Raw genomic sequence first — 116,579 nt, 5'->3', positions numbered from 1 at the left:
GATGTTTTTGCCAATCTAACGGGGGTAAGGTGATATCTTAGTGTAGTTTTGATTTGCATTTCCCTGATGATTAGCGATGATGAACATCTTTTCATGTGTCTATTGGCCATATTCATATCTTCTTTTGAGAAATGTCTGTTCATGTCCTCTGCCCATTTTTTGATCGGGTTGTTTGTTTTTTTGTTGTTAAGTAGTGTGAGTTCTTTGTATATTATGGAGATTAACCCTTTGTCGGATAAGTGGCTTGTAAATATTTTTTCCCAATTAGTGAGCTGTTTTTTTGTTTCAATCCTGTTTTCCCTTGCCTTGAAGAAGCTCTTTAGTCTGATGAAGTCCCATTTGTTTATTCTTTCTATTGTTTCCCTCAACTGAGGAGTTACAGTGTCCGAAAAGATTCTTTTGAAACTGATGTCAAAGAGTGTACTGCCTATATTCTCTTCCAAAAGACTTATTGTCTCAGGCCTAATCTTTAGGTCTTTGATCCATTTTGAGTTTATTTTGGTGTGTGGTGAAAAAGAATGGTCAATTTTCAATCTTTTGCATGTGGCTGTCCAGTTTTCCCAGCACCATTTGTTGAAGAGACTTTCTTTTCTCCATTGTAGGCCCTCTGCTCCTTTGTCGAAGATTAGCTGTCCATAGATGTGTGGTTTTATCTCTGGGCTTTCAATTCTGTTCCATTGATCTGTGGACCTGTTTTTGTACCAGTACCATGCTGTTTTGATCACTGTAGCTTTGTAGTATGTTTTGAAATCGGGGATTGTGATTCCGCCGGCTTTGTTTTTCTTGCTCAGGATTGCTTTAGCAATTCGCGGTCTTTTGTTGCCCCATATGAATTTTAGGATTGTTTGTTCAATTTCTGTGAAGAATGTTCTTGGGATTCTGATTGGGATAGCATTGAATCTGTATATTGCTTTAGGTAGTATGGACATTTTAACTATGTTTATTCTTCCAATCCATGTGCAAGGGATGTCTTTCCATCTCTTTATGTCATCGCCTATTTCTTTCAAGAGAGTCTTGTAGTTTTCATTGTATAGATCCTTCACTTCCTTGGTTAAGTTTATCCCAAGGTATTTTATTCTTTTCGTTGCGATTGTGAATGGGATAGAGTGCTTGAGTTCTTTTTCTGTTAGTTTATTGTTAGTGTATAGAAATGCTACTGATTTATGCACGTTAATTTTATACCCTGCTACTTTGCTGTAGTTGTTGATTATTTCTAATAGTTTTTCTGTGGATTCTTTGGGGTTTTCTATGTATAAGATCATGTCGTCTGCAAACAACGAGAGTTTTACTTCTTCGTTACCTATTTGGATTCCTTTTATTTCTTTTTCCTGCCGAATTGCTCTGGCCAGCACCTCCAGAACTATGTTGAATAGGAGTGGTGAAAGTGGGCACCCTTGTCTTGTTCCTGTCCTCAGAGGGATGGCTTTCAGCTTTTGTCCATTGAGTATGATGTTGGCTGTGGGTCTATCATATATGGCCTTTATTATGTTGAGGTACTTTCCATCTATACCCATTTTACTGAGGGTTTTTATCATAAATGGGTGTTGGATCTTGTCGAATGCTTTCTCTGCATCTATTGAGATGATCATGTGGTTTTTGGTTTTCATTTTGTTAATGTAGTGTATCACGTTGATTGACTTGCGGATGTTGAACCATCCCTGTGTCCCTGGTATAAATCCCACTTGATCATGGTGTATAATCTTTTTGATGTATTGCTGTAATCGGTTTGCCAAAATTTTGTTGAGGATTTTTGCATCTATGTTCATCAGTGATATCGGCCTGTAGTTCTCCTTCTTTGTGTTGTCCTTGTCAGGTTTGGGGATCAGAGTGATGTTGGCTTCATAGAATGTGTTAGGGAGTTCTCCATCTTTCTCAATTTTCTGGAACAGTTTGAGGAGAATAGGTATTAAGTCTTCTTTGAATGTTTGGTAGAATTCTCCAGAGAAGCCGTCTGGTCCTGGACTCTTGTTTTTGGGGAGGTTTTTGATTACCGTTTCTATTTCCTTACTTGTGATTGGTCTATTCAGATTCTCCATTTCTTCCTGATTCAGTTTGGGGAGATTGTAGGAGTCTAGGAATTTGTCCATTTCTTCCAGGTTGTTCAATTTGTTGGCATATAGTTTTTCATAGTATTCTCTTATGATCTCTTGTATTTCATTGGTATCTGTTGTGATTTCTCCTCTGTCATTCCTGATTTTATTAATTTGCGATTTCTCTCTTCTTTTCTTGGTGAGTCTGGCTAGGGGTTTGTCAATTTTGTTAATTCTTTCGAAGAACCAACTCTTTGTTTCATTGATCCTTTCTATTGTCTTTTTTGTTTCAATATCGTTTATTTCTGCTCTTATTTTTATTATTTCCCTCCTTCTACTGACTCTGGGCCTTGTTTGTTCTTCTTTTTCTAGTTCTGTTAGGTGTCGTTTGAGGTTGCTTACGTGAGCTTTTTCTTGTTTAGTGAGGTGAGCCTGTATTGCGATGAATTTCCCTCTTAGGACTGCTTTTGCTGCATCCCAAATGATTTGGTATGTCGTGTTCTCATTTTCATTTGTCTCCAGATAATATTTGATTTCTTCTTTAATTTCTTCAATGATCCATTGTTTGTTGAGAAGCGTGTTGTTTAGTCTCCACATTTTTGCACCTTTCTCTGCTTTTTTCTTGTAGTTGATTTCTAGTTTAATAGCGTTATGATCAGAAAAGATGCTTGATATTATTTCAACTCTCTTGTATTTATTGATGTTTGCTTTGGTTCCCAAAATATGGTCAATCCTTGAGAATGTTCCATGTGCACTTGAGAAGAATGTGTAACCTGCTGTTTTTGGATGAAGTGTTCTATATATATCTATTAAGTCCATCTGGTCTAATTTTTCATTTAATTCTATTATTTCCTTGTTGATTTTCTGTCTGGATGTTCTGTCCATTGGTGTTAATGGTGTGTTGAGGTCCCCTACTATTATTGTATTGTTGTTGATGTCTTCTTTTAGTTCTATTAAGAGTTGCTTTACAAATTTTGGTGCTCCTGTGTTGGGTGCGTATATATTTATAAGTGTTATGTCTTCTTGGTGGAGAGTCCCTTTTATCATTATATACTGTCCCTCTTTGTCTTTCTTTATCTGTTTTGCTTTGAAATCTACCTTGTCTGATATTAGTATAGCGACACCTGCTTTCTTTTGTTCATTATTAGCTTGGAGTATTGTTCTCCATCCCTTCACTCTGAGTCTGTGTTTGTCTTTGGGGCTGAGGTGTGTTTCCTGGAGGCAGCATATTGTTGGATCTTGTTCTTTGATCCATCCTGCCACTCTGTGTCTTTTGATTGGGGAGTTCAATCCGTTTACATTTAGAGTGATTATTGAGACGTGGGGGCCTACCACTACCATTTTGTGTCTTGTTTTCCGGTTTTCTTCAGTTTCCTTTGTTTCTCGTCCCATGGTTTAATCTGTTCTGATGTAGAGCTGCTACTCTCTGTTGTTGTCCTTCTACTTATCTCCTCTGCTCTTGGTTTTGTAGCCCCTTTCCTTTTTTGGATTTTTCAGGAATGAGGGTTTTCCTGAGGATTTCCTGAAGAGGAGGTTTTGTGGCAATGAACTCCCTTAATTTTTGTTTATCTGGGAAAGTTTTTATTTCTCCATCGTATTTGAAGGATATTTTCGCTGGGTAGAGAATTCTCGGCTGTAGGTTTTTGTCCTTCAGATTTTTGAATATATCATTCCACTCTCTTCTAGCCTGTAAAGTTTCTGCTGAGAAATCTGCTGATAGCCTGATGGGGGTTCCTTTGTAGGTTAGTTTCTTTTGCCTGGCTGTCCTTAATATTTTCTCCTTGTCGTTGACTTTTGCTAGCTTCACTACTATATGCCGTGGAGTTGGTCTTCTTGCATTGATAAAGTTTGGAGATCTATTGGCTTCTGTCACCTGAAGATCCATCTCCCTCACCAGATTTGGGAAGTTCTCAGCCATTATTTCTTTGAATAGGTTTTCTGCCCCTTTCTCCTTCTCTTCTCCCTCTGGTATACCTATAATCCTTACGTTGCATCTCCTAATTGTGTCTGATAATTCTCGGAGAGTTTCTTCATTTCTTTTAAGTCTTGCTTCTCTCTCCTCCTCTGCCTGCAACAATTCTATATTGCCATCTTCCAAATTGCTAATTCTTTCCTCCATATTATCGGCCCTACTGTTCAGAGCATCTAGATTTTTCTTAATCTCCTCTATTGTGTTCTTCATTTCCAGTATTTCTGTTTGGTTCTTCTTTATCGTATCAAACTCTTTTGTGACATAGCTCCTGAACTCGTTGAGTTGTCGGTCAGAATTCTCTCTTAACTCAGTGAGTATTTTAATGATGGCTGTTTTGAAGTCATCATCATTTAGGTTATATATCTCATTTTCTTTGGGATTGTTTTCTGTGTATTTGTTACTTTCTTTCTGTTCTGGAGATTTAATGTATTTTTTCATATTGCTTGATGATGTTGATTTGTGCCTCCGCATGGAGATAGAGTTTAGTTGCTCCTTTCACTTGTTTCAGCTGCTGCAGTGGGGGGAGCAGCTGTTTATACTTCACCAACCAGGAACCCTGTCCGTAGTTGCTAACTGGGCCTGGGCCCCTCTTCGTAGCCACAGTGGCCCTTTGGATTCCCTCCTCTGCCGTGGGGGCCGTCACGGGGGGCTTCAGGCTGCAGGTGCCTACTGTTGTTGCCCACCTAGATGCGCTCTCTCCTTGGGGTCTGCAACGGTGTTATGGGCTTTTCCAGCGGCCAGGGGTGGGATCACTTTTATTTGTCGCTCGGTTGCTGTCGGCACCCACCAAATCTCACTTGTCCTCTATGGGTCGCAGGAGAGCTATTGGCATCTTCTACAGTCTGTGGTTAGTACACCTAGCTATGCTGCTTTTGCCCTGGGGTCTTCCAGCCTTGTGGCTGGCGGCTGGGTGCCTTCTACTGGTGCTGTGCAGAGGCTTTCCCTAAGGCTTCTGTGAGCCTGTAGGGTTTCCCCCTAGGCTACTAAGCTGGGTCTCTGGAACTCTCTCCAGCCCCAGTCCTCTCCGAGATCTCCGGCAATCCCTAGCCTCACCGGGTGGGCAACGGCAGCTGGGGGTCGCCCCGCCCTCTGGGCTTCTCTCCGGGCCTCTGCCGGGAGCTCTGAATGCTCAGCGTGGCCCCTCTGCTACCGGCAGACAGAGAGTTTTGTCTGCTGCCTGGCGGAGCTCCGGCGCTTCCCCTCCGGGTCGCCGGACCCGCCTTTGAAAGTTCCCCCGCCCCGGTCCTCTCCGAGATCTCCGGCAATCCCTAGTCCCACGGGGCGGGCAACGGCAGCTGGGGGACGCCCCGCCCTCTGGGCTTCTGTCCGAGCCTCTGCCGGGAGCCCTGAATGCTGGGCGTGGCCCCTCTGCTACCGGCAGACAGAGAGTTTTGTCTGCTGCCTGGCGGAGCTCCGGCGCTTCCCCTCCGGGTCGCCGGACCCGCCTTTGAAAGTTCCCCCGCCCCGGTCCTCTCCGAGATCTCCGGCAATCCCTAGTCCCACGGGGCGGGCAACGGCAGCTGGGGGACGCCCCGCCCTCTGGGCTTCTGTCCGAGCCTCTGTCGGGAGCCCTGAATGCTGGGCGTGGCCCCTCTGCTAATGGCAGACAGAGAGTTTTGTCTGCTGCCTGGGGGAGCTCCGGCACTTCCCCTCCGGGTCGCCGATCCGGCCTTTGAAAGTTCCCCCGCCCCGGTCCTCTCCGAGATCTCCGGCAATCCCTAGTCCCACGGGGCGGGCAACGGCAGCTGGGGGTCGCCCCGCCCTCTGGGCTTCTGTCCGGGCCTCTGCCGGGAGCCCTGAGTGCTCAGCGTGGCCCCTCTGCTACCGGCAGACAGAGAGTTTTGTCTGCTGCCTGGCGGAGCTCCGGCGCTTCCCCACCGGGTCGCCGGACCCGCCTTTGAAAGTTCCCCCGCCCCGGTCCTCTCCGAGATCTCCGGCAATCCCTAGTCCCACGGGGCGGGCAACGGCAGCTGGGAGACCTCCGTGCCCTCCGTGTCTCTCTCTGGGACCCTCCGGGCGCCCCGAGCACCAGGCCGGGTCTCCCCGCCAATGGCGGGGAGAGACTCTCCCCGCGGGCTCAGGTGTGCAACTCCAAAGTTTCCCTCTGCGTTTAGGAGTAATTGCGGGGGGTTTAAGTAGGGTTCTGGTCACCTGTTTCCACCGTCGCTCCTCTGTTGTGTTCTCGCTCCTGCCCTAGATGTGTGTGGATCCTCTGGGGGCGTCCGTTGGAAGAAAGCCGCTTGCGGGTACTAGGCTGCCCGTCGGGGTCGGAGAGTTTTCACCTATTTCCACATCCTCCCGGAGGAAAGTCCGTCCGCCTTCCGATGTATAGTCGCGTGGGTGTCTCAGACGTCCTGAGATGCTGTCTGGATATCCTTTGTCAAGCGATAAGTGTCCAAATAATTGTAGACTCGAAGGGCGAGAGACAAAGAGGACTACTCACGGCGCCATCTTGGAATTCCTCCCCTAAGAGTTCATTTTTAAGCTAATCATTTCAAGTATCGGATTACCTGTTCTATGATTGTTATAAACAATGTAACTATAGGAAGTCACATAAAAGCACGAGTGCAATGTTTGTATGATAATCTAAAAATAGTTGACAAGTTACATAGCCTATGAAACACTTCCCCTGTTAATATATACCTCTAAGGGGCTGGCCTGGTGGCTCAAGGGTTAAGTGTGCATGTTCCGCTTCAGAGGCCTGGGGTTTGCTGGTTTGGACCCCGGGTGCGGACATGGCACCACTTGGCAAGCCATGCTGTGGTAGGTGTCCCACATATAAAGTAGAGGAAGATGGGCATGGATGTTAGCACAGGGCCAGTCTTCCTCAGTAAAAAGAAGAGGATCGGCAGCAGATGTTAACTCAGGGCTAATTTTCCTCAAAAAACAAACAAACAAACAAACCAAAAAATATCTACCTCTATGCTTGTCCACTAAATCTGTTTCCCCCCAACGTGGATAACTGGGCAAATCAATGAAATAAAAGCCTATCACTGAGAGACATGATGGGCCCAGGGCAGGCAGCAACCACCCTGGCACCGAGGGACAATATTTTGATCAGCTATGCTTTCTGTCGAAATATTATTGATCAAAAGGAGAAAATGACAAGAGATTTTCACATATTGAGGTATATGGGGTAACTATTCGAGTTCAAAACTGATTCGGCTTGAACTAGAAAGGCTGACTTATGGCCTGCCAAACATACACTGTAGATCTGCTTGTCCATTAAAGTAAGGAAAGCACTCAGGATAAAGAATGCATGCTTCCCCTCCTATGCCCTCTTGGTAACACCCTATTGGCGACACCTGGATTAGTCCCTTTCCTGGCATCACAGTCATATTGACCTGCTAATTTTCAACTGACTACCTCTTTGAAAATGTGTCCTGGGTGTGTTTAATGTATCTTCTTTGTTCTGAAAAGATATAAGACAGTAGTGAAACCCATGCTTCTCTGGAACGCCTTCTAAGGCCTTCCCGGTTATAATCCTCACTCTGGCTCATAATAAACTCACCCCAGTTTTGATTTAGAAGTTAGTTATGGATTGTTTGTGTTGGCAGTGGCCAGGTATTTCTTCTTAGTCTGTCTAGTCTGGAAGACTCTGATGAAACCTGTGCACCATAGGCGAGCCTGCTAGTATTTGAAAACCAGGGGCAGAGCTTTCAGCATCACAGCGACAAGCAGCCACCACAGTGTGACAACCAACAGAGGGGCAGTGTGGTTCCCTGACTGGGAGTGAGAGGGCTCAATCTTAACCACTAGACCACCTGTTGAGCTGGAAGTGTTGTAATTCTTTATATATTCTGGATACAAGTCCCTTATCAGATACATGATTTGCAAATATTTTCTCCCAGTTTGTGAGTTGTCTTTTCACTTCCTTGATGGTGTCCTTTTTTAGCACAAAAGTTTAAAATTTTGATGGAGTCCAATTTATCAATCTCATTTCTCACTTCTGCTTTATGTGTCTTATCTAAGAAATCATTGCCTACCCCAAGGTCATTCTCTATTGTTTTTCTATTCTGTATATCATTTATTTCCACTCTAATTTTTATTGTTTCCTTCTTGCTACTTGCTTTGGGTTTAGATTGTTCGCTTCTTTTCTAGTTTCCTAATGTGGAAGGTTAGGTTATTTTTTTGGAGACATTTCTTCTTTTTTAAATATAAGCACTCCTTTTGCTACATCCCATAATTGTTGCTTTTCATTTTTACTTATCTGAAAATATTTTCTAATTTTCGCTTGTGACTTCTTTGACCCATTGGTTATTTAACAGTGTTAATTTCCACATATTTGAGAATTTCCTGTAGGGGAGGAAGCACATTTCCTCTATCCACTCTAGGTCTTTCTGACCCAGCTACAACTGAAATTCACATGAGACAGCATAACAGGAGAAAATCAAACAAGCTTTATAACACGTATACATGGGAGAGACTCAGGAAAACTGAATAACTCACCAAAACGGCAGAAGTTCTCATCTTAAATGCCATCTTCAGGTAAAGACAGAGGAGGATGTTGGCAGTGGTGGTTTGGGGCTTCAAAGGGGAGGAAGGCAATTCACATGGAGATGGAAAAGCAAATGTTTGGTAAATAGAACTTTGATAAGAGTGGGCTTAGCAAGGATCCTCCCAGTCTACCCATACCCAGAATTATCTATGGTGATGGCCTGTCCTGGAGATAGGCTTTAGTTTAAATTTCTTTTAGGAAATTAGGGCGAAGGTCAAAGTTTCTTTCAGAGTCTTTTGTTTGTAAAAATAATCAAGGCAAGGCAAAGAGACAGATTTTGGGGTGGCCAATTCTGATCCCCCACATGTCCAAATGTCTTTCTATAGTTAATTTTTTTTTTTATTAATGTTATGATAGATTACAACCTTGTGAGATTTCAGTTGTACATTTTTGTTAGTCATGTTGTGGGTACACCACTTCCCCCTTTGTGCCCCCCCCACCCCCCCTTTTCCCTGGTAACCACCGATCTGATCTCCTTATCAATATACTAACTTCCACCTATGAGTGGAGTCATATAGAGTTCGTCTTTCTCTGACTGGCTTATTTCGCTTAACATAATGCCCTCGAGGTCCATCCACGTTGTTGTGAATGGGCCAATTTTGTCTTTTTTTATGGCTGAGTAGTATTCCATTGTGTATATATACCACATCTTCTTTATCCAATCATCAGTTTCTGGGCATGTAGGCTGGTTCCACGTCTTGGCTATTGTAAATAATGCTGCGATGAACATAGGGGTGCAACGGACTCTTGAGATTTCTGATATCAGGTTCTTAGGATAGATACCCAGTAATGGGATGGCTGGGTCATAGGGTATTTCTATTTTTAACTTTTTGAGAAATCTCCATACTGTTTTCCATAGTGGCTGTACCAGTTTGCATTCCCACCAACAGTGTATGAGGGTTCCTTTTTCTCCACAACCTCTCCAACATTTGTCGCTCTTGGTTTGGGATGTTTTTGCCAATCTAACGTGTGTAAGGTGATATCTTAGTGTAGTTTTGATTTGCATTTCCCTGATGATTAGCGATGATGAACATCTTTTCGTGTGTCTATTGGCCATATTCATATCTTCTTTTGAGAAATGTCTGTTCATGTCCTCTGCCCATTTTTTGATCGGGTTGTTTGTTTTTTTGTTGTTAAGCAGTGTGAGTTCTTTGTATATTATGGAGATTAACCCTTTGTCGGATAAGTGGCTTGTAAATATTTTTTCCCAATTAGCGAGCTGTTTTTTTGTTTCAATCCTGTTTTCCCTTGCCTTGAAGAAGCTCTTTAGTCTGATGAAGTCCCATTTGTTTATTCTTTCTATTGTTTCCCTCAACTGAGGAGTTATAATGTCGGAAAAGATTCTTTTGAAACTGATGTCAAAGAGTGTACTGCCTATATTCTCTTCCAAAAGACTTATTGTCTCAGGCCTAATCTTTAGGTCTTTGATCCATTTTGAGTTTATTTTGGTGTGTGGTGAAAAAGAATGGTCAATTTTCAATCTTTTGCACGTGGCTGTCCAGTTTTCCCAGCACCATTTGTTGAAGAGACTTTCTTTTCTCAGTTAATTTTTTTTTTTTTAAAGATTTTATTTTTTTCCTTTTTCTCTCCAAAGCCCCCTGGCACATAGTTGTATATTCTTCGTTGTGGGTCCTTCTAGTTGTGGCATGTGGGATGCTGCCTCAGCGTGGTTTGATGAGCAGTGCCATGTCCATGCCCAGGATTCGAACCAACAAAACACTGGGCCGCCTGCAGCGGAGCACACGAACTCAACCACTCGGCCACGGGGCCAGCCCCTCTATAATTAATTTTTGACTTAATTCCTTGTGGTTGAAGAATACATTTTGTATGATTTCAATGCTAAATCTATTGGTGTTTATGGCTTAGCATATGATCTGTTCTAAAAAATGTTCCACGTGCACATAAGAAGAATATGTATTCTGCCCTGTTGGGTGGAAGGTTCTATAGATGTCTGTTGGGTTGAGTAGGTTTATAATCTTCTCCATCCTTGTTGATTTTCTGCTGAATAGTTCTATCCATTGTTGAAGGTGGGATCTTGAAGTTCCCGATTGTTATTGTTGAATTGTCCACTTCTCCCTTCAATTGTGTCAGGTTTTGTTTCATATTTTTTGGAGGTCTATTGTTAGGTGTGTATGTGTTTATAATTGTTATATCTTCTTGGTATAATGACCTTTTCCTCATTAGAAAATGTCCCTCTTTATCTCTAGGAACAGTTTTTATCTTAAAGCCTATCTGTCTGACATTAGCATAGTGACTCCAGCTCTCTCACGGTGGCTATGTGCATTGCATAATTTTTTCACCCTTTTATTTTCAACCTATTTGTGTCTTCGAATCTGAGTGTCTCTTACAGACAGTGTATAGTTGAATCTTATTTGTTTAATCCAGTCTGATAATCTCTGATTAGATTATTTAAACCACTCACATTTAATGATATTATTGATATGGTGGATTTATATCTGCCGTGTGCTTTTTGGCTTTTTCCTGTGTCTCATGATTACTTTGTTCCTCTATTCCTCCTTTACCACTTCCTTTCAACTTACGTAGATATTTTCTAACATACCATTTTAATTCCTTTAATGCTCTTAAACTATTTTTTGTTTGTTTTATTTTTCTAGTGGTTGATATAGGACTTAAAATTGCTCTGCAGCCTACAATGCACATCTTAACATATCAGAATCTACTGCTTGAGATGTATGCTAACTTCATTCCAGTGAGTGACAGAAACTTTATTCCTCTATAGACCCCTTTCCTTTCTCTTTTTGTGATTTTCTTGTTATACATTTCATGTCTACGTACGTTACAAACTCAACAATACATTATTATAATCATTGTTTTATATAGTCATGTATTTTAAGGAAGCAAAGCGGAAAAAGAAAGCACAAATGTATTTACGGAGTTAAAAAAGTTTAATCTTCTTAATCATTTCTAGTTCTCTTTGTTTCTCCTTGTCGATCTGCATTGCCAGGTGGTGTCATTTCCTTTTTATCAATATAGCTTCATTCACACCACCTTCCTTTGTGAGGTTATTGTCAAGTATATTAACACCTCTATGTGTTATTGGACCAACAATACAGTTTATAGATATCATTTTGTGCAATTGCTTTTTAAATCAGTTAAGAGAAGGAATAAAAATAAATATGTAAGTAAGCTGTCTTCAATTATTGTGTACATAATTACCTTTATTGGTGCTCTTGGTTTTTCATGTGGATTTGAATTACTGTCTGGGGTCCATTTCCTCTGCTTGAACAACTTGTTCTTTTTTTAAATGAAATTGTTGCTGAATTCATAGTAGCTTTTTACTTATTTATTTATTTCTTGGTGAGGAAGATTGGCCCTGAGCTAACATCTGTGGCCAATCTTTCTCTTTTTTTTTCCTTCCCAAAGCCCCAGTACATAGTTGTATATCTTATTTGTAGGTCTTTCTAGTTCTTCTATGTGGGATGCCGCCACAGCATGGCTTGATGAGTGGTGTGTAGGTCTGCGCCCAAGATCCAAACTGGCAAACCCTGGGCTGCCAAAGCAGAGTGCGTGAACTTAACCACTATGCCACCAGGTCGGCCCCTGAAGAACTTCTTTTAGTATTTCTTGTAAATAAAGTCTGCTGGCAAATAATTCTATCAGTTTTTGTTTAATGTGTAATGACTTTATTTTACCTTTATTTTTGAAAGATTAGCTTGGCCCAATGTAGGATTTTTGGTTGCTATTTTTTTCTTCCTGCACTTTGTGTATGTTGTCCCGCTGCCTTCTGGCCTCCATTGTTTTTGAAGAGAAGTCAGATGTCAGTCTCATTGTTAACGCTTCTACTGACTGGACTAGCTGTTTTTTGTCTGATGCTTTCAAGATTTTCTTTATCTTTGGCTTTCAACATTTTGACTATGACACGTCTGGATGTGGATCTCTCTGTATTTATCCTACTTGAACTTTGTTGAGCTTTTTGGATGTGTGGATTGGTGTTTTTCATCAAATTTGGGAAGTTTTCAGGCATTATTTCTTGAAATGCTTTTTCTCTCTGCTCCTTCTGCATCCTTTCCCATTACTCATATTTTGGTGTGCTTAATGGTGTTCCGCATTTCCCTGAGGCTCCGTTCATTCGTCCTCATTAGTTTGTCTTCGTATTCTTCAGGTTGCATGATCTCTATTGATCCATCTTCATGTCAGCTGATTCTTTCTTCTGCTAACTCAACTCTATTATTGAACCCCTCTAGTGAATTTTTGGTTTTGATTATTATACTTTTCAACTCCAGAATTTCCATTTGGCCTTTAAAAAAAAATTCCATCTCTTGAGTTTGGTGTGCTCTACTTTGGTGGCCTGGGTTCAGTTCCTAGGCACAGACCTACGCCACTTGTTGGAGGCCATGCTGTGGTGGCAGCCCACATACAAAATAAAGGAAGATTGGCCCTGATGTTAGCTCAGGGCCAATCTTCCTCAGCAAAAAAAAAAAAAAGAAAAAAATTTCCATCTCTTTATTAACACTCTACTTCATGAGTCATCATTATCACACCTTCCTTTAATTCTTTAAATACAGTTTCCATGGGTTTTTAAAACACACATAATAGCTGCTTTGAAGTCTTTGTCAAATATATTCAACATTTGGCCCCCTTCCAAAGCAGTTTCTATTGCTAGATATTTTTTCCTGTGTGTGAATCACACTTTCCTGTTTCTTTGCACATCTTATAATTTTTGTTGAAAACCAGACATTTTAAATGATATACCTCAGCAACAGGACGTACTGAATCCCCTCCTGTCGTCCCACTGCCTTCTGGCCTCCAAGACCCAGGGGGACTTGTTCTTGTAACTGCTGTCTGTTTGGGCATTTGTTTGTTTAATTTTTAACTAGTTCTGTGAAGTCTATTTCCTGGTTTGCAGGCAGCTTCTGGTGTCTCTGCTGAAATTTTTCTTTTTTTAAGTCACTTACTGATTAAAGGTTGTGCTTAAGCCCCTGTAACCATTTGGATTTTGATTTCTTTACTATTGGATGGGTGTGTGGCTTGGAGGCTGTTCAGAAGTTTACAATTTTGCTCCATATGCGTCCGAGGACCAGTAGCCCAAAAGTTCCCCCTTCTGAGGGGGCGCAGCCTTGGGCATTTGCACGGTCTTCCAGACCACCAAGGATGCGTGTGGTTTTATTTTTAACTCTGACTTCTTAGGAGTCACCCCGGGTCAGAGCAGCTGCCTGTTCAGCCAGTGTTTGGTCAGAAGTGTGCTCCCGCCCTCCCCTGACGGATCTGTGTGGTGTGGGGAGTGCTCCCAAGTCTGCTCCATGTCCCGCTCTGACTGCTCCTGCGTGGGTGCAGCCTGGCACATACACATATGCCTTTAGGAACCCTGGGAATGAGTGGGATCCTGGCAGGATTCTTCTTGTCTGCCTCTTTCCCTGGTTCTTTCTGTTAAACATCCGGCTGGTCTGCCCTTTTGCTTGTTTCTACTATTATCATGGAGCTACCACCCCTTTTAATTGTTTTCCAGATTGTGCCATCTCTGAAGAACATATACATCTTCATAGCCTTTGGTTTTGTTGCCTTTGATTTTGAAGACATAGAGAAAAGGATGTGGGGAAGCTTTTCTCTAGGGCCTGAACTGTGTTAATCATAAAAGAGTATGTTGGGGCCAGCCCCACGGCCAAGTGGTTAAGTGTTCGCTCTCCACTTCGGCAGCCCAGGATTTCACTTGTTCGTATCCTGGGCGCGAACATGGCACCAATCGCCCGGCCATGCTGAGGCGGTGACCCACATGCCACAACTAAAGTACTCACAACTAGAATATGCAAATGTGTACTGGGGGGATTTGGGGAGAAAAAGCAGGAAAAAAAAAAAGATTGGCAACAGTTGTTAGCTCAGGTACCAATCTTTAAAAAAAAAGTGTATGCTGACGATTATGGGTCGTGCTGCGCCAGCATTGAGGACCAGATCCAAGTGACATAGGTCTTTAGTAAGTTTGGGCGTATATGTCTGCGATGTGGAGCCTTCTAAAGTGTGGGGTCCAGGGAAAGGGCTCTTCTTGTCCATGTCTCAAGCTGATACCATCCTATACTTCTCTTTGGCCAAACTTTTTTTTTTCAAGCTGGAAAGTCTCTGGTTCCTAAAGACACAGTATTTGTCTTTGTAACAGGCTCAAAGGACATATTCATTTCATAGAAGTCTCTCACAAAAACACAAAGGCAAAAATAATGCCATTTGGCGAAAAGAAAAAAATAGAACTTTAATGAATGACTCTGTAGTTTAGTGAAGGAGTCGATGGGTAAGGATGCCCTAGGCAACGGCTCAACATTAAGTTGCCTTTCTAGCCCTTCTTTCGTACAGAACATTCTACTTCCTGGAGGTCATGGTCAGCAGGTGTGCTAGTCTTGGAACACAATCTGGACCGGACAACCTGTTGAGAGCCCTCTGGGCAGCTGTGGTGTTCTTCTTGGAGAGGCTGGAAAGGCCAGGTGGTCCCTGATAGACTTATTTGATGACATTTCTTCAGTATCTCGATACAGTATTTCCTGCTCTCTTAAGACCCCAATATCAACAAAAGAACCCTGGTTCATTCTCTAAGATCATAGCTTACCCTTCCCCAGGACACGGGAAGTCATCTACTCTGTTTTTGGAGGAATTAGTCTGAAGCTAAGGTAGATGTGCACCATAGCCCAGTGTCATGGCAACAAGTGCCATTGAAAAGAAATGTGACATGAAAGCAAAGTTTTTGCTGGTGAATTTGTTTATTTTACATTTATGGAGAGATTACTACATGCTGGCCTCCTGGAGTAGGAACTGTAAACGGGTGTGTGCTTGTCTCAAAGAAGACATTTGGGGCCACTGGAGATACACAGGAAGAGGATGTGAGCAGCTGAGTACAAGAAGGTGTCCCATGCCGTGTTCTCGACGTGGCCAGTGAGGCCCACAGGATAACGCGGGACGTCGACACATACAAGGCAGCCCTAGGAAGGCTGAGGATGAGATTCAGGCAGGAAAACTCCACCCTGGCCACATCTGGCTCAGATTTCCACCAGTACCCAGAGAGGAAGGCTCAAGAATTAATGGCCAAATCGTACTATAGTCCACCTGCAATGTTAATAATTGGTATATGGAAGGCACCTTTGTGGAAAGGCGTTCTGGGTTGGCAGGAGACATTTTTAATTTTGTTTCTCCAACACCAGGCACAGTTGGGGCTGCAGACACAGTGATGAGCACACAGGCCACGTGCTGCCCACACGAGGCGAGCTGCTAGAGGAGAGACGGACTAGAATCAAGTAAACAGTGACTGTGCCAGGAGGAAACATGAAGAGGACGGAGAGCTGTGGTCAGGGACGGCCTCTCTGAGGAGGGACCGGGTGGAAGAAGCAAGCGAGCCACAAGGAATACGCGGGCAGAGACAAGGCTAAGCCTAAGGAACAAGAAACGCAAGGCCCCGAGTGAGGTGCATGCTTAACGCTTTTTAAGACGAATACAGAAGCCCGTGTGGCTGGAGCTGAGCGAACAAGGAGGGTGGAGGGGTAGCTAGCTTTGGAGAAATAGCATTAAAAGAAAATCTTCTTCCGACCCAAAAAACCTCTCTACATAGGTAGAAGAGAAAGAAAACAATTTTGCTAATGAATAAGCACTAAGCCAGAATTCAGGGTGCACCACAGGCAAGCCACCAAGAGCCTGCAGACAGGAAGAACTCTCGCCCTTTTACGCAGCCCAGCGGATACAACTCATTTCAAACACGTTCGCAAGATAAATAACGAGTAGTCCTCAAGTAAGGGGACTCGACAGCACCATTTGCCACACAGAGTCCATTCTAACTTCACCCCCAGAGAGGCTGGGAGACAGGGGCACTTATCATCCTTGATGGTGACATTTCAAAGAGGTGCTTCCTGAGTCCTTGAGAAAGACATTCTGGCAAGACGATTCTTTAGCGTTAACAAGATTCACATACATCTCAAAGAGACTGAGAAAATGTAGACATTTTCTAAAGCAAATGCTCTTAGAAAAGGGAAGGGGAGGGAAGTCTCGTCCTTTATTTTCAACGGGGGAATTAAGCCTCTTATTTCTCACTTGTATTTGCCCTCACTGTGGAAAACCAGAGCCCGTGGCCTTGTAAGTCTGGGTGAGGACCTTCGGTCTATTCTGAGTGTGCTGAGAAGCCACAGGAAGGCTTCAGCTGGAGAGGGTTTTAAGGGCTCAGTCTGGGTGTTGAATAGGGGCCTGGCCCCCACAGCCAGGAGGGGACCGTGGAGGCTCCAGAAGGTTGAGGATGGTGCTAATTTCCTTTCACGGGGTTTGCCGAATAGCCAGGTGGGTGTGCTAAACACAGCACAGGTGGTGAAAAGCACATGTGTTTCTCTGCGTCGTTCCTGGAGCCCTGAATTGCTGTACGACGAGTGTCTTGTGGTCATTATAGAAACACATCCATCGCTCTCCCGCTTTTCTGGTCTTTTCTCCAGGACAACGTCTCTCAAACATTTCAAACTTCTCCGTGAAACTTGGAAGTAAAGTAAAGGTTTGGGAAACAAATTCTGACGAACTATTTTTTTTCGATGTCAAAAAAAAAATCACAAACACAATGCAGGAAGAGTAAAGAGATGCTAATGCAAACGGAGGCACAGCAAAGTCAAGTTAATATAGACAGAAACGGGTGCCGTGGGCAACCGCAGGGCGAGGCTTGGCATGCACCAGCTCCCGACGCAGCAAACAAAGACGGGGGCGCTACCCAAATCAGACCCAAAGAAGGGTTAGTTCAGGTTCTCCACCTGGGTCCTTTGTGCCCACGTTGTCCTTTATGTAACCGCTTGCCAGTAGAACACTCCATTTCAACAAACAGGTCTCTGAAAAGAAGCAAACTAATTACATCCAGCGTCTTTCGTGCGTGCGGCATAGAGTCACGAGCAGGAGACACTGACGGTGCTCTGACTTCTCCCCGCTTTCCAGGCCAAGAGCTAATTCCTCCCTGTTGAGATCAACTTGCTCCCCTGAATTCAAGCACCCCTTGGGTTTGTTTTCGTTGTTCTCGTTCGTTTTCTGGCTCTTTGTTGCTTGTTTTGGAGCACTGGCCAAGAAGTTCATCGAATCTTCTCCCTCCCTCTCAAGAAAGATTTGTTCTGTTTTAAGCTGCCCTTGGCTCTCAGAAATGCACATTTAACTCTCTACAAAGGAGACATTTATCACCTAATTAGTGGCACAACTGCCACTCATAAAGGCAACCGTTTGCCAAGCCATATAATAAATGTGACCTTCCAGTGTCTTTGGGAACAAAAGTCTTTTGATCCTTGGGCCATCCTCTCCCTTCTTAAGGTGGGAAAGCTGTTTTCTGCAGCCCGTGGCTCTAACCGGGCATCAGTGGGTTCTACAGCGAGCAGGCTCCTTCTGCCAGCAATGCAGAGTGCATTTCTTCTGCCTCCCGTCTCCCTCATTACACCCTGCCGCGGTTTAGCTGCATACCTTTAGCAAATCATTCAATAATGGTTATAATAATAATAGTTCACGAGGGCGCAGACTCTGTGCTAAGCACTTACATATTTCGTCTTATTCCTCATAACAACTCAATGAAGTTGGTCGTTAAAATCCCTACTTTACAGATAAAGAAAGCGAGACTCATAGTAACTTGCCCAAGACCACTCAGCTAGGAAGTAGCACAGACAGGATTTGAACCCAGGGAGTCTAGGCACCCACACCACTACACTATATGGCCACAGGGAATAGTTAAACCTTAGTGTCATCATCTGTAACACGAGCTGGTTGACCATACCTCTTAGGCCCCACCTAGCCCTGCACGTGTCTGTGGTGCTCAGAGGCTCACTGCTTTAAGTGTGTGAATGTCCCATATCAGCTCTGTTCATCCACCAGAACTTATGCCAGCATACAATTTCAGAAACCACTAAAGGCAGGAGAAACCAAGTGGGATTCATCTTCCTGGAGCTCTCCTATGTCTGACAGTCAACGTCTTGTCATATGTCATCATTTGTATACTAGATAAAGCTCTCATGTCAGATAAGCCCCCTAAACCTTCTGGAATTGACTGGTTCTTGGGTTGTTAAATGAAACCGAAGTAAGTTAAGCTCTTCTACACCCCAAGTAGAGTTGACCTCTCTGTCCTTTGCACTCACATGTACCCTACCAAGATTTGATCAATAACATTTTATTACAAGTCTTATTTGTTTCTGCTTCTATTGTACAGTGAGTTCTTTGAGCCCAGGGGCCATAACTCATTTGTACATCCCCTAGCACACTTGCTCTTACATAGTAGGTGTTTAGTAAATGTGTGGTACATCAGTTGAATGAAAACAAAACAAATACATGGTAATATCAGATACCGCTTTTTCAACCCAGATGCCAAAATCAGACGTGAGCAAAGAGATGCTCAGCCTAGTCCAGGAAAAGGGCTTCGTGAGAGAATGAGCTAAAGCTCTCTGGGTATGTTATTTACCTTGGACACCCAAAACTTCCTACAGGATGGAAATTCTATGTGAATTACCTGCAGCAATGTGGCCATTCCATGCATCTGGTATTCCCTAGGGTTTTTTTCATGTTACACTAAACTTTCTTATCCCCAGACCCTTAACAAGGACTCATGAGGAGATAAAGGATAAGTAAGGGTCTTTTATTTGACATACTTGTACATATGATAAGGCCTTTACACTAGGAAGACGTCTATGAAAGAGGAGAAAGATCCCCTCAGGCTTCCCATTTGAGCCATGCCTAATAAGAAGAAAGTGCTATTTCTCTAGATTCTTAAAATATCAACACATTTGGGAAACTTAGAGGCCAAATGTGCACCACGAGGTAGGCACTGCTCTTCTTGTCCCTCTACTTCAGACTTCCATTTCCTGGAAGTTGTGGCCCCAGGGACAGAGGAATGGTAGGAAGCCAGGACCCAAGATTGCACATGACTTAAGAAGTTTGCTCTTTTAGAGAATTCATAAGAACAAGAGGGAGGATTGCTGAGAGTTAAGAGTAGCTCTCTCCACGAGTCAGGGACCCTTCTGAGCACAGCGGGAAGGACTCTGCCAGAACAGTTGCCTCTGGGGTGAGCGGGTGTGCTGGATAGCCGGGGACGGAGCGCGTCCTCTGTGGCGTTGTGTATTTACTGCTTAATTGTAATCGGAGTTCCGTTTTACTCAGTCACCTTATGTTTATACAGGGATCCTGACATTTCCCTGACTGCCTCCTGCCGTTCCACTTCTGTGTTTGTATTTCCAAGACTATAGTAAATCAGTAATGTTTGATAAGAGAAAACAAATAAACCTCCCAAGCCATAAAATAAAATAAAGTCTGTCATAAAAAAATGAGTCGGAAAAGAACTCAGGGATTATGCTGGGTGAGTCATACCCAAAGCCGTTCCAGTGGGCAAGGTCCACATGGCCCCCTGATTTTCCTGCTCAGAAAAACTGGTCCACAAAGGCCAGCCTGAAACTGCCATTCCTCCAGAGCAGGGGTCTCGAGTACAGCCAGAGAGCCAGCCCTGCTCCAGCCCGGTGCTGTGCATCTCCAGTCCCACTCACCTCTCGTCCCAGTCAACAGCAGCATCATTGGAATTCAGCTCTTCTCTCTAAATATCATTTCCCACTGAAGGAAACCAGGGATCTTCGAGAAATGGCCGATTAAGACTGGGAACAGGAAATGTACAAATGAATTTGGCACCTTGTTGTGCCAGAAAGCAAGGAAGCTGTCAAAGACGGTTCACGTCAGAGGGTCACAGAATTGACTCAATAACTGGCCTGTCCTCCTCCAAATGCCAAGGTTACAAAAGACAGACCGAGGAGCCATCCCAGATGAGGGAAACTAAAGAGAACGACAGATGGGAAAAGCAGTGCTCAGTCCTGGATGGGATCCTGAAATGGAATTTGTTCAAATCAAAGATATTATTGGGACAACTGGCAAAGTGTGAATAAGGTCATAGATTAAACAATAGAATTGTGTCCGTGTTAGTTTTCTGATATCGATCATTGCTCGTGATTATTTAAGAGCATGTCCTTGTTCTTAGGAACATACACTATAGTGTTCTCAGGGGAATGATCATCACATGTGCGGTTCACTCTAAGTGGTTGATAAGTTATATCATCGAGAAAGAAAATGATTCAGCCACGGTAATGAAATGCTGACAGTTGGGCAATCTGGATGAAAGGTATACAGGAGTTCTTTGTACCATTCTTGCAACTATTCTGTAAGTCTAACATTATTTCAAAATTAAAAAATTACCAAAGGAGATAAAAGCTCATAGGAGCCAATATAAAAGACTCCCTTTCTTATAAAACTATTTTAGAGGAAGCACAGAGCTGTTAGGGAAGTTCTTTACAGAATTGAGACAATAAGTGCAGGAGAAATAGTAGAATCAGAAAACCACCATTTTAGCAACCCCAAAGGCAATGGTCATCCATGAACGCTAGAACCATGAGGTGGAGGTGAAGGTCATGGAGGGGTCAGGCTGCCATCACCTGATTCCACTAATGTGGAGCTATGAATGTGCTTCTCAATGAGAGGCACCCCCTACGGAGAATTCCGGCCCCAAAACGATGCACTTGAATATGGTTGAGGCTCTATAGCAAACTACCTGTATTAGGAAATGTGGGGTACAGGGGAACAGGAAAACCATATCTTGAGGACACCATCAGCCACATCCAGAAGGTGGAATATCCTGTAAGACATATGAATGACCTTGTTTCTCTATCAAATCGATGTCACTAAAAAAAAAAAAAGGAGTGAAGACTGTTACATGGTAAGAGATTCAGAGGCACAATGACTAACTGCAACGCGTGGCTCTTGTTTAGATTCTGATTTGAACAAACCAGCTATTTAGACAATCAGAGATTAGATGATATTAAGGAATTATTAATTTTATTGAGTGACAATGTTACATGATTATGTTTTTTTTCAAATGCTCTTATTAGTTAAAGATGCACATTGATGTGTTTATTGGTGAAATGACATAATGTCTGGCTTGGGCTTAAAGGCTGGCTAGGGGTGAGGAGAGGAAATGAAATAAAGTTGGCAAACCGTGGGTCATCACTGAGGCTGAGTGACGAGTGTGTAAGGTTTTATTACATGATTTCCTCCACATTTGTAATTCTCTATATAAAAGCCTTTAAATCAATTCCTACAAATCTATTACCAAACCCTATAACTTATTCACATAAAACAGCAAATAAAGAAAACAGAAAACTCATAATGAAAAATTTGGAAAAACCAGATGAACCCTGGACAGAAGCTTTAAGCATTATACTCACGTCTCAAGTAATAGTTTGGACATAAGCAGGAAAATTTAAATTCTACTAACGTTTACACAACAAAAATTTGTTCTTCAGTTTTGATCATCTATTTGCCATAGAATGATTTTTAATGTTCACCTGTAGCAGGAGGTTTCTTCTCACCATTTTCTTTTCTCTCCACTCCCCTTCCCGGCTGGGAGGCTTTGGGAAGGGGAGAAGAAAGACAGAGACTGTCTTGGAGACAGTCACACCCAAAGAGACAGACAAAAAGCAGGAGGAAGGTGTTTGTCCTGGACGTGTTTCCTACTGAGCATTTGGGCGGTTGTAAAGCTCACCTAGTGGTCTCCCCACAAAGCACACCCACGAAACGTGGTGAGAGTGCAGTGCGTCACCGTGGGGCTGCCCAGACCCCCGTTCAGGACTGAGGCATCCCTCTCCCCCGCTGCTGTGGGGTTAGCTGCTAAAAGCATTCTCTGGAAGTTCCCCTCTGCCCAAGGGCATCGCCTTGCCCAAGGTTATGGCTCCCTCCTTAGGAGCAGCCTGTGTTCAATGACTGGTCCGAGAGGAGTCTCAAAGACCTGATCCTCTCTCCTCCGCGTGGACAACTGAGGCCATCCCAGCTTTGAAGGGGGTGGGCTGGGCTGAGGCCTCTGTTATAGCTACACGGAGGCCCAGCTTCTCCCTCTGCCCCGTTCTGCTTCCCTTACTCCTTACCAGTGTTGTTCTCAAGTGCACTCCCCAATAAACCCTGTCTCACAAATCACCTTCCCAGGGTCCATTTCTAGGAACTCAAGCAAAAGCAATTGGGTACCAGGAGTGGACCTGAGAAGCAGGCTCTATAAAGTGGGATCAGGAGCTGGATCACCCTCTGACATCGAGGACCCCAGCCCTAATTCTAGGTAGGAAACCGATAGCCCAAAGTCGTTAAAGCTTTCACTGGTGGTGAACTGGGATGGGCTACTGGTGGTAGAGAACCCACAGTGTCCAGGGGTCTCCAACGGAAGGGTCATTTTATACCTTACTCATTGGCCACTGCACAGTGCAGGAATCCACGCATATTCCAAAGAGACAGAGAGAGCACAGAATACACTTGAAATTTCTTCATTTTAATGATGAAATAAGACAGAATTACATTCTCATAGTAAAACATTTAAACACTAACGATAAAGCTGAAGCCCTTCTTAGCGACCATATCAATCCCACCTGCTCATAGTATGGTATGCATCCCTCTCTCCACTGAACTCTGTGGGCAATATATCTGAGTGTAACGCACTATACTACTGTGCTGCGATGGCTTGCTTCTCTTAACCATGTGTCTTAGGGATCTTTCCTTGCAGGTACGTAGAATGGCTTCATTCCTTTTAACTTCTACATAACACTGCCTAGTCCCTGGCTGTTTCTAATGTCCCGTGACCACACAGATGCTGCTGAGCACACATCCATGTGTCCCTCAACATCTCTCTAGGGTACATATCAGGAAGTAGGGTTATTGTATTATAGAGTATCTTGTCTAAATTTTAAGAAAGTTTACCAAATTTCTCGACCAATTTATATCTCCACCAGCAGAACGTAAAAATACTGTTTTCCCCATACCTTTGCAAAATGTGCAACCTTTAAATATTTTGCTACTCTGAGTACGTAAAAGAAGCAAAAGGATTCTTGCTTTCATTTACATTTCTCTGATTGCTTGTGCGTTTGAGCATCTTTTCATGTGTTTATTGGCCATTTGCCTTTGCTTCCATAAATTTTCATAGACTTTTCATGATCTTTTCTTTTATTAAGAGATATTACTTTGCAATTCAAAATAGAGAATAAAACATCTCGATACATAATACCCAGAATGTGTAACTTTTTTATTGTGGTAAAATATTCATAACATAAAATTGACCATTTTAACCATTTTAAGTATATTATTATGTATATGTATTTAAGTATATTAATATGTATTGTGAATGAGTGTATTAAGCAAGTGGCATTAAGCATCTTCACACTGTTGTGCAACCATCCCCCCATCCATCTCTAGACATTTTTCATCTCCCCAACTGAAACTCTGCCCATTAAACAATAACTCCCCATGCCCCCACCCCCAGTGCCTGGCACCCACCGTTCGACATTCTGTCTCTATGAAGCTGACTTCTAGGAACCTCATAAAAGTGGAATCAGACAACATTTGTCCTTTTGTGTCTGGCTTATTTCACTTAGCAGAATGTCCTCAAGGTTCATCCATGTTGTAGCATATGTCAGAATTTCCTTCCTTTTTAAGGCTGAATAATATCCCATTGTGTGGATACACAACATTTTGTTTATCCATTCATCTGCAGATGGATGTTAGGGCTGTTCCCACCTCTTGGCTACTGTGAGTAATGCTGCTATGAACACGAGTGTACAAATATCTGTTTGAGTCCCTGCTTTCAATTCTTTTGAGTATATGCCCAGAGGTAGAATTGTTGGATCATATGGTAATTCTACATTTAATTTTTTTGGAACAGCCATACTGTTCTCCATAGCGGCTGCACCATTTTCCGTCCCAGCAGGAAAGAACAATTTCCAAATTCTCCACAATCTCACCAACACTTGCTTTCTGTTTTTTTGGATAATAGCCATCCTCGTGGGTGTGAGGTGGTAATACTCAACATTTAAAATGTCCCTATTTTGTCATTTTTGCTTCAGCTACACACGCATTTTATAGAAATAAACACACCTTAGAGTTTAACTTGAAATCCTCTGTTCCCCTCCTATTTCCATTCCTCTCCTTTCGTCCCGGAAGCACCCTCTATCATAAATGTGCTTGCATCCAGTCCATATCTTTGTACTTTTGGTACCTGTGTGTGTCTCTCAGTTAGTGTTCCCCAGAAAGCAGAGCTTGAGACGGGACTCGGGGCTGCAGGATGTTTATTTGGGAAGTGTCCCCAGAAAGCAGGAGTGAAGAAGTAGAGGGTGAGACACTGAGACAGGGAAGGAGGAAAAGCCAGAGAAGGGGCATTGTTGAGCTGGCTGCTCTGTGGGCAACAGGGCTCATGTCTGCTGGGGACCACGCAGGACGGGCCGCAAGGATGGCAGCTGGGGAATTACCCAAGACTCCTGTATCCCAGTGGCTCAGCGTTGCCCCTGCACTTCCAGATTGCCCTAAGGGCTGAGTCCAAAGAGAAGAGAGAATGTGGAACCTACCTGAAGAGGTGTCTGAACACAATGAGGTTACTGGGGCAGCCGGAAGGCAGGGTGTCAACAGGGGGTCCTGGACCGAAGGCGTCCATGGGGCCAACTGTGAGGTTTGGGTGCAGGAAGCATTGCCATCCTCCCAGGACCAGTTCTGCTTCTCCAGCTCTCCTGGTAACTTTAGCTCCCAATTTCCTTTTAGTATGTTCCTCTTTCCCATAAACCCTCCAGAACTGGTTTCTATGACTACTATGAGCTCTAATACAGTGTGTAAGTGAGAAACGATAATTTCAACATTTGTAGAAACGATTTCCTTTGTTTGACCCCATCTTTGGTGTCTGAGATCTATATTATTTGTGGAAAACGAGGCAAGAAGCATCTCATTCTAGCCTCCTGTTACACTTGGTTACCTGCCCATCTCCCCTCTATCAGAGTCCCTGTTCATTTATTAATGGGGTCTCCATTTGCCGTATGGGCTGGGGAGGAGGAGTCGGAAGCAGCAGGTGGCTATAGCATGTCTTCTTGAGAAAGGGCACTTAGTGCTTTTGGGCTGGTCCAAAGGGGTGCGGGGGGTGCAGGAGCCACTGGCTTGACCAGTCCTGCAGTCTCTAACAAGTCACCCTGCTGGGCGGCCCAGAGGGGTCCACGCCCCAGGGCCCCACCACCCCTGGAGGGAGAAGTCCTCTGCAGTACCCTGGGCTGTGGGTCTCTTCTGCGCAGCCCCTCAAGGCTCCTCAGGGCAGAGGCAGTCTAGCTGAGAGCCCCCAGCTCTGCAGCCAGCCTGAGCGGATTCGAATTTCTCCTGCGACTTATTCAGCTGCACCTTGGGCTGGTTAGCCTCTCTATGCCTCAATTTTCTTATCTGTAAAATGCAAATAGTAATTATGGAGGATGCTTTGATGTGTCACCCAGATTCCCCATCAGGAATGAAGGCTTTCCCTCCCCCCACCCCCCGCCCCCACTGTCAGGCCCTGGGTAAGGGGGAGCAGCGTCACTGGAGAGAGCGGGCACCTCCTGTGGCAGCCAGCATCCAACAGCTGATGGACAAGGTGGTATTAAGGCGTGGTCCTCACATCCCATGGGCTCTGAAGGGCTATCCCGCCTTCAAAACTCCCCACGGGGTCTGCTGTGGCCTCTACTGACACTGTGTCACAGACTTCTCTGTTTGTCCAGTCCTGCCCCCGTCCCTCCCTCCCATAGGTGTTGGCCCAGAGCACTCCCTAATAAACTTCTTGCATGCCAATCTCTACTTCAGAGTCGGCTTCCTGGGGACCCAACCTCCCACAGACTGTTTTTCTCATAAGAACTAAATAGCATAGAACATAAAGTTCTTATCACGGAGTCAGGCACCAGCACATAATAAACATTAGTTATGCTACTACACACCCAACGCATGTCTTTTTCTCTCATGGTTACAGATTAAAATAAAAAGCCCGGGGCGGCCTGGTGGTACAGCAGTTAAGTGCACACATTCCGCTTCGGGGGCCTGGGGTTCGCCGGTTCAGATCCTGGGTGCAGACATGGCACCGCTTGGCAAGCCGTGCTGTGGCAGGCGTCCCACATATAAAGTAGAGGAATATGGGCAGGGATGTTAGCTCAGGGCCAGTCTTCCTCAGCAAAAAGAGGAGGATTGGCAGCAGTTAGCTCAGGGCTAATCTTCCTCAAAAAAAAAAAAAAAATCCTCTCAAAAGACCGAAAGAGGCAAGTGCACTATGTGCTCGTGTTGCCATTTTGACTGGAATGCCACAAAACAAAAACAAAAGCAAAGACTACATATAACTAGATACTGCTTTATTGGGGTATAATTCACGTACCACACAATTCATCCATTTGAAGCATACGGTTCAGTGGCCTTTGGTATATTCAGAGTTGTTCAAACATCACCACAATTTTAGAATGCTTTCATCACTTCCCCAAAATACCCTGTACCCATTAGCAGTCACTCCACATTCCCCCCCACCCAACCCCTAGCCCCAGGCAACCACGAATCTACTTTCTGTCAATAAACTTGGCCACTCAGGACATTTCATATGAATGAAATGGTACAATATGTGGTCTTTTGTGACTGGCTGTTTTCACTTAGCTAATACTTTCAAGGTTCATCCATGCTGTAACATGGAACTGCTTCCTTCCTTCTTCTTGCTGAATAATATCCCTTATATGGATATACCACATCTTATTTATTCATTCTTCAGTGGATGGACATTTACTTTGTTTCCACCTTTTAACTAATGCTGCTATGAGCACTCAGATATAAGTTTTCTGTGACATGTTTTTTTTTCCAGCTTTATTGAGATTTAATTGACATATAACATTGTGTAAACTGAAGGTGTACAGAGTGTTGATTTGATACACTTATATATTTCAAAATGATGCCCACCACGGCCTTAGCTAACACCTCTATCATGTCACATAATGACCATTTCTTTTTTGTGGCGACTGTGGACATGTTTTCATTTCACTTGGGTAGACATGATATCGAACCTGAGCTGAGTTGGCTCACCCGTTGCGCAGCAAGCCAATCTCTGACACCGGGTGTGGTGGAAGAAAGTAGGAATTTTATTATTGCTCAGCGCTGAGCAAGGAGAGAGGGCAGATAACGCTGAAATCCCAAACTCCCCGAAAAACTAAAAGGAAGGGTTTTTATTTGGGGTTTTAGGTAGGGGAGGGGGAGCATATGGCCTTGCTGGTCCGAGCTTTCCCACCAGCCTGTCTTTGGCCTTGAGATTACTTGCAGAGAGGAGGAGCCCGTGACCTTGCTGGTCAGCAACTTTCCCACCAGCCTGTGACTCTTTGCGGGGAGGAGATAGTGAATCCAGGCGCTTGTCCTTGGTGGTGTCTGTCTCCGTGGAGGATGGTGGATTCTGGAGCCAGGAAGCCAGGGAGTAAGCAGGGAAAGAGTGCTTTGGTTTTAACCCCATATACACTGGGTTTAATGTGGGGAAACTGCTATCAGTGTCGGTATCAGATACGCAGGAGCAGAACTGCTGAGTCACACAGCAATTCATTGTTCAGTCTTTGGAGGAGCTGCCACTGTTTTCCAAAACAACTGCTCCATTGTCTATTCCCACCAAGAGTGTGAGGGTTCCAACTTCCCCACATCCTCACCAACACTTGTTATTTCTGTCCCTTTTATTTCTGTGGACTGGTTTCTCATTGCGGTTTTGATTTACATTTCATTTGCACATTGAGCATCTTTTCACATGCTTATTGGCCATTTGTATATCTTCACAGAAATGTCTATTCATACCTTCTGCTCCTTTTTAAATTGGGCTATCTTCAATATTTTTTGAGTCTTGTCTTCTTCTTGCATAAAAGGAGAATACATGCCCTTCACAGAGTTGTGATGATTCACGAGAGAATGTTGGCCAGGTACCCAGGGCTCTGCACTTACCGTGCGCTTCCAACAGGCACTGAAACTTCATCTCCCCTTGCCTTGAAAGCAGAAACGAGTGAGTTCGTTCCACATTACATCATCCAGCTTTAGTGCTGTGCATGAAGACGGGCTCAATAGACGTCTGAAAGGATAAATGTGCCAATTCACACCACTCAATATTCAAATTTGAATCCTACTTGCTTTGCTCCCTCGCTTCCATTTCTTTTGTTGAACCTTTCTTCCTGGAACAAGTTTCTTAATTTTATTCCCTTTGCCAGCTGCCTCTCGATTGAAATTTAACTTGCAGGATCATTGAAGCTGATTACAAGAGAACCAAAGACACCACCTAACACAGTTCTGAGGCGAACGTGGTAAACTTCTGAAGGAGGTAAATGACTGACAGTCTGCCAGTATAACCTGTCCCCATTTGGAGAGCTCAACAAAATGTAATTAAAGTACTTAAAGAAGAGAGTAAATGAGATTTTCAAAAAACCCTGATTGCAGACTGACATGTTTAACACGGTTCAGTAAGCCCCATGACCCAGCCTGGTCTGAGGCCTGGCCCCCTTTTCATTTGTCGAGGACCCAGGCCACGGTCAGGCCCAAAGATTCGAGGTTGGTGGGACGCTTCAAGGGGCGTGGAGCCTCCAGCGGGCCGGCTTTGGGCGGTCAATCACTCAGGCCAAGTGGAGAGTCCAGCTGAATTTCACACTTGCTCGGCGCGGTGCTTGGTAGATAAACCCGGGCTGGAGCCCCTGGGGCATAACGTGAAAGGGCACGCACGGCAGCGCGAAGGAGAGGCTCGTTTCGCCTAGCATCTCTTGAAAGTCAGCCCAATCCCAAAGACACCACGGTGAGAAAACGGTGCACGCCGTTGCGCGGGGACACCGGGGACTGTGATAAACAAGGGTGTGTGTGTGTGTGGTGCATTCAGCTGCAGGACAGTGGGCTGAGACCAGGGCCACTCTCGCGAGCAGCTCGAGGCAGGCCTGGGGAGTGTTGGGGGAAAGTGGACATGATGAACTCCTGGGGTGTAGGACCGGCCGGAAGGCGTCCTCTTGTCATGGGGTCTAGCGCGGTGCACTGCTCGGGGGCTGTCCCAGCTTCCAGGGACTGTCGCGATGGGGAACCAGGAGGGACAGCTCGCGGCGGGCACCTGGTGCGGGGACGGATCTCCGGACTTGAGCCAAGACGGGGCTCGGCTCGGGTTCTGAAGCAGGGCCGCCCGCGTCGGGAGAGAGCGGGACCCCAGGCCCCGACCCCCGCGTGAGCGGGACAGGCCAGCCCGCGCTCCTCATTGGACAAAGGCTCTTGTCAGTCACTGAGGAACCGAGCCTGGACGCCACCGGATATCCGAGACTTCCCATCTCGGAGCTAGGCTGGCTCGCCGGCGAGGGGCGGGTGCGGTACCTCCCATCAATCATTCCACATTGTCGCCTTCGCGGAAGATTGGCAGATGCACGAACCACTGAGACGCCGCGAAGGGATAGTGGCCGTGGAAAGTGATTGGTCCAATCTGAGGGCGGGTGGTTTTTTTTTTTCCCTGTGCGCGGTTCCTCATAGTATGTAAGGTGGAAGATTAACTAACTCTTAAATGGAATTGAGCCGCATGCGACGATCTTTTTTGTTCAGTTAGTATTTTGGCTTTTACTAAGGCTCCTGAATTTGGAAGGCTTTTCTTGGAATTACCTAGATTCTCTACTTAATAAAGCGCTCCCCTTCTCCATGCAGGATCAGGGCTGGACAACGACCAGCGCTGACCCCGAAATCATCGCCAAGATAATCGGAAATGTGTCCTGTTCGGTGAATTTAAGCTAGGACTAAATAAATGGTAGTCAAAAGAAAACAGAAAGAGACAAGAACGGAAAAAAAATGCAAGGAACCCTTAAACATTTGAATGGATGCTTAACCTTTTTCATTATAAGAAAAATGCAAATTGAAACTTGATTGAACATTTCTGATCTGTCGGATTGTCAAAGATCCAAAAATTTGAAAAGGTACTTCGTTATGGACGTTCCAGAAACTGGCTTTCTCCATACGCAGCTGGTGGAGTGCAAATTGGTCTACTCCCCGTGGGGGTAGGATGGGTGAGCAATAAATGACAAAATAACACGTGCGTTTACCTTTGACCCAGCAATTCATTTCTAGGAATCTACTCTGAAAATACACTTCCACAAACAGGAAACAACATGTCCACGAAGTTTTATTTATGGTGGTGTTATCTGAATTAGCAAAAGATAGGAAACAATGCAAATGTCATCAGTAGGGGAATGGCTGAATGCACGAGAGCCCAGCAGGCTTGTGGCATTAGGAGAGGAGGCCAGCAGTATTTTCTATGGAGAGCTCCAGAGGCATTGTAGATGGCCTGCTTGTTGTAGTTACTGCCACTGAGTGGATTCTGACTGCTAGTGACCCTGTGTACAGCAGAGCAGAACACTGCCCAATCCTTTTGGGCCATTCTCTCACTTTCCGGTGCTAGGTCAGGCCATGCTCATAGGGTTTTCAAGGCCAGTTTTTTCGGAAGTGGGTGGCCAGGTCCTTGTTCCTAGTCTGTCTTAGTCTGGAAGCTCCGCTGAAACCTGTCCACCATGGGGGAGCCTGCTGGTATTAGAAATACCAGTGGCATAACTTTTAGCAACATGCAGCTGCCACAGTGTGACAACCGAAACAGGCGGTGTGGTTCCCTAATGGGAAACGAACCCGGGCGAGGTGGTGAGAGCGCTGAATCTTAACCACTAGACCACCCGGGCTGAGTATATAGGCTGCTACCTTTAGCAAAAAAGAAATGCTGAAAGGACAAAACCAAAACTAATAAAAATGGTAGCTCATAAGGGGTAGATGAGGTGGTGGAGAAGAATCTGGTGAAAGCTTTAAGGGGGTAGAAATAGAATAAAAATAAAGCGATAGTAATAATAACAGTAAAAGAAAACAAAAGACAACAAAACAAAACATAAGTCTGTGACAATGGGAATTTGCCAAGCTTGGCCATTGCTCTCCTGGGAACCTGTACTAGACCCGGAAAGGACAGGCGAGCTTGACTGGGTGGGCCTCACATTATTTATACTGGGGCCCACGCTGTAGATGGCGCTAAGGATTTCTGGCACCCTGCCCCTCTCCGGGTATCCTTGAGGCTGTGAGGTGGGGAGAAAGGAAACGATTTTAGCTGCTTCAAGGTAACACAAACTTCCCCTCCTACACTGAAAAGTAGAGAAAGGACGTGGATCCCAGATAGGGAGGATGACGAGGCCGAATGATGACTGTGGGTCTTTCCATGCCCTGGCAACCCTGCAGATGTGGCTCAGATAGAGGCGGGACCTGATTCCACATAAATGATGCTGTGGCCTTCCAAAGGCATGAGGCCTGGTCTGCCTAGAGCGAGCCATGCTTACGCTTGAAATCGTCTAGACCCAGAGAGCTGCCCAGAAGATAAACTTGGGTTTTGTCAAATGATGAGTACGGGGAGGTCCTTTGGACAAATGTATTTTCTTATAATCAAATTGGGAAGAACAAAGCAACCTCAAAGTGATTGTTCTTAGGAAAACTATTACATTTGCAGATTTGAAAAAAAATTGAAAACGAGTACAAATCATCCAAAGGGGTGGAGGGAAGCTGTGTGCTCAGGGAGTTCTCAGCAAGTTTGCCCCCAGTTGTAGGCACTCTTAAAGCTGCTTAGATCGCACGTTTTCTTCAACATGGCTGCTGGAAAAGGCAATTACCTTCAGGACAGGAAGTGAAGAGACACCTAATTTTGTCCCAGTGAGGGAGGTTACGATAGACACCTTGAGGGAAGGAGGCCCTGAAACTTCTAGCAAGCAGAATTCGGTAAGTAAAAATGAACTGTTTGTGGTCGTGATCTTTAACCCATTGCAGGTGTGTGATGGGTGACAAGCCACTGCTATTTGTGTCACACGGGCAGGCCAGCCTGTGAGCAGGGCTCCAGAGCAAGGTGGTGGGAGGGGTGCAGGGGAGGCCCTGAGAGGCTTGGAGACCCATTCTCATTGCTGGGCGGAGACTCTGAGCTCCTGAAAATCTCTCACCTCCCAACCGCCAGCCCCAAAGAGAGTTCCGTTGAGACTGGCTTCCGTGGGGCCCTGGGGCTCTGGGCCCTGCGAGGCAGGCACACACTGGTGGTGTCCTGCCAGGGCCTGTCTTGGAGAGGCCTTCCCTCTGTGTTTGCTCGCTCCCTGCTGCCCTGGTGTTTCTTTCTCCACCACCCTACTCGTTTCAGGGGCCTGAATGGCATTGGTCTTTCTTCCTCCCAACACTTGTGAACTTGTGAACCAACAGAGTATTTCCTCTTGGTTTCAGCTTGGGTGGATGTTATCTTTCGGTTGTGTGCTAAGTTCTTGCGTTGACTCTGGGAGACTTCTAAGAACGGGTTCTGAATCTGCAGGTACATTTTTTCAAAGGCACATTGATTTTCTTGACCACTAGCAATACTGATATCTGGTGGGACATACGGGTGTCAGTTTGAAATGGGTTTTGTTTTAAGAGGACTCTTCTGGCCACAAATAGATTCAAAGGTGTCCCAGTGAGGCAGATGAGGTGACAGAAGAGTTATAAACAGAAGCCGGTGCTTATCTGGAAATGGCGTCAGAGCCACCCAAGTCGCGGTGAGCCAGCACTGCTTCTGTGAAGCATCAGAGGCCCGGGCAACAGACCCACCTCCCAGGAGGAATGTCGAGTATGCCAGGCACTTCAGGCAAGCACTTCAAATCCCCACCAGGTGACAGAGTGGTCCTGGTGTCTACCCAATACCCATCCCTCCTGCCCCTTCCTCACAGAACCCTGATGAGGCCCGTTACCCCCTCCTCTGGTTGGCCACGTGTTCAGGGGATGCTGGCCCCAGCTCCAAGCATCTCAGCCAACCATAGTGGTCCCATCTCCTTGCTAGTGGTTGGTGAGGCATGGACACAGGACAAAGTCTGGCCAATTGGGACCTGATAGGAGGTAGGAAGAGTGTATCTGAAGAGGTTCCCTCACTCCTGGAGACACAGCAAGAGATGGCCCTTTTCCTGCGTCTGGATGTGACACCTGAACTCCTGCAGCCATCTTGCGACCATGAGCTAGTCTGCGACAAAAGCCTGCAATGTGAGGGAGACAGAGCTAAAATTGCAGCTTGGGCCCTGACTCTTCTGGGCCTGCAGCCATTCTGCATTTGGACTCCTCGTGTCACCTCGCCCTCCTCTTGTTTAAGACAGTTGAGTTGGAGTTTTCTGTTCTTTGCAGTCGGAACATCTTAGCTGACCCAAGTATATGAAAGTTCCTTCAGCTGACCTTTCCCATAGCTGTGAGGATTCTGACTCGAGCATCCACCCACGAGTCATCCTGTTTGGTATAATCAGAGAAGGACTCGAGGAAGGAGAGGAGGAAAGGGAAATAAAGGGCAGGCAGTGCAAGCTCTGCAGTGCAGCCCGGGAGAGACGCCCTGCCTGCAGACGTGCACTTAGGGGACAGGGAGAGAAAACGACACAAGGGGGTCCCTGGGACCTGAGAAAGGGGACAATTTTTTCTTTTGAAAGATTGGCCCTGAGCTAACATCTGTTGCCAGTTCTCCTCTTTCTTTTTTCTTCTCCGCAAAGCCCTGGGGTACACAGCTGTATATTCTAGTTGTAGGTCCTTCTGGCTGTGCTATGTGGGACGCCGCCTCAGCGTGGCCTGATGAGCAGTGCTAGGTCTGTGCCCAGGATCCAAACCAGCGACACCCTGGGCCACGGAAGCAGAGAGCACGTGAACTTAACCACTTGGCCACGGGGTGGGCCCCAGACAATTCTTAAATCATAAAAATTTTTCAAAACTGTGACAAAAAAGATAAAAATAACTTGGAAAAAAAGCACTGACATTTGGATATAGCAACAGACACAGGGAGCAGACCCTCCTGCTGTGCGGTTCAGCAAAGAAGCAAAAGGAATCACAATGACAACAGGGAGGGGGCCAGAAAATTCTAGCAAGCAGGAGATGATGAAAGAAGGTTCACTCTTTCCCCAGGATAATTTCCGCCTTGAGGTGCACAAAATGCCACTGCTTCTCTTAATTAAGTGTGTTGATTTAGTTTTATTTCAGCAAATAAAATGTATTTAGAAGAACTTCATGGGTTCTCTCTTTTGCATACCCTCCCTAACTCGGCTTGCTATGAACTTTTCTGCCAATGGGCTGATTAGAAGCAGGACCTGTGTGCACGGAGGAACCACTGTTATTTCCGTCATCATGCATTCACTGACGCACAGGAATTTATGGGTCTCTGAAGGAGCCCAGACACTATCCTGTGAGCTCATCGTGCTGTTTTACTGAATGCTGTCTGGTGAGGTTCTCTTTCTTGCACATGTCCCTGTCTTCTCTAAAGGATGCTAATCTCTCTAAAGGTAGGGATCGTGTCGCATAGCGTATCTTGTCTATCGACAGTGTCTAGCATAGTTCTAGATGCGTTGTAAGCTCTCATGTAAGTCTTTAATTATATGTAGTGTAAGTCTCATGCTTAAATGAGAGAAACTCTTAGAAGGTCTTAACTCTGATCCTATTGTTTTGTTCCAGAACGGAAAGTGAGTGTTGAGTTAGACTTTTTGCTAAGAGATGTTCCCCTACTGCTTGCTTCCATACAGCTACAGAAGCTTCCAGAAGTCCTTCTAAGGCAGAGTGAGAGTGTAGCGTTATTAGCCTGGACACTCAGGCAGCAGGCCCTGATGCTCATCGTCCCCGTAGCACCCCTGAATCCTTTCCCTACCCGGTGCTGGGGGGCTGAGCATTCCAGTGGCCCTCGGGGCTGCTGCCTGCCCTGGCTCTGCACAGAAGATTTAACCTGGATCAGAAGACAGCCTCGGAGGGTCACCTGTGTGACAGTGCACCCTCACCAGCAGCAGAAGCCAAAGGAGTCCAGGATTTTCTCCTCTGAAGACGACAATTCTGAATCCTGTAAAATGATATATAAATTGAAAGGCCAGAGCAAATCCGTATATAATATACATCTGCATCTACGTATCTAAGATAGAATGAAGCCTACAAAAGTCTGAAAGTCACAGGGGCTCGGGCCGCGGGTCGCGCGTCAGGGCGGAGTCCCGGGTCAGCAGTCGGCGCGTCTTGCCGGGCCGGGCAGCCTACATGTCATACAGTCTGAGCTGCTCCTGCATGTCGCCGTCGGACATCTCGCCGAACGTCTCCTTGTTGTCCTTCATGAGCTGGAAGATGGCTGCCAGCTGTTCCTTCTGAACTCTGTTGAGAAGAAAGGATAAAGAGGAAGAAGATGCTCCCCACCCAAAGTAGGGAGAGAGACCACGCATCCATAGGGCTGGGACACCCCTCCCGCCTGTGTGACTGCGTTCGCTCTCCAGACTAAGAAGGAAGTCAAACTAAAAGGAAACCCACGCAAAACACGGGAGCTGGTTTGGTCTAACAAACACAATGTGAGGGTTCTGAAAACCTGGGTTTGCTCTGGAGATGAGGGACCCCCAGTCATCACTCAGGTTCTCAGTGCTTCAATTTCCCCTCGGGCCTCCTTTTAATGTTTTTTTAATTTTTATTTTTTAAAGATTGGCACCTGAGCTAATATCTGTTGCCAATCTTTTCCTTCTTCTTCTCCCCAAAGCCCCCCAGTACATAGTTGCATATTCTAGTTGCAGGTCCCTCTAGTTGTGGCATGTGGGACACCGCCTCAGCATGGCCTGATGAGCGGTGCCATATCCACGCCCAGGATCTGAACTGGCGAAGCCTTGGGCCGCTGAAGCGGAGCACGCGAATTTAACCACTCTGCCACGGGGCCGGCCCAACCTCCTTGTAATGTTGACCGCACGTCTCACAGTGAGGTAACGAAGAAGATGTGTTCTGCTCAGTGGCTGGAGAGCCTCTGAAGGAATGTTGGAAACAGCCTTGGTTCAGAGGATGAGCAAAAAGTGAAGGAAGGAAAACCATTGTAGGCTGGGAAATGGGAGCATACAGATGTGTAAGCAGCATGCTTGGCCAAGGGGCAAGGGTGGGCATGGGGTTTCGCTGCCCAGAGGGAGGGGCGCCTTTTTCTAACTTGCACAAGGACGCCTTATGGCCAGCGAGGGCCCTGCCCCTCCCACCAGGGAACAGGCCTGGCTGGAGATCGGCTTTATGTTTATTACACACAAGCTGGGCAGCTGGCAGTGATGTTCTGTTATCTTTATGAGGCTCCGCCACACCATCCGACTGGCACAGGACCACTCCCATGAGCGCAAACATGAAAGCGAGGGGTGAAGCTCTGCAGTGGAAACCAGGGCACAGTTAGGCCCTGTTTGTTCTGCTCTGGTGCTGTGCTGTGACATGGCTGGGCACGGCGCGCTGGCACCGTCTCACGATTCTGGTGAGGCTTCTGCGGCCCCTCGCTCCACACCACACCACCCGCTTGGCCCGGGCCCCCCTTCAGAGGATGTAAACCAAAGGGCAGCGTCGGCCCTCTCAGCCCCTGCCTGCAACTGGCTCTGCTAAAGTCAGTGCAGGTCCAGCATAGCGGGCGGGCCTTGAGCACAGCGCCCAGCCACCGTGGCCCTGCTGGGCCAGCACCCCAACACTGCCGGGGGGGGGGTCCCAATGTCTGGTCTTACACTTGTCCTAACGTATTTCTTCTGCACTAACCCCGCATCTCCCACCCAGCAGTTGGTTTTCTGACTAGAGCAGGATCTAGGAGCTGAAATACCAAAGTCCCAGATCCCAGCCTCTCTCCATCACCCTGGGAGAGTGATTTCTGCAGTCTGTTTTCCTGTCTGGAGGAGAAGGAAGCTACGATAAGTACTCTGAACTCTACTGCCCGAAGAAACTACGGGGAATTCAAAGGGTGTGCGTTTAGCTCCTTGGGTGGAACCACCATCCAGATGTACCTGTGGGCACCCAGAGGGAACACAAATTCTCTCCTGTGTTTTTTTGGTTTTTTTTGCTGAGGAAGATTTGTCCTGAGCTAACATCTGTGCCTATCCTCCTCAATTTTGTATGCGGGATGTCGCCAAACCATGGCTGACGAGTGGTGTAGGTCCGCACCTGGGATCCAAACCTGCAAACCTGGGCCACCAAAGTGGAGTGTGCCAAACTTAACCACTACGCCACTGGGCTGGCCCCTCTCCTGTGTTTTTGATGGCTGTGGTGCTTGCATATTTTTAACAGGATAGACGTATGACTTCATACTCTGCTGGAGAGTAACAGGCATCAAAATGAGAGCGAGCTCACAAAAATGGGTCCAAGGGAGGTTATTCTTTTAAAACAAAGCAAAACTGAAAAAACACACAGTAATCAAGATCAGCTACTCAAAGTTTATTGGACTGAACAAAAAGGCTGACACACAGATCCCAGCCCAGGAGCACGGGAGGCTCGGAGCCTACGAGCCACGTTCAGAGAGTTTCCAGATGAACTTAGATAACTAGCCTGGAGGGAGTCACCTCCTATTGTATCAATGAGATCCCAGCGTGGAGGACATTACTATTGCTGTGTGGGGACACCTGGCTCACAGAATGCATCTATTTGTCACGGAGCTCCGTGTGCCTGTTCCTTCACTGCCTGCTCTGCCCTAAGTCCCTGAACCTAGGGTATTAGGCCCAGAGGAGAAGGTCACTGGAAACGAACTGCCCTAGGGGTTGACCTTGGACATTTCTCAGCCTTCCATTAAATGGAAAAAAATTTCTATAAACTTATTGCTTAAAAAAAAATGTTTTCATCAACACATCTAAAAACTGCAGATTAGTTTGGTATAGTATAAATATTGTCAAATATAAAATTCCAAGAAACAAATCTGGGACTGATTTGATTATCTGGTGAGGTTCTAACTCATCTATGAATCCTTCTAGGAGAAGGCGTCGTCAAGAAATCTATTTTAAGCGAACACTATTATTATTGCTTCTGCCAAAGCGAAGGTGGAGATTCGGCTGAGCTGGTAAGAACATGGGTGAAAAGGCCTCTTAGCAACAAGAGGGCCGGATTCGAGTCTCCCCTAAGTGAGAGACAAGGACAATGGGAATCGATAGCTGGCACTGGTCCTTTGCGCCCGTCATCAATATGGCGTCTCTCCCCCGACACCCGAGCCAGCCAGAGAGAGGGGGGAGTGAGCCCCAAGGGAAAGGAGGGCCGTCGACCCGGCCTGACCCAGCTAGTGAGCACACGCAGCTCCATCTCATTTGCCCATCGCACCTCACAGTCTTTCACGGTTTGGCTTCAGTGAACGAAAAAGCAGGAGGGCTGGAATGAAACTATACTGATTTTAAATGAGGAAGTTGCTGACAATGGCCATACCTCAGGTGTGAAGGGTGTGTGGGGAGCAAGGTTGAGTGATAAGAAAAATCGAAGTCCAGGATGTGAGATCAAACTCTTACAACCCTTCAGCTTAACAAAGCAATCCACACAACGGGGAACACCTTACACTGGGGGCGCCAAGGCCATTCCTGGGTCGTCCCAGCCAAGGGCAAAGCCCTACTGAGGGTCTATGTCCCAGTGGACTTATGGAGGCAAGACGCGCCCCGGAGCCCGCATGGCTCCTCTCTGGGGGTTTCCGTTTTATCTCTCAAGCTTTTAAGATGCCCAAAGGAAAAGCCTTGGGAGGAGGCTAAGGACAACTTCATTAGTCTTCAGTTCTGTAAAGAGAAATGGGGAGAAAAGAGAATTTATTTCACTCGTTCCGTCTTACTAGGACCACGGGAGAGGAAAGGGGGATACGGGGCTGAGGAAGGAGAATGTTCGGGATTGCAGAAGCCGGCTGGATGCCGCTTTCTGAGACACACAAGGGGCAGCGTGTGTCTCATCACCTGCAGCAGGATAGTCCATTCCACCAGCCTGCCAGGACCCAGACGGGCCCTCTATGGCCGCCCCTTCCCTGCCCGCGAGGCATATAGATGGCAGGTCAGGTCCCACGTTAGGTAGTTGGGCAGGTTAGATGCTACACTTAGGTAGTTAGGCTGGTCAGATACTGGACGCTTCTGGTCTTTGACAGTGTGGCTGCTCTGTGGCCCCGTCACCCTAGATTATTTCCTATTTCCGCTGGCTGGGTTTTGTCCCTTCCGGCACCCAAGGATGCGTGCTCCCTCAGATGAGGCCAACGCCACGCCCACCTTTCCTAAAGGACACACAGAAGCACACAGCCGCGCGGAGGGAGCCACGGGATTTGATTTTGTCCCTCTGGCGCCCTCTTCTGGAAGTCAGAGTCAGCGCGGATTTCTGGAAATTCTAGTGGCTCGTTCACGGACACATCAGGCGGCAGAAATCAGGAGAATACCCCACAGCCAGGGCTCGTCCACCTCCTCACACTCGCCCATTATGCCATATAAAACCCCTTCCACTAGACTCATGTCCACTTCCAGAAAGGTCAGCACAGCCCCAGAGACCGTCAGAATGGAGTGGGTGCTGGGGTCCCGGGGCCTCATCTATCAGAGCCAGCCTGATCTACAACCTGGGTTCCACTCTTCCCCTAGAGCAGAAGGTGGGAATAACGGATGGTGGACAAGGAGAGGAGTGGACAGTGGCGCTTCTCCTTTTCTCTGCTGACGTAGAAGGCAGCCGAGCTCTCTAGCTTCACCTGCTCTGGGGTGAGGGGGACAGCATCTCGCTGGGGTGAGCAGTCACGAGCCTGCAAGCACACCGTCTCAGCGACACTCTGATGATGTGGCATCTCCCAGGGGAGCTGCAGTGGGAACCCGAGGACTGCCCCCGCCAGGTAGAGGCAATGCCAAGGATGCCCGTGAGCCAGGCCCCAGGGGAGGCCCAGGGGGAAGTGGGCAGACAAGGACAAAGCCGGGTCTTTCTGAAGCAGCAGCTGCCTCTGGATTTACAAACCTCAGCATTTTCTGCCCCCAGTGTGGAAGGAGTCCGATCTGTGAGCAGTTCCAAGGATGGGAGTGCCTGATTAAACACATGGAGGAACAAATTTGGGGTCTCTTGCTTTCAGTCCTGCTTCCTACATGCCATGCCCTGGTAACTTGTAAACTGAGGCTTCTGGGGACTGCTGGATCATGCGAATGCTAAATATTTAGGCTCTCGATCCTGCTGCATCGGCTGAGTTAATATATTTAAAGTCAGGGACTTGTAGCTTTTATTTGTTAACTAGCTGGAAACTTGGCTAGTACCCTGAGTGCCAGGAAAGGAATTAGAAACAGCCAGAGTTGGTTGGGAAGAATCGGACAGGCAAAGAAGAGAGCATACTTTTCACCGGCCTGTGCTTTTAGTGGTTTGACAGTAATATACATGTTATTTTTCATTCTGATGATTCCAGGGCAGTTTCCTGGACTCAGCTGGGACCAGAACTGTCTTACACCTGTCAGCTCTGCTGGTCCCCATGGGAACTATCGTGCTGTAGATGAAAAGACAAAGCCAAACTTCCCAGCCTCTGCAACCCCAAGCATCGCCATGTGAGGAACAGAGGCAGCCACAGGAGGGGTGGGCATCAAGAGGCCCCATGCAGCGCCACGTGGGCTCACCACATGCAGGGGCAGGAGGGAGCAAGCAGATGGCACAGGCAGACACGTCAGATGCCATGGGGAGCATGCTGGGCAGGGGCAGTAATGAAAATGAACGTGAACTCCAGCCCCACCCTGTGAGGACCGCGTTCAAAGGCCTTGAAGCCCACCAGTCCTTCCTCAACTCGGGGCACCCCAGTGATAACCACAGCCTGCAGACGAGGCGGTGAGAACCCCTCCTTCACCCCAGGAGCAGCACTCTGGCCCAGTCTTGACCCCATGGAATAGCAAAGTGTGGATCAGTGGTCTAGACACCCCCAAAGATCTCGTATGGAAAGACCCTCTTGGGCAATGCAGAGTCTGCTGTCTGAACACAACGGAAAAGGGACTTTCCGCCCACATTCTCGAGGTCCCAGCTCTGAACCCAGCGGCAGTAGCAGCCTGACCCCCGGCCCAAGGCCTGGCATCTAGCCCACTGACTGGTCTTTCTTCTGATGGTCGCTCAAACCTGCAGTGCACACCTACCTGAGCACGCAGACTAAGCCAGGGTCCTGGCCACAGCCTCTGTCCACAGGGAACTTTGCGGGACCACAGGTGTGTCAAGCCCTCTCTAACCTTAAATTAGGGGCTGTAAACTTTTTCTGTAAAGGGCCAGATGATGACTCTTTTAAGCTTTGCGGTCCATGAGTCTTGGTTGCAACTACTCACGTGACCACTGCAGTGTGAAAGCAGCCACAGACCACAGGGAAAGGAAGGAGCGCAGCCATGTTCCTATCACACTGGACTAAAAACCCGCCTATCCCACAAACTGGGGGCACAGGGTTTCTGCCGTGCACTGTTCTACAAGCTGCGTCACCTTTGTAGGACAGGACTAAAGCTGCAGGGGTGACACAGTGTGCGTTTCCTCAGCCCCCGCGGTCCCGGGGAAGACAGTTCTCCGCCAGCCTCACAAGGGGGCGCTAGCGCCCCACCAGCTGGCCCTTCAGGCCCAGCAGGGACTTGGGTTAACTCGGCCTCCAGGACCTCGCAGCCCTGGGAAGGAGGCCTGTTGGCCCAGTGATCTGTGCTGGAGGAGGAGTCGGCTCGGGTGCCCAGAAACGTGTTAATTGGTTATGAAGGTGGTGGAGGAGCAGAGGTTTAGACCACGTCAGTCGCGTTGGGGGCACATTAACAGACAGGATGAGGGAAGCATCACTGGTCTAAGAAGTCAGTCTCCTTACCAAAAGGATTTGCAAGAATATTTGAGGCTCAGGACCTAAGGAACTTGCTACAGGGAAGTGAGGTCAGAGGTCAGCTCAATCCTGAAATATAAAGGCAGCAAACCGGGTCATGCCCAGAGGCAGCGACGTTAGCACCGAGGCGTGGGGACCTGCCACCCCTCTGCCCCCAGGTGAAGGGCCTTCTGGGCCAGGCTTGGGAGAACTTGTGACAGCTCCAGGAGGGCACACAGGGATTCTCCTGGGCCGAGCGGCTTCTGACTTTTGAGGGATACTGGTGGGTGGTAAGCGGTAACAAAAGGGTGGCTGAGTTCCCTTTCTGACCCTAGAACGCCAGCTTAGCTTATGCTAGCAAGTGAGGGTGATCGCCACAGCCCCTGGGGGATGCCAGGGCTCAGAAACCGGAAACCGCATGGCTCCCATTCAGACTCCTTTTTAGGCTTTCACTTGAACCAAAGGACTCCAGGCGACAGGAGGCTTGAGTGCAGGAGCTGGCTGGGCTCAGGGTCAGACCACCACTCCTCTCCATGGCCTGTCCCTAGCTGTCTGGCTGCCTGCAGAGTGTTCCCTAGCCACCCTGGCGGGATGGAGTGGACAGGAAGGCAGGGAAGCCCATGGGCGTGCAGCAGGTGTCCGGCTGGGTGGGGAGAACAGCCCAGTTCTAAATAATGAGCAGCTGCAATGGCCTCAGCTCCACGGAGCAGCGCAGATACAAGTGGCAGCGGGCGCTGGGCGGGGGCTGCCAGTGGGTGAGCATGAAGAATCCTGCTCTGTCCTCAAGTGACAGATTGGTTTTGTCGTGAACTCTACGCGCAAGTGAACAGCCACATCTGCTCCAGCTCTTCCCTGGCATCTCGCTTTGTCCTTTTTGGCAGGGGGAGGGTGGGAAATGCAAGGGATGGGCCCCGGCTGGCTGCCCTCGCCCATCCCCAGCTCCTCCCAGTGCCCAAGGGGACTGTCTCCAGGGGGAAATAGAGCCTGGCTGAATACTGCCAAGAACCCCTAAAAGGAAAATGGAAGAGTGGGTCAGGGGGCGGAGCTTGTGGGAGGCCTGGCCCCTCTCCTGGCTCCTGAATGAGGGGGTAGGAAGGTCAGGGCTCCCTGGAGCCTCACAGCCAAAAGCTGAGCAGTCCCAAGAGGAAGGGGAGGCGCCTACCTCTGTTCCTCCTCCAGCTCCTCCTTGGTCATCATCTTCTTGTACTGGTTTCCCCGCAGCTTCCCAGGGCTGTACTTAAAGGAGAAGGCCTCTCCTCCTGCAGAGAGGAGACCCAGTGAGAGGTGTGGGTGTTGGGCCTCTCCCCAAAACTCAGAGCCCCCTTCCCTTTGTTAGTTTCAAAGAACCATCCCAGCCAGAGAGGACCCCCCTTTCAAAGGGGGCAGAGGGCCCCACACACACCCAGCGCCAGCCCAGGTACTGCCCCAGCCTCGGAGGCGACTGCACTCTCATGACACTGCCTTCTCATCCCCACCTGCACCTGACAGGTCCTTCTCCCACCCCTTTCCAGGAAACCCCACAGCAACTTAGGAACTCGAAACGGGGACACACAGACAGAAATGAGACAGCTGGAGAGAAACCAATGCCCTCCACCTTTACAATATGGCTCCATCCACCAAACAAGGGTTCCCTCCCAAGACCAGGCTGAGCGGTCCACAGAGCTTTCTGTCCACCCCACTCCAGCAGAGGCTCTCGCCAAACCACTGTCTGCGAGGCTTTTCTCCCCTCTTCCTGAAGCCCCGTCATTACTGCTGGGCTAATTACACAGGCAGGCGTGGGGAGCTTCTCTCCCAGAAGTGGGCTGTGCCCAGGCCCTGGGTCCCCTGCCTCTCCGCGGGTCCCAGGTCTAGAGGGCGGCACAGGGACCCTCCTGCCGAGGTCGTCCGGTCTCCCGGGCTTGGGGATGCATGTCCTGCAGTCCAGGGGTGTCACGTAGGCCAGGCATGGGGGGGCATAGCTGCCTTTGAATAAACAAAGGGCAGTTCTTGAGGCCTGACGAGGGCACAGCAGGGGGTTTGGACAGAGGAAAGTAGGGACATGTGACACGGAGTGAAGGCAGGCGTTGGGCACACAGGCCAGAGGGAGGCAGTACACACAAGACGCAGGCTGCAAGGGCAGAAGAGGGAAGTGCTCCAGAACATGCCCCTGGCCCGAGTGTCCAGATGGAGAGAGTCCCACCGGGGAGCGATGCCCTTAAGTGGTCCTTCAGCCCAGCAGGTGAGGGTGGACGGCCTCAGCCAGCCCCAGGGACAGAGGCTGAATGGCTTGTCTTCTCTAATTTCCATTAATGTATAAAGAATTGAGTGGGGGAAATGCAGAGACCAGCAAATCACCCTCCCACACGGATGTTCTTTTTCAGTTCTGTCCTAGAAGGTTTACCTCTCTGTCACTCCAATGTCAGGAATCTCACACTTGCACATCCTGCTGCCAGGCCACCTGACTTCCTCTAGCTGGCAGCCACCCGAGTGATCAGACAGGCAGATGTGGGCTCAAGGGGAGGAAAAGGCCATGGCCTCTCGGATTAGGATTCAGGTCTCTGGGCCAACAGGAGAAGGTTCTGGATGCAAATTCAGAACCCAAACATTATGTTGTGGGCATTGTGTGTGTCTCTCACCAGAACCTTGCTCAGGAGCAGGAAGCTGGCCGGCTCCAGTGCGGACATCTTCCTGCGCTCCCTCACTCCAGCCAAGTGCCCTGGGACTGAAGCCCCGCCTTAGGAAGCAGTTACCACATTTGTACAAGAATTAATTCGCTCTTCGTTCATTCAACAAATATTTAGTGAGCACTATGCTAGGTGCTGGGGACTCGGCAATGAATAAAACATACACCAAGTAATTAAAGTACAGAGTGTGCAGTTGGTCATGAGCTGTGCAGGAAAGGACAGCACGGGGGAGAGGGAGCTGGGGAGGAGGCTGCTTGGAAGTTTAACGACTGGGGGCGCTTTACAGAAGATGATGCTGAGTCACCGTTAGATGGTGGGGCAAGTCCTGCAGTGTCTGGGGAGACATCCGACAAAGCAAGGAGGCCAGTGACACTGGGTGGCAGACAGCAAGGGGACAGGAGGGCATGGGGGATGAGGGGCCATGGGAGGCCTTGTTCTTCCTCCCAGTGAGATGGGGCTTGGCGCAGAGACAGGGTGCCTCCATGCCTCCCTCCTGACTGGAGACCCTCGCTCCCGTTGGCCAACTCCTCCCTCCAGGCTGAGCTCGGCTCCTGCTGATGAGCAAAGGGCCAGACATCACCATTCCCTCCGGGCCGCAGAATCAGGAGCTTCCAGCAGCACAGGGCTTGCACTGCTGGGATCTGGGAACTGTGCTGAGTATCCGCGGCTGCTGTTTGAGGGACCTGGGTCTTTGGTCACCAGGAAAACCCTGAAAAGGCTGCCGTAGGGGCAGAATCACACAGAGCAGTCTCAGAACAAGCTGGAAACCAGTGCTCAAGTCGGGACCTCAAAAAGGGGCAAGAGACAAAGAAAACCCATTATTACCCTCAACATCAAGGTCATTGTGCTGCTATGTTTTGGGAAAATAAAACATAAAAAATGCTGCCAGCTGGGTACTACTCAAGGTTTCGATTTATGGGGCAGGTCTGATTAGTTTTATGTTTTCTGAACCAGGGAGAACAAACGACTTGAAAAGCCTCTCACTTAATCACATTTGTGTACCAAGTGACACACAGCCGCTCCCAATTTTGCTAGACCAGAGGGTTTGATGTGACAGCCCCCAGGGAGGGGGACTTCCTCTTGCAGTCTAATGTGAATCCAGAATCCTTAGGGAAGGCGTCTGAGCCACACGAATCAATTAGCCTCGGGGACTGAGCTGCTCTCTGTAGAGGGGCTGGGGGCCGCTCCTGTTTCCTTCTGACAGCTGGGGCCATAAACCTCTCCTCCTGCCGCCTTGTCAGGGCTGGCAGGAGGCTGCTGCGGGATGGCGGTGGGGGGGTGTCCAGAGGCAGCAGTTAGATAAGGAGGGAGGACCCAGTGACAAGGCACATGGTGGGGCGGGGGGCTCAGAAGAGTGGTCCGCTGAGCCTCCCCTTGTCCTGGCTCAGGGGCCTCCAGCAGCCTCAGCTTTTGCCTTCTGTGTCCCCAAGTCACTAACAGGATCCATTAACGTGGCAGAGACAAACGCCAGGGCCACGGCTCCTGCAGATGATCTGGGAAAACCAACAGCTGGGAGAGAGAGCGCCTGGCAAGGGGCTGGTGTCCACTCCCCCACCCGCCACCCCCCTGCAGCTGCCTGCCCTTCCCCCTTCCTCTGAGGCTGTATTGATGGAAACCTGCCGGCCTCAGGGAGAGGCTGTGGGCCCCAGCCGCCCCCACTGCCCTGCCGGCAGCCTCCGCCTGTGGGTACTGCATTCCTGCGGCCCTCTTTCCACTGCTCCTGCCAACAGTTGACTTAAAGTGACAGCAACAGTCTCGCTTTTTAAAAAATTATGAAATATTTCAAACATACACAAAAGCGCAGCAAGTAATAATGCCATACAGATATAACAAATGTTGACATTTTGCTATTTTTGCTTCAGGGTTTTTTTAAACAAATAAAACAGGATAGATCTAACAGAAGCCCCCCATGCTGTGTTTGGTTGTGTCCCTGTCTGTCCAGGGGCGCTGCCCCCGGGTGCCCAGGGCAAACACACCGTGGCCTTCCACTCGGTCAAGTTCGACTCTGTTCCTTTTCTCAGTGCTCCTGGGCACTCCCTTCTTCTTCCCCTGGCCGCCTGGAATCTGACGGTCAGGGAGGTCTGGCTAGCTAGCTGGAGCTGCTCAGCAATCAGGCATTTCCTCTCCTGGGGCCTTTATTCTGCGGAAAGCACGGGCAGCGGCCTTGTGAGCGGCTTTACTCTCCATAAAATAGGTCAGAGATATTTGGAGAGAAATGTGAAACGCATGAAGCGGTGATGAGAGGGGAGCTAAGAGGCAGGAAACAGAAGGTCAGGGCACTCGCTCATTCACGAGATGGGTCACCTGTATTTGGAGACACTCGCATTTGTATTTGGAGAGACTCGAAAGTGAAGACTGAAGGAGCAAAGGAGGTGGATAGGGAGATGGATGCAGAAGGGTGAGAGGTCGGAGGGGTGCCAGGCTCTGGCCTGGGTGTCCTCGGGGCCTCTCCCCTCTCCTCTCACCCTGCACCCACTCCTCTCGTCTGGTATCCCAGGGAACCAGGGTGTAGCCCTGCCTCCACGGCCAGAGTGAGGGGCAGTGAGGTGCGGGTAGAGGCTGGGTCCCACTCACCGTCTTCTTCTTCAGGTCCTGCTTGGGGTGGGCCCTCCTCGCCGTCCTGCTCCTGCTCCTCCTCCTGCAAGACGAGGAGAGGGGTCAGTGCCCAGGCACCCGGAGCTTGCCATGGTTTACTCCTTGATACTGTCATTCCGGGGTTTGACCCCACAGTAACAGCAACCTGACCCGTGGGCCCACTCATAGGACAGCTGTGCTGCAGCACCATGGGGACTGGAAGTGAGTGACCGTCTCAGGGGCATGGGCAGTATTGGGCAGAATGTCAGGGAGGTGGGGGGCAGGCAATGGCCAGCCTGACCATGCACAGCACTGGTCTGTCCTTTGAGCGTGGCTGGGAGGACCCACGTGGGGGCCACAGTCAGCTGGCAGGTCACTAGAAACCTGTGATGTCAGCGCAAATGCCAGTTGGCCAAGATGATTGGGGGAGTCTGGGCCGAGGAGCTGAGGTTTTGACCTGTGCCCCTCAGTCAGTTTACCCTTTTCAGGTGGGTGCTGGTCAAAGCCTTTGGATGCCATTTTGATAAGTGGACAGGGGACTCCACCTCTCACTATAGTGTAGTGAGTGGAACAAGAGGCACAAGAGAGAAGCTGGCAGGCTCTCTGGGGCCCAGGCTGGGCTGGGCATCACCGAGAAGCTGCATTCGTGGTTGCAGGCTCCGTGTCTGCTTCCTCTAACGTCGTTTCTAGCCCTAACCATTTCACTGTCCATTTTCCCAAATTGGAGCTCTACCTCCTTCAGCCCGGCTCTCTCCCACGCACAGACACAATAAACAGATGGCTGGAGGAATGTCCCGGGATGGCCTTGGTAGAAGGAAGGAGTGACTTCAACCTGGAGGAATGTTGGGGGATGAGAAGGATGTGCCCGTTGCTCAGGCTACAAGGGACTGAAGGGCGCGTGAGGGGACGTGCAGCCCAAGGAGCTGGACTTAGAAGCGCAGTGGGCAAATATGGGAATCACCGCAGGCTCAAGACAGGGGAACACAAACGTGAATGAGCTGCCCCACAGTGGAGAAGGCAGCACGGCAAACGAATCCAAACTCAGGCCTTTAGGACTCTGGTTCCCGTCTAGCAGAGTTTGCAGCCTCAGCAGGAGTCACGAGCATCAGGCAGGCTCCATAACAACAGAGCCAGTGAAGCTGGGAGGCAAAGCTTGCACAATCCCACCAGCTGGTCAAAGGTGGCAAACCCCGCATGGCCTTGTGTTTGTTGCTGTGACTTTCTCTCTCTCTGGACCACACAAAATGCAGCAGGAGGAGCAGGGCGGGAGACAGGAGCTGGCTCTTCTCCCCCTAAGCTTCAGCATCATGTCAATGTGAGCGACGCTGCCTTGAGCGCTGGTCAGAACCTGCAGCCTGGGGGTCCAGATGCCCCATGAATGTCACACAGCAAAGCGTCTTTGTGGCTGCGGGAGGAGGCAGGCCTCTTCAGGGGCAGGGAAAGGAGACACCTGTTTGACCCAGCAAACCCATTTCTAGGGCTGGAAACCATCTATCTGGGTTTTTATACAATGACTCTGTGTGCAGCAGAAAAGACAAAGCTGGAAACAACTAACTGTTTGCGTGTAGAGTTAAATATATTATAGTTAAATATATTAGGCTAATATGTTCACCAAAATATTAGCGGGTTAAACATATTACAGGCCATGTCTACCATGCAGCTCTGTGCATTAAAAAGGAGGCAGTTGTACGCACTGATGTGAAAAGTGCATCCAGATAAATTGCCAAGGGGAAAAAGCAGGAGGCAGCACAGCGTGAGGAGTGCGATCTTTTGGGCGTAGATGTCAAAACGGAAGTGCACATATATGCTCATAAAGGCAGGGAAATGGTTTTCTGGAAGGACACCGAAGGCGCTGTTACAGTGTCCGCCTTCGGGGGGAGAAGCAGGCGGGCAGCCCGTCCTTTCCATCTTACACATTTCACTATAATTTGGATTTTCTAATAATATGCATGAATCACTCAATATATTTTAAAAATGCTACCCAGCGGGGTCTCTGAACTGTGAGATTGGGCTATTTTTTTTTTCTTTATTTAAAAAGGAAAGAGAAAAAAGAAAAAGAGATAAATAGCCATTACCCTACTCAGGGCTGGACCCCAGAAATAAGCCCAAGGCTGAGACTAGAGAGGAGGTGGATTCTCCTGTTATGTGCGAGGGACACAAAGATAAAAGAAAAACAAGAGAAACAAGCACAGTCCCTGTCCTTAAGGAACTCCTGGTCCAGCAGGAAAGAAATATACACACATAATTGCCACCCAGGGTGAGACTGGCAAGAGGCGAGGCAGACGCTGTCATCCCAAAGGGACCTGGCATTGGTCGACCTGCCAACGCCCTCCTGGGGAGAGGCTGGTCTACGTGTGGATTTTGCACTTGACTTTGGAAGTGCGGTGCTTTGTAAACTCGTAGTGACCCACTTGGTAGGTGGTGAAAGCAATCTAGAGGTTGCTGCTAGTATTTAAAGAAATGTGCAACCAAAGTCTTAGTGAAGTTTGAATAACTTTAAGCTTTAATAACTTCAAAAGCATAAATGCTACCCAAAAACAACATTTGAAAGCTTTGTTATTTACATTTTAAATATATTGATGTTTCTTGCTCAAATTCATGTAACACCACTTTTAGTGCTAAACATGGCTTTACTTGATTTTCGGACTCGGAAAAAGCACCCGTGGGCTGATGGTCAGTGACTGAAGGGCTTGCCTTGGTCGTTCCAGCCTTACGATCTCACGAGGACTCTATGCTCATGTGACCTCAAGGGTCTTGACCAGGTCTCCAAGGTGCCCGAGGAGAGGATTCCTCCATCTACCCATCCGTCTAGATTCTGGTACGTTGCAAAGAATTAAAATGAAAAACAGCTTTCAAATGTCAGGAAACTGAGTGCAAAAGACATTTAAATAAGTAAATATTCAACTGATGTGTTTTGGAGGTTTGTAGCATTTACCCTTCCTAAGTTATTAAAATTTAAAACTGCACGAAGACTTTGTGGGCACCCCTGCATCCCAGAATTAAATTAAAGATAGTGTTGTGTGTGTGGCAGAGGTAGATGTTGTTTCATAAAACTTCTGGTGCGGTTCTGCGACTCTACATACAGGGATGCAATTTAAAATTAATTTTTCATGGCGAGACTTAATGAAGTCTAAAAAACACTGCTGCATTGGCCGCTCACTGTTTCCTCTCTGCGCAGAAAGCCCCTCTTTTTAGAAGACGTCCCTTGAGGCCTGTGGTCCTAGTGGGAACTGCAGGTCGGGGAGTCAGACCTCACCCCCTCCATACTCAGAGCTGTGAGCCTGGGAGCTCCCAGCTGCCTAGGGTCGCCTGGGGTAGAGGCCCCTGGCCCTGGCTGCCCCCAAGTCCATTTCACCCCTATACATGAGCGACTAGACTCCTGGTTCTGTGCAAGCTCACCTGAGCCGAGCTTCTGTCACCAACAGCCAGAGGGTCCTAACCTGTCACTGTCCACTCACACCCAAGCCAAGAATGTCTCAAGTTCTCTGGGGAGGGCGTTGCCTGCATCAAATTCCAGCCGCACAGAAGTTGCAGGGTAGGGGTGGGGGAGCGATGGCATGGTTTTCAAACTGCACCCCAGCAAGGCGCCCCAGGGCCTCGTGTTTATCTGGGTTATTTAGTGGGCTTTTAGATAACATCATAGTAAGGGAAAGAATTCTCTTATTAAAAAAGAAAAAAGTAAAACATCACTGTTTATTGCATTTTGCCCTTATTTTATAAAAAATGTGTACACAACAGAAAAACGAAAAGTGCTGGTACAGGTAATAAGAGGGGCAGGTTTCAGAAACAGTGTGATTGAGACAAAGAGGGAAATGCTTCTGGAAGTGGTGGCTCTTTAGCCTCAGTCTAACGCTCTTTGCTTCAAGAGGGTGAACTGTGTGTGCGACAGTGAAGGGAAGGAATAGCGTGAAACCACAGATAAAATGCCAGAACTGTTCCGTCAAAGGCTTTGTCCGGAAGAGCCGTCACTGAGGGTTGCACCTTTGTACCTTCCTGCGGCACACTCCGTCTGCAGCCCTGCCTTGGCACAGGCAGTCCTGCAAGTCTGTTTTCAGCAACACATTGCGCATCTAAGCAACACGGTGGGGGGGCCCTGTGGAGGGGAGCTCAGCTGAGCCTGAGGGGTTCAGGGAAGGCCTTAGAAGGGACAAGAATCCTGAGCTGGGTCTGAGATGAATTTGCCAGGCACGGAACACCACGGCTTCTGCCGTGACTCATTGCAGCTTGGTGTGATTGCACGGAGCGGAGTCGCCAGGAACGCGGGGCCTGCACCACAGAGATCTAATATGGGACGAGGCGATGAGGAGCCACTGGAAGCCTTTAAATGGGGAGAAACAGGATGACGAGAGCTGCATGTCGGAGCAGTCCATGGGAATGCACTGCACTGGCAAGGGGCAAGAGGGGAGGCAGGAAGAGCTCTGAGGAGAAGGTTCAAAGCTGAGGTGAGAGCCTGAATCAGGCTCTCAGCTCAGTGTTTGTTGAGTGAATCAGCGAAGGGTGGCTGCAGTTGGCCAAAGGCAATCCCTTGGGGGTCTCGAGGACCGAATTGCCCCTTTGGGCTTGTTCTCCCATGGCTGGCTGGGGCAGCTGTGCCACACGGCTCGGCTGGGACCATGCCTGGAGGCAGCATGAACCCAGCAGCTGCTCAGAGCGCTGACTGCAAACATCACAAAAGACCATCTCTGTTGATTTCTTGTCGATGCCCTTGGTCGTAAGAGTGTCGCATGGTACCGCTATGTTATGGGTTGGATTGTGACACTCCCCAGATTCATTTGTTGAGGTCCTAAGCCCCAGTGCTTCAGACCGTGACTGTATTTGGAGAGAGGGTCCTTAAAGAAGAAAGTAAGTTAAAATGAGGTCACTCGTTGGCCTCTAAACCAATCTGACTGGTGTCCTTAGAAATTTGGACACACAGAGACGCAGGAATGCAGGCACGCAGAGGAAAAACCATGTGAGGACACAGCAAGAAGACAGCCATCTGCAAGCCAAGAAGCGAGGTCTCAGGAGAGAACACACCTGCCCGCCCCCGCCCCCATGGTTCTGGAGAAAAGCAACGTCTGTTGTCTAGGCGGCCAGTCTGTGGTACTTTGTCACAGCAGCCCTAGCACACGAATACGCCACGCTCTAATGAAAGCAAATCAATTTAATGAAAATTGTGAGTTGGTGACAGCCTCTGAGACAGACAGCTTGCATCATCCTGGCTGGTCCCCAAAGCACGCCTGGGCTGAGACCCAGTGCCAGTCTCCTCACTGACTGGAGTCTCGGCATTCTATTACTGGGTAGAGACCAGCTTTAACTTCACGTGTTTTGGGATACTTTTCTAATTCAGCTTTTTTCTCCAATGGAGGGGGGTGGGGGAGGGCAAAGCACAGGGGACACGCCTCCTACAGCATCGCCAGTGCCAGGAGCCCAAGACCTGGGTCCCCCAGAGGCCAAGGGGTGGTGGCAGGGGACAGGCAGGTGGCTGTAGGGTGCAGAGGGACTCAGAGGGAGGCCTCTTGGAACCCCCAAGAGCTGGACACACACCCTCAGGCAGCACACTCCATTTATGGCTGCCCTGGCTGATCCAGGCCTGATACATAGTGCTGAAGCAGAGCAGAGAGATGGCGGGGGGACGAGGCATGACACGGACAGAGAGACAGGACGAGGGAGCCAGAGAGAGGGAGAGAAAGAGACAGAGACACGGAGAGAGAGGGAGAGAGACAGGTATCTGTCCATCAACCTGTCGGTCTGTCTGTCTGCCCGAGGAGATGGTTCTGCCCTTGAGTCCTGCAAACGGGATCTGTTGGGACCCTGTGACCAGCCACCTGAACTGGCTCCTGCTGTGACCATACCAACCCCATGGTTAATCAGACTGCTTTCAGAGGACCGGAACTCCACAAGGCAGGCAGAGAGGGAGGCCTAACTCCCTTGGAAATGCCTGTCCCTCCCTCTCCCTGCGAGCAAGACAGAGATAACAGGAAGCTCTCGAGGGGCCTGCACGATTCCCCATGCACTTCCCGAAGGCTGGGTCAGGCCCAATCAACCACACCATCTCTGGAGAAGGTTTCCGAGAGGGGCACCAGGAACGGGCAAGGCACCGGGGCTACCGTGGGCCTGATGATGCTCGACGCTCTCCCTCCTGCCAGAAGGATTCCATTAGGCGATCAGACAGTTCATCTCTAGCATTCAGAGGGGAATGTCAGCTCCGGGGCAAGCAGAGAAAGCAGGGCTGGCGCCAGCTCCGGGAGCTGGGTGGGGAGTGCCGGCCAGCAGAGGTCATGGCCAGGTCTTTCTATATGCACCATCAAAACAACTCAGCCACCGCGCGCCTCAGATGACAGCTCCAGGCAGAGGACACTCTGGCCAACTCTCTAAATCAATATTAGCAGCTGGATGAGGCATGTCCCCCGTGACAAGGAACTTACATCTTCTTGTCCCAAACTGGCCCCCTCTCAACTCACCAGCTTTTCTCTGCCGCACAGCATCTTTGACACTTCCTTACGGCCGGGAATGCTGATTCAAGCCGGACGCTTCCTTTCCATCCTGACTTCTCAACTCTCCCCTGCCTCTGAGAGGTCTCTGGGATTCACCCTCTAGGCTCCCGCCATAGTCACTCAGTGCCCTCATTCGGCACCGTGTCCTTGACCCCACTCCCCTCCAATTCACTAGCTCTGAGAACACCTGAAAGTGTGGACTTTATGATGCTTTTCCTCCTCAAAGCTGCATAAAGACAGTTGCCATGTTCAATTCAAACAATACCCAGCTTTCGAAGTTCTCCTGCCTCCTGCTTGAGAGAGGTCAGTCTCCAACGACTTATTGGGACGGGCTCTCCTCTCTCACCCACTGCCTGTGTCCTGGCCGAGGCAGGTGAGCTGGAACTCAGGGTCATCCTTGGGACCACGGCCTCGGGCACACGATCTGCCATCCCTGTTCACCTCTGGGCCCTGTTGCCTCCCCTGTCTGGGTGGGGTCCTCCAGGGTCACAAGACCTGGCTAGAAGAGTCTTGAGCTCAGATTTTATCCTAACCTCGGTCGGCAGGGCCCTGGAGCTCCGTGGGGACCTAGGGACTGCTGCAAGGAGGAGGGAGAGGAATAGAGGGGCCAAGTCCCCTACCCAGGGCAGTTCTGCTTTCAGTTTATGCACTGGGCTTCCACTTAAGATCAAAGAGAAAAAAGGTATCCGCTGCTTTAAAAAATGTTAGAGGGGCCGGCCCCATGGCCGAGTGGTTAAGTTCGCGCACTCCACTTCAGTGGCCCAGGGTTTCACTGGTTCAGATCCTGGACCCGGACATGGCACTGCTCATCAGGTCGTGTTGAGGCGGCATCCCATATAGCACAACCAGAGGCACTCACAACTAGAATATACAACTATGTACCAGGGGGCTTTGGGGAGAAGAAGAAGAAGAAAAAAAAGAAGATTCGCAACAGATGTTAGCGCAGGTACCAATCTTTAAAAAAAAAAAAAATGTTCAAAAACCACTGATCTACTGTGGCTTTGACCCAGTACAAAAGTCTAGTTGATAAAACCTCTGGTGACTTGCTGGTCATCCAGTCTCTCTTTTTTTTTTTTTTTTTTTTGAGGAAGATTAGCCCTGAGCTAACATCTGCTGCCAATCCTCCTCTTTTTGCTGAGGAAGACTGGCCCTGAGCTAACATCTGTGCCCATCTTCCTCTACTTTATATGTGGGATGCCTGCCACAGCATGGCTTGCCAAGCGGTGCCATGTCCGCACCCGGGATCCAAACTGACGAACCCCAGGCTGCCGAAGCGGAACGTGTGAACTTAACCACTGCACCACCAGGCCGGTCCCTATCCAGTCTCTTTTTGAACACTTCACCCTTGGGGAGCTCACTACCTTACAGAGCAGGCTGCCCCTCTGGGGTATAATACACAGCTCTAGAGCACACAGGCAACATGCAAGGCACCGGGCTAGAGGCCGGGGCAGAAGAGAAGTAAGACTCCTGCCTGCTGCCCAGGGCAGTTGGGAGCCGACAGTCTTTCCTTCCCTTTCTTTTTGTTGTTATGGCAGCTTATTCATTCAGCAAGTACTTACTGGTGCCACTGTGTTCCAGGTCTGTTGTAGGAGCTGGCAACGGGGCCGTGAACGTGGCAGGCAAGGACCCCGTTCCCAAGAGTCCACATTCCACTGCGGCAGACAATGCACACTAAAATAAGAGATGACCTCAGACCATATTGAGCACCATGAAGAAAGCCGGAAAGGATGATGTGTGGCGTGTGGGGATTTACATCTGCTAATGTGGTCACAGACACAGCGACTTGAAAGGTGGGGAGGAGCGAGCGTGCGAAGATCTCGGAAGGGAAGGGTGTGCCAGGCAGAGGGTCAGCAAACACCAGGGTCCAGACGTGGTGCAGACCTGGCTGCAGCACCGGAACGGCTTCCACGGCTGCAGCGGAGTGGGGCAGGGGCAGCTAGGAGAGGAGGCAGAGCTGGCAGGGTCCTGCCGGGCCTTAGGCGCCGTGGTAAGAGTTTGGAATTTATTCTGCGTGTGATGGAAGCCACTGGAGGGCAGGAGAGCATGAGATGTGGTTTCTCAGCTATAAAGATCACGCTGGTTGCTGGGTGTGGCATGGGTGGGGCCCTGGAAGCAGGGAAAGCAGCTAAGAGGTTATGAACAGCCCGGATGTGCCATGGACGGGAGTAGTAGCCAGAATGACAGAGAGAAGTGCTGAATTTCAGAGGTGTTCTGGAGACAGAGGGGACAGGACTCGCTGATGGGGCGACTGCAGGCAAGAGAGGGAAAATCAGAAAACAAGTTTGACGTGGGCTTTTGGCCTGAGCAGCTGAGGGGGTAGTGGTGGAGCTCTGAAGAGAAGATGGAGAACGCTGGGGTGGGAGGGGGACAGAGGGCACGCCATGGTAGGCAGAAATCAAGAACTCTAATCAGACGTGTTGGTCTGAGGTGTCCATTGGACAACCAAGGGGAAATGTGGAGGAAGCAGCTGGCCGTAGGGGATGGAGCTCAGGGAGAGGGCTGGGTGTGTGAAGTTGGGCATCATCAACTACTGATCAGGAGGATGACGGTGGCCAGTGCATTCTGGGAGGTAGCAGTGGCGGTCCAGGTCCAGAAATAAGGCCTCTGCTGGTTGGTATGGGCATGAGCCTTTCGAGAGGGGGCAAAGAGCAAACAAAGAACACTGGGTGAGCCGCTGACCCAAGAAGCAGGGGGTGAGGAGGAGGAGAGCCTAAGATCTGGTATGCACCTTACAAGCTACACAGCACCCCAGGGCAGGGCAGAGCCAGCCTGCAGGGCCGCGTGTTCAAAGGTCCAGACTAAAAGGACCATGGTGGACTCTGGCCTCTTACCCCAGTGGAGGGCACATTCACAAGCTCTCTCTCACATGATCAAGCATGCCAGATTCAATCCTATCAGGTTCTTGGCACTGTTCCCACAAAGAGGATTCAGAGGACATCAAAGCTTCATGAAAAAACACCCTGGGGCAGCAGTCTGCACTCCACCCGACCCTATCAGTGAGAACCAGGTGAATCCTAGTCTCTACATTTTGGGATAAATAGAGAAGGTCAGGACAGGGAAGAATACTAAGGGACTGAGAAAATCAGATCTAAGAGGAACACAGGAAACGAAATCATCGTGTTGGGGAAAGCCAGGCCACAGAATTGTGACGGTGACCAACTGTAAGGATCATCATAGAACATTCAGTGGCCACTTTTTAAATCTCTTGAGGAAGCCTCAACCATAGGAAGAGAAACCAGTTTTAGACTCCATGAGGAACAGAGACAAGAATGGCCGACCATCAGTAGCATTTACTGATCTTCACAGGACACTACCGGGCTGGAGGAATTTTCTTTTTTTTTTAAAGATTTAATTTTTCCTTTTTCTCCCCAAAGCCCCCCTGTACATAGTTGTATATTTTTTAGTTGTGGGTCCTTCTAGTTGTGGCATGTGGGACGCCACCTCAGAGTGGCCTGATGAGCGGTGCCATGTCCGCGCCCAGGATCTGAACCGGCCAAACCCTGGGCCGCCGAAGCGGAGCCCGAACTTAACCACTCGGCCACAGGGCCGGCCCCTGGAAGAATTTTCTTGTCTTGAGATTGGTCTCAGACTCTGAGTCCTCAGCAGGTAAGAAAAGTGGAATGGGTGGGGGAAAACTGATGAATACCAAGGTCACAGAACTAGGCCCTGGCTGAGAACACGCCGAGGGTTGTCTCAACCAAGGGTCAGGCTGTCCAGAGGGTTCGCAATGTGTGCAAGGAGTTTCTACTTGAAAATATTAAACACCCAAACACACACACACATGCACACACCCTTACACGGGCCACGACACAGGAGCTGATGGCTGGAGAGTACATAGTCCCGGATTGTGAGAGCTCTAAGAGACATCAGCTGTCGTTTTACCTCAATCCCTTCATTTTGCAGATGGGGAAACTGAGGCCCAAAGGTTAATTGATTTCCCCAAGTCCTATGGCTATTCAGAGGCAAAACATTAGATAAAGAAGTTCCATGAATTCCTCCACTGGGATTCCTTTGGGCCATTTAATCTCATTTGCTATTCTCTGGCTGGAAGAAAGTGACTGATGCTCCGGCCTCCCTACAGGAGGGAAGGAATGACCGCTGGGCATCTCAGGCCTGCTGGGCATCTCAGGCTTCCTTTCAGTTCTGACCAAGCAGCGAGCACCCGGAATGCCAGCCCCCAGCTCTATCCGTGCATCAGCACCCCTTATAGGAGGAGGTGTCTGAACCCCATTAGGAGGCCTGTTCCATTCATTTTTCCTTACCAGTGGCAAACCGAGTGTGCTCAGATTCAGGTTGTTCCAGAAATGCCCTGGCTGCCAGGGATTTGGCATTTCTCTGGAAGAACATCCAGCGATGGTCTAAGTTGGTCTCCCCCCCACCCCACCGTGGTTTGGGCCAACTGTCTGGGAAAGAGCAGGGCTACAAAAAGAAACTGTCTAAAAGTGAACATGCTCAGTGTTTGCTTTCTAATTCTCCAAAGCCAGCCAGCTTTTTTCTTAAGACATGCTCTTTAAAACCAAAAAAAAAAAAAGAAAAAAGATATGCTCGTTAAAAAAATTTACTACTTCTCACTAAAAATTCTGGCAGCTAAATTTTCTGTGTGCAAACAAGACTATCTCTGAAAGAAAGAACAAGGTTTAACCATTAGGAAAGCTCCTAGACTTCTTTCTCATATGAAAAAAATTAAATGATGGGCTTAAATGACTTTACCAAAATACCCTCTTCCACTATGAACAGCGAACTCGGTTCCAGGCCTCTGCACAGGCTCCCATTCAGCTGGTGCTCATCGCTGTAATGACTGTGAACAGTGTGAACACACTATTACTGTTTTGTGTTCTGCTTTTTTCCTTTCTTCTTCCTACCAAATTTGCTAATTAATCCCATGTCCTAATTAATGGACATTTGGATTATCTCCAGTTTTTCCCCAGTGAATCCCTAGACCTGTTATGTTTATGTCCCCCAGAATTCATATGCTGAATCTGCTTGAACTTGCCAGCTTCCAGAACTGTGAGAAATAAATGTCTACTGTGTAAGTCCCCCAGTCTGTGGTATTTTGTTATAGCAGCCCGAGCTGACTCAGACAAGATTCCGAGGGATGTGAGCGACTGCCAGATATGGATTTGGCCCTCCACTAGCTGGCTTCCCTGCTTTTGGTAAGAGAACAGAAAGTGGGGCCACGCTGACATCATGAAGGCCAGGACCGATGATGACGGAGGGGATTCACCTGCTCTTTGAAAGGTCTTTGGCCTCTCGGGGGCACACCTGTGGTGACAAGGCTGGTGAGGGCAGGGGACACAAGATGGACCAAACAGCAGGATAACTTCAGAAAGGTGAAGCAGGGCCCAGCTGCATGTCCAGGACAGACAGATGGACGCTGTGCGGCCCCACAGGACCAGCACCACCAGCGTGCCCAAAAAACCAAGCCCTTCCTGAGGAATGCCCCACTGGGTTTCTTTTTCCCAACACTTTTGAAAAATTCCAAGCCTACAGAAAAGTTGGAAGAATAATGCCATGAACACTCATATACCCTTCACCTAGATTCACCAATTGTTAGCATTTTGCCATCTTTGCATTCTTTCTCTCTACATCCACACCCACGCTTGTGTGTGTGCATGTAACTATTTGAATCATGACGTGTCATCCCTAAATGTTTCGGCACACATCTTCCTAAGAACAAGGACATTTTTCTACATAACCGCAAGGCCAGCATCACACTCAAGAAATTGAGCACTGATGGAATAAACTTATCCAATAAACTACTCACTTGAAGATCGTCCCAGTTATCTCCAAATGTTCCTTATAGCTGCCCGCCCCGACCCTGAGCCGGCATCCAATCAAGCACCAAGCACTGCCTTTGTCTGTCATGTCTCTTCAGTCTCCTTCCATCTAGAAGAGTCTCCCTGACTGTTGTGCTGGGTGACTTTGGCCAGCTGCCCTTTAGGACAGTCCCGACTCAGTTTTCGAGTGGCGCTAGGACCCAAGTGCCAAGACGTCAGACTTCTGGCACAGACACGGCATTTAACTAGTACTATTCCAATGACCCCAGACCCGGGTCCTTCACCCAAGACCACTGGTGGGGAATCCCACGTTGCTGCCTTGCTGGAGTCCACGCCTTCAGCAGGGAAGAGGCCTGCAAATCCTAAATCCCACCCTACACATCAGTTCCCAAAAGCACTGTTTCCTGGCCTTAAAAGGGACCAGCTCTTGTCCATGACATTGTTTGCTCATAATTCTTTGTGAGGGCGAGGCATACCTACCCCCTTCCTCCCTGCCCAGCCCCGCACTAATCCCTAACGGGAAAGAAAAGAAAGAGGTTCTAATGTAACTCTGCCCTCAGCCCTGGCCTGGCTGGTCTCCCCCTCATTTCTTCAGTTGCTGCTCAGTGTGTCAGTCAGTTCATCAGGGGCCTGCTGGCTACTTTGTTCCCCAGCATGGAGGGGTCGCTGCCCAGTGACCCACAGCTGCAGGGGAAGGCGGCTTCCCTGGGCTCCGGAGCCTTCTCAATAATCAGCTTTGTGAGTGGAGGCAGCAGCTGCCCTGGGCCTCCCAGGCCTCGCAGGGAAGGAAGACGATTGGATTAGAAGAAACGTGGTTAATGGAAAACGAGGGGGGCGGGGAGAGGCGAGTTCAGCGTGGTTGGCTGCTCTGGGGGGGTGCAGCGACTTCCCGCTCACAACAGCGGGGCGGCCTCCCTCCTCCCCACTGCTGGTGCTCACTTAGCGAGAGGCAAGGAGGCTGGCTGAGAGCCTCTCCCGCTGCTTCCCCAAATGCGGACCTGAGTTATTTCCCCGGGGGGTCCTTCCTGCCTGCTCTCCAGGCTCAGGCACTATGACAATCAGAAGAAGGCACTGGGACCTGCTCTTGAAAATGCTCAAGTCCATTTCCAAAGGGTACCACCACGGGCAAGGCGGAGCAGTCAGGGTGGGCGGAGGGGGCAGTAGATGTCTGTGTCCCTCGCGGCCCCTGGCCCCAGGGCATTATGCACAGCAAGGACTTAACGTCTGTGTGTCGAAGTCGAGGGGAGCATGCCAGCTCAGCAAGGGCCGGGGAGTGAACCCAGAAGGGAGGGCAAGACCCCCGAGTGAGGAAACTGATTTAACTGTGAGTTTAAATCCTCCAGTTGAGTGGATTCCCTCAGGGCAGGGTCCCATGGAGGGAGGACAACACAAGCCTCTACTCTCACAGAGTCATCCTCTCTGGCAGCGGCACCAGCGGCGGGAGCTTCCGAGTCTGTGCTGGTATGTGAACCCCTGTAATGTACCTTTTCCTTCAAAGCACCCACTCACCCCCACAGGACGTGAATTCTCCCAGATGGAGGAAACCGTTTGAGGGCTGCTATTTAAACAACGGCACGAAACCCACTACGTTAAGATACTATATTGCCGAGAGCCCAAAGGCCTTGTAGAAAGTTCTTTCAGAAATGCTGTAACCCAGAGGATCAAGATATGATTGACAGCCACTAAAGGGCATTTTAAACTTCAGTCTAGAACCTGCCGCTGGGTGAAAGGGGCGGCTGTGTGAACTGCAGGAGCAGGGCTGACTGAGAGCAAGTGGCAGCCTGAGAACAGTCCACACACTTCCGTTCCCAAGACGCCATGAGCACGGGCAGGAATCCCAAATATGGGAGCAAACCTAAGACAGCAGCATCCGTCCAAGCCCCACCTGCCACTGCCGCGGGTGAGGTTAGCAAGAACAACGGGGCCTCCGCTCCCCCGCCGAGAGTGCTAGTTCCCATTAAACCAGAGCCCCTGTCCTCCCTGGGACGAACAGACAGCCCTTCCCAGGCTGGTTGGAATCCACTCTAATAAGGCAATTAGTTACCCACTTGTCAAGCAAAGCACCTGCTCAGAGGGGGTCTGGCACACTGAGCGAAGAGAAAGGCCTCCGCCCAGCCTTGCTGCCCCCCACGCTCCCAAGGGTTCTCTCCAGCGCAAAACCACTATGTCCAGCAAAAGATAGAGCGGGCACTGCAGACACGCTGACAACGCACCAAAGCAGCTTGCTCATGGTTCCTACCATCCCAGCCAGCCTCCCTTCCAAGAAAAGGAGCTCAGGAATAAGAACAAGGCATTACAATCAGACTGGGACCCTCAGCGGTGGCCTGGAGCCACCAAGGGTGCTGAAATCCGCGGAACGTGGGCTTTCACGCCTGGCAAGCAGGTTTGCAATCTAAAAAGAGATGATGGGAAAAAGTCTATGGGGCTATCAGATGAGCACACGTGAGCTATCAGACAGCTCTGGGTGTCCTGAAGCTAGACAGAGAGGTCAGGACAGAGCTGATGGAGCAGGCCAGAGTGGGCTGGGGGCAGAAGAAGGAGAGCTGGTTTGGGGGCGCTCCCCCACCCTGCAGGAGGCTTTATTCTGCATCTTCACTCCATCCTGGCTGGCCAGGCTTATCTGCAACCCCAGGGGAGATGTGCCAACGCACATGTGCAGTGTGAAAACGACAATAAAAATGATGGCAATGTCCGGTGCCTTTTCTTTCAGTCCCACCCTATGGGCTTCACACAACGCGACATCACTGACTCTGAAGTCTGGATTTCAAATCGGTCTAAAAAGAAAAGGGCAGCTTTTTTTTTTTCTTTAAGTATTTTTTTTTTCACTATCAAGACAACTCTCATTGCAGGCCTTGAAATAAGCCACATGCACGTGGATTTGGGAACCCGTGGGCGGGAGGGGTGAGGGGTGGGTGTGCACCCTGGGGGTGAAGCTGCTGCGGGGCGTCGCCCTGGGCCGGGGAGGAGGGAGCCGAGACGCGGAAAGCAAGCAAAACAAGGAAACAACTCGGACACGCTCGCTCTCGGCGACACTCTCCAGGGAGGATGGTGAGTTTGCTCGCGGGGGCCTCCTTTTCTGCCGGCCGCGGGCTCTGCCCTCCCTCGGGGCGGCCCTGCCCGAGGCTGGGGACCCGGTTCCCGTCCCCGCGCGGGGAGGAAGGGCGGCGGCCGGAGCCGCGATGAAACCAAGCCCGGGGTGGGGAGGGGCGCCCGGGAGGGCCGGGTCCGTACCTGCCTCGCCTCCGCCGCCTGCTCCTCCGCCTCCGCCGGCCCCGCGGGCTCCCCCTGTCCGTTGGGCTCCCCCGGCCGCTCGGGCGCGGCCGCCAGCTCGGGGGCGCAGGGCCCGGGCGGCGCGGGGGTCCCGCCGGTCTCGGCCGGGGGCGCGGGCTCCGGGGGCGCGGGCTCCGGGGGCGCGGGCTCTGGGGGCGCGCCGGTGGGCTCCGGGCTCGCGGCCGCCCCGCGCCGCACCAGGAGCCAGGCGAGCAGCAGCGCCAGCGCGGTGGCCAGCGCGGGCAGCGCGGCCAGCAGCTCGGCCGGCGCCTCCATCGCGCCGCGGCCGCCCGAGTGCCAGCCCGCGGGGACCCCGAGGAGGCCGCCGCGCCCCGCCCGCGCCCGCCCCAGGGCGGAGCCCCCGCCGTCGCCACGCCCCGGCCCCGCCCCCGCCATCCTTTGGCCGCTGCGGGTGACTCAGACGTGTGGGGACAGGAGCCACGACCTCTGGGGCCCGAGGAGGGCCAATCTTCCCTGCCCCGGCCAGGCCTGAAGCTTTGGGCGTAGGCTCCTTTTGAAAACCGGTTTGAAATACCCCTTACTCAGGTGCTCTTAGATCTTTCAGCATCATTTTAGCCCTGCACAGAAGGTCATCTTAGAGCATCTCAGAAACAGAAGTGCTAGTCTGGGAATGCTGAGGGCCAAGTCAACGCAGGAAGGCTCACATGAAGTGTGGCTGGCTGCTGTGAGATGATGAAAACCCACAGCAACCTGCTCCACAGACATGTCAAAGGCTGCTTCTGTTCCTCAGGGCCCCCTCCATGCAATCTCGCAGAGGCCGTTTCCAGTTCCTGGCCAGTGAATGCCCCTCTGGGCTGAGAGCCAGCAGCCTTCAACACATGCCTCTTGGTAAGGAGACTGCCCGCCGAAGACCAGTTTCTGGAACTCAGCTCCAGGTACCCTGAGTCAACTCTTTCCCCTCCTGACTTTCTTCTCTGCATAATTCTGGAATGTATGGGAGGGTGGGATGAGGGAAGGGAAGTCTACTGTTTTTGTTTCTCCAGATCCTTTCAGGGCTCAGTTGCTGAATAGTGTATGTTTGAGATAAATATGCTGTAACCAAAAACATTATTTCTCAACCACTCTCAACCCAACCTTAATTATTTTAAAGATTTTATTTTTCTCCCCAAAGCCCCCCGGTACATAGTTGTGTATTTTAGTTGTGGGTCCTTCTGGTTGTGGCATATAGCACACTGCCTCAGCATGGCTTGATGAGCGGTGCCAAGTCCACGCCCAGGATCCGAATCGGCGAAACCCTGGGCCGCTGAAGCAGAGCACGCGAACTCAACAGCTGGGCCACAGGGCAGCCCCATCCCCACCGTTTTAAAGTAGAGATTTAAGATGTCCTATTGTGCAGGCAAACTCAGTTACAGTGAAAAGAAACGAGGACAAAACAATGCAAAAAACCCAACTCCAAATCAAGTTGCTTTATTTAAAATGATGAACAAGTTTCATCCAAGTGAAAGTTAAAAATACCAATCAAATGGCAGACCCACAGGCATTTTGTGGCGGACCCCACGGAGACGGGAGCAGAAGGAGGAGGCTGCTCAGAGTTCCATTTGACAACTGCAGGAGGCACGAGGCACTCAGCAGACAGTCCCAGTTCTTCTGTGGTGTCCGGTCACCTCGGAGACAGCAGGCCGGGGCCAATCCTCCTGGGAGATGCAGTGGGGGCTAGATGTTTCCAGTTTTTTAACCAACAATGAGATAAAGTTGAGAGCCACTACCCTAGGGCACACAGTTCATCTGGTTTTACTGCACACAATGTCACATCTTGACAGAAGCCAGGGAACGGGGTTGTAGGGAGAAACCAGACTCCACATGGCACCATCAGCAGTGTTCAGAACACACATGACAAACAACTTATTTGTGGAAATGCTACACTATCCCGCGAACCTAAGCTGCGTGCTTAGACATCTACCTCCTAGAGAACACTTTCTACGTTTACTGCACAATTCCTGTTCCATCCCACACTCTCGTCTAAAGTCCTAAGTCACATCAAGGCTGAACCTTGAATAAATTTGTAAAGCACTTGCACCAGCAACTTTCTTGCTATCCTTAGTTTAAATACCTTTAGCTAACTTGCAAAGAAGCCACATCCTAAGTTAAGAATACAGCTATAATGATAATTATGTTCTCTTATGAAGATCTCATAACTTGCGTTTAGTAAGGGCTAAACTTGCTTTTCTGGTTGTAGAAACAGATGTGCACAGCTCTACTTACGCTGACCAGCGGCCCTTGTGAACAACAGCACATTCACTGTCCATTAAGCTCACGAGGTCAAGGACCTGGGCTTGTCATTGCTGGCTCACCAGCACCTAGAACAGTGCCTGGCACTCAAACATTTGCAGAATGCTTGAATGATTAATAAATGGGCATCTGCAAGCACAAGCGAAATGTGAATAATGTCCTTGTTTTTGGTGGCTCTCCCTTCAAAGGTGTCACGGTAAACATCACAGTGCTACTACTGAGCCCAGAGGCCCCTGTGTGCAGCCCTGGATTCCCAGAGACCCAGAACTCTCCTCCTGTCCTGGCTGTCCTGGTCCTCCACTCTTGTCTCGCCCACCCTGCTCCTCCCCATCAGTAGTGACTAGTGTAACATCCCTTCTTTCAAGACAGCCCATTGATCTGAAGACTAGTGTCATCTTGGAAAATAGTCCCTAAAAACAGTTTAATGTTGTATCCTTCCCCTTACTATTGCTGATGCCACTCAAAGGAGTAGCTCATGCTCGGAGGGTAGAAGGGTTAACTTTAGAACAGATGGAGCCCTTGCTGCCCACTTCCTACCTTATCCTGATCACCCAGCCACCACCACTCCCTTCCCGTGGCTTCCCCACCTCATCCCTGCTCTGCTAACACAGTGGTGCGCCTGGCTGGCCGACAGCAACAGTGAAAGGGGGGCTGTTGAATCTCTGGCCTGGCTAAAGCAAATAAAGAGTGTTCCACAGTCATCATGGGTTGGCAAGAGCCAACAGCAGCATGTGATCTGTGCTACCCAGACCCTTTGAGGAGAGGTGACCGCAGGCCTGTTGGACAGGCTGGATCCCTTCTTTCTGGATACTGTTTATCACACAAGATCACCTTGGGTACCTGGGGAAGAAAACTGGGTGGCTAATCTCTCAAATTCAAATTTCCGCTCCACCATCCCAGCCCCTGGAAACGCGTCCCACCACGCCCCCTGGCGGCAAACAGCCTTTTGCCTTTGGTTTTAGAAAGGAGCAGTTGGTATGGATTTGAGAGGAAGGTGAGTGTGGCAGCCAGGAAGCAATACTGGGGAAAAGAAAAAAGCATTTTGAAGATGGCAAGAAAAATTTTTAAAAAAGAGAAGGAGGAACACCATTCAGACATTAATACAAAGAGACTACACCTTCAAGGTTTGACTTTACTCCCACTCAAACACACAGTGGGCCCACCCTGAAACCCGAGCCCTGTGGCCTGGGAAGGAGTGGGAGAGCCGCGCCATGCGGCAGGCAGAGTGATGCACGCGGACGCCCAGGAAGATGGCCAGTTCTCCATCCAACCCAGCCACATATTTGGGTTGGTATTTTAGGCTGAAGAAAACTGGACTAAGACAAAATAGGGGACCATCCTCCTACAGTAAAGCCACATGACGGATCCAGCGTCAGGAAATGATAACCAGTCTGTTAAAAATGTAACATTTGGCAAGGAGAGACCTGGATTCCCAATTATACTCATTTCTAGGGGGATTTTGAGAGGCAACACCATGCAATTCCAGTATTCCACACTCTCTCCTCTGGGCAACTACAGGGAGAGCTCCTTCTCCCCTCTGGCTGCCTATGCCCTTACCTACATTCCAGCCCAGGACAGTGCTTTTCACTGGGCATGTCCTTGACAGTCCCCTTCTTATTTTTACTTAAATTTAGTTGAATTTAGGGACAGATTAAGGCAAGCAGGTGAATCAAGAGGGCATGAGATGGAACCTGCTGGTCAATCCCCAAGTATTCATACCAGAGTTACTGAGAAGCCTAAACAGATCCTGAAGACTAGAAGCACCGTCTCTGAACTTATTCCTGGTGTGTAGCACAAGCCACCCACCTAACACCTGCAGGTCAAACAAATGGGGACGCTCATCATGAAGTCACCTCCAGAATGGGAGCTTCTGACTTAGAGACCACATGCTGGGAGAGAATGGGACAAATCTGTTGGAACTGGCCCTATTTATAGTTTAAGTTCTGTGATAAGAACACAGTGAACACCGTTCCCACTCTGTTCATAAGCAAAAAAACCCGATGTGTCATCGCTCCCCCAAATACACCACACACAAACACCCTGCAATTTAACAGCCTCTCTGAGCACGGAGAAAAGGTACTAGGCAGTGGGGAGCGGTGCTGGGCACGCTGGCTGCGTTGCTGTACTCAACACATTTTTAGACAAACAGTGACATCCAGGAAGGGAGCGTACTCACAGTACTTCTTACACGTCATTGGTTCACACCCAAATCAAAGTCCACTCACCACTTGCAGCATCTCTGCTTGTGTGCAGCCGGCTCTGCGGACAGCAGAAGCTCCTCAGCAACATCAGGGAGGGAACAGACGCAACCAGACATTCAAAGGGTCATAACCCTCGGCCTCGGGGTTGACCAGCTTGGTTTTAAAGGAGACAGCACAGAACCTTCTTAGCCAACATCACATCAGCCTTCAGTGTTTCACTGAGCTTGCCGAGTTTTTGAACTTCTTGAGAATCTATTCTTAGTGAGCAGTAAAAACAGCATTTGACCGAAGACAGAAGCTTAGACCAAAGAAGGATTATCCAAATTCAAAGAAGACAAAGGAGAAGGTAGGAGCAGAAGACGTGAAAACTGAGTTGGATGGCCAGGGACAGCTTACACGGGAGCCACCTCGGGAGAGTCTCTTTATCTGCTCAGGGGTGAGCACGGCCTCCACAGGTGTCCCTAATCCTGCCAAGGAAAGCACAACTGCCTGTAATCAGCATGTAGACAGCACAGCTGGGTACAGAGCTGGAAGGAAACGGTAAAAGCAGAACCCCCAGGATCCCCATGTTGAAATAATGGCAGAGCTTCCTCTAAAAATTTTTCTTACAAATTACGAAGTCACAACGGAAGTGCAGACGTAAGTCTACAACAGTAGAAACAACTTAAAAAGGCAAGAAAAGAAATCTGAGTACGGCTGTGAAAAGGACAACTCGGGTTGAGAAATGCACATTCTAGTCTGAGAAATTCACTTGAATAAGACATCTGAATTTCCCCATGGACTTCCAGCGAGACCAAAGAGAATGAGGAAAAGACGACAGAAAGGAAGGTGGGTCCTAAACTTTCACAGCACATCTAAGACAACACTCAGCTGCTCAGAGAGACAAAGAACATAACAGGAATGTCACCGGCAGTGGTCAAGGACTTCAGACACTGAGAATCCTACAAGCTTCAGTATTTTACTATCTTCCCGAAATCTCACCTTTTGATGCTATGGACAAAGACACTTCAACTAGCACCTGGAAAACAAGGCTCTGGGATTTAAAGAGCCTGGACGCCTGCAGAGTGACCAGACTTCAGTGGGAGTCTGTTATGTGCCCAGCACTCGGGCAGCTGCTTGCAAAGAGGTTACCTTTTTGATTTTTATGTTTTAATTTATTTAGATCCAATCTGGTTTCATAAAACAAACAAACAAAACACTGGAGACATGATTAAGGTTTTATAAAAAAAAATCTGAGTTCCCTGCAGCTGTCTGGCCTGGTGCCAGCACTCAAAGCTGGCAATGCAGACTGGGAGAAAAAGCAGGAGGCCACGTCTCAGGCTCTGCAGAAGATACCGGGGAACTTCTCTAGTCTTTTTCTCCTTTCCCGCTGTAACTAACACTTCCCCAAGGAGGAGACAGACAGAGCAGTGGAGTCCCTACTTTCCCCTAAGACCACGACAAGAAGAGTAACAAGGGAAGTTCTGGTATTGTCAAAGGAAAAAAATCTCAAGATATAAAATAGGTTTAATTTTTATTAAATAATGTAAAGGGTTTCCTTGGCACCATCCACATAGATTCTTGCCTTTATGCATAAAACAAGCCATGTTAATTTGCACTGGTAGCAAAGAAAAAAGCTACTGTAGCAAATGCTGAGTGAATGGACTCATATTCCAAGAGTGTCCTCATTCTCTGGCTTTCGCCGGCCCTCCCCTGTCTGCAGATCCGACGGGCTGCCCTCCCCGGGCCCTGCCGCTTGCTGCGGGCATGTCCTTCTACCCAGACAACAGCACGCTCGGTCACCTGGAGGAGCTGCGCTCTTTGCTCACACAGTCGTCCTGGGAGGTGGTGTCCCCATTGCCCACCATGCTGCACGTCCTCCTCTTCTTTCTGCGGTGCATCATCCCGTCACCTTCAGACCCGGACTCACCCTGGATACGGGAGGAGAAAACAGGAATTCAACTGGATGCAGCCCACTTCTTCATTACACAAACCTCAGGAGACAGCGCAAATAGCGTCCACGTTCTCCCAGAAGCAAACCAGCTGGACAGCAGCTCCGTAAGACAGTCTGCATACCCATCTCCTCAGCTGTTTCTGGCCCCCAAAGAACCGGAATCTCCCCTCAGATGCCCAGTGGCCCTCCCGTGTTCTCTAATGGAAGGCTTATCTGTTTGAGATCAAGAGACCCCCCTCTAAGAATATTTTACAGTCTGAGACCGCATTATGGAATCCCACTGTACCAACAGCGAGCCCGAGGAGTGGAAAGCAAGCAAGTACAGCACTGACCGTTCACACAACGCACACACCCCCCAGCCCCAACAAGAAAAGACTACATCAGTAGATGATGCAAAATGACGAGACAGAAATCCCATCTGCTAAGGGCACAGGACCCTCTTACCCAATACTGTGTTAGCTTTTGGCAAGTCACTGAATTTGCTGAGTTTCTAGGCTTACAAGTCCACAGAGAAAATTCTTAACATGGACTTTGAGGTCAGAATGCTCTGAGTCTGAATTCCAACCCTGCTGTTTGCCAGCTGTGTGATGCTGGACCATGGACTTGACGAAATCCCCAAGTACTCCTTTTACCTTCTGGGGTTATTCTAACGACTCACATACACGTGTAAAGCTCTAAAACGGGCAAAATTCCCTACACAGCAGGAATGGTGGCAGTTGTAGTTCTTGGAACAAAGTGAAAAACCTTCACATCTTTCTCCCTCCTGGAGAGGAGGCGGGAGAGTCACACCTGGTTTTTCTGGGGTGACCTGCCCTTGAGGCCTGGAGAACGAGCAAGGCCTCACCTCTGAGTCAGAGTCAGACGAGCTGGAGCTGGAGGAGCTGGAGGAGTCACTGGAGCTGTCCGAGGCGATCCCTGTGGATTCCTGCAGGTCAACGGAGTCGGCCAGCACCGCCAACTCAGGGTGCTCTTGCTTCAAGATCCTGAGAGACAAGAGACACTGTTCTCAGTGCTGGGAGGGGCAACGACAGCCACACACAATAACCCAGACTCAAAGCTGAGCCCTGTCTCTCTCAGAAGTGCCTGGTTCAGAATGGGCGCTGTGTGGTGGTGAGGACACACGAATCCACAGGCTGGGAACAAAAGCCCTAACGGGCTGCTCAGGCTTTTCTGAAAAGAAAACGAGCTACGCGGTCTACTGCCACCTGTGCAACGAGCCAGCCGGGCTGTCGACAGCAAGGCACATTTCCTTGAGTTGGTCTTAAGTTTTTCCCCCTTGGGAGAAAGTCTCTCTCCTCCTTGTTTTTCTGAGCCCTTCCTAGCCGATTTTTGGGGAAGCTTTCCCTTCCACAGTACAGCACTTCACAATCGGAGTTGGGCTTGGTTAAATTCTATTTGTAAGAATAGAAACAAATAGGTTTGTAAGAAACACGAAGTGTCAAGTAACAGAGAGGGTCCCCCCTCACTCGAAGACAAACTGAACTGGACTTTCAGAGGCAGCAGCCCTCCCCGTAGGAACCTAACCTGGCATCCAGTGTAACCAGGGACAGAGACCTGCTGTATGGCAAGGCCTTCAGAATGCCAAATCGCAGCACGCAGCGGCCTACGGGATGGAGTAAGTGGGCCTCAGAGGCCCAAGAGTCCGGGGAGAACAAAGCCACCACCCTTGCTGGCCCTCTCAGCAGGGAGGCTGAGCACTGAACAAGCCAGAATCCCTCTCTTACCCCGAGAGCTGGTCCCTCCAGGTCAGGGTTGGGACACAGTGGCACGGGGTGGCTGGGGGTGGCTTGCACTGCCGCTGCCCGTGCTGTGTCTGTTCTGTGGATAAACAGAGGAGCTAAGTCTCCAGGGCAGTCACCTCACTCACAAGAACTGAAGGTAATAAGTTCAAATGGGAGGAATGCTTCTGGGTAAGGAAAGGAAGGAACCAAAATAAAACCCAAGCAAAATGGCTTCCTGTGCTAGTGCTAGCTTTGGGGGGGAAAAAAGAAAAAAAACAAAATACAAAAAAAACAGAAAATGAGAAACAATCCCAATTATGATCATGTTGTGACTGACTGACTTGGATCAACATGCAGAGTCTTAGCCTGTCACCTCGAGGCCAGCAAGCATGCTGAGAACTAGCCCTGACCTTGGACCCACTCTCCTCCTACTGATGGGGTTTTGCAGCCCCAGCTTTTCCCAGCCTGTCTAAAATCAGCACACGTTATTGCACCAGTGGACTCTTTCCACTGGGGTACAAATCTCTGGGGTAGAAACTGGAACAAAGCAAAAACAAGAAAAAAAAATCTCTCACCTATACCATTTCCTTGATAACTTTGGTCTCCCTCTTACCGTCTTGTGCCATACAACAGGAAAGTTGGTGCTGCTGGCAAAATTCTGGGTGATGGCAATGGTGGTATCAAGATTGAGCACAACGTGCCACCAGCCTCCTGAAATCCAACAATACACAGTTAAACGGGGTTGGGTTCTATACACAATCACTGTATAACATAAACTTCAAAAACAGGGGACTCCTACCCACGAGGGAGACCCTCAGAGACACAGGGCCCAGAGTGGTGAATGCACCTCCTGATCCAGGAATCACAAACGACCAGTCTGTGTAAAGCTTTATCGGAGCACAGCTGTGCCTGTTCGTTTGCAGACTGTCTGTGGCTGCTTTCCTGCTACACAGGCAGAGCCAAGCAGTTGCAACAGACGGTCTGGCACGCAGTGCCTAAAACATTTACTCTCTGGCCCTTTACAGCAAAATTTGTCAACCCCTGTTAACCTAAAGCTGTGACCCAAACTGTAAAGGTAGCAAGTTCTTCAGCTTCTAGGAAGAGAACTCCCATCTTCAATATCCTCACTCCCAACACTTAATGTATTGAAACAAAGTGTACTTTTCAGGTGTGGGATTTCCTGCTTCTTGGCTCAAAGTCCCTATTTCCTTTCTTTTTCTTTCCCCTCCCGTGAGGAAGATTAGCCCTGAGCTAACATCTGTTGGCAATCTACCTCTTCTTGCTTGAGGAAGATTGTCGCTGAGCTAACATCTGTGCCAATCTTCCTCCATTTTATGTGGGATGCTGCCACAGCGAGGCTTGATGAGCAGTGCGAGGTCCACGCCCGGGATCCAAACCTGCAAACCCCAGGCCACGGAAGTGGAGCACATGAACTTAACCACTATACCAACAGGCCAGCTCTTAAAGTCACTATGTCCTCACTCAACTCACCCAGTGCTACACTGTATCAAACACATTTACAGAAGCTTCTACAAGTTACTGCACAGACACAAAGACACTAGGTAACTCAAGGGATAAAGAGAGTAGGATCTCTACAGACAGAAAATTTATCAACAGTCACTACACATTTGGGCTACAAGAAACATGGACAGCAGGCCCCGAAGCGCTTGCCAATGCAGCACCGATCACTGTCAGAGGGGGGCACCGGTCAGTTCATTCAGAGTCAGCAGGCAGACATCTTTGCTTCCCTCTCTATACAGTTCTGCTCCAAAACGACAAATTACTGAGATCAAACAATGTACCTTCAGTTCATCTATACCTGGTACAAAGACAGTCTCTCCTGGCTTTTGTAAGATTTCCAGGGGTTTGAATTCGGGGGGCCAGGTTGGAAGCTGTGTCCGGGGATGAATGATATTAAACCAGGTAATAGCTTCATCCTGCTGGTTCCCTCCTTCTTCACGGGTCACCTTGATGAGTTCCCTGGGGGTGCTCGTAGGGAACAGGCACCAGCGCTTGTGGCCCTGAACTAAGGCATTCCAGGCACTGGTTCCCAGAGGGTCGATGTGAATTCCAGTTCCAGAGCGTGGTGGCCCCATCACAAACCACCTAAAAGATAGAAACATCCAAGATGTGAAGGATAATTTCACTTTATGCACAACAACACAAAATAAGTTTCCAGTTTTATACAATATATTATGTTATCTTTATTTCAGAAACTACACAAATTCTGTTACATAGAAACGCTGGGTGAATTGTGCGTGGAGTAAGCTCTGAGAGAAAAAAAAGAAAAATCACTGACACGGCTTACTGCTGAACTCTGAAAACTTCCCTTATGGACCAGTGGCTCAACTTTGGTTGCACATGTGAAGCAGCGGGGGGAGCTTTCAGAAATCCTGAGGCCCAGACTAATTACATCCGTCTCTGGCAGTAGGACCCAGGCAGGCATCAGCAGCCTTCTAAGTTCCACGTGCAGCCAAGGGAGAACCACTCACTGCGCTGGAAACAGGTGAGCTGACTGAGCTCGGCTGCCCCATGCTGTTGGAGAGGAAACTGCAACCGCTTCACCGTCAGGTCCTTTACCTGTAAGGGGGCCTGCGCTTCTCCCCCGCGTACTGGAAGAGGTCATCAGTGAAAAACTTGGGCACCTTGTAATCTTCCAAAAGTTTCCTTCTCTTGGGGTGTTCACCGTAGCTGCTGTCAAAAATGTAGAGGGGACTGTCATCTCGAGTGCTCTCCATGTACTCGATATAGTACTTCATCTTCATCTTCACGGAGTAGCCGTCATTATCCTCACCGCACTTGAACTTCTGGTTCCGGTATTTCCTTTTGAGGCGCTCGAGAGTCCATTTCTCCTGCGCAGACCAACCCTCTTGGGCGTTCAGCAGAACCACGGGCTTGTAAGGTCTTTCGTATCGCTCCACAAATTCTTCCACCGACAGCTGTAACGCGTCTGCCCTCTCCACGTTATCCTGAGAAAATCAGAAAAAAAGACCTATCCAGTTAAAAAAAAAAAAGTCTAGCGGCAGATAAGGGTGTCCCCCAGGGCCAATTAGCAATGACATACCTAAGGAGCCAGATTCTTCGGGAGGGAGGGGGACCTGCGTGCGTGCTGGCACGTCGCACCCAACGCCACCCCACCAGGGAGGGTGGCTTCGCATCTCCCACTTGTGGGTCCCCGAGGGTCCCGCCGCCCAAAGGGGTCAAGTGACGACAGGCCTTCTTATTGAGGGCGCCGAAGGCGTGAGCCTCCAGCTGCCCGGGAGGAAGGAGTCCCGCCCTGGAATCCGGGCCCCCTTGACCCCGACCTCCGCGGGGTGCAGGTGAGCCCATCGGAATTCTGGGGGCCGCGCTCAGCGCCGGCGGGGCGGGCGGCCATGGCCCCGGAGAGGTCCACAGCGCCCGGGGACCGCCGTGCCTGGCCCCGGCCCCGACCCCCGCCCGCCGTTCCCATGCCCGGCCCCGGCGCCGGCCCCGATGCCCGCCCGCGGTGCCCGGCCCCGGCCCCGAAGCCCGCCCGCCGTGCCCGGCCCCGGCCCCGATGCCCGCCCGCCGTGCCCGGCCCGGCCCGGCCCGCTCACCGCCACGGCCGCCGGGTTCAGCGAGAAGCTCTCGTAGTAGTTGTGCCGGGTCCAGTCCAGCGAGTCCTTCAGCTCCGGCCGCGCACTCCGCTTGGCCTCGCGGATTCGCTTCTTGCTCTTGTGGTTCATCCTGCGGGGTCACCAGCTGGCTCCGCGACCACCCCGGCGCAGCTCGCTTCCGGCCACCAACGCGTCCCCCTCCCCGGCCCTGGCGGCGACAGCGGCACCCAAACGCCCTTCGCTCCGGCCCGGCAGCTTTAAAGTCGCCTTCCAGAAAATTCACTCCCCAGCCACCTCCCGGGCCTCGGGTTGGGCATGCGGCTGCCGTCTTCCCCGCCCCCCGGCCTCTCGCGGTCAGCCATTGGCCTCGGCGCCTCCGGGGTCCGCCCTCACACACCCCGGGCCTCCGCCATGTTTGGAAGGTCGGGCCGGCTCAGGCCCCGCCCAGTGCGGCCCCGCCTCTCCCGCGCCCGCTTCCGGCCGCGCGTCACTTCCGGCAGCGCGCCTCTTCTCGTGGCCCGCTTCCGGCCGGTCTTGTCTCTGTGTCTCACCTGTTTGCCTTCGGGTGGGTTTTCGCTGCGCGGCTGCCTCGTCGGCCTAGGAGTGCTTCCCCCTTCTTGCCGTCGGGTTGTGGCGACCCGACGGGGCACGCGGATGGCCACGTGGCGCCGGGGAGGCGGCCCCCGCGCGCGCAGCCTGGGATCCCGGCGCCCTCCGCTGCTCCCGCCGGCACCCGACTCCCCTCTGGGCGAGCGTGGCTTTCGAGGACATGTGGTCCGGGCCCAGCGCTTTCGGTTTTCGGAGGAGCCGGGCCCGGGAGCCGAGGGGGCCGTGCTGGAGGTCCACGTCCCGCAGGTGCGTGCAGCGGCACCCGCCGGGCGCACCTCTGGTCTTTGCGGTGGCGCCCCAGGCAGGAGCTGTTCTGACAACCAGGGGGGTAGGAATGGGGGTGCAGGGGTCCGCGGCTTCCTGCCTTGGGATGCACCACGGAGCGAAAAGGTTCGGTTTGAAGCCCTTTGGCAGATTAAATGTCGTTCAGTAAGAAATTTGGGGACCCTGCCAGGAGAGAGGCCTCTCCACATCGAATATTTCTTGCCAGAAAAGGGCATTCTTTGACACCTAATGTTTTCTTTGATCTTGTTGAAGGGCTTCTTAATTCAGCTTTATCTGGGATCAGGGGTTCCAACTCTCACTGCCCAAATAAAGTTTCTTGGGTTGGCACTCACCTTTTCTTTCAGCTGGTGGCTGCCCCCAAACTCTTAATAATAATTATATTTTATATACGTCCGGTTTTTCAGAACACTTTCACGTTGCTGTGTTTCATTCGACTTTAACAGCAGTCTTTGAGGTAGGCATTAGTAATAACAGTTTAAAGATGAGAAACAGAAGTTAACGGCTGGAGTGGAACCCATTTCTGATAGTTTCTAAACGCCTTCACATTGAAATACCCATTTGGAGTTCTCCCCAAATTTAGGGGGCGAAGATATACCCTGTGAGAGTAGAGGTCCCTTTTCTTTACACCCAAATCTGCTGACCCACTCCTTGTCAGAAATCCTTAATTGTACTCCTGGGTAAAATCCACCAGAGCAGACTTTTTTGTCTCGTTAATCATGCTTGTACCCCCTACACTAAGAGAACAGTGCCAAGCATATTCTAGACACTAATATTTTTGTTGAGTGGATTGATTAAGTTCAGACCTTCAGTTCATTCACCTTGGATGTTTTTACCTCTTCAGCCCCCTTTCCTACCACCCCACTAGGGTCACCCTTTGCTCTAGAAAACAAAGACTTGCTATTTTGCGGTTTAATAATAGCTAACTATGCTTATTTTTGGCCTGGCACTGTACTAAGTAGTTTGCATTGAATCTTCCTCATCACCCTGAGATGGTATTTTGCAGTTGAGGAACCGAAGCACAGACCTTGAGTGAGGTCACACAGCTGGTCAGTTACAGATCTGGAGTTTGAACTCAGGTAGGCTCATTCCAGAGGTGTGAGCTATGTTATCTTGCCTCCCTAAATACGGTGCTGTGTCACAATTCTGCTTTTCCAAAGGCTTTGTAAGCTGCCTGCCTCCCTAACTCCGAGTTGAGTTCAGCTCCACTCAAACCTCTTCTAGGATGTCTTCCTAAGACCACATGGTTTCTTAGCATACCAAGTTATGCCTGTGCTTAAAACCCTCCGGTTATCTTATTGCACATAGAAAAAAAGCAAAACTTCCTGTGGTCTACAAGACCCCGCAGGTCTGAGCCCTGCCTCCAGCCCCCATACCCGTGTGGCCAGTGCTTTCTATGCTCCAGCCAGAGGCCTTTCAGTTCCTGCTTCAGGACCTTTGCCTGAATCACCCCCTCTCCCTATCTAGGGCAGCCACCTCACCTTGTGATCACTGAACCCTCGCACCCCACACCCCCATTACTCTGTTTTGTTACATTTTCACCAACCAAAACTATATTTACTTACATGTTGCCTGTCTCTTCCCAGTAGGATGTATCTATATATATACACCCTCAGCCTAGAATAGACACTAAGCCAGTCAGTTGCTGGATAAATGCTTGAATCAGTGAGGGTATGGAGTGCTTACCACATGGTACTGCAGTTTTATATCCCCACATATTTGTGAACTGGAGAGCAGAGAACTGTCCTTGTAATGGATGCCAGTGCTGGGCACTCAGTAATTGTTGTATAAATAAATATTCTAACTTCCAGCAGATGAGTTATTTATGGCATGCAAAAAAATTCTTTTCAGGTCCTGCATCTCCAATATGGAATGTATGTTTGGCCCTGTGCTGTGGTCCTAGCCCAGTACCTGTGGTTTCACAGAAGATCTCTGCCAGGCAAGGCTGTCTTAGAGGTACAAGTGCCTTTGAGGTTTCCAGAAATCCTATGTTCAGATTTAAGTCTACATGCTTGTTATTAGCTTGTTAAATATTTTAAAGTCAGGGTTGTTTTGGCTAGCTCGGAAAGCATGTAAGCTAGAACACTTTCTACATTTTTAAAGTGTTAAAAAAAGAATAGGCAGAGACCATACGTGGCCCACCAAGACTAAAATGTTCACTATCTGGCCCTTGAGTTTGCTGACCCCTATTCTAAGTGAAGCCTGTTGACTAATGGAATCTCGGCCCAGAAGCACTTAAGATCGTCCTTCCAGATTGTCCCAACAGGGTCATCCGGGCTCTGCTGTAACACCTGCAGTCCTCACAGATTAGCCCTTCCCATTCTTGGAAATCTAGAGATTAGTTTAAAAATGTATCTCATGCTCTTCTTATCAAACTCCACCTGACTTGAGACTGCTGAAGGCCTGGAGAAATACACTTTCGTCATTTGCAGAAATGGTACTATACTAATAGACCCAAAGGCTGGAGACAAATCAGCAGGTTAACACCTCAACTTTCACACCACCATGTAAATGAAACGAAGGGTGGAGAAGGGGTTTGGCATACTTCTGGTCCAGAATAGTGGTAAAACTGTTAGGCATTCACAAAAGATCAAGGATCCTGCCCACTCTCAAACTGAAAAATGGGAAGCCTGTATTTCAATCGATATAAATGTTAACACTTACCAAGAATTCTTTGGTGTTACACGTACAAGTGTTTGTCACTTTCTTCAAGACCCAACTGGAAAATCCCCTTCGGTAGAAAGCCATGTTGCAGACCTGTCAGGCTTTATCCACATAAAAGCAATTAAGTTGGTATAAACAACTGAATGGCTGGCTGTGCCCGCTCAAGTTGACCAGAGATTCTAGAGACCTGGTGTCCTATTAGGAGCTCCTTAACTTAGAGACCAAAGAGAACTGGAAATGACAGAACAGGTGTCCCCAAACTACTTCCCTGGGCATATTAAGTAATGAAACTGCCTGAGACAGTGAGTTTGGAAGCAACATTATGTCAGTTGCACAATACAGGGCCCTGTATGCCCTTTGATCCAACTAGAAGAATCAAGGAAATAACTTTTGTCCTAACAAATTTAAAGCCTAAGCTTCACATGTTGTAAAGCAGCATTTAATCAGGGCAGGTTTTATAGATACCAGCTCTAGAATATACCTTACATGTTGGTCCTGTATTTAAAGATCAATGCAAGAATGAAATGGGGAACTGTCTGCCAAAATCCCCAATTCTTCACAGTTCTAGACACTTTCAAATGCCATCTTTTAACTTCTTAGATTGGAGGGGGAGTGAGCCTTCCAGGAATTATGGCTGCAAAATGTGGTGCTGAAGTAATACTGTCAGACAGTTCAGAGCTGCCTCACTGTCTAGAAGTCTGTCGGCAAAGCTGCCAAATGAATAACCTGCCACGGGTGCGCATCATAGGACTAACGTGGGGTCACATGTCTCAAGAGCTCCTGGCTCTGCCACCACAAGATATCCTTCTTGCATCTGATGTCTTCTTTGAACCAGAAGGTAACACTTCTTTGCTCTTCAGTAGTAAATTTGGCCAGAGATGCTATGTAAGTAGGGGTCTTAAGAATTCCTCTCTTTCCAGACTTTGAAGACATTTTAACTACGGTATACTTTTTGATGCAGAAGAACCCCAAGGTCCAGTTATGGTCTACTTACCAGGTCAGAAGGTAGGCCTGAATAATCCTGGTTTACTCTCAATTTTATTAAAAGTTAACTTAAGCCCTATTTTACACAATGCCTAGTTTAACGATAAAATGAAAATATATCTGAAGCAAAACAGGAAAAGCATGACTTTTAAAAAACAATTTATTTTTTTCAGTGCTGACTGGTCACTTGAAGCTTTGCTCTACAAGTGGGATATGAAATGTGTCCACATCCCTCTGGAGTCTTTTGATGCAGACAAAGAAAACATAGCAGAGTCTGCCCTCCCAGGAAGACATACTGTTGAAATGCTGGTCATCTCCTTTGCAAAGGACAGTCTCTGATTACATGTACAAGCTGTTTTAGGACAATATGTCAATACTGATTAGCAACCTGGTATGGCAACTAGGACTCAGACCACTTCAGCTTCTTGAGAGCACAAGCAGTACCATCTGAAGACGGTCAGATCTGTTGGCCTGAGATTATGGAAGGTCACCTAGATAGCACTCGTGGGTTACATAGCCATGAAAACAAAAATTAAAACATCTGTAAGAAAAAGGACTGAGATTGTTCTTAAGTCATCAAAATGGGGCATAAGTTAGGTTATGAGAGAAGGGGGTACCCACGACCTCCAAGTGCTACCTTAGAGCATGGTTTTTAGGGGTAGTGGGTGCTGAACTGGCATTTCCACTTTTTAACTCAGTAAAAAGGCCAGCAACTAGACACTTCACTTTCATACTATACATTCAGTAACATTCACAAAATAACTGCACAGGTCTTTCAAATAAAGGGGGAAAAAAAGACCAAGACATATTCTGAGAAAAGCTAACACCAAGAAAACGTTTTAATTAAACTACAGAAACAAAAGTCATAGTACAGAATCTTCATGAGCAGAAAGATACACCATGTTATAAGTACTTACAAAATTACAAACCATTTGCTTCCTTAACATTTTCCATATTTTAAGTTCATACATGAAGATGATCAAATTTATCATTTTTAGGGGAGACAAAAAAAAAAAAGGTGTATTTATCATCAGCTAGATGTGCTCACTGTATGCTCCGTTATTTATATGCAAGGCCCGGGTGACTGGAAGTGCAGTTGTCAGGCATTTTAATAAACTGGACAGCCATTTGTTTCTGCACGACAAGGCATCTTTACACAGGAGCAATCAGGAGAAAACAGGAAACAGCCAAGCACTCTGCACTGCAACACGCCACCTTAACAGCTAACCAGCATTACTCAACTGCTACACAACTGCGCCTAGTGCACAAAAATACATAAGAGAAGAGATTAGAATTGTGTTTGGTCAACAATCCTCTCAAAAAAATCAAGTCTTTTCACCTGAAAAGTCTTACACAAATTTGGGTTCAGATTACCATTTAGATCTGCAGGTAAATAACATATACAAACAAATTTACACCAACTTTCGTAGGTTTTAATTTTAAGGAATGAAGGCAATGTTGAGTCAATCTCTTGACAGCTTTAGGCTGTGTGTAATGGCTGCACGTTTCCTTAAAAAGTCAGGAGGCCACAATTTAGGTTACCAATCTGTTCAATTTCAAACAAAAAAAGTCAGCACTATATAAACAAAAAGGAAGTTTTACCTCAAATATCCAAGCCAATAATGAAATCTGAAGTCGTTCACCTCACTAAATTACAAGAAATTTGAATAACAGCAACAAAATGGCACATAAAATGAAGTTTGCCGCCTGAGGCAAAGCTTAAAACAAGTAAGAAGTTAGACAAATGTTACAAAATAACCTTTCGGTAGCCAGCTGCTCGCTCCAAGGACTCTCCGGCGGACTGGGTGCGGGTCCTCCCCACGGCCTCCGCTACGCCGCGCGCGGACACATCTAGGTGCGAAGAGAGACCGGCTCAGCTCGCCGCGCACGCGCAGCCGCCCAGCGCGCGGCCTCTGCCAGGCGCCGGGGCCGCGGGCGGTCGGGGGGCTTCCGCAGCCCCCAGCGCGCACCCACGCGCGCCCGTGCTGCCGAGGACCACGGGGGGAGAAAACAAAAAAGGGGGCGGGGCTGGGCGCCGACCGCGGCTCCGAGAGCGGCCGGAGGGGGGTCTGCGCTCGGCCTCGGAGCTCGCAAGCCCAACGTTCGCACCCGGGAACAGGCCTCCGTCGGAGCTACCGAGGGCCCCTCCTCTCAACGCAGGACCGACGACCGGAGTTAAAGACACACTATCCGGCCCCCCCGGCCGCCTCCGCGGATAGTGCGTCTTTAACGCGTGCACAAACCTGCTCCAACACACGCCCACAGAACCTGGTCCCCGAGGATCAGCCAAACCAGCTAAAGTCTGCAAAACCGGCCCACAGTCTGTTACCAAACAGGAGACCGCAGCTTTAGGGGAAAATGCAGACGGTGGTCAAACAGCGACAAACAGGCAGCCAGCAGTCGGTCTCGCGCTCCGCAGCCCCTCGCTAGCTCCGCGCCTCCGCTCCGCAGCCCCGCGCGGCCGCCGCCGCCAGCGCCCCCCGGCTGCGCCCGCGCCCCCGGCCGGACATTACCGTTCGCTCAGGACGACACGGCTCCCTCCTCTTCCGGGGACTTGGGCGGGCTCTTGGACCGCGACCTGGACTTGGACTCGCGCTTGGACACGGGCGGCGGACTCCTCGACCGGGACCGCGAGCGGGAGCGGGAGCGCGACCGCGACACCGACGACGACTTGGACTTGGACCTCCGCGCCGAGCGGGACTTGGACGTCGAGCGTGAGCGCGAGCGCGTGCGGGAGCGCGACTTGGAGCGGCTGTAGCGGGAGCGGCTCCGCGAGCGGGAGCGGCTGCGGCTGCGGGAGCGGCTGCGGCGGCGACGCCTCGGGCTGCAGGGGGCGGCGGCGGCGTCAGCGGGGCCGGGGCCGGGGCCGAGCCGCGCCCCGCCCGCCCGCCCGCCCGCGTGCGCCGCCGCCGCCATGATCGCCGCCGCCGCCATTTCCCGGCCCCGCCCGCCCGCCCGCCGCCCGGCCGGCCCGTTACCTGCGGCTGCGGCGTCCGTAGCCGCCGCCCCCGTACCTGCGGGGAGGCGGGCCGCGGCGGCTGTGGTGCGAGTCCGGCGGGCGGCCGTAGCGCGCCATCTGCACGCGCAGCTCGCGGCCGTCCAGCACGGCGCCGTCCATGGCGTCCATGGCGTCCTCGGCGTCGCGCTTGTCGTGGAAGCGCACGAAGGCGAAGCCGCGGGACTCCTTGGTGTAGCGGTCCCGCGGGATGTACACGTCGCCGACGCGCCCGTACTTCTCGAAGACGCGCCTCAGGGTGTCGGGCGAGGTGCGGTAGGTCAGGTTGTCCACCTTGAGGGAGGTCATGCCCTCCACATCGGGAGGCGGGCGGCCGTAACTCATGGCCCTGGAGACTCGGCCCTGGGCCCGCGGCTGCGCGTCGACCAACTAACGCTCTGGGCGGGCGCGCGCGGCGGCGGCGGCGGTTTCCTCAGCCTAGCTCGGCTCGACGCCGCGCCTCTCCGCTGGCAGTTGGCGCCCGCGTGGAAACGTTTGGGAAAGCCGAGCAGAGGACCGGAACACACGAGCAAGGCCCTCCACCACAGAAACAACTGGGCTGGCGTCCGGCCCCAGCGTTCATTTATAGCCTTCCTCACAAAATGGCGCCCGCGCCACCCGGAAATGAATCCTCTGATTGGCTCGCCTCGCCCCGCCCCGTAACGTCGCTGCCGCACGCCCCGCCCCTGCCCGGCGCGCCTGCGCAGAGCTCGGCGGGCGGGCCGAAAAGCGCGGAGTCACTGTTGCTGGGAGGTGGGAGCGGAATTTGCGGGCAGTTGGAAAGCCCGCGAAACGCTCCTTCCGGCAGCGAGGCCGGACGGGCGCTCTCGGGCAGCAGGAAGAGGAGGTGTTTCCTTTCTCAGCCCCGCCTTCTTTTCATGCCAATATCCGAGCTCCACGCAGCTTTCCTGCTCGGACCTGAGCCCCGCCTCTATCAGAGGAACCCCTCCTTCCCACATTTGCCCTTTTGTGTCTCCGGCCTTGTCAAACCCTGCTACGCCGTCTCTAGGGCCCCTCCCGCAGTCCCCGACTTCTCTTCGCTGGGTTCCGCTGTCGATGCCCATTTGGCTGGGGCCGGTAACAGCCCGGGACTACATTTCCCAGCAGGCCGAGCGGCCGGCGCCGCGGCTGCGGTCAGGTGACCGAGTCGCCTGACCCGCGGTGAGTCAGGGCCGGGCGGGCGGGGCGGCGCCGGCCGCTGCAGCTCGCCCTTGGACCCTAATCCCGTTTGCGGGCCCCTCAACCTGGAGCAACAACGTTCTTGGCGCTTTTCCGGGTGTTGGGCTCTCCCCTACTCGGATCGTATCCTAGGAATGTCCTAACTGTGCCCGTGGGGAGAACTTCACCCTGAGCCCGGGATTCCGTTCCAAGAACTGCAAGTTGACAGCTCGGCTGCCTCGCTCCCGGATCTGCCTCCTCCTCTCACCGTCTCGTTTGTTTCCCCAGGATTGTCAGTGGTTCGCCCCGAGGAGAGCTGACTGCCCTGGGCTGCTGCTGACCTCCGGGAGAGTTGAGCTAAAATGTCCCCGGAATCCAAAAAGCTTTTCAACATCATTATTTTAGGAATTGCCTTTATGTTCATGTTCACCGCCTTTCAAACTTGTGGAAATGTGGCGGTGAGTTGGGGTCTGTTCTCCCTCCTTTGCAGAGCCGATCAGAATGCATTCCAAGGATGATAATAAACGTTTATTGTCTGTGACAGCGCGCTGAAATGGCACCTTTTATTTTCTCACCCTTCCTCGTTTTTCGTGATTAGGTCTGAATTCATCTGTCAGGCATTTCTTCTTAATATATGGGGTGTTAAACATTACCATTCGTTCTCTGGTTTGATTTGGGGTTTGTACGTTGACCTATTTTATTTCTTGTCTATATTAAGGTCCGCGTTGGTACTTGGAGAGTTAAGGAGGGCATGGTTACAGGGGGTCCCCCTCCCCCCCCCGTCATTGGTTTGTCTTCTGTTCTGCAGTCCCTTCTCTTCTCTCATAGTCGACTTTCAACATTAAGTATTGAGCGTCTTGAGTTTTTACTTTATTTGTCATTATTTGGAGACGGACTTTCCAGGGGGGAGGGAAGACTGCAAAAATGTTTTCGTTGATTAGTTTTATCTTCCACACAGCAAACTGTCATCAGGAGCTTAAATAGCACAGATTTTCACGGCAGTGGATATACCAGGTATCGTGTTGTATGACTGGTTTTACTCTTTATAATACAGTAATTGCTTAAATCCCGTCAAAAGCATGAGCAATAAAATATCGTGATTGAATCGGTAGTGATTGCCGTTTTCTTCTCTGTACCTAGACTGTTTGGGAGAACATAATAGAATTAAGGTGATGAGTTTAGGTTTCATGTAGAATTAGACACTGCGTTTGAAACCCGGGCTTCACACCTTAATTGCTGCCTTATCTTAGGCAGGTTGCTTCCGTGAGCCCAGTTTCCTTGCTGAGATAAAGCAGGTAAAGCTCTTGGCACAGTGCCTGGCACATAATGAGCTCTCAAGTATTGTTCTTGTCATAATTACATCTTCCCAAACCTAAACGGGGTGTTTTATATGATTCCTGAAACATTTGGTCTTCCTGTTCTCCTAATTTCCTAATGATTAATATACTGTCACCAGGAGCTTAGATTTTTGTTCAGGTGTTTAGTCCCTATTTTACAAAGGGAGAAAATGAAGTGAAGAGACCTTCCTAAGTCGGTAGTGCACTGTGATTGAAGCTGGGGACGTAATGCGTACAAGTGTATAAGCACAAACAGATTTTTAAATTTCTTTGTGGTTAAATAGCAGATCATGGCCAACACCTCTCCCTACCCCACCCCAACTCTTCTTATTTCGTTCTTTATTACCTATCCTAAACCTGACCTTGCCTGTGATATTTGAGGGTAATAGGATGTTAATGTCCGTTTTTCTAAGTGATTAATAATAATACCACAACTTTTTGTGGTGCTTTATATGCATACATATTCTAAAAAACAAGTGAAAGAACATTTGATATTTGAGAAATTCATAAAAACCAAAGAATAATTTATTTTGGATTTATAAGTAGTGGCTAGTAAATGAATTCAGCATTTTAGTCCCAGTGCTACAAGACATGTACTAGGGGCGGGTCTGCAGTAGCTGAATAACGTTCAAGTGAGACCATCAGATGGGGTTAAATAAGTTCCGGGTTAAGCGAGTTTTAACTCTGTGCTTGTTATTTATAGCGGGACATTTCACGCAGTTGCCAGGAATTGTAGGCTAAGTTTGTAGAGCAGACTGGTTGACTAGGGCCTCTGAAGTCGGATTACCGGGGATGGGATCCTGGCTCCACCATTCACCAGCTATCCAGCTGGACTTTTGGCAAGTTCCATAACCCCTCTGTTTCAGTTTTCTTTTCTGTAAAAGGAGGATAATAATAATACCTTCTTCACAGATCTGTTAGGATTAAAAGAGAAAATATGTACTTGGCACGGTGCCTGTTACGTGTTAAATGTTAGCTGTTATAACTTACCAGTACGTTAAAAACATATTGTCCAAGGCAGACTGATTCAGAGACATTTGATGAGACTTCAATATTTTGTACAAGTGAAAATTTTAATATAGCATTTAGTTTAATGACATAATTATCCTAAATTGTGACTAAAGAATATGAATGCTTATTGCAAAAAAAAATCTATGGACTCTAAATAGATTTGAAAAAGCGAACTTTTGAGACAGTGTTTCAGGAGTATTGTGTTTTTTTTTCCTTTTGTATGTTTTCTGTACAGCATGGCAATTATTTATGGAGTGTTCTCTGCTTCAAATTTGATTACACCATCAGTGGTTGCCATTGTAGGACCTCAGCTCTCTATGTTTGCTAGTGGTTTATTTTACAGGTGAGTAGTGTAATTTTCTTTCACTCATTTAGAACACCTTCGGCATCTTTTAAGCATATAGCAAACTTTTAACAAGAACTTGCTGACTTAGGGGTCAGCCCGGTGGCGCAGCGGTTAAGTTCACACGTTGCACTTTGGTGGCCCACCAGTTTGGATCCCGGGTGTGGACCTACGCACTGCTTGGCAAGCCATGCTGTGGCAGGCATCCCACACGAAATAGAGGAAGATGGGCACAGATGTTAGCTCAGGGCCAGTCTCCCTAAGCGAAAAAGACAAGGATTGGCAGCAGATGTTAGCTCAGGGCAATTCTTCCTCAAAAAACAAAAAAAAACCCAAAAAAGTACTTGCCGACTTGGATCAAGTGGAACACAAGCAGTATTTTAGAAGTTTGCCTCTCTGCTTGATGCGCAGAGACACCACATTGTTTTAATGTGACGGAATGTGTGTATATTTGCTTTTGTTTTACTATTAATAAAAATAGTATCCAAAAATATCTTTCTGCCAGAGTTGAAAATAACTTCCCATGAAATAATCTTATTTTATATCGAGTTAACTAATCAGAATTCAAATGAAAAAACTAAATTTTTCTTCTGGGCTATAGAACTCCAGTGCCATCATGTGCTAAGCTATTGGCAAGGCCAATTGCAAACCTTCATTCAATGTCTGTTTTTACAAATTTGAACTAGCAAATTAAGAAATGAAGAGGTCACATTTGTCCCTTTTTTTCCCCCATGACTGGAGAAGTCCTTTACAGGTCGAATTTTAGAAGAAGAGAGGGGCTTGCCCCATAGTGTAGTGGTTAAGTTCGGTGTGCTCTGCTTCAGCGGCCCTGTGGCCAGGGTTTGTGGAGTTACGGGTTTGGATCCCAGGTGCAGACCTACACCACTCATCAGCCATGCTGTGGTGGTGACCCACATGCAAAATAGAGGACAATTGGCACAGATGTTAGCTTAGGGACAGTCTTCCTCAAGCAAAAAAAAGAGGAAGATTGGCAACAGATATTAGCTCAGGGCAAATCTTCCTCAGCAAGGAAAAAAAAATAAAAGAGACTCCTCAGATTGCTTCCTAGGAGGCATGATTGGCGTTGTATTTCAGGTATTGTTTGACTGTAATACGTTGACCTGTTATATTTTAGCATGTACATTGCCGTTTTTATCCAGCCTTTCCCATGGTCCTTCTACACAGCCTCTGTTTTCATTGGAATTGCAGCTGCTGGTAAGCATTTTGATGTTTATTTTCTCTGTTTTCTGGGGCTTATCTAAGTATCATTTATGTATTTAATATGTAAAGCAAAGTGATTTCATTCCTTTGATAAACTTTTGATTTGAATTTTAGTGCTTTGGACAGCACAAGGAAACTGCCTTACAATAAATTCAGATGAGCACACTATTGGGAGAAACAGTGGAATTTTCTGGGCACTCTTACAATCCAGGTAATAATCCTTTTCGAGCTCAGCTTTCCTTTAATTTTTTTTGTCACACCATTTTTTAGGTCTTTGTTGTGTTGAAAATTCAGATCTTCCATGTTACGTGACTTAAGTTCCTAGCTGCATGTGCTATAGATTTAAAATTTTATGGAGTTACTTAAAATGTGTAGACTGACCTCATTGGAACTTATGATTAGTAAATAGAAAATCGTATTAACCATAATATATTTAGCATGTGCTATATTTCAGGGACTGTTAGATTCGTTACTTAATTTCGGTAATCCTCACAGCCTCATGAGATGAGAAAGTATTATCTCCATTCTACAGATGAGAAAGTAGAGGCTTAAAAGTTAAGTAACTGATCTGACTTGGACCATCCTTATCTGGGTTCCAAAGGTCACGTCCTTCCCATTAAGCTGCACTTCCTGATAGCTGTTAACCAATATATTAAAAGTCAAAAATGAGGCTAATTTTATTAACACTGACCAATGTGGCATGTTATATATTTCCTCAGTAAAAAGCAACAACAGTCATTGTGTCATGGAATCTGTCCTGAGGCTTTACCCTTATGGATCTCGCCTAAAATTTTGGCGTTGAAAAGGCTTAACAAATGCAGGGCTTTAGTTCTGAGGGGTTGTTTGTTAAGAAACCAGAGTGTAGGTGAATGATTCCTTCTCTAGGAAAGTATGCCAAATAAGTACCTGATTAGATGCAGATAACTAGATCGTGGATTTTTTTTTTCATAGCTTGTTTAAAATATTGCCTTTTAGAAGTAGCATAAGCTTGTTTCCTAGGAATCATTTTCCCAGTACCAGTAAATCATGTGTTTCAAAGTGAGTCAAGTCTTCTTTGCAGGGCGGCTCTGAGTCAGGTTACTGTCACGTGGAAGGAGACTGAATTCCCTCTGGGTCAGTGAAGTTTTCAGAAGGAATAGGGGTCGAGTTGATCCTTTTAGATGATCTGGGTGGGGCAGGTAGATACTTTTTAAATTATATATGCCTCCCTTTCTCTTTTTAACAAATAATGGAAAAATTGTTTAAAGAACTATAAATATGAAAATAATTTCCCAGCATCCTCTCCTCCCTTTTCTTCCCCCAGCTTGTTCTTTGGAAATCTCTACATCTATTTTGCTTGGCAAGGGAAAACGCAAATATCAGGTCTGTTTTATTTGCTTTGCTTTATTCAGATATATTCAAAGCATAATAGTTCCACAGAAACACCCGTTATTGCTTCATTCGAGTTGTTCTGATGAGCCTTGTACCCTGAGTCCTCTCAGATTTTAGCGTTTAGCAACTTTCTTCCTTGGACAATGTTCTCGAGGAGGTTACAGTTTCTGGCTATGCTTCAAGCGGCATCGCCAGGGGTGGGGGGAGGTTATGCTAGGTACATGGATGATACTAGTAAGTTGTCAGGCTTTTGAACTCTTAATTGTTTTGTCTGTACACTGATTTGATTAAAAGAATATGATTAAGTTCTTGTGCTGTTTGTCTGTTGGCTTATTAGTATTTCTCCGGTTGAAAGGCAGAAGTGGAGGTATCCTACTGTCTCCTTGTGCTAGGTTTTTACTAATGCAGTGAACTAGGAGTCTAGTGAGGAAGCGTTGGGTGGTTATAAACAACCTCTGGATATAATACTGCCTCTGGAATTGTTTGTAAGGTGAATGCTGTCTCCTTTCTTCTTCTTTCTCCAGAGAGTGACCGGAGGACCGTGTTTATTGCCCTGACGGTGATTAGCCTTGTCGGGACAGTTCTTTTCTTTCTCATTCGGAAACCAGATTCTGAAAATGTCCTGGGAGAGGATGAATCTTCTGATGACCAGGACCTGGAAGTCAACGAGTAAGAAGTTGGAAATGTCCTTTTTATTTGAAAATTTATTTAGAGTAGATCTAGTCTAGAGGTTACCAGCCTTTTTATAGCCCTGCCTGATAGCCAATATTGCCCAGACATGAGGGAAAAGTTTTAAAGCAAATCAGAGGAGAAAGAAGGTAAGGGGATCTTCGGGGGAGGAATAAGGAAAAAGAAGGCAGAACGGAGGCCGGGAGGTAGTGACAAGGTTTCCAGGGGATTTAAGTGTGATCCCACTGGTTGTTGCCACTGACCAGTTGTGTGACCCTGGACAGTAGCAATAATCCCCTTGGTTTCTCCAGGCCTCAATTTCCTCCTTCAATTCTGCAGGCATCTCATGTGTCTTAATGTGCAAAGATAGGGGCTTAGAAAGTTAAGTAAGAAGCAGTCTGCCCTCAGCCACTGTTTCTTGGATCCAAGCCTGAAATCTGATGCTCATGGTCCCTGGGAGTGGCAGGGCCGTCAGCAGTTGTCACAGATGAGGCTTGGGCACGCCCGTGCTCTTGTGTACAGGACCTGGTTCTTGCAGCAGCCTACGCAGATCGTTTCCCCAAAGTAGTCCAAATGAGGACACAAGTATACAACCCTAAAGTTGTGAATTACCTCGAGCATATTTCAATTATAAGTAAAACAGTTTAAAACATCAGAGAAGATTTCTCTGCAGGTATTAACTAGATTTGAGGAAAGGGGAATGAGAAGTCTTTGCCACTCTCCTTTTGCTTTGTTTGTGAATTAGCAAATTGGAAAGATTGCCTTGTAGCATTTTATTTATTCTTATAACTTTTGCATTGAGCTTTCTGTGCTGCCTTATTAATCCCAAAAGGGTCTAAAATTCTCCAGTCATAGGATCATTGTGTTCGAAATTTCACTAAGTTTGTTTCAAGCAAAAGAGAGGCATTACCTTTGCTTTGAATATATAAGTATTTATACGTATATATACAATGTTTGTATAGCATAAATTATGTATACATGTATCTGTATATGTGTATGTATATATTATATATATATTTAGGCACAAACTAATAGATATTGGGGAAGGGGCCTGTGAAGATGAATACTACAATTTCAACAAAAATTAAACACCTGCTCATTCAGCAAATGTTGGGTGTTGGTGCTATGATGACAAATGCCGCCCGTCCCTGTGTTCGGGGAGCTTTGCTGACAGACAGGCATTACGTAACTGTGGTGAGGTGTGGAACTGAGGACTGCTGCTCAGCCCTTTAAGCATTTTCTCTTCCTGAATTGTCTCCCAAGCTTGAAGCTTCTGTGTCTTTATTCTGTAAAAATCACCGACTGTGTGCCAGCCCTGTTCAGAACCAGAGGGATACAGCAGTGAACGAGACAACAAGTCCCTGTTTTGAAGGGACTTAATTTTAGAGGGACTGGTAGACAGTATACATGGAAGAAAACGGCACCCTGAGTGCTAAGAAGGCAGGGAAAGAGAGGGAGGTGACCGAGAGCTGGGTGGCTCCCTGAGACCTGGTTGCTGAGAATGATGAGGATCAGCTGGTGGCCATTGCCAAGGCCGGGCGGTAGAAAGGATGCGGTGGGTACCGGCACTGCAAGGAGGCCAGAGAGGTTTGGCATTGGGAGGGAGTGGGAGCAGGAGTGTCTGCAGTAGGCGGGGATTAGACGGTAGTAAATCCATGTCAGGAGTTTGCGTTGTCTTCTTGGTGTGATTAGAAGCCATTGAGGGAATAAGTAGGATCTGATTTTAAACGATTTCACTTAAAGGCTGTACAGAAAATGACTTGAAGATACGAGAAGACAGCTGGATATCTGTCCTCTATCTCAGTTGTCCTCATGTGCTTCATGGGCATCTCGGAGGATCTGTTGGCTGAGGGAGCTCCAGGAATTTCTGCAGTGGCGGTTGCCTCTCCACCCTCCCTCCCTCCCGCTCGTCCTTCCTTCCCTCGTATATTCAGGTGTTGTTTAGAGGGTACTTCACTGAACAAACAGAAGTCTTGCATTCATGGAGCTTACTTTCTGTCAGTGGGTGAGAGAAAGGAGAAACGGGGATTTTTTTTTAAACAGCTGTAAGTGAGATATAACTGACATACTGTACAATTCACCCATTTAAAGCGTACAGTTCATTGACTTTTAGCGTATTCACAAAGTTGTGTGTTCATTGTCACAGCCAGTTTTAGAGCATTTTCATTACCCTTCAAAAGAATCCTGTTCTCCTTTGCCATCTGGGATTTTAAAACAGAAGAAATCTAAAGCTGAGCAGGAGCACGGAAGTATGGGCTGGAAGGGTGGCTTGCAATGATAGGTTATAATAGAGTTATTTGTATATAATAGTTGTTGTATATAATATATAACTATAGAGTTTCTAGGGAAGGCTGAGAAGGTAACATTTAGGTTGTAGGAGAGGAACAGTAATTTTCCCTTTACTCTTCTGAGTTCTTAGCTAAGACCCCTGTAATAAAAGACAGATTAACAAGAGAAAAAACAGGGCCAGCCTGTGGCCATGTGGTTAAGTTTGTGTGCTCTCCTTCGGCGGCCCAGGGTTCGCCAGTTTGGATCCTGGGTGCGGACATACACACAGCTCATCAAGCCATGCTATGATGGCAACCCACATATAGGAACTAGAATGACCTACAAATAGGATATACAACTATGTGCTGGGGCTTTGGGGAGAAAAAAAAAAAGAGGTAGATTGGCAGCAGATGTTAGCTCAGGGCCAATCTTCCTCACCAAAAAAAAAGCATACCTTAAAAAACAAAACAAAACAAAACAAAGAAAACCCTTAAGATTTAAAAAAACCCAAGAAACAAAAAAGCAAGTTTATTAACATGTCTACCTCATGTGTACATGGGAGACACCTAGGGAAAAAAGAGTGACTGCCCAAGATGGGCTAGTGTAGGCTTAAATATGTTCTTAATAGAGGAAGGGAAGGAGAGATGTGGGCCTCTGATGGGAGAGTAAATGATTTTTAGGAAAGACGAATGGGCCCGTAGAAGAATAGATGGGAGTTATGATAGTTGGTGACTAGGTTTGTCTGGGTGTGGTGTCAACGTCTAGTCCCCTCTCCTGTGACAGGAGTCAGGCCTCCCTGGTTGATGAAACTCCTGGGGAGCAGATTTATGGCAGCTGAGTTCCTTTTGGAGGATCTGTCTGTAGGCAGACAAGGGGAGTTCAGAGAAAGCCTCTCCCTGCATTTGCTGTTTTTCAAGCACCTGCAGCTCAAAATAATCAATGTACCAAAGCGACATATTTTGGGGTGGCACGTCTTGAACCCATCCGGTCATATTTTGGGGTGACACATTCTGCTGTCCTTGAGAGGCAAGACCTGAGAGAGGTGAGCCAGTTGTGGCTTTTACTTAGAGCGAGATGGGAACGTGTTGGAGGGTTTTGAGAGGGCCTGATAATGATCGAGCTTACCCCACCCGCATTCCTGCAGGACCTTACTTTATTTTAGAATTCTCCCACTAGAAATGGCTTCCTTAAAATCTCGGAGTGAATTGGGAATGATTTGCAGCTGAGCGCTAGCTGAATTGATTATATTTTAATAGTCTGTGGAGGATAAATCAGTTCCTACTTACTTGGGGCCTATATTTGATCCTGTCCAAGTATAAGACGAGGGTGCTGTCAATTAACTGGAGTCTAAATAGTATTTTCTTCCAGGGAGGGCAAGAGTTTTTATGGTGAGGGAAAAAAGTTTTCCTGTTGGTTAGAACATGCTACCTTTTTTTAATCAGTAATTTATCTAAGTCACCCAGATCTCCATTAGCTTTCTTTTTTGGTAAACAATATCATTTAAAGATATAGGAGAAGATGGTATTACTGTATTGGCTGGTAGGGCAGGAAATGTAATCTTTTTTTTTTTCTTTGAGGAAGATAGCCCTGAGCTAACTACTGCCAATCCTCCTCTTTTTGCTGAGGAAGACTGGCCCTGAGCTAACTTCCGTGCCCATCTTCCTCTACTTTATATGTGGGACGCCTACCACAGCATGGCTTTTTGCCAAGTGGTGCCGTGTCCGCACCCGGGATCCGAACCGGTGAACCCCGGGCTGCCGAGAAGCGGAACGTGCGCAGTTAACCGCTGCGCCACCAGGCTGGCCCCAGGAAATGTAATCTTTTAAAAACTTTCTTCCATAATCATAATAAACAACTACACTTAAATTATATTATCTCATTTAATTCTCATAGATAAGCGGTAGTGTCCCTATTTCATAAATGAAGAAATGAAACCTAGAAAAATGAAGTGACTTGTCTAAAACCATACAATTAATAAATGGCAAAGCAGGACTCCAACTCCCACATTTTTAACTAATAGATTGTACTGCACCCAACCACGTACCGCAGATGGTGGTGTTGCTTTCGAAGAATTTTGACGCTGCAGGACTTACTTTTTACATGGTAGGAGTGGTGGAAAATTGAATTCTCACAAAGTGTTTTTTTGTTTTTGTTTTTTTTTTAAAGGTTTTATTTTATTTTTTCCCTTTTCTCCCCAAAGCCCCCTGGTGCATAGTTGTATATTCTTCGTTGTGAGTCCTTCTAGTTGTGGCATGTGGGACGCCGCCTCAGGGTGGCTCGATGAGCAGTACCATGTCTGCGCCCAGGATTTGAACCAACGAAACACTGGGCCGCCTGCAGCGGAGCGCACGAAGATGGCCAGCCCCATCTCACAAATTGTTTTTACAGTGTGAAAAATAGCAGAGTGGAAGAAATTTCTGTCCTGTCTGAAGTATCATTTCTCAAAAAGACTTGCATGAATATGTGGATGTAGTGTGAAAGAATTGTGTCTTCCATCGTTAATAAGGAGCTGCCCTGGTGGGACCTTAACCGCGTTCTCCAAAGCAAGGACGTGGGTCCTGAAGGGGCACCTGGAGCAAGGAGCATTGAGGGGCGCCGGCCATGTTCGCCAGACCGTTTAGAGGACAGCGCATTTACAAACTGCAGTGAAAATGTGATAGTGTTTTTCTTCTCTTTTCAATTTTCAAGGGAAAAAACTTTTATTTTTCGTTTTTATTTTATCAGGTCTGCCCAGAACAATATGACAAAGGCAGTAGATGCATTTAGTAAGTATTTTCTGTGTCTGAAATGCAAGATGTGTCGGGAACAACTTCAGCGTTTGCCTTTCCCCTTTTCCCTGGTAACTTTGGATTGACGATACCCCAGTATTTTCGTTTTTCCAGGTATGCCGCTCTGAAATACCTTAGTCTTCTCAGTAACTCTCTCTCTAACATGGGGGATGTGAGGGATGGATGATAATCCGACTGCCCTCCCCGAGTCGGGGTGTGAGGGAGGCCGCAGAGAACTCAGGAGCTGGGAGTTTCCACGAGGAAGTGGGGACGTACCAACCATTTCTTCAGGTGTCGCTTGTCACTCCTCAGAACGGAGCAGGAGCTCTGGTGACCCAGTAGCTTGTGAAAACAGCTGTGCTCATCTGCTGAGGGTTCTTCCTGGCTAAACCTCTATGTGTTATGTTTTATATTATTCTCACAACAATTCTATTGGTAGCATATAACATACGCCATCATTATCTCCATTTTGTAGGAGAGAAAACTGAGGCTGAGAGAAATTATTTACTCAAGGTCAAACAGCTAGTACCTGGCTGAACTGGGGTTTGAGCCCAAACTGCCTGACCAGCAGAGCCAGCAATTCCCGTAATGGCCATCTCGTGGTTCCTTCAGAAACAGGCGGCCATGGCTTCCGATTCTAATGCAGCCTGAGACCAGCCAGTTCTTTGCCTAGAGCTCTCGCAGCTTCTCTGTCTTCCCCCGAAGAGGGAGAGTCTGGCTGATGTAGCTACATTCTAGGAGGGAGTAGCCTTTAGGGACGACATTCTTTCAGTAAACCCCTGTGGGTCCCTGGGCCTTATGCTCCTCTGTACTTATGGTTAGCCTATGGGTTGCCTTGGGCTAGGGTGCAAATTCTTGATTTAATCAGATGTGACCTAGATCGAATGACACAGAGCACGCCAACTTTTAGCCAGGAATTCCTGTAACGTCTTTTTTAGAAAGAGCCTGTGGGTGTGGTAGTCTGGGCCTCACATTTATAGTATATCATCGTTGAGGCTGTTTTATCGGGCTTTTATTATATGCATTTCTTATGTTTGAGGAATACATTCATAATTATAAAGTGGGCTACAGGTTATAATTAGAAAGGATATAGCGTGACTGTCCCCATCAAGATGGGAGGTCACCACAGTCAAAGGCCTGGCTTTCCAGCTTTGCAGGTCTAGAAACCTGTTTGTCAGAAGTCCCATTATTGATCAGAGGGGTCAGAGGGAAAAGACTCAAACCAAACAAACTCACAGAAAGACAACGTAACCGTTTATGATGGCATTTAGTTTTTTTAGTGAGCCCTTTCGTGGATATTCCCTTCTTGTTATCGGGGCCTAGAAAGCCGAATTGGCTTATTTGGTGATCATGGAGTCAGGAAAAGGGAGGTTGATGCCCTTCAGGGTTGTGGGATGGTTTGTCCAGCCTTGGTGAGGCTTGCTGCAGCCTCCCTGCTCCGTGACTGAACCCCCTTCTTGTCTTTCTAGTGGTGTTCACTGGATTCAGGATGTTCTTCCTAGGTAGTTGTACAGACTTTGCCTCAATTTCTCCGTCTGTAAAATGAGGCACTGATGCCATTAGGGCCGCCTGCTTTTCATCATGGAGCTAGTTAGTTTCTTAGTAGGGTTCAGGAGGAATAGGATGCTGGGCTGTCATAAAGAAGGCACCAGCCAAAAATAGTAAGGCATATAAACTACTGTAGGGCAAGCAGACCTAGGTGGTGCTTCCTGGGCAGTTGGGGAGGGACATGAGGTTATGAGGTGACGAGGAAGCCAAAGGCAAAGACAGAAAGGGAAAGAATGTTTAAGCTGTAAGTAGTTTGTCTGTAGGCCAGTGTTTCATTTATTATTTAATCATGACATTCCTTCGGTTGATGCTATGATAGATGTTGTACAGAAAAAGTTCCTCCTTATCTAAAAAGCATTTATTTCCTCAACCGAATGTATAGTTCAATGCAATTCCAGAAAATTTCAGTGAAATTTTTTTAAATTTATTTTTTGGTCTTAATGAAACACTCCCAGAGTTCATGTGGAAGAATAAATGTCTGAGAATAGCCAAGAGAATTCTTAAAAAGGAAAAGGACTTTTCCCTAATAAATATTAAAACCTCGTGTGAATTCATTTGAAATCATTGGAATAGAAAGAGCAGTGGAACTAAAGTCTAGAATCAGGTCCATGTCCAGATAGGAACGTAGAATACAATCAAAATAAGCAAAGGTAGATAGCTGACCATGTAAAAAGATATGGATTCATACTTCCTATCTCATACTACATTTCCAGGTAGGTTGAAGATAAAAAGGAAACCATAGAAGTAATTGAAGAAATTAATTGGGTAGAGAAAAGTATTTCAAGCAGCTCAGTCAAACAATAGGGGAAAAGAAGCTCTTTGGTTACCTAAAATGTAAAACTTCCGTGTATCAGAACAGCCTGACGGCGTGACAGTGGCAGCGAAAATATGAGCAGGATGTGATGGAGAGCTCTTCTGAACCGGAAAGAAAAGCATACACACTCCAGGAGAACATAGAAAAATTATTATAACCTAAGTATGAGAAATGCAAATTTTAGTTTTCTACAAAATTTCAAAAGATAGAAAATAATTCTCAGTATTATGAGGAGTAGGTACTTAGGTGCATAAGACCACACTGCTGATAAGAATGTACACTTGTATTACTCTCTGAAGAGCTATTTGTCAATAAGTAGCAAAAGCCTTAAAAATGTTCATATCTGGGGGTCCAGCCCCGTGGTGTAGTGGTTAGGTTCGTGCCCTCCACTTTGGTGGCCCGGGGTTCACGGGTTTGGATCCTGGGCCCAGACCTATGCACCACTTGTCAAGCCATGCTGGGGCGGCATCCCACATGCAAAGTAGAAGAAGATTGGCACAGAGGTTAGCTCAGTGACAATCTTCCTCACCAAGGACAGAAAACAAAACAAAAAACATGTTTATATCTGTACCCCAGCAATTCCACTAAGGATTATCCTCAGGAAATAATTAAGAATTTTTGTCAAGATTTAACTACTAGGATGTTTATATTAGTGAGAAACTGGAAGTAATTTAAATATTCAACTGCAAGGCATTAGTACATTTATACACTAGATTACCCTAGCCATTAAAATGGTCTTGACTGAAATTAGAAAATATTTGCTCTGTTATGTGAAAAACAAATTAAAAAATAGTGTATATATAGTGGAATTTGTTTTTTGTTTGTTTTTGGGTTTTTTTAAGATTTTATTTTTCCTTCTTCTCCCCAAAGCCCCCCTGGTACAAAGTTGTATATATGTTTAGTTGTGGGTCCTTCTAGTTGTGGCATGCGAGATGCTGCCCCAGCATGGCTGACGAGCAGTGCCAGGTCCGCGCCCAGGATCAGAACCGGCGAAACCCTGGGCAGCCAAAGCAGAGTGTGCGAACTTAACCTCTTGGCCACGGGGCCGGCCCCTGGAATTTGTTTTAATTTAGAAAAAAAGCATAGGAAAGTCTTGAAGGAGACCCATTAAGTGTTAGCTTGTATTTTTTTTCCATAATAGAATAGCTTTATTGAGATACAATTCACATACTATACAATGCACCCATTTAAAATGTACAGTTCGCTGGTTTTTAGTATATTCACGGACTTGTGCAACTATCACCACGATCAATTTTAGAACCTATTCGTCACCCCAAGAAGAATCCCTGTACGCATCAGCAATCACTTCCCATTTCCTCCCCCCAGCCCCCATCACTAGCCCTCGGCATCCATTGATCTACTTTCTGTCTCTATGGATTTGCCTGTCCTGCACATTTCATATAAATGGATCATACAATATGTGATCTTTTGCAATAGGTTTCTCTTACTTAGCATAATGGTTTCAAGGCTCATCCATGTTATAGCATGTTATAAAGTTTAAGTTATTTCTGCTTTTTAGGTGTCATGAATAATGCTTCTATGAACATTCGTGTACAAGTTTTTGTGTGGACATGTGTTTTCAGATTTCTTGGATATGTACCTAGGAGTAGTGGGATTGCTGAGTCATGTGGTATCTCTGTGTTTAACCTTTTGGGGAACTGCTGTACTGTTTTCCAAAGTGGCTGTACCATTTTACATTCCCACCAGAAGTGTACAAGGGTTCCAGTTCCCCCATGTCCTTAAGTTATCTGTCTTTTGATTGTAGCTATCCTGGTAGGTGTAGATGGTATCTTATGGTTTGGATTTGCATCTCCCTAACGGAGGATGATGTTGAGCATATTGTCATATGCTTATGGGCCATTTGCATTTCTTTGGAGAAATGTTTGCTCAAATCCTTTGCTCACTTTTCTGTTTGCTTGTTTGGGGGTTTTTTTGTTTGCTTTTTGAGGAAGACTGGCCCTGAGCTAACATCCGTGCCCATCTCCCTCTACTTGTATGTGGGACACCTGCCACAGCATGGCTCGATAAGCGGTGCATACGTCCACACCCTGGATCTGAACCGGCGAACCCCCTAGCCGCTGAAGCAGAGGGCACGAACCCAACCACTACGCCACCAGGCCAGCCTCTGCCCATTTTTTAATTGGATGGTCTTTTTAGTATTGAGCTGTAAGAGTTCTTCATACTCTAGTTGAAAGTCCCTTATAAATATGATTTGCAAATATTTTCTCCCATTCTTTGGGTTGACTTTTCATTTTCTTGATGGTACCTTTTGAAGCACACAAGTTTTACATTTTTGGTGAAGTCTGATTTTTTTTTTTTTTGATTTATTTATTTTATCTTTTGTTGGGTGCTTTTAGTGTCCATGACGACTTTGCCTAACTCCAGGTCACATAGATTTACTCCTATATTTTCTTCTGAGAATTTTATATTAGCTCTTACATTTAGGTCTGCGCTCCATTTTGAGTAAATTTTTGTCTATGTTGTGAGAGAGGATTCTAACTTCCTTCTTTTGGATGTGCATATCCAGTTGTCCTAGCATCATTTGCGGCAGAGACTATTCTTTCCCCCACTGAATTTTCTTGGCACCGTGTTGAAAATCAGTTGACCGTACGTGTGAGTTTGTTTCTTGATGTGTGTGTCTGTCCTAATGCCAGTACCATGCTGTGTTGATAAGTTTTGAAATTAGAAAGTCTGAGTCCTCCAACGTTGTTCTTTTTCAAGATTGTCTTGGCTATTGCAGATCCCTTGAATTTCCATATGAATTTTAGGATCAGTTTGTTGATTTCTGCAAATAGATTGTGGGCTTTTTGTTTCTTTCTTTTTTTTAACAGACTTCATTTCTTTAGGGCAGTTTTAGGTTCATAGCAAAATTGAGAACAAGGTGCAGAGATTTCCCATATACTCCCTGCCCCCCACCCGCCATGCATAGCCTCCCTGTTATCAATGCCTCACACCATAGTGGTACGTTCGTTACAATCGATAAACCTACAGTGATGTGTCATTATCACCCAGAGTCTGCAGTTTACATTAGGGTTCACTCTTGGTGTTGTACATTTTATGGGTTTGGACAAATGTGTAATGACATGTATTCACCATTATAGTATCATACTAGATTGTATTTTAAAATTTCTTTTTGTTAGCTAAATCTTCTCCTTATTCACAAATAATCATGCTTTGCTATTGTAACTTTTTTAAATTAAAAATATTGTTTTAGGGCCAGCCTGATGGTGCAGCAGTTAAGTGCACACGTTCCGCTTCGGCGGCCTGGGGTTCACCGGTTCGGATGCCCGGTGCAGACGTGGCACCACTTGGCATGCCATGCTGTGGTAGGCGTCCCACGTATAAAGTAGAGGAAGACGGACATGGATGTTGGCTCAGGGCCAGTCTTCCTCAGCAAAAAGAGGAGGATTGGCCCCAGTTAGCTCAGGGCTAATCTTCCTAAAAATATATATATATATTGTTTTAAACCTTGTGTCGATGATGTATTTTTTCATGAAAATACATGAAAATGGTGAAAATATCTTATTGCATTTAGTCTCTATATTTCAGTGAAATTAGAGAGAAAAGTATCCTCTTTTGCATTTGGAGAAATTCAGGACAGAGTGTTTGTGACTTATGTAAGTTTTGTAGCCAGCAATTGAATAAGAGCTAAAATCTGGGTCCACTATTAGTTTAGGATACTAGATTAGTGGCCTTAAATTATGAAATGTGAGCAGGTTCAAAAAGACAGTTAAAAAGTGCAGTTTTTAGAAATGTGTTTTCTATTGTAGATTTCAACTAAATTGAACAGTATAAAAACAAACATTAAAGTGATGGTTAACAAATATGCAAAACTAACATTTCAGTCCTCAGCCCCAGAGAGTGAGAGTCTCAGGAGGTAGAGTCGCAGCCTTGTGTGGTCAGAAGCCCCGCCCTGGGTCTCTTGAGTTTACTCTCAAAGCTGCCCGTGACCACTCCTGAGGGACGTTAGCACTTTGCCAGCTGTTGACTCCCTTAACAGCCTAACCTTTAATCAAGTCTGTTAGAGTATTGTGTTGTTTTGATCCTATTTCTTTTCTCCATTTCGTGTAGTTTTTTAAAATTAGAGCTGGAGAATGTGTTGGAGAAAACAGGACTCTAGAATATATTTAAGCAGTTGAAATAACCATTTTATTTTTAGGGCAGATTTAGTTCATAACTCAATAAGCATTTTAATCTCAATCATTAACCTCTGTCCCAATGTATTTGTTTACTGGCATTATTGACAAGGGGTGTTTTTGGTTGAATAAATGTCTCAGAATTTTTGTTTGATTATTTAAAATCTAGTTAAGTACTCCTAAATTTTTTCTTTTCTTTTTCTTTGTTTACTTTTTTTTTTTACAGAAAAGTCTCTTAAGTTGTGTGTCACCAAGGAGATGCTCCTTCTTAGTATTACAACTGCTTATACAGGTAATGGGATTAATTGCAGTTTTGATTTTCTCTTGTATAATAACAGTAAGGGCCGAAAACAACAAACGTGTTATTCTTTCTCACAATTCTCTGCATTGCCTGGACTCAGTGAACAGTTCTTTTGCTGGTTTCAGTTGGGGTCTCTTGTGGGTGCTGTTAGAGGGCAGCTAGGGTTGTAACTTGCAAGATAATATCATTTTCATGTCTGAAGGGGTCAGATACAAAGCTGGGTCTCTCTCTGCATGTAGTCTGCCCCCAGCTGCATGACCCCTCCCATGTGATCCCCTCCTCTGGACCCAGCAAGATAGCCAGACTTCTTAGTGGCTGAGGACTCCAAAAAGGTCGAAAGGAGAAAGGACCAGACCTTAAAGCTTAGGCCTAGCACTAGCCCAGCCTCGCTTGCACTGCGTCCTGTTGGTGAAAGCAAATCAAGGCCAGCCCAGGTTCAACGTGGGAGGGATTCTGCACAGGGCTTGGAAACCAGGAGGCGTGGTTCATCCCAACCAGTGATTTTAGGGCGAAATGGAGCACTACAGAAAATAGCTATGAGTAAATCTTTGTGATTTTATGTGGATTAGGAAAATTTCTAATGAAACGGAAGGAGCTCTGTGGCTCACCGCTGATAACCTGGTGTGATAACAGGTGGAACACTCTTAGGTCTTAAGAAAAATGAGGAAATCTGTTTCCTTTTAGAAAGTGCTGTAATGTGCCAGTTACTACTTTTGCCTTTATGTGCTTGATAGGTATAAACATCTTCCGTTTACGAGAAATAGAATGAATATTAAACATCTTTAAAATTCAGTGAAGGTTTTGTAGCATTGAGGAAGCAGGGCTTCTACTGATTTGCCCTTTTTACCCTAATGTTTTGAATTTCTTTTCCTGGGAAAAAAGGTTTAATTAAAACATTCTTGTGGGGCTGGCCTGGTGGCGCAGTGGTAATTTCACACATTCCACTTTGGCAGCCTCGGTTTCACCCATTTGCATCCTGGGTGTGGACCTAGCACTGCTTGTTAGGCCATGCTGTGGCAGGCGTCCCACATATACAGTAGAGGCAGATGGGCACGGATGTTAGCTCAGGGCCAGTCTTCCTCAGCAAAAAGAGGAGGATTGGCAGCAGATGTTAGCTCAGGGCTAATCTTCCTCAAAAAAAAAATAAATAAAACCATATTTTTAAAAAACCGTTATTGTGCCTTTAAGGAAAAGTGGATAGTACATATGCATTGGTTTTTCAAGCATATGTTCCTGTTCCTTCGGAAAACTACTAATAAGGATCATGAGCACTTTGGTCTTCACTGTTCCAAGTTTGTGTTCATTATGTCCTTTGTCCATCCCCTGTCTACACGCAGAGTGACTGTTTTTAGCATAAAGATATCTTTGCTTAAGTTGTATATTTTTATCTGAAATATGTGACAACTGCCATCTTGTGGCTAATTCTATTTTCTCAGTTATGTAGCATAAAATTATGCTCTGCTTTTGGAGTATCATTTCAGCCTGTGTGAATTTTGTTTTGTATGTTTGTTTTATATTTATACAGCTCAAATACTCCTAGACAGGAACTGAGGGAGAATGGGAATGGACAGTTAACTTGAGTCTGATTTTTCCTTAAGGTCTGGAGTTGACTTTCTTCTCTGGTGTGTATGGAACCTGTATTGGCGCTGTAAATAAATTTGGAACAGAAGAGAAAAGCCTCATTGGACTTTCTGGCATTTTCATTGGCATTGGAGAAATTTTAGGTTGGTTAAAAAAGTTTTTTTTTTATTAAATCTGTTTGTTATAGTTTTAATAGAAATTTTAAGTGTACTTTACCTGTCTGTCCTTGAATTTCTGTTTCCTTGCTTATTTTTGCCCAATTGCGTATATCTTTGTTTTTTTGTTATTACTGTTCTAAGATAACTAAATTATAAAACATTTGCCAAGTAATTCAAAGACAAAACCGTAAACAGGAGAACACGTGGTCTCCCAGCCTTTCCTCTTGAATACTTAGGGAAGGTGTCTTAGAATCCCTGACTTTCTTGTCCTCGGAATCTCTGACTCCAGCTGGATGTCCGACGATACAGTTCAATTCTGACGCTGAGTACGGGAGTTGGTGTCAGACTCCTCAGGTTCAAGGGTTCAATCCCGCAAGATCGCCCTCGCTTCAGACCCCAGTCGTAAGCCTTGGGTCCCCAGGTTCCCCACAGTTCTGTCTGACTTGGCTATAAATTCAGGCGGTCCCACAACCCCACAGGAAAATGCTATACTTACTATTAAAGTTTATTGTAAAGGAAACAAACCGACAGCCAGATGAAGAGGAATATAGGGCAAAGTCCAGAAGAGTCCCGAGCACAGGAACCTCTGTCCACCCTCCCAGCATGTGGATGCCTTCAGCAACCAGAAAGCTCTCCCAAACCTGTTGTTTAGGGGTTTTTATGAAGATTTCATTATGTGGGCACGGTTGATTAAATCATCGGCCGTTGGTGATTGAACTCAATCTCCGGCCCCTCTCCCCTCCCGCAAGGTCCATGGGTGGGCCACAGAGTCCCAACCCTCGTCAAGGCTGGTCCTTCTGGCAACCAGCCCGCATCCTGAAGCCATTTAGGGCCACCCCTGCCCCAAGAATTACCTCGTAAGCGTAGCCTGGTGTGATTGAAAGGGATTGTTATAGATGCCAAAGCCACTCCTATCACTGAGGAAATTCCTGGGGTCTTAGGAGCTCTGTGCCAGAAAGGGATGGGTGGGGGGCAAGGCAAAGACTGAGTGTATGTTTTTATTACCCCACACTGGGTATCCCTCATGCAACAGAGAGTTGTTCAACACCTGCAGCCTACTGGACCTGTGTCACATCTGAGGAACTCGTCAATTCCACAGGTGTTTATTGTGCATCCATTGTGTGAACCCAGCAGACTCCCTGCCCACATGGAGCTTATATTCTAGGGGAAGAACGCAGACAGTAAAAAGCATAGGAAGCTTAGGATGCAGACGGTGCTAAGCTCTATGGAGAAAGCAGCTTTGGAGACTTTGTTCCCTGCTTTATTGCCAACACCAGGAGCAGGACTAGGTGTATATATGTATTTGGACACATGGAATACTCTTACAGTAGTTGTTTTAATGTCAGTCTGTCGTCAGTGACAGTTCTGGTAGTTTTTTACAACTTTACTAAGATATAATTCACCCATTTCAAGTGTCTGGCTCAGTTTTTTAGGGTATCCAAGGGTTGCACGGCCATCACTACAATCCAATTTTAAAACGTTTTCATTGCCCTTCCCCAGACAACTACTAATCTGCTTTCTTTCTCTATAGATTTGCTTATCCTGGACGTTTCACATGAGTTGGATCACACAATCTGTGGTCTCTTGTGTCTGGCCTCTTTCAGTTAGGGTGTTATCAAGGTTCTTCCAGGTTACAGCACGTATCAGTACTTCATTCCTTTTTATTATCAAATAATATTTAATTGTTTGACTATACCCTTTTATTCATCCCTTCATCATTTGATGGATCTTGGGTTGTTTCCACTTTGGGGTCATTGTGAGTAATGCTGCTGTGAGCGTTTGTGTACAGTTTTATGTTTCATTTCTCTTGGGTAGGTACCCAGGACTGGAATCGCTGGGTTGCATGATCACTCTGTGTGACTGATTTTTCTGCCCATGCTGCGTCCTATTTTCCTGCTTTTTGCATGCCTGCTAATGTTTTGGGTACCAGATATTTTGCACTTTCCCTTGTTGGGTGCTGGATGTTTCTGTAGTCCATGAATCTTCTTGAGCTTTGTTCCTGGGTGCAGTTCATTTACTTGGAGACGGTATGATTCTTCCAGGTCTTGCTTTTAAGATTTGTTAGGCAGGACCGGAGCAGTGCTCAGACAAGGGCTAATTATTCCCCACTCCTGCGGGAAGACCCTTCTGTGTGTACCCAGTGCCTGTGAACCGTAAGATTTCCAGTCTGGCTGGTGGGACCGGGCGTTATTGCCAGCCCAGGGAAGAGCACTAAGACCTTGAGTTCTCTTGGACAGTTCTTCCCCGGCCTCTGCTAATTTACTCACATGATGTGCTCCTTGGCACTTGGTGAAGATGCGGGGGACTGACCCTCTGCAGCTCTCTGGAATAGTCTCCGTGCAGCTCTCCTTTCTGATAGCCTGACCTGGGAACTCGAGCCTCCTTGGTACCCCCAGCTCTTGGCTCTGTCTCCTCAACTAGGAGGGCTGCGGGGCTCCCTCTCCCTCCCGTAGCGCAGCCTCTCTGCAGCCGGCAGCTTCAGCGGGGGCAGGTGTAGGCCTCAACTCATTTGTTTCCTGTCTCAGAGGTCACCGTCCTTTATTGCCTGATATCCAGTGTCTTCAAAACCATTGCTTCATGTTTTCTGCACACTGTTTTTAGGCAGGGGGTACAGCAAGTCACTGTTTCTCCATCCTACCCAGAAGTCTGTTCTCACTTTTAAAATTTCTTCTGTTTCAATCCTTTTTCTTATTTGTCTATTTGTGCTTTCTTTCTTTTTTCCCCCCTTGATTAAATTAGCTATTGGTTTGTTCGAAGAACCAAGATTTTGATTTATTAACTTGATCTTGGGTTTTCCTGTTCTCTACTTCATCGATTTTACAGGTGGAAGCCTCTTTGGCCTGCTGAGCAAGAATAATCGTTTTGGTAGGAATCCAGTTGTGCTGTTGGGCATCCTGGTGCATTTTACAGCTTTTTATTTAATATTTCTCAACATGCCTGCGGACGCCCCTATTGCTCCTGTTGAAGGAACTGATAGCAGTGCTTACATCAAATCCAGGTACAGTGACTGTCATTTTTCTAGTAATTTAAGGAAGGGCAGAAGATAACGGATGGCCAAATATTTAAAATGGAACAATTAATCCTTTTCTGAAAGTCTGTTGTCTTTATAAATTCATCTGCCAAGTCTCAGTGGAGCCAGAATAAGTTTCAGTAGGAATCCATAGAGAATCCCAAGTTGTCTTTGTAACTGTTGGTTTTAAGCTTTCTCCCCACTAAATCTTTTTCTTGCTCCGTGAAGGAGCACGTGCAGTGTCTGATTTGAATTTTATCCCTCTGCTTCTTGAGCAGTGAAATTTCTAGAAGTTAGGGCCTCGACGAGAAACAGGGAAGAGCAAGGGATAATCCACGGGCCGGTGGGCCGTCCAGTCCTTTCCCAGTTGTTTCTATAAGTTTATGTATAAGTTTCGAGGATGTTGTCTTACTGCGGGCAGCTCTCAAAGTCATTCCAGATGTGGACGCCTGTGTCCAGATCCACAGCCCACGGGCAGCCCCGCTTCCCAAATACTTAACAGACCAGCGTTTGCTGGCCTGCGCGGGTGAGCACGTCTGAGCAGGAGTTCTTGCTTTGCAAGTTCCAGCGTTTGTTTTTTCTTGTTTCGTAGTCTTTAAAGTTCGACAGTACAATGCTTTTGCGGGTGAGGTGTGTCTGCATTTGAAGTGGTTCTAACAAATCTTGTTAATCCTCATTCTAAGTTACTTTTCATTTTATTCAGCAAAGAAGTTGCCGTCTTCTGCAGCTTCCTGCTGGGCCTGGGGGACAGCTGCTTCAACACCCAGCTGCTCAGCATTCTGGGCTTCCTCTACTCCGAGGACAGCGCCCCGGCCTTTGCGGTCTTTAAGTTTGTTCAGGTAACTGCGTCTTCAGATGGTGTCGAAAGTGGGGTTCTTCTTTTAGTGCCTTAACTTTGTCCTCAGTGTTTCTTAAGTGACAGTCAGGGCCACCCTTTAAAAGGATTTGGGATCAGAGTTAGGAAGCAGTGAGCGGTGTGGTTTTTTCCCCTTGCTTGTCTGAGAGACTTGACATTCTGATCTCTGTGGCTCAGATTAGACTTCCTTCCTTAGATGCCAGACTCCATTCAGAATGTAGACAAGTATGTTTCTCCCTGTGCATGCACATTATTTTATTACTCCAGTTTTTCACAAAATGCTATTTTAAAGAGCAGGGATGGTAGCTTACTTGATTGTTACCCCACTCTCAATGGAGTTCCTGGTGCATGTTTGTGAGCTAGTGACTCATGAAGGCCTGGCTAGATGCAGAAAGAGCGGAGCAGTGCCAGTCCCCGCAGCTGGCGTCCGAGGGCACTGGGGCTGATGGTGGGGCTTGGGTCACCCGTGCGCATGTTGTGATTTGTTTTGTTTTGTTTTGTTTCTTCGTAGTCCATTTGTGCAGCTGTGGCATTTTTCTACAGTAACTACCTTCTCCTTCATTGGCAACTCCTGGTCATGGTGATCTTTGGGTTTTTTGGAACTGTTTCATTCTTCACTGTGGAGTGGGAAGCTGCCGCCACTGTAGCCCGCGGCTCCGACTACGGAAGCATCTGATGAGGCGCCAGTGCGAGGAGGCGCGCGTCTTCACCCGACACAGCTGAGTGCCGGGGCTGGGTTGAAGAAGCCACATTTCGTTGTCACGATAGATTGGATGATGTTTAGTACGGAAAGACAAAGAATTAAGACTGCTGAATCTGCCAGAGTTGGTATTCAAGTTTACAGATATTAGCTATTTAAAACAAGTGGACTAAGGGAAGTTTGTTCCGTCAGTTATAATTGTTCAAAGATGTTGTTTTTCAGTTAATCCAACTCAAGTTCCTTATAATCATGTTACAGAATGTAAATGTTTTCTTCTCCCTCCTGTTCTCTTTGAAAGGTCCTGCCTTGATTCAAAATACTAGGCCCTGTGTCATATAAAGACTCCTGCTCCGGATGAAGTCTGTGTTACTGTGGAATAGGAGGGAGCACCTGCCACTCCGTATATGTGTCTGGGGATGACATGTAAATAAATTGTGAGATGCTGAAGTGGAATCTTCTCTTTGAAAAGATTTGCACTTTCTTCCTCTTTAAACGTTTGGTTTGATAAGTTTTCTTACCTTGCAGTTCATAGCAAGGAGTGGCTAATTAAGTACATATTATAAAGTGAGGTAAAAATTGTCTTAAATCTTAAAAAAACAGTAATATAATAACATTTGTAAATTAACAAAACACATTAAAAAAACAAACACATTTACTGGAGGAGGATTTTTGCTAGTAATTTTCCTAGAGGATGTAATGCAGACCCCATTCCATACATATGTCTGGGGGTGGGGTGCAACTATGTGGGGAGATGTTTAAGTGGACATGTTAGCTTTCATCCAGCAGAGCTTGCTTAAAAAAACTTTTTTAATTGGGATGTAATTCAGAAACCGTCAAACTCACCATTTTAAAGTGTACAGTGTAGTGGTTTTTTAGTCTATTCACAAGGTTGTACAGCTATCACTGTGATCAAATTCCAGAACATTTTCATCACCCCGAAAAGAAACCCCCTGCCTCTCAGCATTCATTCCCCGTTCCCTGGGCTAGAACTGGCAGTCACTGTCTACGTTGTGTCTCTGGAGTTGCCTGTTCTGGACATTTCACATGAACACAGGAGCCCGCCTTTAACTGTGATGCTTAACTGTATAAACGAGTTTTCTGGCAAAGCGAATTTAGCCAAGAAGACAAACAATGTCTTGTTTCCCACTGTTTTTTAAAAACCTGCTAGAAATTTAGAAATGTATAGTTGACTTACAAATCTAAAGAAATACGATGAAACGTGACTTTCAGATGCCATGGCAAGCGCAGGGAGTTCAAAAACCCTGTAGTTAGCTAGAGTCCTTAGAGAAGTTTCGTTTGTGTGGAACACTAAACCCTTCTGTAGTAGGTTACCAAGTTTTGAGTTTCTTTCTTGAAGTTGAGATAAACTTACTTATTAGTTGACCCTATATAAATAATTTGTAAATGCTATTTCGGAATTAATACGAATGATGTTATCATCTCTTGAAGCACATTATTGTTGACCCAGGTGTATTCATCTATCACGGCGTGTTACCCCGAAACTCAGCCGCGTAAAACAGCACACCTTTATCATCCCACACTGTCTGTCCGTCAGGAGTCTGGGCGTGGCTAGGCTAGGTCCTCTGACCAGGGTCTGTCACAAGGCTGCGTGCAGTCAAGGTGTTGGCTGGGCTCTGCTCGGGGAGGCCCCACCTCTCAGCTCACTCCTGTGGTTGTTGGCAGGAGTCGGCTCCCAGCAGGCTGTTGGACGAAGGGTCTTAGTTCCTCATGGCTGTTGGCTGAAAGCCACCCTCTGTTCCTTGTTCCATGGAGCTGTCCTCAGGGCAGCTCACAACATGGCAGCTGTCTTCATCAAAGAAAGCGAGCGAGAAAAGCCAAAGGGAGAGTCGGAGCAAGACAGAAGTCACGGTCTTTTATAACTTCATCTCGAAAGTGACACCCCCTCACTTTTGCTGTTTTCTCTTTGTTAGATGCAAGTCACTAGCTCCCGCCCATACTCAAGGGAGGGGATTACACAGGGGACTGGGGATCAACAGGCAGGGATCTTTGGGACCATCTTACCAGACTGCTTATCACTCTGGGCTTAAGCTCTCTGACACTGAGGCTGAGAACTGGATCCTGCATTCACACATCGCTCCTTCGCCCAGGCTCCTTCTTCATAATGGGTCTCACCAACAAGGCTGGCGGAAAGAGGTTCAGAAGCCTCTGTTAACGACGCTGAGCACTTCAATCCAGGGAAGCTGTGGCATCCTATCACCTCCTGCAGGAGTGCCGGGAACTGTTGTCGGAGGGAGACGAGCTGGAGTGAGGTGGATGCGTCGGAACACGGCTTCCGGGCGCCTCCCACCGCTGTGCACGGCATTATTCACTTCAAGTTCTGTACTCACCTTTTTTGTTTCTTGAGGTCTTGTTTTTACTTAGTTTTTATGTCTATACGTAGTATTGCTCTCGGTGGGCCCTTTGGATGGCTGCTATCATTAAGTTCATCTTTTAAATTTTTATTATTTGTGTTAAAAATGAAACGTGACAATGAAATAAAGAGTAATTTTTATACTTCTCTTATATACCCTGTCAAGTAATTTTATCTTCGTATCTCTAGGCAAGTAAAAGTCTTAGCTTAGTCTCACATGGGGGTGTGTGTGTGTAAATATGGGTGTGCTGCTCTTTTATTGAAAATGTCATATGGTATGTATTGAAATTGGTTTAGACCTTGAGCGACTCTGAATCCCAGATGTTTTCTCTGTGAGTGTGAAGAGGTGCCCCGCCCCCTCACCCCCAGAGTTTTCTCATACCCAAAAGCTTGAAAACCTTTGAACCTGGGCTTTGGCTCTTTATAGGATTTCTTTCCTCTGAGAGTTTTAGTTGGTTGGTTAGTTGTTGATTTGCATACAATAAATCCCTTGGGAGTTTTTAGGTTCTCAAAATGCAAATACGTTGCCGATCAATGGGTAAGATATTTTGAGATCCTCACACCCATTAGGATAGCTACTATCAAAAAAACAGAAAATAGCAAGTTTGGGTGAGGATTGGAGAAATTGGAAGCCTTGTGCACTGTTGATGGGAACCTAAAATGGTACAGCCTCTGTGGAAAACTGGCAGTTCCTCAGAAAACTAAAACTAGAATTACCGTATGTGCCAGCAATTCCATTTCTGGGTATACACCCAAAAGAATTGATAGCAAGGACTTGAAGAGATAGTTGTACAACCACATTTGTAGCAGCATTATTCCCAATAGTCAAAAGGTGGAAACAACCCAAGTGTGTCTGTCATCAGAGGGATGAATGTGGTATATCCATCCAGTGGAATATTATTCAGCCTTCAAAAGGTATGAAGTGGTATCTCATTGCTGTTTTAAGCTGCATTTCCTTGATGATATATGATGTGGAGCATCTTGTCACGTGCTTATTTGCCACCCCTGTATCTTCTCTGGTGAGGTATCTGTTAAGATCTTTATTCTTTGTATATTTTGGCTAACAGCCCTTTATCAGATGTATCTTTTGCAAATGTTTTCTCCCAGGCTATGGCTTATCTTCTCATTCTCTGGAGTATGATTTCTTTTTGTTGATCCACAATATACTAAATTTTAGTACTAGGAAGTGTATTTTTGTTAATCTGGTAAGCCAAGAAACTATAATGTTTCCCAGTGGCTTTCAGACTCGACATTATTTTCTACTTTGTCTACAAATACTTGGAATATGCCTTGAGCACTTCCCTGCTACATCTGCTTGTGACTGTTGGTTTTCTGAGCTGCTATTAAATCTGGAAGGTTTGATGTTTTTATCACGAGTCACTCTGCCCTAATTCTGTGTGAACTGAGGTGGATAATTTAAAGAAAAAGCTGATTGCAGTTTTAGAGACATCGAATCCAAAAGAGGCTCATTTGGGCATTTCTTTTTGACTCCATTTCAATTCATAGCCCTCTTTTTTTCTTTTCTTCCTTAAAATGTTGTCAGATATTCCCAATTCTTCAATCTTTTTGTTTATATTCTAAGCCTGTTTGACTTTCTTTTTTATTGGTTTAGTTGTCTCTGTTTTACATTTTAAAAGAGATCTTTTGAGATAATTGTCACACGAACTGAAAGCACAGTTTTGATGACATCTTGTAGGCTCTGTGAGAGCACATATTGAGGAAAAGCAGCTTTTTTCCCTCTACTTCTTTTGTGTGCTTACAACCATTCAAATAAAAGAGGAGCACAGCAAACGCTTCCCGTCGGCGTGTCAGGCGAGGGGTCTGCTGGGTGGATGGTGCTGTCAGAGGAGCCGTGCGGGGGCATCTGGGCTGGTTCTTCTGCAGGTGGTGGACCCAAAGCTCCAGCGCGTGGGCTCCGTTCTGCCGGTGAGGACTTGTTTGTGTCCAGAACTGCGTTAGACTGAAGGCCGTCGCCTTCGCATCAGCAAACCCTGTGACTGGGGACCCTTTAGCCCAGGCTCCGTGTTTTGCAGGACCAAGTACACTGGGTTTGTTAGACAGTCTGTTTTCTTTCCTGAGAGATCACTTCTTTCATTTCATTCCTTTCTGGGTCCGTGTAATCATTAAAACTAGCAAAAGTTGAGCAGCCCCATGCAGGGCAGGATTATTTGTGCCTGTTCATGTTAATTAATTTGCTAGATGGGCCACAGCACATTCACACAGTGCCACCAAGCCCTCCAAGATCTGACTTCCCAAGGCTAATTTTCTTTGTTTCCAGATTTCACTAATAAACGTTGAGTGCTTAACCGTCCCAGGTGCTGTTCTAAGCACTTTACAAGTATTCTAAGCTAGGTACCATTATTATACCCGTTTTATACACGAGGAAGCCGTCTATAAACAGCAGTGAGAAAGGCACAGAGAGGTCAAGTAATACACCAAGATGGCAGAGCTAGTAAGTGATAGAGCTTAATTAAACTCCAGGTGTCTGCTTCAGAACCTAGACAATTAACAGCTGTGCTCCAGCTATGTTACAGGTGGCTGTCACGGCTGGATGCCAGGATTGTCACAGCAGAAGCAATATGGAGACAAAACTTGTTTTCCGGTTGCTAGGGGGACTGTGGTGGGCAGAATAAGGACCCCCCGAGGGGCCAGCCGAGTGGCAGTGTTTAAGTTTGCACACTCCGTTTCAGTGTCCAGGGGTTTGTGGGTTCAGCTCTCGGGCACGGACCTGCACACTGCTCATCAAGCCGTGCTGTGCCGATGTCCCACATACAAAAATAGAGGAAGATTGACACAGATGTTAGCTCAGGGACAATCTTCCTCAAGCAAAAACAGGAAGATTGGTAACAGGTGTTAGCTCAGGGACAGCCTTCCTCACCAAAAAAAAAAAGAAAGAAAAAGAAGGAGGAGGACACCCACCCCCCAAATATTTCCATGTGCTTATCACTGGAACCTGTGAATATATTACATGGTAAAGGGGAATTAAGGTTTCAGATGGGATTAAGGTTGCTAATCAGCTGACCTTGAGATGGGGAGATTATCCTGGATTACCTTGGTCTGCCTAATGTAATCAGAAGGGTCCTTATAAATGAAAGAAGGAGGCAGTTCAGGGTCAGGGTCAGGTTCAGGATCAGGGTCAGAGTGACGTAATGAGAGGAAGACTCAACCTGCTGTCTTCACAAAGCAAAAATAAAATCAGCTTGTCTAGAGAAAAAGGTATGTCCCTTCTTGCTGTTCCAGCCACTCTCTGCAGTCTTAAACTTTGTTGTTTTCTCTTTTCACCAAATATCTGGCTAAAAGGGTTTTCTTGGAGTCAAAGTACTGAATTGGTGCCCTTAAAGAAGGTAAAAAAAAGTCCAAAAACTTCCTTCAGTGTTGTCAATGCAAAATCACCGACAACCATTCCACAGCAAAGAGAGAGAAAGTGAGTTTGACTCCAGCCGGGGTGAGGATTATAACCCGGGAAGGCCTTTTCCAGAAAGGAAGAAAGCATTCCAGAGAAGCATGGTTTCCAGGACAGTCTAACACCTTTTTAGAACAAAGAACATACATTAAACACACCCAGGATACTATTCATCAAAGTTCAGAGAGGTATTCAGTTGCAAATGAGCAGGTCAGCGCCACCTTGATGCTGGGAAAGGGACTAATATGGGAGGGGATGCACACATTCCCATCTCAAGAGAGTGCGTTCTTCACTTTAATGGTTAGAGCAGAGGTACAGTGTGTGTTGGACAGGCCATAAGTCAGGCTTCTTTAGCTCAAGCCGAACCACTTTTGAACCAGAAATTACCCCATATACCTCAATATGTGAAAATCTCTCATCAGTGTCCAGGAAGAAATCACTTATTCGGGCACAGAGAGGGAAGAATTGCCCTGCTAATGGTCACTTATGAAATTTTCTCCAATTAAAAAGCCTTCTCCTTTGTGCCGTGGTCTCTGAATGGGCTGGGCCATTCCTCTGTGGGTAATGGCCAACTTGCAATAGATTGTCACTACTATTAAATTTTTTTTCTGCTTTATCTCCCCAAAACCCCCCTGTACACAGTTGTATATCTTGGTTGCACGTCCTTCTAGTGGTGGGAGGTGGGACGCCACCTCAACGTGGCCTGACAAGTGGTGCCATGTCCACACCCAGGATCCGAACCCTGGGCCGCCACAGCAGAGCGCGCAAACTTAACCACTGGGCCATGGAGGCGGCCCCTAAATTTTTTTTTAAGAAAGAAAATGACACACATAATAATCTGTTTGAAAAAGCCCCTTAGTGGTCATCAGTATTTGTGTTCTGGCTGTAGAACAGAGTGCAGTGGATAGCTGTCCGTAAACTTTTCTTACCGCTACAGAACTGATCAGCTGCAGTGAAATAACCTGAGATGTGCTCTGTGTTCCAGTAGAACTTCCTGTATTTGTCCCTTTATAAAAACCATACCCATCTCAAGCGTATGACAGAGTGATGGCATGGTCATACTCTGCAATGACCAATGAGAGTTATGGGCTTAAATTCAGGGGTAAGTAAGAATAAGTAAGTTAATATTGCAACTTTCAACATTAAGTACATTCCATATTAATGAAAGTTAACCTCAAGAGGCGGAGACTTACATCACTAAGGGGAAATGGACAAATTCCTAGAAAGACACTGAAATTGACTCAAGAAGGAATAGGAAATATGAAAAGCCCTATAAGAAATAAAGAAATTTAATTAGTCATTAAAAATCTTCCCACAAAGAAAACTTCAGTCCTAAATAGCTTCACTGGTGAATTTTATAAAATATTTAAAGAAGAAATAATACTTATCCTTCATAAATCCTTTCAGAAAATAGAGGAGGAAGGAAACACTTTCCGACTCATTCCACAAGGCCAGTATGACACCAAAGACAAAGACATTGCAAGGGAAGAAAACTACAGTCAAATATCCTTCATGAACAGAGAGGTCAAAATATTAGCAAATCCAGATAAAACAAACATATAAAGAGGATTAAACAACATGACCCAGTGGGATTTAGCCCAGGAGTGCAAGATTAGTTTAACATCCAAAAATCAATTAATATAATTCTGTCATTTTTCAGCACCAGGAATTCTCCAACATCAAGTGGGTGTCCTACAAGTCAATTCAGTTCTGACACTAGCTAGCCAGAGTTAGCACAGATCCCATAAGTTGAAGGCTCGGTCCCACAAGACAGCCCCCACTTCAGATGCCAGCCACAAGTCTTGGCTGTGCCCAAGGTTCTCGTACGTCCAACTCAGGGTCTCCCACACTCCTCCCTTAGGTGTGATAATTCTCTAGAACAACTCACAGAGTCAGGAAAGCAAAGCGGGTACCTAAGGGTTACTGTAAATATTCAATAAGAACATGATTACCCTTCGACCTTGTTCCCAACACAGACACAGAGGAAATGAAGTTAATCTTGTTAATTTGCTGTTTCTTCTTTAACCTGAGGGGTGACTCAAGGGTCACAAGGATTTGTGAGCTTGTTTTGCAGAAGAAAAGAATGACTTTAAGGAAGATACATCACTAGAGAACCAGTCCCCGGCTGCCAGTTGACAGTGAGAAGTCTGATTGCCTAAGGGCTTATCTGGAGTAAAAGAAACACAGATCCCCTTGGTTTCTCTGAAACTGCTCCTCCCAAGCCTCTTAGCTCCTTAAACGCCACTGCTTTCTTCTTTTGTTAAGGCAGACTTGAGAGAACCTATCCTCCTGCCTTCTCGTCTCCAAGCACCGGTGTCTCAGTGATTGACTTATTGAGCACCGGGCACACAAAGGTGAGATTAAAGGTTTGGTATCAAAAGCACCAGATTTACTATTGCAATTTTATTATAAATGATACAACTCAGGAACAGCCAAATGGAAGAGATACACAGGGCAAGGTAGGGCTGGGGGCACAAAGCTGCCATGTCCTAGCTAAGCATGCCACCCTCTCAGCACATCGATGAGTTCACCAACCCAGAACCTCCCTGAACCTTGGTCAAGAGTTTGTATCAAGATTTTATGAATTAGGTCTGATTGATTAAATCATCGGCATTGGTGATTAACTCAATCTCCAGCTCCTCTCCCCTCCTAGAGGTGGGGCTGAAGTTCCAACTGTCTGATGACGCAGTTGGGTCCCCAGGCAACGAGCCCCGTCTTGAAACTATCTAAGGGCCCACCAAGAGTCACCTCATTAGCATAAACTCAGCTATGGTTGAAAGCGGCTTGTTATGGATAACCAAAGATGCTCCTACCACTCAGGAAATTCCAGGGGTTTTAGGAGCTCTGTGCCGGGAACCAGGGAAAAAGACCAAACATATATTTTTTATTGCACTACAGTAATACACCATATTAATAGAATAGAAGACAAAAATTACGTGATTGCTCTCATCACAGAAAACACGCTGGACTCCAACACCATTCATGGTCAAAAACAAACAAACAAGGGCTGGCCCCATGGCCAAGAGGTTAAGTTCACGCGCTCGGCTTCTGCAGCCCAGGGTTTCACCAGTACGGATGCTGGGCGTGGACATGGCTCTGCTCATCAGGCCACGCTGAGGCCGCATCCCAAATAGCACAACCAGAAGGACCTACAACTAGAATATACAACTATGTACTGGCGGGGGGGGGGGGGGGGCGGTTTGGGGAGAAGAAGAAGAAAAAGATTGGCAACAGTTGTTAGCTCAGGTGCCAATCTTTAAAAACAAACAAACAAACAAAAGATAAATACCTCTCATTAAAGTAGGAATAGAAAACTTCTTCAACCTGATAGGGTCATCTACGGAAAAACCCACAGCTAACATCATGCTTAATGGTGGAAGATTAAATCCTTTTTCCCTAAGATCAGAAACATGGCAGATGTACACTTTTGGCACTTCTGAAAAAAGACCAAAAAACAAAACAAAACAAAAAGCATCCAGACTGTCAAAGAAATAAAACTGTCAATTGCCGATGACAGAATCTTGTATGTAAATAATTCTAAAAATACACACACACACACACACACAAACACCTATTAGAACTAATGAGTTTATGAAGGTTGCAGGATACAAGATTAATATAGAGAAAGCAATTGTATTTCTATTTACTGGTACTGAGCAATCTGAAAATGAAATTAACACAATTCCATTCGCGATAGCATCAAAAAGAATAAAATAGTAATAAATTTAACTCAAAAATGCAATGTATATTAAAAACTACAAAGCATGGCTGAGAGAAATTAAAGAT

At 47.6% G+C, this 116,579-nt stretch overlaps 5 protein-coding genes and 2 long non-coding RNA genes across 39 annotated transcripts; 2 read left to right on the top strand and 5 right to left on the bottom strand.

Moving 5' to 3' along the window:
• Window positions 1-15,182: 15,182 nt before the first annotated feature.
• Window positions 15,183-20,069, bottom strand: LOC139073828 (uncharacterized). Its single transcript, XR_011522889.1, has 2 exons — window positions 19,963-20,069; window positions 15,183-17,289 (listed from the first exon to the last, which is right to left on the bottom strand). It is a non-coding gene; the product is annotated as an uncharacterized lncRNA (long non-coding RNA).
• Window positions 20,070-24,541: 4,472 nt separating this feature from the next.
• Window positions 24,542-25,971, bottom strand: LOC139074179 (uncharacterized). Of its 2 annotated transcripts, XR_011523717.1 has the most exons (3): window positions 25,834-25,971; window positions 25,516-25,684; window positions 24,542-24,799 (listed from the first exon to the last, which is right to left on the bottom strand). It is a non-coding gene; the product is annotated as an uncharacterized lncRNA (long non-coding RNA). The 2 variants fall into 2 exon arrangements; XR_011523716.1 differs by having other exon boundaries at window positions 24,542-25,684.
• Window positions 25,972-34,232: 8,261 nt separating this feature from the next.
• MXRA7 (matrix remodeling associated 7) lies at window positions 34,233-62,963 on the bottom strand. Of its 4 annotated transcripts, none has more exons than XM_070559918.1 (5): window positions 62,514-62,963; window positions 47,030-47,093; window positions 42,955-43,051; window positions 41,802-41,882; window positions 37,436-38,766 (listed from the first exon to the last, which is right to left on the bottom strand). In XM_070559918.1, the coding sequence occupies exons 1-4, from the start codon at window positions 62,946-62,948 to the stop codon at window positions 41,849-41,851; spliced, it is 630 nt and encodes a 209-aa protein (XP_070416019.1). In that variant the 5' UTR covers window positions 62,949-62,963; the 3' UTR covers window positions 37,436-38,766; window positions 41,802-41,848. The 4 variants fall into 4 exon arrangements, with proteins under 4 accessions (XP_070416017.1, XP_070416019.1, XP_070416018.1 ...); XM_070559917.1 differs by lacking the exon at window positions 41,802-41,882 and adding an exon at window positions 39,962-40,027; XM_070559916.1 differs by lacking the exons at window positions 37,436-38,766; window positions 41,802-41,882 and adding an exon at window positions 34,233-35,404.
• On the top strand, window positions 61,945-79,330 carry METTL23 (methyltransferase 23, arginine). 10 transcript variants are annotated; one of them, XM_070559909.1, is made up of 7 exons: window positions 61,945-62,330; window positions 63,304-63,448; window positions 72,871-73,163; window positions 76,978-77,082; window positions 78,391-78,628; window positions 78,711-78,795; window positions 78,948-79,330. In XM_070559909.1, the coding sequence occupies exons 4-7, from the start codon at window positions 76,999-77,001 to the stop codon at window positions 79,111-79,113; spliced, it is 573 nt and encodes a 190-aa protein (XP_070416010.1). In that variant the 5' UTR covers window positions 61,945-62,330; window positions 63,304-63,448; window positions 72,871-73,163; window positions 76,978-76,998; the 3' UTR covers window positions 79,114-79,330. The 10 variants fall into 10 exon arrangements, with proteins under 10 accessions (XP_070416010.1, XP_070416014.1, XP_070416012.1 ...); XM_070559911.1 differs by lacking the exon at window positions 61,945-62,330 and adding an exon at window positions 62,977-63,098; XM_070559913.1 differs by lacking the exon at window positions 76,978-77,082.
• On the bottom strand, window positions 63,965-74,787 carry JMJD6 (jumonji domain containing 6, arginine demethylase and lysine hydroxylase). 8 transcript variants are annotated; one of them, XR_011522880.1, is made up of 8 exons: window positions 74,236-74,787; window positions 73,238-73,626; window positions 72,477-72,763; window positions 71,233-71,368; window positions 70,661-70,754; window positions 69,781-69,919; window positions 68,786-68,913; window positions 63,965-67,470 (listed from the first exon to the last, which is right to left on the bottom strand). XR_011522880.1 is itself a non-coding variant. In XM_070559904.1 (8 exons), the coding sequence occupies exons 1-8, from the start codon at window positions 74,362-74,364 to the stop codon at window positions 67,434-67,436; spliced, it is 1,296 nt and encodes a 431-aa protein (XP_070416005.1). In that variant the 5' UTR covers window positions 74,365-74,787; the 3' UTR covers window positions 63,965-67,433. The 8 variants fall into 8 exon arrangements, 4 of the variants coding, with proteins under 4 accessions (XP_070416005.1, XP_070416008.1, XP_070416007.1 ...); XR_011522882.1 differs by having other exon boundaries at window positions 70,661-70,749; XM_070559904.1 differs by having other exon boundaries at window positions 70,661-70,749; window positions 71,271-71,368.
• Window positions 79,331-79,582: 252 nt separating the features above from the next.
• SRSF2 (serine and arginine rich splicing factor 2) lies at window positions 79,583-82,835 on the bottom strand. Of its 8 annotated transcripts, none has more exons than XR_011522885.1 (5): window positions 81,753-82,114; window positions 81,288-81,598; window positions 81,018-81,120; window positions 80,534-80,625; window positions 79,583-80,032 (listed from the first exon to the last, which is right to left on the bottom strand). XR_011522885.1 is itself a non-coding variant. In XM_070559920.1 (3 exons), exons 1-2 carry the CDS (start codon window positions 82,112-82,114, stop codon window positions 81,295-81,297), a joined length of 666 nt encoding a protein of 221 aa, XP_070416021.1. In that variant the 5' UTR covers window positions 82,115-82,835; the 3' UTR covers window positions 79,583-80,625; window positions 81,288-81,294. The 8 variants fall into 8 exon arrangements, 2 of the variants coding, with proteins under 2 accessions (XP_070416021.1, XP_070416022.1); XR_011522888.1 differs by having other exon boundaries at window positions 81,789-82,114; XR_011522883.1 differs by having other exon boundaries at window positions 79,583-80,625.
• Window positions 82,637-107,472, top strand: MFSD11 (major facilitator superfamily domain containing 11). Of its 6 annotated transcripts, none has more exons than XM_070559900.1 (14): window positions 82,637-82,930; window positions 83,216-83,385; window positions 83,886-83,941; window positions 85,511-85,618; window positions 86,754-86,833; window positions 86,954-87,050; window positions 88,143-88,201; window positions 88,735-88,879; window positions 93,872-93,912; window positions 100,640-100,705; window positions 102,313-102,438; window positions 105,277-105,451; window positions 106,167-106,302; window positions 106,831-107,472. In XM_070559900.1, exons 2-14 carry the CDS (start codon window positions 83,290-83,292, stop codon window positions 106,993-106,995), a joined length of 1,350 nt encoding a protein of 449 aa, XP_070416001.1. In that variant the 5' UTR covers window positions 82,637-82,930; window positions 83,216-83,289; the 3' UTR covers window positions 106,996-107,472. The 6 variants fall into 6 exon arrangements, with proteins under 6 accessions (XP_070416001.1, XP_070416004.1, XP_070416003.1 ...); XM_070559903.1 differs by having other exon boundaries at window positions 82,791-82,930; window positions 106,172-106,302; XM_070559902.1 differs by lacking the exon at window positions 83,886-83,941 and having other exon boundaries at window positions 82,791-82,930.
• Window positions 107,473-116,579: the final 9,107 nt, after the last annotated feature.

The sequence above is a fragment of the Equus przewalskii genome, chromosome 10 (assembly GCF_037783145.1).
Source record: "Equus przewalskii isolate Varuska chromosome 10, EquPr2, whole genome shotgun sequence".
Lineage (NCBI taxonomy): Eukaryota > Metazoa > Chordata > Mammalia > Perissodactyla > Equidae > Equus > Equus przewalskii.
The sequence above is the reverse complement of the archived record's forward strand: the minus strand, read 5'-3'. Positions and strand labels throughout refer to the sequence as shown.

Coding starts and splice junctions, on each gene's coding strand:
- SRSF2 (XM_070559920.1), bottom strand. CDS start 82,114: ATGAGTTACGGCCGCCCGCCTCCCGATGTGGAGGGCATGACCTCCCTC. Junction 81,599..81,752: donor TACGGACGCCGCAGCCGCAG/GTAACGGGCCGG, acceptor CGCCCCCTGCAG/CCCGAGGCGTCGCCGCCGCA.
- JMJD6 (XM_070559904.1), bottom strand. CDS start 74,364: ATGAACCACAAGAGCAAGAAGCGAATCCGCGAGGCCAAGCGGAGTGCG. Junction 72,764..73,237: donor AAGCGCAGGCCCCCTTACAG/GTAAAGGACCTG, acceptor TCTATCTTTTAG/GTGGTTTGTGATGGGGCCAC. Junction 67,471..68,785: donor AAAGAGCGCAGCTCCTCCAG/GTGACCGAGCGT, acceptor TTTCCTTGGCAG/GATTAGGGACACCTGTGGAG.
- MXRA7 (XM_070559916.1), bottom strand. CDS start 62,948: ATGGCGGGGGCGGGGCCGGGGCGTGGCGACGGCGGGGGCTCCGCCCTG. Junction 47,094..62,513: donor AGGCGGCGGAGGCGAGGCAG/GTACGGACCCGG, acceptor CTCGTCTTGCAG/GAGGAGGAGCAGGAGCAGGA. Junction 35,405..42,954: donor GAGCTGGAGGAGGAACAGAG/GTAGGCGCCTCC, acceptor TCTTCTCAACAG/AGTTCAGAAGGAACAGCTGG.
- MFSD11 (XM_070559900.1), top strand. CDS start 83,290: ATGTCCCCGGAATCCAAAAAGCTTTTCAACATCATTATTTTAGGAATT. Junction 83,942..85,510: donor CACGGCAGTGGATATACCAG/GTATCGTGTTGT, acceptor TTTTCTGTACAG/CATGGCAATTATTTATGGAG. Junction 88,202..88,734: donor AGGGAAAACGCAAATATCAG/GTCTGTTTTATT, acceptor TTCTTTCTCCAG/AGAGTGACCGGAGGACCGTG.
- METTL23 (XM_008529996.2), top strand. CDS start 74,890: ATGGCCACGTGGCGCCGGGGAGGCGGCCCCCGCGCGCGCAGCCTGGGA. Junction 75,091..76,977: donor TGGAGGTCCACGTCCCGCAG/GTGCGTGCAGCG, acceptor AATTCTTTTCAG/GTCCTGCATCTCCAATATGG. Junction 77,083..78,390: donor CAGGCAAGGCTGTCTTAGAG/GTACAAGTGCCT, acceptor TTAACTTCTTAG/ATTGGAGGGGGAGTGAGCCT.